The sequence below is a fragment of the Phaseolus vulgaris genome, chromosome 7 (assembly GCF_051622355.1).
Source record: "Phaseolus vulgaris cultivar YP4 chromosome 7, ASM5162235v1, whole genome shotgun sequence".
In the NCBI taxonomy this organism is placed as follows: domain Eukaryota; kingdom Viridiplantae; phylum Streptophyta; class Magnoliopsida; order Fabales; family Fabaceae; genus Phaseolus; species Phaseolus vulgaris.
The window spans coordinates 7,394,702-7,538,880 of NC_143504.1; the positions used below are offsets into that span (position 1 = coordinate 7,394,702).

At 32.1% G+C, this 144,179-nt stretch overlaps 12 protein-coding genes, 1 long non-coding RNA gene and 1 other non-coding gene across 18 annotated transcripts in view; 8 read left to right on the forward strand and 6 right to left on the reverse strand.

Moving 5' to 3' along the window:
- The first annotated feature begins 2,164 nt into the window (after positions 1–2,164).
- On the forward strand, positions 2,165–3,250 carry LOC137828035 (uncharacterized). Its single transcript, XM_068634434.2, has one exon. The coding sequence runs from the start codon at positions 2,307–2,309 to the stop codon at positions 3,015–3,017; it is 711 nt and encodes a 236-aa protein (XP_068490535.1). The 5' UTR covers positions 2,165–2,306; the 3' UTR covers positions 3,018–3,250.
- Positions 3,251–6,140: 2,890 nt separating this feature from the next.
- Positions 6,141–7,576, forward strand: LOC137828214 (NAD(P)-binding Rossmann-fold superfamily protein). The gene has a single exon (XM_068634694.2). The coding sequence runs from the start codon at positions 6,246–6,248 to the stop codon at positions 7,260–7,262; it is 1,017 nt and encodes a 338-aa protein (XP_068490795.1). The 5' UTR covers positions 6,141–6,245; the 3' UTR covers positions 7,263–7,576.
- A 17,547-nt stretch (positions 7,577–25,123) lies between these two features.
- WRKY27 (WRKY DNA-binding protein 27) lies at positions 25,124–28,538 on the forward strand. Of its 2 annotated transcripts, XR_011083946.2 has the most exons (4): positions 25,218–25,891; positions 26,018–26,131; positions 26,245–26,834; positions 28,408–28,538. XR_011083946.2 is itself a non-coding variant. In XM_068635354.2 (3 exons), exons 1-3 carry the CDS (start codon positions 25,404–25,406, stop codon positions 26,588–26,590), a joined length of 948 nt encoding a protein of 315 aa, XP_068491455.1. In that variant the 5' UTR covers positions 25,124–25,403; the 3' UTR covers positions 26,591–27,023. The 2 variants fall into 2 exon arrangements, 1 of the variants encoding a protein (XP_068491455.1); XM_068635354.2 differs by lacking the exon at positions 28,408–28,538 and having other exon boundaries at positions 25,124–25,891; positions 26,245–27,023.
- LOC137828680 (Pentatricopeptide repeat (PPR) superfamily protein) lies at positions 27,910–30,736 on the reverse strand. The gene has a single exon (XM_068635353.2). The coding sequence runs from the start codon at positions 30,734–30,736 to the stop codon at positions 28,088–28,090; it is 2,649 nt and encodes an 882-aa protein (XP_068491454.1). The 3' UTR covers positions 27,910–28,087.
- A 6,251-nt stretch (positions 30,737–36,987) lies between these two features.
- On the forward strand, positions 36,988–44,673 carry LOC137829645 (SPX domain-containing membrane protein At4g22990). Of its 3 annotated transcripts, XM_068636494.2 has the most exons (13): positions 36,988–37,121; positions 37,212–37,305; positions 38,688–38,836; positions 39,045–39,103; positions 39,178–39,298; positions 39,480–39,791; positions 39,919–40,032; positions 40,179–40,633; positions 41,006–41,307; positions 42,008–42,180; positions 42,884–43,074; positions 43,326–43,459; positions 44,183–44,622. In XM_068636494.2, exons 4-13 carry the CDS (start codon positions 39,051–39,053, stop codon positions 44,419–44,421), a joined length of 2,094 nt encoding a protein of 697 aa, XP_068492595.1. In that variant the 5' UTR covers positions 36,988–37,121; positions 37,212–37,305; positions 38,688–38,836; positions 39,045–39,050; the 3' UTR covers positions 44,422–44,622. The 3 variants fall into 3 exon arrangements, with proteins under 3 accessions (XP_068492595.1, XP_090161604.1, XP_068492596.1); XM_090305478.1 differs by lacking the exon at positions 36,988–37,121 and having other exon boundaries at positions 37,169–37,305; positions 38,688–38,842; positions 44,183–44,599; XM_068636495.2 differs by lacking the exons at positions 36,988–37,121; positions 38,688–38,836 and having other exon boundaries at positions 37,175–37,305; positions 44,183–44,673.
- Positions 44,674–48,530: 3,857 nt separating this feature from the next.
- Positions 48,531–48,604, forward strand: TRNAN-GUU (transfer RNA asparagine (anticodon GUU)). The gene has a single exon. It is a non-coding gene; the product is annotated as a tRNA-Asn (tRNA).
- A 1,224-nt stretch (positions 48,605–49,828) lies between these two features.
- ABCG8 (ABC-2 type transporter family protein) lies at positions 49,829–51,876 on the reverse strand. Its single transcript, XM_068635432.2, has one exon. The coding sequence runs from the start codon at positions 51,768–51,770 to the stop codon at positions 49,908–49,910; it is 1,863 nt and encodes a 620-aa protein (XP_068491533.1). The 5' UTR covers positions 51,771–51,876; the 3' UTR covers positions 49,829–49,907.
- Positions 51,877–72,215: 20,339 nt separating this feature from the next.
- LOC137828065 (uncharacterized) lies at positions 72,216–73,385 on the forward strand. The gene has a single exon (XM_068634484.2). It carries the CDS (start codon positions 72,216–72,218, stop codon positions 73,383–73,385), a length of 1,170 nt encoding a protein of 389 aa, XP_068490585.2.
- Positions 73,386–84,230: 10,845 nt separating this feature from the next.
- On the reverse strand, positions 84,231–86,063 carry MAKR5 (membrane-associated kinase regulator). The gene is made up of 2 exons (XM_068634972.2): positions 84,859–86,063; positions 84,231–84,766 (listed from the first exon to the last, which is right to left on the reverse strand). Exons 1-2 carry the CDS (start codon positions 85,778–85,780, stop codon positions 84,759–84,761), a joined length of 930 nt encoding a protein of 309 aa, XP_068491073.1. The 5' UTR covers positions 85,781–86,063; the 3' UTR covers positions 84,231–84,758.
- Positions 86,064–99,988: 13,925 nt separating this feature from the next.
- On the forward strand, positions 99,989–102,428 carry LOC137830606 (reticulon-like protein B5). The gene is made up of 5 exons (XM_068638053.2): positions 99,989–100,312; positions 101,238–101,418; positions 101,625–101,766; positions 101,891–101,960; positions 102,085–102,428. Exons 1-5 carry the CDS (start codon positions 100,132–100,134, stop codon positions 102,243–102,245), a joined length of 735 nt encoding a protein of 244 aa, XP_068494154.1. The 5' UTR covers positions 99,989–100,131; the 3' UTR covers positions 102,246–102,428.
- Positions 102,429–107,330: 4,902 nt separating this feature from the next.
- LOC137830605 (F-box family protein) lies at positions 107,331–110,994 on the reverse strand. Its single transcript, XM_068638052.2, has 6 exons — positions 110,659–110,994; positions 109,436–109,590; positions 109,268–109,355; positions 108,867–109,051; positions 108,275–108,417; positions 107,331–107,608 (listed from the first exon to the last, which is right to left on the reverse strand). The coding sequence occupies exons 1-6, from the start codon at positions 110,841–110,843 to the stop codon at positions 107,492–107,494; spliced, it is 873 nt and encodes a 290-aa protein (XP_068494153.1). The 5' UTR covers positions 110,844–110,994; the 3' UTR covers positions 107,331–107,491.
- A 17,176-nt stretch (positions 110,995–128,170) lies between these two features.
- On the forward strand, positions 128,171–130,229 carry LOC137828267 (uncharacterized). Its single transcript, XR_011083846.1, has 6 exons — positions 128,171–128,366; positions 128,454–128,551; positions 128,732–128,830; positions 129,207–129,258; positions 129,833–129,892; positions 129,980–130,229. It is a non-coding gene; the product is annotated as an uncharacterized LOC137828267 (long non-coding RNA).
- Positions 130,230–130,979: 750 nt separating this feature from the next.
- LOC137827715 (large ribosomal subunit protein uL6) lies at positions 130,980–131,915 on the reverse strand. Its single transcript, XM_068633993.2, has 3 exons — positions 131,525–131,915; positions 131,296–131,418; positions 130,980–131,203 (listed from the first exon to the last, which is right to left on the reverse strand). Exons 1-3 carry the CDS (start codon positions 131,894–131,896, stop codon positions 131,120–131,122), a joined length of 579 nt encoding a protein of 192 aa, XP_068490094.1. The 5' UTR covers positions 131,897–131,915; the 3' UTR covers positions 130,980–131,119.
- Positions 131,916–137,018: 5,103 nt separating this feature from the next.
- The window catches only part of LOC137830604 (P-loop containing nucleoside triphosphate hydrolases superfamily protein), a 7,900-nt gene continuing 739 nt past the window's right edge, over positions 137,019–144,179 (reverse strand). The window contains exons 2-14 of one of the 2 annotated variants that reach the window (XM_068638050.2): positions 142,779–142,897; positions 142,613–142,701; positions 142,501–142,536; positions 142,111–142,204; positions 141,642–141,761; positions 141,166–141,230; positions 140,399–140,871; positions 140,251–140,317; positions 139,192–139,760; positions 138,290–138,425; positions 138,146–138,214; positions 137,900–138,019; positions 137,019–137,555 (exon numbers count right to left, since the gene is read on the reverse strand). In XM_068638050.2, the coding sequence (XP_068494151.2) occupies positions 137,436–137,555; positions 137,900–138,019; positions 138,146–138,214; positions 138,290–138,425; positions 139,192–139,760; positions 140,251–140,317; positions 140,399–140,871; positions 141,166–141,230; positions 141,642–141,761; positions 142,111–142,204; positions 142,501–142,536; positions 142,613–142,701; positions 142,779–142,897 (2,077 nt within the window). In that variant the 3' untranslated portion in view covers positions 137,019–137,435. Of the gene's footprint in view, positions 137,556–137,899; positions 138,023–138,145; positions 138,215–138,289; positions 138,426–139,191; positions 139,761–140,250; positions 140,318–140,398; positions 140,872–141,165; positions 141,231–141,641; positions 141,762–142,110; positions 142,205–142,500; positions 142,537–142,612; positions 142,702–142,778; positions 142,898–144,179 lie in introns of both variants that reach the window. The other variant, XM_068638049.2, reaches the window with a different exon arrangement.

Here is a 144,179-nt window from a genome sequence, read left to right on the forward strand (position 1 = left end):
TTGTTTGTATTGTAGTTGGACGCTAAATCATTATGCTAGTGATGTCATTGGACATTGCATTCGGTCTCAATTTAGAGGTCCATATCATCATTATGATGCCATGACTGGGGAGGACAAACTAAAATGGTGGATTGACTTTAAGATAATTTTAATTTTTAATTACAATTCCATACAAATAAAACAAAATGGGGAAACTAAAACGAAATATTTTCTTCTTTTTAACAGAGTAGAGTTACTTGGGCAGCTCAGGATAAGTGGCAAATTAAAAAGATAAAAGATAAATCAACTCAGAATAAAGTGAATATGGCTTCAATTCGTGGTGGAGCATTGCACTCCACAGGTTAAAAATCACATTCAGATATTGCAGTGACCTTGGTAAGTACTCGTCACTGTCTTACATGGAATTAATTTTACATTTGCAACATATATTGCATCTAATTGTACAACATTATTAGGAATGTCAATATGGTCATTCCCCTGATAAGTGCTAGATTTCAGTAATATTCCATATTAAAATATAGGTACTTGGGAGTATGAATTGATAAAATAGACATAAAATAACCCCTAATTTATGAATTTATACATTTTTACATATTTTGTGATTTTTATCTGAATAAGAAAAATTTATTACCAAATTTGTGTTCATTTCAGGATTCTAGGGAAGAATGAAGATAATTGGGCAAAAGGAGAATATACAAAGCTAAAAAAGGGAAAGTTGGAACGCACCAAGAACTCAACAAAACTCGTTGAAACTCGTCTAAGCTAGACACCACCAGAGAATCTCGCTCAAGCGCCAAGCGAGATTGCTCCAATAATGTTGGATTTTTTTCGTGCTTCTCGCCCAAGCGAGCTCAATAATGCCCAACTGAGAAGACATTTAGTCCATGCAAATTTGGTTAAATAGGAGGCTTGAGGCACAACCCTAGACGTTCAAGATTGAGGGGAAAACACCATTGAGTGAATTGTAATCCAATTGGTAGAATAAAAGGTGTTAGAAACCCTATAGGAGGTAGTCGTCAAGGAGAAACATTCAGAATCTTCTTCTTTTGCTCTAACTGTGTGTAACAACCATCATGTGTGACTAATTCTATCATTTGGGATTGAGAGTACTCTGTTCAAACTCTTATGTATTGAGGTGATATCTAAACATAATATTTTGTTCTTAATTGATGATTGATATTATCATTTTTTTAGTAATGCTTGTTCACCTTGATCTCGAAATTTAGATTTGACTAGAAAGTACTTTTAAGTTTCTAACCCAAATGATAATTCTTAACATATTTGAATGCTAAGAATATATTTGAAATGTTAATTGCTATCAACATATGATCTTACTGATAAGTTGTTTTTATAAATATGCGAAGAATCAATATTTAGGAAGCATATTAATAATTTTTATATGCAAGGAATCGATATAAATGATTTTTATATGAGCATTAATATCAATCAAAAGACATACTCTTTCCTACACAAACATTTGAAGTGGAGAGATCTAAGTCTTTTTAATACACTAGAAATTAAATCTACAGTGATATGTTTTAGAGTTCAGTTCTCCATTTTATATTTTTGTATAAGCCATGATTGTAAAATGTGAGTACTTCTGATTTTCAACTTGGGAGTCCATTCCGCGCAAATTTTCCCATGTAAAATAAGAAATTGACATCAAAATCAAACATTTGCCCACAATTTTAAATTTAACTACTGCAATGGATGTCATTCATGTGGGAGCATGACCAAAGTACACCAAATTTGTTCGTGACATTTTGTTGGAGTTAGTAATTTCATTCCATAATCTTCGGAACTTAAAGGGATTTATCTGTCATGAGACCAATATCACACGACAAATCTCCAAAAAGAAAAAGAAAAAGGGCAGTGAAGTGGGCCAAGTGGCAGGAACCAGCGCTTTTGCTTTCTTACTCATATAGTGGGACCAAAATTGATTTCCAACATCATTTTTCCTCCTATGTTTTGTTAATAAAAGACTTTGTGAAAAGTAAGATAAGGTGGTTCCTATGTAGTTTATTTACTTACACTAACTTCACTGAGTAAACCCTGTAGAAATGGTATAAACCAATGTTCCTTTTATTCAAACTCCACTTTAATAATTTGTATACTGTGTATTGAAGAGCATTAATATTGTTCTTTATTAGCTTTTTGTCAAAGCTCACAAGAAGAATCTAACCGACCACAGGAGAAGCTGCACTTTTCTCCTCAACAAGTTTCCCGCTCTAGAATTCCCACCATACATAACAAAAGAACATCACCAATATCTACTACTCTATTATCATATAGGTTTCAAGTCCAACATGGGAAACTGCTTCTTTGGGGCCATGTCAGATCCTGGTGCAGCAATCAAAGTGATAACATCAAACGGTGGCATCATGGAATTCACTGCTCCAGTAACCGTGAGTTTCATCACCAACGAGTTCCCAGGGCATGCCATATTCAGAAGCCACGACCTCTTTTGGAAACCACTCAGCCAATTCGAAGAGTTGGAGGCAGGCCAGTCTTACTATTTGCTACCACTCACCAACAACACCAATAGCAGCAACAACAGCAACATAGACACCCCATCTGGTGTTGGTGACAATGTAAACGTTGTGAGACAAGGGCATGTTAGATCTAACAGTTTACCTACAACCTCCTACCCTGCCTTGTATAGAATGTCCTTGGACTACCAGCACCACCACCAGGGAATGGGGTTGCTCAAGAGATCCTCCAATGAACCATTCTCTAGCAGAAGCAGTAGTAATAATAGTAGCTGCAACATTGGTGGCCTTGGTGGTAGCAGTAGGTTTTGGAAAGTGAAGCTTGTGATCACCCCAGAACAGTTGCTTGACATTTTGGCACAAGAGGCTCGCACCAAGGAGTTGATAGAGAGTGTAAGGATGGTAGCAAAATGTGGGGTTGGTGGTGGTATTTCATCTTCAGCTGCAGGTATGATTTCTGATCAGTGGAGCCTTTCCAGCACCAGTTGGAGCATTTCCTCTAAGATTGATGCCTTAGTAGGCATTTAATTGGTACATATCAAATCATTGTAGCAACATTACTTTTTCTTTTTGTCTCTTCTCTTTGGTTGCTTTGTTCCGCTGCTAATTTTATGTATGCATGCTTTGTATTTCGTTTCCTTTTTTAAATTCCATGTAGATTCACCCTTGACACATCAAACTGCAGAATTTCCGAGCATTTGTTGTATGTAATGGCAGTGGCACGTTCAAGGCACTTGCTTAAATCTTTAGGTTTTACCAAATCATTTTGCCACATCAAAAAAATTATTTGATCTTGCCCTAAATTAAATAGAAGATCCTAGTAATGTAATGCAATGGCAGGGCTTTCCAATTTTCTGCATAACAGTGAAAATTAGAAATAAAAACTACGCCTATCATAGTAAGAAGCAATTTATATATGATTATAAAGGAGGGAATCATGTGAATTGGATTCCAGTATTAACAGTTGTTGTAGGTGTAATGTCTTCAGAAGAATGAGATAACGATGAAGAACATATTTTTTACTATAATATTCTGAGTTGAATGTTCAAATGTTTTAATCTCTTTTCTTCTTTTTTTTTGGCCGAAAGTTGGCTACATCATTTACTTAAAAGTGAGATTATAAATCATTTACCAACCTTGAACGCATAATCATTTCTTATTTCATACTCAAAAGTGACCAGGAAACCTGAACTAAGATCGTAATGATTAGTATAATCTGTAAAATCACGTCATTCACATACACCAATTATCATTTGCCCACCAGAGAACTTCAATGAAGAAAATTGTTGGAATTTGCAGATATCGAAAGAGAATAAAATGAGTTTAAGCAGAGTACAAAAGGATGTCAAAGAATTGGAAAATAAAGTGCTTTAATTTCGTTCTCCACTTCACTTTTTCTGCGTAAAACACTTTACTTCTTTTGTGTTTCTACCAGAGCCTTTCGTTCATGGGAAACTCGTTAAAAGGGAAATGCGCACTAGTATTCAGAACTCAAATTATTTGTTGCTGTCTCAACTCAGACATATAAAGGAGAGATGAGTACTTGCATAAAAAAAAATTAAAAAAATGATGATGATATATTTTAAAACGAAGGCTACTTTTTAAATCCCAATCCAACATTATGTCCGAAGTAATATCTCGTGTATTTTTTTTTTTTCTGTCAAAAGTATCTAAATTATAAGATGGCAGTGAGATTATCTAAGTTTTATTTTTTTATTACTACGATAATTTTGTAGGTTAATTAATAAATAAAATTTTAAAGAAGATTGGAAATAAATAAATAGTAACATTAATTTAATCTAAATTAATTAGATACCAATTTAAAAATTATTTATCAATAATAGAAACTAATTTAAAAATCAATAATTTTTTTAGTCTTTAAAATAGTCTTTAATTTAGTCTATAGTAACTAATTATTTTTTGTCTCTAAAATTGGTTTTTATTTAATGATTTTCTTGTAATGAACATATTTTTTAAATTTCAAATAGTAAACCCAAAATTCACAAAATATATTATGGAGGCATTTTAAAAAAAATAATTCAAAAAAATTATTTTTAAAAGAATAAAGTAATCTTTTTCAAAAATAATGAGATGCATGCAAAGGTTTCTTGGAACACCCATTCGAATTCGACAATTTCTTCCTGCATCATATCAATTCTAATTTGCACTATATATTTTTTAAAATTTTCAAAAATTATCCTTATTTTGGATTTAAAAATTTGGAATAGTAAATATAATTCAAAAATAAAAAAAATACAATCCGGATAAGAAAATCTGGAATACAAAATTGAAAATAAATTATAGATAAAAATTTCTGGAATTAAAAAATGTGTTCTGATATGTAAATCCAGAATATTTCCGGATAAAAGGTTTAGAAAGTAATTTTTATTTACACTCTATTTTGCTTAAGGATATTTTCGTCATTTTGGAAGGACATTTTTATTTTTTTAATAACATGTTGGGTGCATGTTAGAATTTATATGGTGCAGGAAGCATTTGTCAATACCTTATAAAAGCGAGACTTATCAGGCAATTGCTTCCTGCACCATATCAATGCATCCATCACAGGAGTAAAATCGAAAATGCCCTTAAAAAAATGGGGTGCATATAAAATTACATTTCGGACCTCTTTTTCTGGAACACAATAATCTTTTCCGATATTATTTTCAGTTCTGGATTTTTTTATCCGGAATGGTATTTTTTTATTTTTTTTTGGATTTTTATATCCGAAATATAAAAATATCTTCCGGATTTATTTTTCCAGAATGCATTATTTTCAATTCCGGATTTTTATTTTCAGAATAAAGGGTATTTTTAGAATTTTTGAAATTATGTTGGGTGCAGGTTCAAAAGTGTTGGGTGCAGGAGCATTTGCCTACTTATCATGAGGTTAGGCCTACCTACAGGCCCAAACAAAAACATACTATAAAGATCTATTAGATCCTCTTCGCGTTTTCTTTGGTTTAAAAAAGAAATAATTTAAAGTATAAAAAAAATCTATATTTATAAGTTTAATAGTTTTTTTTAACCATTATGAATATTTATTTTTAATTTACTCACACTTCTTTAACATGAATTAATATAGTTTGGTAACAAAACCTTATAACAATTACATAAGTGACATAAATAACTAATGAAATATCTTCAATTAAAATTGCCTTAACAGAAATAGCATGTCGTGTAACATGAGTAATTAATGTTCTATCATCAACTTGACAAACAAAAGAAATTACATTATCTTGTTTTCAAAAAATTAAATTGAGAATATTTAAAGTAGTAACATAAAATTTAAAGAAAATCACCATAATAAAATTAAAAAATATATATTAAACCTATTTTATAAAAGAAATTAATGTTATATAAGCTTTAATATTTTTCTTTCCATTTCCATAAAGAAACCAAAAGAAAAATGATCTTATGATAATTTTTTATTATTATTATTGTTATTTTTAACATAATGATTGCCTATTCATTTGTGAAAATGGTTAGATTAACGTATACCCCTTCACTAATTTGTTTATATAGAGAAAAACCATGATATATTTTAATAAATGAATAAAAGGATAATTTATTTTTAGAGAATAAAAAATTATTTGTAATTTGGAGGAATTAAAACTATATTTGACTTATTATTATTTTTTTAATTTTTCATTGTTTAAGTTGACATAGGTAGACTCCTGGGAAAGTGTCTAACTTCCAAACTCGTTCACACAAAGCCTTCGTCTTCTTCACAGTCCTCTCCTAAGAACAACTTCAATGGCTGTCACCAACAAAGACGAAACCAGCAGCACCAATGCATCTTCTTCTCCGATCCTCATATCCGCAGATAGCTTATGCACTATCCTCACCCATCACACTCTCATAAACCACTTCCGATCCACACTCCCTCAAGCCTCAACCATTCTCCAAACCCCAATTCGCCAACACTACTCTCTCTCTTCTTCTTCTTCCTCCCTTCTCCTCATGCCCTGTTGGCCCTCTTCCCCGTCTTTCCCTTACGTTGGTGTCAAACTCGTCACCCATTTTCCGCAAAACTCCGCCCTCAATTTACCCGGCGTGCAGGGAAGCTATGTCCTTTTCAGTTCCACCACTGGCCAAACCCTAGCTTCCATGGATTCCACCGAACTCACCCTTTACCGAACCTCATGCGTATCTGGCTTGGCTTCCAAATACCTAGCCAGACATGACAGCCAGGTTCTGGTTATGGTTGGTGCTGGTGCCCTGGCACCGCACCTGATTAAAGCCCATCTTTCAGCCGTACCCAGTTTAAGGAAAGTCCTCGTCTGGAACAGAACTGTGGAAAAGGCAGCCACTTTGGCCAACAAACTTAAGGAAAGTGGGGAATTTGCTGGGGTGTGTTTTGAGGGTTGTGGGTGTTTGGATGAGGTTGTCGGATTGGGGGACATTGTGAGTTGTGCCACGAATTCCGAGACACCCCTTGTGAAGGGGGGGAGGTTGAAGGCTGGGGCTCATTTGGATTTGGTGGGTTCCTTCAAGCCTTCGATGATGGAGTGTGATGACGAAGCCATAAGGAGGGGAAGGGTGTTTGTGGACAATGAAGCTGCGATAGATGAAGCAGGGGAGCTGGTGGGGGCTTTTGAGAGAGGGGTCATCAAGAAAGATGAGATTGGAGGGTGTTTGGTGGAGCTTGTCAGAGGTGATAAGGTTGGGAGAAGCAGTTCTGAGCAGATAACTGTGTTCAAGTCTGTTGGTTCTGCTGTTGTAGATATGATCGCAGCACAGTTGGTGTATGAGACTTACACAAGGAGCTAGGTAAATTATATTGGGTGTGTGTGTGCTGAATGGTTCAATAAGATTTATGAAGTTCGCCATCGTGCAGTGCTTTAAAGAACTTTATGCAGTTAGTTATTAATGTTTCTAGATGCTTTTTACAATAATATACTAGTAAGTGTAACATAAAAGTTGTTCCTTTACCAAGGGAGAAGTTGGGAACATGTCCATGAATCATGTCACCTATGGCATTGCTACTCTTTTCTCATTTACAAATGCCTAAAGACTTACTTCGGCAGTTATTAGCCATCTTGTTGGCAGTATAAATCAACTTTATGCCTTACTTCACTATACAATGTGAAATTGCCTTATGATTATTTTGTTCTCAATGCATCGGACATGCCACAACTCACTCTAGAAGGGAAACTTTAAACAGGTTTTGTAACTTTCTTCTGATGTAATAGAGAAGGCAGTTTCTCCTTTGATCATCTTAGCAATCCTTCATACATATTGTGAGAATGGATCCTCTCAGAATTTTATAATCATAACATTAAAGTTTTGTATCTATCTCTTCACATGATATGGCCGTATGAAAAATTAACATGAGAGGATTAATTCCTTGCATCCATATACCAATAGAAGATTAAAAGCACCAATTTGCAAATCTACGAGCTGCAATTTATCTTCTAACGCCAGGCATCTCAAGGTGTTGTCAAACTACTAAAATCAGATGACCCAATACATAAACACAATGGAGCCATTTCAGAAGGAAAGGAAAGGATGATAGCCGAATAAAATCTATTTTGAATTAGCCTGTATTAGACCATTAATCTGACGTGCATCCTGTAAAAAATTATCTTGGTAAACATTGTTGGTGTTTAGAGGTGCAGTGCATGCCATGAGAAAACATGTCACAGAGAAGTGAAATATAAAGAAATTAAACTTTGTATTATGAAAAAAGGTCAGCATTTAGACTTGAGTTCCTGAATAAATCCTTGGGTCTAACCAAAGGTTCTCAACGCAGAAAAATTGTGATTCCTGCAATAAATTCAAATCAAGTGTGATGATCAACTACAACAGCATACATAATAGTATAAGCATATATATGCTTGCTCACAGAAATGCCGTGTTATGGTTTATCATCAGTTTGATTCATTCCATATTTATGATATTCAACTAGTTGTTATTTAGAAAACTTCTCTTGACATATTAACCGGATCGCTAATTAATGCTACCACTGTCCACTTTTTGAATTTGGTATTAGATGTATATATGTTTTTTGGTTGAATGGAACGAGGCAACTTTAAATATAAGTTACTCTATGGCAAAAGAACCTCCTGGGGAAAATGTTACCCATGACTATGATTAATCCACCTGCAGCAGTAAGAAAATAGAAGGAGTAGGGGGAAAAACTGAATAGAGAGAGAGAAGAGGATTAGAAGAAAGAGGTAAAATCTTTCATTCCTCCTCGTGCAAAAGGAGGTCTGTTATAGATATAGTTTGTTGTGCCTAACCAATAATAAGGAAAAAAAAGAGACAAATTTGCATAGAACATGTGCTTCATATTTGCTACCCCTTTTATCCTTATGCTTATCCTCACAAGTAACATAATCTCTCATCTAGCTGGGTTTTTTCTTCTTTCTATTGGGCTTCTTATAACCTTGTTTGTTATGGTATTGTTCCTCTTCTTCATGGTTTAAATCCATGCTTTCTTTCGTCTCCTCATTATCAAAATAACTTCACAATTTGTGCAGTACCTTCACTTGTATATCCTTCTCCGTGGAGAGATTGAGGGATTGTGTAATATTTTCTTCCCCAGCTTTCAGACGAGAGATGATTTTGTAAGCTCTGTTTAATAGCGTTGGGTTGAGCTTTTCATGCTATCTGCTATTTCTACGAGTGCCAAAATTAGTAGCTGTCTTCTATTCCAGCCAAAGAATAATGATCACTTAATGTAACCAGATTAGGATTTTTAACACCAGCTAAGCATTTTATTTCTAAAACTTAACTAGACCAACAAATATTATCTTTCATTTCTTTATCACTTGTTGAAAATCAAGTTACCATAATGTTTAAGCATTGAACAAAGGTGGAATCTCAATGCAGTTCACACAAGGCTGTCCCACTTGATAAGGGCATGTTTGTATTTGTAGTCAAACACATAAAAGCATCATCGAGGCAAACCTGATTTTAAATATCCAAGATACTTATTGTAAAATATTTTTTTTGTGCTAAGGTGATGATGTTTGGCAATAAACACAGAAGAGCTCTCAATCTGAGGAGTGGCTAATGGGTTTGAATGATATCAGTTACATAACTTACTGCCTAATAAGTTTACACCGTAGAACATGGGGGAACTAATTCTATGATAGATACATCAAACAGGGACCTAGATTCCTTTGTTGGTGCTCCACCCATTACAGTTGTTCTACTTTCCAGCGACTAGAAATGTAGAATACAAAGCATGAAGTTATCATCTCTTAAAGTACTTACAGTACTGAAGCTTTTATGAGGGTAGATGCGTGTAGTGCATGAAGCTTCCACGTAATGATGTCAGAGGGAGTTAAATAAGTAAAATGACCCTTCCCAGAAGTTCAACATGTGACCTCAGTACCTTACTATTGAGCCAAAACCCGCCTTTGATACTAAATTTTGCAGAGAAAGAAAATAATTTATACACAGATTTTGGGTTGACTTTTAAAAGGTAAAAGTTCATTACTTTTCAATTATTGGTTTATTATTGTCAACTGTGATATATTATAAAATTGTAAGCAGATTGATGGAATGAAATGTTGGATGTGATGACATAGATAGGTGGGAGGGGAAGCAGATTCGATGTGTCATTTGTCAGTTATTGCATAACTAGCCTAAGCAAATTTCTAAGTAAAAAAACACTATCAATGAATATGAACGAAGTGTAATCCATTGTACATCCATGTTCGCAGCATTAAACTCACCAGATTTCCATGTGCTGATAACACCTGAACTTTATTCATTCCCCAGTAGTATATTGTTTTCTCATTCAAGACAAAATCACAATTTTCAATATTCTCTTCCTCTGCTGCATTATTTGTAAGTGATCCAGAAATTGAGCACATCACCATTAATCATGCCAACAGTTTCTCCTACTTCGAACGGGTTTGCTTGCCTGAACTGATTGGCTGAAGAGTGTTCTGTATTATATCCAAGTCTTTAGATCTAAATATGAATCATCGATAATTTATTTATTTCACTGGCACGAACAAATGAACAAAGCAGAAGCCAGAACACCCTTTTTTTAACTTTATCATCATAAAGGTGTCAGCATACTCCTTATAATGAATTCCAACCACCTATACTTACCATACCCGATGTTTTGGCAAAATGCATGAAGTTTCCTTTCCAGCTATACAGTCAAGTCAATGAGAAATGAATATAATCCTCAAAAGTTCATTGCCAACAAAATATGAATTTCTGATCAAATGATAGTCGTCACTGTGACTTTTATCCAAGTTATCTTCATCTCTATCCTCTACATCATGTCATTCTTATCATAGTCACTCCAACTCCGAGAGCATATCCATATTTGTCTTCCACAGCAACGGTGAAGTGTTACGTTGTACAAAGCTGACTAGCCATTTCAAAGCTGGAATTACATAGGAATAGATGCAAGCTTAGCAAATCACAAGTAGAAACGTGACATTAGAAAGAAAAAGATGATAGAAGACAAATAATGAATCCAGTGTTTGAAACCAAAGATAAGCAAATATTTGAAGATTTGCTGAGATGTAATGATGTGTGGTGGTGACAAATATGGTGAGCATGTTGATTCTGCAAAATCTAATCTCTGTAGAAGGCCTCTAGGAATGCATGCATTATCTTAACGTGGCTATACCACAAAGTTAGATTGTGATTGTGATTGAGAAGTCATAGGGCTATTATTGTTTTTCAACTCCAATGTAAAAGAGAAAGTGCAGACAGATAGGAAAGTAGCGCATATCGGTTATGATCTTGCCTTCGGTTACTTTCACATTTATCTGGCCAAATAACATTTTCATGATTTTCATCATTGGTCATCTCCCCTTACCAATCTCACTGCACACAAACTGGATATATACCAAACTCAACAGTCCCACTCATCAAATTTCTTTGTATCTATGCAACAAGCTTTCACTAAGGTCCCTGGTGTGACTTTCGGTAATAGTTAAGAAATTAAAAATTAAAACTTCTCATAGAAGGCTACTGGGTAGTCTCGAGGGTGCTTTTTCATTGGCTACCATGAAAAGAAGTGTGTGAAACATTGGGTGATAGTTGAAAAAGAGGTTAAAAATTAGAAGAGGAATCAAATAAGAAAGCATCATTTGGAGGATCTCCAATTCAGAAAGGGATTCCTAATTCTTCCCAAGCAAAAAGTCCCCTTTTTGTTTTGCTGCTCTTTAGATTGCATCATTTGACTTTGGATGATAAAATATTTATTTGTGTATTAAAGGATACGGATACCAGAGTTACATAAGGATCCTAATATTAATTGAAAGTCTTTTTATACAAAAAGAATAATTGTGTGTCTTTTCTAATTATCAATTATTTCTCTTTATAGAAGGGAATAACCTTTATTTTATTTTTGTATGTTATGATTCTAGTATTTAATATTGATTATTTCCTTTTTTAGTTAAACCCTAGAATGAGTGTATTACTTATATATATTCATACCACTATTTGTTTTGATTTGAATAACAAGAAAGAAGAGATATTCATTCTCATATCCTTTGTCTTCAGTCTACTCTTTTGTTTATCTTTGTTCCCTTTTGTTCATCTCTGTTCTATTTTGTAATAGTGTGAAATAAATTACTTAAAATTACTTAAATAGCTATTTCTTTCACCCTTTTTTCTTCTTCTTCTTCTGCAGACACGTGTGAGTGGAAAATACTCTGCCTATAGTCTGTGTGTAGTGAGTGGTGGAATGGCCAAAGGAAAGGATTGTGTTCCTAATTTTCTCTTCCTTTCCAACCACCTTCCACTTCTCTTCAATTGTGATCAAAGAAAGTGCAAAATTTTACTAAGTTTTCATGGAACATTTTTTTCCCACAGTATACTCATTAAAAAAAATTGCATATAAACATATCCCAACATTATTTACCAAAATACACATGTTCACTGTTCCTCATAATGTTATGGTCACCAGTAGTGAAAATTTGGCTAGAATTTGGTTTTTGGAAAGCAGTAATTCAGTTGTTTTTTTACTCAAAATTCTTATTCTTTCATTAAGTTTTGAAAAAAAAATGGATAATTTTGTCATAATTTCACTATCCAAACAAAGACCAAATTCTAAGTGGGTTTACACGTTAATTGACACTGTTTACACTTGAAAATTCGGCCTTTGAAAGACTGAAATTCGAGTGCATTTCCGACACCTAAAACATTATTCACAATTGAGAATTCGATCTTTCGATGACCGAATAACAACATATTTTCCAGCATTGATAATATTATTTTACATTGCAAATTTGATTTTCCGATAATGGAACGTGAATAGTAAACAATTCTATTCCAGTAAATAATGTTGGCACAAGTTCATTTTGCAGATTTTTATTTTAAAATGAGTTTTTTTGGAAAAAAGAACTTATATATACGTTAGTAAAATCTTTTTTTAATGCATAGAGATTATTAGGGGGGGAAAAGATAAAACAAGGCGAAATCTTGATTATGAAAGTAAATAAATACTAATTCGATCAACATTTTAAAAATATTTCTGAGAAAAAAGTGCTTTTAAGTTATTTTAAATAAATAATTATACATAAAAGGTATGTGATAGCATATATGTAGATATTTTGATGTCCGATGCCGTTCATTAGCACGTGTTTAATATGACTATTATCTTTAGAGAGAAGATAGTGAACTTAGCCATCTAGAAGTGAAAAAAAGTTGGGTTGAATAAGAAATTTTTAAGTGTATTATAAAATTAAATATTTTTAATTAATTTTTTTAAAAAAAATATTTTATTGAATATCTAAAATTTTATATTTTTTAATTAATTTTTTTTATTTGATTTTGTTATCAATTAAGATAGTGTACACTATTATTCTGCATCAAGATTTTTTTACGTATATCCACATAAAAATATAAAAAAATAATAATTAAATTTAAAATCTTTAATAAATTTAAATATTTTTAATTAATTTTTTATTAAAAAAATTTATTTTATTAATTATCTAAAAAAAAATATTTTTCAATTGAATCACTATAATCCATTAGGATGATTAGGATGTGACAATTTGATTTTTCAATATAAAGTAAAATATCACAAATTTATACAATATAAAATTGAAGTTCTAAAATCTTAATTATCTTTATCAAATAACATTAGTTTATGTATCGACATGGTTTATTTGATTTTAATTTTAACTATAAAATGAAATAATATTGATTTTGATAAAATAATTAGAATTCTAAAGTTTTATTTTTATTTATATTAGTCAGTACTAGATGAGCCAGTACAACTGACCGATCAAGTCAAATAGCACAAACGTAGATAATAAATAAACAAGTAACAACAATTATGATGACGTTGAATGAGTCAACTTACACTTCGAAGTATACGGAAAAATATCTCCAACATAACAGATAAAACTGAAAGATATACATTCCTAGCATTAAGGAACCACTATGCATGTTAGTTGACAACCGATATTCAACCCATAAGGGTCAAGGCCCATAAATCAAACACTATAAATAGAGCCCTCTGTGAAGAAGTGAGGTACGTTATACTAAGACTCTGAAGGCCGAGAGATCCAATTGACCTAGTTCAACAAGTAGGAGTCCACAAATCATATTCAAACCCAAACTGAGATAGAAGACCGAGAAGTAAAAAGTTCAAAAGAAAAAAGTTTATTTCTAAGTTCTTGCAAGAATAATATTTAAATATAGTAAGCAAGTCTTTCTCTATGTTAATTATATTTTCACTCCAAATTTTGAACTAAGTTACTCAATTAAAAAAACATAATAAAATGTCAATTTTCAATTATTTCCTTTAATTGATTCAATTTTGAACCGTCTATAGTAAAATCTTGGCCTCTGCACGCATACATACATTAATTCATGAAAATCTTCCCCATGTGACATACAGATAACGATAATGATTGAAAACTCATTAGTCAATACTGTCAACTTATTGTTTAAATCACAAGAGTGTTCAAGTACATGCATGTATATGTAAAGGTTCCATATTTGCTCATATTAAAGAGTCATACTCCATATCAATTTTATTAACTGAAAAATCTAGACACTAGTTTATTAGGTTAAGCCATATTAGGGATTAACAAGCTAATGAACTCCAAAGTTTAAAAGTTAAGTGAGTATTTAAGAAATATTAAATATTTTGTTAATGTTTTTTATGAGCAAGGAATATCTCATTATGATAGTTTTGTTTGTTTATATTTTTTTCGTCTTTGTTGAGAATAACTCTGGGTAATCGACTTGTATGTGAGGATACTTGTAAAACATTTTTTGATATTCAAGTTATTATTTAGTATTTTATGGTTATAGGTAATCAATGCAATTAAATACATACATAAAACTGAGTATGATGAATATGTATAGAATAAAATAAAATTAAGTTTATAAGATATTGATCCGATTAACATGAATATGAACGTTAAGTTCTCATATTAATCTGACATATTATTAATTAAATATGTTAAATTTAACAGTTAAGTAAATATCTTTTCAATAAATCAAGAAATATTATATGATTGGAACATGGTATGTCTAGGTGCGACCGGAGATATCTGAGACCATATAATGTTTTGTTGGAGTGGACTTTGGTGAAAGAGAGGTAAGGATGACAGTCTAAGAGAAGTTTTGTAGGGTATTCCATTGACCGAACCTGCCAACCAAACACGTACTAATTAAAGGAATGAACAATGAAGGGCAATCGTTGAAAGATTTCATTCTTTTACCTGAAAAATTTGGACCCCTCCCACAACCAAGGGCACAAATTAATGGGTTTGCATCAGATTTCATAGTGGTGGTCCCTTACAAAACTTGTTTTATATTTTCACTCAACCTTAGCTTCCTCAAGCTCCTTGCTCTGTCTTTTTTTTTTTTCAATTTTTAATACTTACTGTTATCACTGAATAATTTTCTGCACATCAACTGCATGCATACATACACTTTCACCGTCATCAAAGATGCCTAAGAAATAATTCTCAATTCATATTCTCATCCAGTTTTCTATTACCTGCTAAAAATATTTTTTTTATATCAGCAATAAAAAATAAATAAATAGAAACCACTTTAAGGATGGTCCAACCCTTATACATAAAGAGCTAGCACCTTACCAACCTTCAACCAAAAAACACCTTCCAACTTAACTAAGAAACAACTAAACCAAACTCAAGAAAACACCTACTAAAAACATTGATTTATCATAATAAAAAATGATTTTTTTAATTGTAATTTGATGTATGTTGTCAATATAGCAATACTCTATTATATTTTCTATAAACAATTCATTTTCATGGATTTTGTAAAGGAACCTAAAAAGTATAAACTCATATATTTTGAAAAAGTGATTTACTAATAATAAATAACAATAGAAATGCATTTGGAACTTTTGATTTATTTTTTTTTAAATTAGTTTGATTAATAAATATTATTTTATTGATAATTTAAAAACCTTTCGTATGATAATTAAAAATATTGATTTGATGTAAAAAATCATAAATTTATTAACAAAAACTAGTTAGTCATTATAATTTATTTTGAGTTAATGATAAAAAAAAATACTAATAATAGTATTATATTTTTAAATTAATACATTGAGTGTAATTGTTTAATGATACATCCATTGGTTACAAAATGAGTCTAGCCAAAAAAAAAAGAGATTGAGATAATAATTAAAATCTAAAAAAATCATGTAACAGTTCATGTGGTGAAAAATATTAAGATTATATCATGACAGAAAAAAAAAGTTTGTCATCTTTATTATTGTTCTTCCTTATTTGAATAATAACATTTTGCTGACTTTTATTACTATACTTTATTTACTTCTTTGTTAATTTGTATCATTAATGTCTAACACTTCCATCTCTTTTACACTAGCATATACAACTAAATATAATGTTGGAAATCTCACATCGACTAGAGATTAAGAACATTTTATTATATATAAGTGGGTGCAAACCTCACCTCATGAGTCAGTTTTATGGGGTTAAAGTTCACTTCGTAATATGGTATGAGAGTCATTTCGAGCCTATCGTAGCGAGTGTTTGTTGGGTTTATCAGGTCACCCGCTATCAAGCCGTTATCGGACCACCCATAATATGTTATCCCACGTACAAGTTGTCACTCTCGACGTGAGGGGTGCATTGGAGATCTCACATCGACTAGAAATGAGGACATTTCATTGTATATAAGTAGGTGCAAACCTCAACCTTATGAGCCGGTTTTATGGGATTGAGTTAGACTTAAAGTCCACTTCATAATATATAATCTTATATTCTGAAATTTCAAGTAATTAGAATAATTGGGCTCAACCTTTTAACATTTTTGTATACAAGAATTCCTGAAATGCTATATTTCATTAATTATATTTTTTGCTATAAAAAACATTTTAACATTATATATATGGTAATATAAAATATATTATGGCCCCAAATTTATCTATCAGCCGAGACATTTAAATTTAATTTTGGGACCTTAAAATAGAAAAAGATAAAAGCATATATAATAAAAAACTTATAAGAAGAAAAGATTTAAAAGGAGGAGTTGAAAGATGTGATGATATAGTGAAATCATTTGATTCCGTTGTAACACGAATGTGTCCATCTATTATGTTGGCCCCAAATTAAGTGGAGATTCAACCATTTCCCAAATTTAATGGCTATGGTTTTTGTCATTTTCCAAAACCCATATATTCTGGAAAGCTCCAATTTTTGTGTGTCAGCCTCCAAAGGGACACACTCACCAATTTAGCGCGTGCATTTCTTATTGTTTTCTTTTTTAACTTCTTTACATGTCACCACAGTAGATATTTTCTAATAACTCCTTTTTTTAATAAATAATAAAGATGTTTTCATATTTAATAAAATAATATTTGTTTATTTATTTAAGATATGGTATTAAATAAAATTATAAAGATTAAAGATTGAAGTTTTAAAGTATAAAAAACTAATTCAATATAAAAATAAATTGAATTTTTATTATTGTAATTACTTTTTGTTCAACTAATTTGTAGTGGTCAGAAAATTAAAGGATGATTAAAGGTTAAGCAGTACAGAAAATTAGGTAAAACGTTTTTAATCTCGATCCTTATATCAGTCAAAGAGTAATAAGATTGATCATAAACGTATAAATATGCACAACAACCAAGACAAAAATATGTCATTATTATGTATTTATTGCACCGAATACCAAACACTTAGTTGAACGTCGGAACACTTTTTGCAAGTGTCTTTATTACCGAGAGTCGAAGGTAGAGAGCAAGGAGCGAAGGAATGAAGGGAAGCCTGATTAGCCTGATCAAAATGAAGGAATTATTAAAGTAAGGAGCGAAGAAAGAAAACAAAACTCGATCGAAGCGAAGGAGTTAATAGAACAAGGAGCGAAGGAAGGAAGCATAAACAGGCAGAAGCAAAAGAATTAATTGTTCAAATGGTAAGAGATTCTCTCAGTCTACAATTATTATTGTTATTTTATTAAAAATATAATAAAAATGTGTCACTTAATATTAATTAATAAAAGAATTAGTCTAAAGATTCCAATTAGCAGCTAAACCTTTTCGTTATGCATGATTATTTATTTGTGAATTCAGTTCTACCTCATTATTTGTTCAACATTTACTGTCCGACCACACAGGTTATTACTAGTAAATAAAAATAATAATAATAATTTAAACTATAGTATTACCGGACAAAATCATTATTAGACTTAATTAGACTTAATTATAGGAATATAATCACTATTAATGGGTCTATAATTAGTCTTAATTACAGATGTTATGTGAGAAAAAGAATATGTACGGTTCTGTACGGTTCTAATGCTATGGTTATATATATGTATCATTGCTATAGATGAAAGACAGATTGAATAAAACAGAGAATATTCTTTCATGGTATCAGAGCACAAAACTCTGATACCCGACAAACACAAAGCAAAGGCAACGGTGCACAACCATGGCAGATGCACCAGAAAAGAATAATGCCAACAAAGCAGAGCACGAAGGAGGAGGTGCTAAGAAGACCTACTCGTCATATGATCTCAACGCGAGTGACAATCCCGGAAACATAATCACGCAAGTCCAATTGCGCGGAGAAAATTACGACGAATGGGCAAGAGCAGTAAAGATCTCGCTTCGTGCCCGGAGAAAATGGGGCTTCATTGATGGAACACATATCCAACCAGAGGATGAGGCACCCGACCTTGAAGATTGGTGGACCGTGCAGTCCATGATTGTATCTTGGATTCTAAACACCATTGAACCAAGCTTACGATCCACAGTAGCATATGCTGAGACTGCACATAACTTGTGGGAAGACATTAAAGAAAGATTCTCGGTCGTGAATGGACCTAGAATTCAACAACTAAGGTCGGACTTGTCAAGATGCAAGCAGGAGGGAATGGTGGTGGCAACTTACTTTGGAAAATTGAAGGTCCTTTGGGATGAGCTTGCTAACAGTGACAAAATTCCATCTTGTACGTGTGGGTGGTGGATGCAAGTGTGGGATTGGTGCTCAGTTGGAAAAACGAAGGGAGGAGGAGAAGGTTCATCAACTCCTTATGGGGTTGGATGACGCAAGCTACGGGACAGTAAGATCAAACATTCTGGCCTCAGATCCATTGCCGTCTCTGAACCGCGTATATGCTATGTTGGTACAAGAAGAAAGAGTGAGAATGATGGCCAAATCAACGGAAGAAAGGGGGTTGGTCGTGGGTCTCGCGATGCAGGCCAACTACAAAGAAAAAGGGCGTGGAGATATGGTAGAAAAATTAATGACGTGCAGTCATTGCGGTAAAAATGGTCATGACATGAAAGGATGCTTCCAATTGATCGGATATCCCGAATGGTGGGGTGACAGACCAAAAAGTGAAGGCAAATGGAACGGCAGGGGACGCCAAGGGATGCGAAACAAAGGTAACCCGACACGTGCAAATGTGGCACATGCTAGTGGAAGCAACAGTCAAGCCAACAATGACGACAAGAAACTTGAGATGGCAGGTCTGACCAATGAACAATGGAAGGTACTGGTTGATATGATCAGCAAACAAAAATCAAATGAATCAGAGAAAATGACTGGTAAGAGTATTTGGGATTTATGGATTATTGACAGTGGGGCATCAAACCATATGACCGGGTCACTGGAAAATTTGAGTGAAAAGGAAACTATACAAAGGTGCCCCGTAGGGTTACCCGATGGTGAACGTGTTCTAGCTTGTGAACAGGGAACAGTGACTCTTGAAGAAGGACTTGAATTGAAAAATGTCCTTTATGTTCCCAAATTAAAATGCAATTTACTTTCAGTACCTCAATTGACGGATGAAGAAAATTGTGTTGTAACATTCACTGATAAATTGTGTATTATACAGGACCGCACTTCGAGGACGCTGATTAGAGCAGGTGAACGGAAAGATGGGCTTTATTGGTATCGTGGGGTACGGAAGACTCAAGCATGTCATGTCAAGATGGAAAATCAACTAGCACTTTGGCACCAAAGATTAGGACATCCGTCATTTCAGATTGTGCAAATGCTTCCTGATATAAGTGGGAAATGTACTCGTGATGAGTTGAATACAGTTTGTGAAGTTTGTGAAAAATCGAAACAAACGAGAGATAAGTTTTTCTTAAGTGCGCATCAAGCTTTGAATATTTTTGATTTAATTCATTGTGACTTATGGGGTCCTTATAAAACTCCTTCATCCTGTGGTGCTTCATATTTTTTGACAATTGTGGATGATTGTTCACGGGCAGTTTGGATCTATTTATTAAAAGAAAAAACAGAGGTATTAGTGACTTTGAAAAAAAATTTCACACTCGTTGAGAGGCAATACAACAAATGTGTTAAAATGGTTCGCTCTGACAATGGAACCAAATTCATGTGTCTAAAACACTATTTCATTCAACAAGGTATCCTTCACCAAACTTCCTGTGTCGGGACCCCGCAACAAAATGGACGCGTCAAACGCAAGCATCGGCATATTCTGAATGTTGCTCGGTCATTACGGTTTCAAGGCAATCTTCCCATTAAATTTTGGGGGAATGCGTTTTGACTGCAGGCTACTTAATCAATCTCACACCATCCTCCATTCTAAAAGGAAAAACCCCTTATGAAGTGATCCATGGATGTGTACCCAGCTACGCGCACTTACGAGTATTTGGTTCATTATGTTATGCTCATAATCAAAATAGAAAGCGGGATAAATTTGATAGTCGTAGCCGAAAATGTGTGTTTGTCGGGTATCCATATGGCCAAAAAGGATGGAAATTATTTGATTTGGAAACAGAAACTTTCTTTGTCTCTCGTGATGTACATTTTTTCGAAAATAAATTTCCATATTTTGAAGCCAAAAAGATGGACACTGCACCACCATTGCAAAACCCAATTATTGCCAACTCTTTAGAAACTGGATCGGACCCACATTTTCTTCATGAAGTTGCCTCCTCAAACCTAGATGAATGCATCGTCAACCAACCCATTGCATCTCCCATCCTAGCCAAGGAGGATGCTACCCTCACAGATGACTTCGACCACACTATCAACGACTTCGATCCGTGTATAGAAGCCTCGACGCTACCCGCGGATCCACCGCCGCGTCCGACGGAGACGGCGCCGTCGGTTTCTTCACCACCGCTGACGGCCGCGGTTCCCCTTGGGCGAGGGCATCGCGCGAAGCTGCCTTCCGTACGGTTACGCGATTTTGTCGCAGCCACCACGATACCGTCAAGCCCCTCTGTTCCGTCACCTCCTTCAACAGAATCCTCAGGTGTTTCGTATCCTATACATGATTTTGTGAATTGTGATTCCTTTTCTAACCATCATCAAAGTTTTCTTGCCTCTTTACACACCGATCAGGAACCCCTGTTCTTTTCTCAAGCGGTCCGAGAACCCCGGTGGCGTGATGCTATGGCACAGGAGATTCATGCTCTCGAACTCAATGACACCTGGAAACTCACCGCTCTCCCTCCTGGAAAGAAGGCACTTGGGTGTAAATGGATCTACAAAATCAAATACAATTCGGATGGAACAATTGAAAGATTCAAGGCTCGATTGGTAATTCTTGGCAATCATCAAGTGGAGGGTTTGGATTACAACGAGACGTTTTCTCCTGTCGTAAAGACGGTAACCATTCGCACAACTCTAGCAGTAGCAGCCGCAAAAGATTGGGAGCTTCATCAGATGGACATTCACAATGCGTTTCTCCATGGTGATCTTGATGATGAGGTTTATATGAAACTCCCTCCTGGCTTCCAAGAATCTCAACCAGGGGCAGTGTGCAAGCTTCAAAAGTCTCTATATGGCCTCCGACAGGCCCCCAGGTGTTGGTTTGCTAAACTATCTTCTTCTCTCACTCGTTACGGCTTCCAACAATCCCCGAAGGATCATTTCTCAATAATAATGACATACAGTTGGTTGTGCTAGTCTACGTTGATGATCTTGTGATTGCAGGGAATAATGGTACTGCCATCCAATGTTTTAAAGGCTACTTAAATCAATGCTTTCATATGAAAGATTTAGGTCGCCTCAAGTACTTCCTGGGGGGTTGAAGTTGCTCGCTCCCCCAACGGAATCTTCCTTTGTCAGAGGAAATATGCCTTAGATATCATTACTGAAGTCGGATTGTTGGGTGCGAAGCCCGCCACTACACCATGTGAAGAAAATCACAAATTGAGCTCCGCTACTGGTTCTTTTCTTTCTGACCCGGCTACTTATCGTAGACTTGTTGGAAGGTTAATTTATCTGTGTTTCACTCGACCTAACCTTGCCTACAGTGTCCAAGCTTTATCTCAATTTATGCAAAATCCACGCTCCGAGCATTGGCAAGCTGCTCTTCGTGTTGTTCGATATTTAAAGGGTCATCCTGGACAAGGAATACTCCTACCTTGAGAGAACAACTTACAACTCTTTGGGTGGTGTGATTCTGGACAAGGAATACTCCTACCTTGAGAGAACAACTTACAACTCTTTGGGTGGTGTGATTCTGATTGGGCAAGTTGTCCACTAACACGGAAATCTCTCACCGGATGGTTTATTCAACTCGGCACTTCCCCAATCTCTTGGAAAACCCAGAAACAACAAACGGTTTCTGCCTCCTCTGCTGAGGCTGAATATCGATCAATGGCTAAGACCACCGGAGAATTAAAGTGGATTAAAGACATTCTCGCTTCTCTACATGTTCCTCATCCTGACCCAATTCGTCTTTATTGTGATAGTCAAGCAGCACTTCACATTGCTAAAAACCCGGTCTTCCACGAACGCACCAAACACATTGAAGTTGACTGTCACTTTGTTCGAGATGAAATCATTCACAAGCACCTTCTTCCATCCTATGTGCCCACACATACACAACTAGCTGACCTTTTCACCAAAGCTCTCGGTGCTAAAAAGTTTGGAGTCATCTTGGTCAAGTTGGGCATTCAAGACTTACATGCTCCAACTTGAGGGGATATTACCGGACAAAATCATTATTAGACTTAATTAGACTTAATTATAGGAATATAATCACTATTAATGGGTCTATAATTAGTCTTAATTACAGATGTTATGTGAGAAAAAGAATTTGTACGGTTCTAACGCTATGGTTATATATATGTATCATTGCTATAGATGCAAAACAGATTGAATAAAACAAAAAAATATTCTTTCATATAGTTATGCAAATATAATAATATAAACATGTTCATTAATATGAAGTGTCAATAAAGCAACTTTTTATTAGATATTTTATGTAAATTTATAATCACATTAATAGATTAATTTTATAACTGATTATATTTTAGTTTATTTTCATAAAAAATCTATCATCATGCACGTTTCAGTGTAAAATGAATGGTTGAAGTTAATTATTTTGCCCTAATTTAAAATAAAAGAACACCTAATATATATATATATATATATATATATATATATATATATATATATATTGCCACCTTAGTTTTGAACACTTTCGTATTTGGATAAAGAATAAAACATTTCACGTCCTGTACTTTAGTTTGAAATCTTCTCCCAATGAAACATTAAAAATTTAGGTAATTCGAAATTCAAACTTTAATCCAAGTTTTTAATTTCTATTGAATAATAGTACAGTTGAATACTATGCGCCACAAGAAAATAATACAGGTTTTCTATCTAAATAAGCATTAATGAGAGACAATATTTAGTGTCTTAATGAAAATCAAACAATAGCAGCAATAACTTATACAAGTTTTCCAAACAAAATAATTTTTTTAGAAGGGAAAAGGTTATTTTTATGTGACGTTTAATATAAGACATTTTTTTTTTAATTTTTTGAAATAAAAATGACAAAGGAGTGCAAAAATATAAAAAAAAAAGTTCTAAGTGTGATTTTAATTATTTTTTCTACAAAAACTTATTGTAATTAAAAATAATTTCTCAAGAACTTGTTGTTGAATGAAAGACAAATATTTTAGGTCTTAAATAAGTTTTATGTTTTTTTTAACATCAATATAACTTAATAAATTAAAATATTTTAAAGGGATTGACTCCCTTAAAATTAATGATGAAAACGTTATTCTTTAAGTTACTTATCAATGTAGTTTTATGCAATAATTTTTTTATTATATATTAAAAATGATATATTAACAACTTATATTAGTTTAAATCTAATTTTTTTACCCAAAATTTTAATTTTGTATGAAATGATGAAAATAATTTCTTTATATCAGTTTATATATTGAAATAGATTATCAAAGTATCATTATTATTATTATTATTATTATTATTATTATTATTATTATTATTATTATTATTATTATACATTCTTGTTTTTGAAAATTAAACTTTGCCCTTTTTTCAATACCACCCTTTTACATCTCAAATGAGAAATAATAATGTACCTACAAATTTAACTAAAGGAAAATATTTCTTCGATTCCAAAAAGTAAAATACTTATAGTTGAGAACCTATTGTAATATAATAATATTTTAAATTAAATATAATTAAAATATTATTTTTTCAATTGTCAAGTATATGTTGATTAAGATATCAGCACCCTTTAACTAAAGTTCTTTCATTTTAAAGTAAAAATTTATATTTATTGTATTTGCACAGTATAAAATTTGTATTTTATTTCTGTGTGTATCAACGTAAAAGGTATAAATGTATTATATGTATCTGTTAAAATACTTATTAAATAATCTCTTAAAAAATAAAATAAAAATAAAGAAATACATAATAGTACTAAGAATTTAATGTAAAAAATGACACATGTATTATTCTTTTTTATAGTAAAAAAATCAAAGAACTTATAATTGTATTTATAAAAGTTTTCTATAATCTGATATTTTTACTAAAATCATTAACCTAATGCAGTATTAGATTTGTTTTCCCTTTCTTCGTCTAATTTCAGAGAAAAATAGAGTGGATGGATATGACAAGCAGTCATGTGATGGTGAAGAAGATGAGAGAGTGACCCCAACGCGACAGAAGGGCGCGTGAGAAACCTGTACGTACCCTCCAGACTTGAGTTCATGCACTGCCCAATCAGATCCCAATGCTGTTTGTTAACAACCCAACTGTTAATGTGAGTGTGAGAACAGGACACAAACTTTCCCACTCAACTCATGCTATCAGAATCATCATCACCCTTAACTTAGGGTCCCCCTTTGACATTTTCACAATGTCAATGAAAAAGCCAATCAATTTCTCTATTTTATTTTTAGAGATAAAAAAAAAAAAAACAACTAAGCAACCAAAGCATATCTATCTATCTCTCTAACTCCCCCAACCCCTACAAAATTCCACTTTCACATGCTCTCTTTTCAATTTTCAAGTATAAATAATTAATTGCCCAACTCAGTAAGTGCTCCACCAACCCCTCTTCTTTCTTCCTCTCCTCTTTCTCTTCCCATTCACCCCAAAAGTCAGCGCCATCTTTTCTCCCAAACTTTCTTGCTTCGGAAAACAAAAGCTAAACCCATTTTTATCCTCTTTATAGCCATAACATACCCAAAACTCTCTTTGCCCTGCATAAATGGATGAGGACTGGGATCTCTTTGCCATCGTTCGAAGCTGTCAATCACCTACCAATACTTCCACCACACCAATTCCACAAACCACCACCAATACTACTTCCATTGTAAAGGAACACAAATACGATGCATTTTCTTTTCCCAATACAGTGGAACCCATCACCAATGACTTTCATCACCTACACCAATTCTTTTCACCCTTTAACCCCACCACCACCACCACCACCACTACCCTTAATGCTCCTCGCATCAATCCTAATTCCCCTTATTTTGCACAACAGGACACCCAGCAAATTAGTGACCACCTTCGCATTTCGCCTCATTTTCCGCCAGAACCCTCCACTCCCAGTTTCAATAGATTCCCTCACCATCAACAACACCAACAGAATCAACTACAGCTACTTCACAAACACGAATTTCCTTCACCCCAGAACAATTCTCCCACAGTTTCACCAAACACACAACCTCAAACACCCAAATCCAGAAAAAGGTATCAACTTTTTTCGTCAATAATTTGTTTAATTTGCAACCCAACCAAATAATTGAGCTTTCAAATTCACGGATATAAAGACAATATATTTTTTTGCATTTACTATTCCCTTTTCTTGTTTTGTAGAAAAAGCCAACAGAAGAAAATGGTGTGCCAGGTAACTGCAGATAACCTCTCAGCAGATTTGTGGGCATGGCGAAAATACGGGCAGAAACCAATTAAGGGTTCTCCGTATCCAAGGTATGAATCACACGCATATACTCATAAATTTAAATTCTCACCGATTTTCCCATTCAGTTTCTGTTAGTTTCTCGGGAAAATGCTAATACCTAGTTACACACACATATTCCTAGGAATTACTATAGGTGTAGCAGCTCCAAAGGTTGTATGGCTCGAAAACAAGTTGAACGGAGTAACACTGAAACCGACATGTTCATCGTTACGTACACCGGAGACCACTCGCATCCCCGGCCAACCCACCGGAACTCGCTCGCCGGAAGCACCCGGAATAAGAATCCGACAACGAATCCGCCGCCGTTACCCGGGTCACTCTCCTTCCAAGCGGCCCCCTTTTCTTCTTCTTCTTCTTCTCCACCACACTCTCCAACGTCGCCGTCGGAAGATCCACCGGAAAACGGCGATCTTGAACCCGACCCGGACATGGAAACCGACGTGGACGATGACGGTGACATTCGCTGACCCCATCACCGCCTTCTTGTGCAGCAAGTTTTGCATCGAAGTGACGTCGTCTCGGACTCGGGCTCGAAGAACCAAACCGGTTTGGTTCTGACTTCTTGCGAACCGGTTCGGTTCACGTGGTTGCGCCTTTGAATTTTACCTCCATCGGTGACCGTAGGATCATAATAGAGTGTGCGCATCGTCGGATTCTCATTCTCCAAATCGAAGCCGTCACACTTGGATCTCTGCACCTAAGATCTGCCACGTGGGTAATCTCGGACCAAATATCTGCCACGTAATTTTATAGTTTTTATACATTAAATTTGATTTCCTTAGTATAAATAATGAAAATGTTTGTTGGTAATAAAAAGTAAAAGTAATTAATAATGATAATAAATTTAATACATTATTTAATTCAACAAAGTAAAATGAATAACTTATTTTTCTAAAACGCGTGATTATGTTGAAAGCATCTTATCTTATGTGTATATAATTAAGGATGAGAACAAGGAAATAACAAATACGATATTAAGAAAAGAAAACAGAGATTATTTTTTTGTTTATGAACAATTCAAACCTAGAAGTTTGTAAATCATTGTGAACACGGCAAGCATGACGCCAGAGCACATCCAATGGAAAATTGATACGAAGTTTAATCTGAATTTCTGTTATATTTTTTTAATGATTGTGATTGTGTGTGCGTAAATAAGATAAATACAAATGTTTCATACCCACCCAAATGAAAGATATGGGTTTCAACTTGATTGTGATATATTCTGTTTTGGACCAATTTCTCTAAACTTTTCTTATAAGAACCAAAAAAGAAGGATGTGTTTTACGAAATGGTCTATTTTACAATGAGTATTGAAGAGGGTGAAAGTGATACATCAAATGCTTTTGTTAAATGTTTGTTATGTTATATGACGCAATGCAGCATGCACGTTAAGTCTAAATATGTGAGTTCTTATATGATCAAATGGCCAGCTAAGGTATAATTAATTAAAATTGGTAATTTTTACTCTAACAATAACAACAAATACGATTCAGAATCCTAAATAATCTATTTGCATATTACTCACAGCTAACAATTTAGTTAGTCGTCAAAGTTGAAGATTACAAATTTTTTTTAAGATAGAATAAAAAAAGGTTAATCAATTTCAAATTATTTTAGTTTTAAATTTTATGTGAAAAAATAAATACTAATAATATACTCTTTACAGTGCCTAACTGACTGGGATCTTTTTGAAGAAGGTTATAACTCAACGTATCAAAACAACACTTTTTATTTAAAAGATAAAAGAATGAATCTTTCTAGAACAATGAAGAAAAAAGATATTTTAGACTTAGCCCTCGATTTTGTTTCATTCAACAATGCGTACAAAGTAAAAACGCAGCGAATTACAAGAATAAAAGGTTAACCCAAGTTATTTGAGGAAAACATAAAAAAGAAGACAACATGTAAGGATCATCCAGGTAAGATGCTTAAAAAATACAAAATAAAGGAAATGTTTCAACACTTTATGAGTGACCTCTACATGAACACTGGCCTTCCTTAAAGAAATGGAATCGTTTCCTATCCCTCACAATTATCTCCCTATCAACAAATTGTGTCACAAGCATTATAAAAGAATGACAGTGATTGCAGATAGCAGAGTTCTTGTTTATGCGTATTGGAGCCACAATTGGTACAGTTAGAACACCAAATGCTAAGGCTAATTGCTCTGGGTGGTATAACTTATCTTCACTCTCTTGGTGTGGATACCCTCTGCTCTTCATTTCAGTTATAAAATACTCTACCTTTTCATTAATCTCATCTTTATCTATCTTCTCACTTGCAGAGAAGACATGAACTGTACCTCTTACCTCCATCCAACACTGCCTGGGGCTTCTTCTTAAGCCTCTTTCTCTCATCAGCTTCCGAGTCTTGTCACCGAAATCAGATAGTCTGGCATTGTCATACAAGCTTGCAAGCAGCAAATATACTGCAGGATCACATGGATCAAGCTCAAGACATCTCCTTGCCATATCTTCTCCCAGAGGCACATTTCCATGTAATTTGCAAGCATTTAATAAGGTTTTATAAGTTACAGAATCTGGCATGAAAGGCATTGTTTCAATAACTCCCAGAGCTTCCTCTAGGCGACCACCTCTACCAAGGAGATCCATTAAACACACATAGTGATCCAACTTTGGTGTTATATCATATGTTTTTTCCATGGAATAGAAATAATCAAGACCCTGATTCAATAAACTACCTTGGCTGCAAGCAGAAATCAGTGATAAGAATGTGAAAGAATCAGGTTTAACTCCCGCTAACCTCATGTCATCAAAGGCAGAGAGAGCATCGGATATATGACCATTTGATGCCAATCCAGATATCAAACCATTCCATGACACTGTATCTGGCTCCTTTATATCTTTGAAAGCTCTGTATGCATCATGCATACTACCACACTTACCGTACAAGTGAACAAGGCTATTTGAAACTGAGTTACATATTTCAAAACCTGATTTGACTGAGTAACAATGTAGCTGTTTTCCAGTTTCCATAGTGCCTAAGCCAGCTGCTGCTGATACAAAACTTGTCAAGCTAAATTCATCCATCTTAACCTCATCGTTGCACATATGAGCGATGACTTCTAATGCCATTTCGTGATCTCCCCTTTGGTTTAATTTTGCTGCTAAACTTGTGTATGTGATGAGATCTCTGTGGTTCATCTTGTGAATAACAGACCATGCTTCATCTGCCATTCCTCCCCCGGCATAAGCATCTACAAGAGCATTCCCTACAGCTATGTCTATATCTGCTTTTGTTTTTATGATATGTCCATGGATTTTCATTGTTTGAATAAGAGATTTCATTTTACTGCAAGCTCCAAGAATAGCAGATAGTGTAAAGGAATTTGGTTGCACTCCAGCTGCTTGCATCTCACCAAACAACTGAAAAGATTCTTCTTCCAAACCATGTTCTGCAAAACCAGCAATTAAAGAAGTCCAAGAGATGACATTTGGTGAGTTTATCCCTCTAAAAGCATTCACACCATTTGCAATAGTGTGGGAGCATTTCATGTACATATCTACCAGTGCATTTCCAACAAAAATATCATCCTCCAATCCAACCATGATGACCTGTGAATGAAACTGTTCCCCTAGCTCCAATGATAAAATTGAGGAGCTAGCATTCAATAAACTAGCATATGTAAAATTATTTGGTTGAGTTCTAGACAATCCCATATCAAGAAACGCATTAACAGCCTCTCTGATCTGAAAATTTTGGATAAATCCAGCGATTATGGTAGTCCATAAGTACACATCGCATTCGGGTGTCTGATTTGAGACCTTAATTGCATCTTCCATCCGCCTGCATTTTGCATACATATCAACAATGGCTGTCTTCAACACCAGATTCATTTCCACACCAAATCTGATTAACTGTGCGTGCAGTATTTTCCCACAACCCATTCCCCGACCAATAAAAGAAGACACGCCTAAGAGTTTAACAAATGTGAACTCATTCGGGTAAACTCCCGCTTCAATCATTTTGACATAGAGTTGTAGAGCTTCACTCCATTTTCTAGTCTCCACCAATGAAGAGATCATGGTTGTCCAAGACACAACATCACCATCCTTCACAAAGGTAAGCAATTTGTGTCGTTCCACAGTGCTATCACACTTTGTGTACAAATCAACCAAAGTGGTACCCAGAACCGGATTCAGCTCCAACCCAAGCTTAACCACAGAGGCATGAATTTGAACCCCAAACTCAAACGCTCCCAAGGCAGAACACGATCTTAAGGCAGTGGACAAGGTGAATTCATTGGGGCTTTGACCAGAACTTAGCATCATGTCAAACAACTCAAGGGCCTCAAAATGATACCTGTTCTTGGTGTGAGCAGATAGAAGCGTAGTCCATGACACAACATCCTTGTGAGGCATTTCGTCAAAGAAATGGCGTGCTGTTCCAACTCCAAAGCATTTGGCATACAAAGACAACAAATTGTTGCTCAAATACGAGTCATGTTGAAGACCCATTTTGATCATTGGGCTATGGACACAGGCTCCCTCCTCCAGGGTCTTTGAGTTGCATAGAGAGAGAACCTGCAAGGATGTTTCTCGTAAGCGGCATGGAAAAAAAGTGTTAGCAACTGTTTTACTACATAACATCATGACCGAACGTTAGCAACAACTTGTTGCTAGTATATGCTTGGAAGTAGCATAGTTAAAAGACAACCTTAAACGGAGCTGGAAATAACCAGGTGGGTCAAATAAAACGAAGAACCTTTCAGGATCAGAGTTATGGAATCTAAACTTTTTGTGAGCATGTAGTTAATTAATTCAAAACAAATACTGTTTTTTTTTCTAAAATAAAAAATCTGTATTTGTATTTATCATTATTAAATTTTGTTCAATTATTTATACATATATCTTATATTTTCAATAATTGTAAAATTTATCTTTAAAATATTTTAAATTTTATTTAGAATTAAAAAATACTTTTGCGATATGCTTATATACTTGCTAGTTTTCTGATAAATCTTTCTCACATGATGAAAAAAAAATAAAATTTTTAATATTTAAATTAGAAAATATGTGTATAAATATTTGTAAGAGACAAAAATAATGACAATAAATATAATTTCCCATTAATAATTACATTATTACTAATCATCCAAAGGTATATAATATATAATATTTACGTTATATTTTAAATTGTTTTTATAATGATAGAGAATATAAATATATACATTTTTAATAAAAGAAAAAAAAAATATTTGTTCCCTCTTCAACCTATTTTTCACTACAAGAAAATCATGAAATAGAAACTAATTTGTAGAAACCAAAATAATTAGTTGCAATAGTAACTAAATTAGAAATCATTTTAAAAACTAAAAAAAAATTGATTTCTAAATTAGTTTCTATTATTTTCTATTAAATAGTTTCTAAATTGGTATCTAATTAGCAACCAAGGTTTTTGCTATCAAATTTAGAAACTAAATAATTGGTAGTTAAAACCTTAATTGCTAATTAGATACCAATTTAAAAACTATTTAACAATAATAGAAAATAATAAAAACCAATTTTTTTTAGTTTTTAAAATGATTTTTATTTTAGTTCCTATTGTAACTAATTATTTTAATCTCTAAAAATTGGTTTCTATTTCATGATTTTCTTATAGTGTTTTAGTGAGACATCTTTCCTCAAATATTATTTGCTTTCATGTAAAATAACATTAACACATCAAAACACAATAAATTAAAGTTTTAAGATTCTACCTACATACATATATCAAGATAAAATATATATATATATATATATATATATATTCATAATTCATCTCATCCATACGATCTTATAAATACACATTTTATTCATTATATAACAAAATCAAGTATTTAACTTTTTTTTTATGGGCGAAGATAAAGTATTTAACTTTAAATTCACTAATTACTTCTTCATGTAATCTATGATTGACATGTCGTAAATTAAACCCATCAACTTTTGACATTACTTTTACTAAATTATCTTACAATAAAATTACATAATAAGAATAAATTTCACTTATATAAATATTTTAGCATAGTTGTTCCTCTTCTTAAAATAATTATGTCTAATACACCGTATTTATATCACATCAAAATCAATTTATTTGTATACATTCAATTCATATTTCATCCCCCAGTATGAAATTTACATTTCTCAATAAATCATTCAATTATAATACAACACATGAATAGAAATTTTTTTAAATAAAACTAAACAAAGTCAATATTTTCTATGCAAATACATAATTAACAAGTATATATGCCTTCACATAAATAAACACCTATTTTAAAATTTATGAAATAAGTCTTTTTTTTAACTTGAATGAGTTCTTTTTCTTAGACGTAAATAATCCTATTTAAACAAAAATTAAGTCGAAAGAAAATTTATTTTTCATCATCTAATTTTTACTTGAGTAAAAATAGGTCAATTGATTAAATATCAGGTAAAGTATCTCAAAAACACTTATTTTTTTTTTTCTTGAGCAAATGACTTGCTTCAGCAAAAATTAATCTCAGAACAACTCTAACTTATTTTCCATATTTTGTTGAGAAAAAAAAAGGCTTATTTGAAAGAATAAAAATCAGTGCAACTTGATTATTCAACACTAAGAAAACTCATTTTTCAAAGAAAACAACGTAGATTTTCAACATGCAAAACAAGTTCCAAAAGAATATTTTTTTTATCAAACAAAGTTTATCTACACTAAATCTCATTATCTATTCAAATCAAAATATATCTCAATGAAATAAATCTAAACCAAGATAGTTTAAAACTCAGTAAAAAAAAACATACAATTCTTCCATTGACAAAAAATTCAACAACTTAAATCCGCACTTCCCAACAACCTTCATAATACTCTAATCATAAATAATATATAAAAAAAAACTACCACACTTGTATATTTTTACATTTTTAAGACACAAAAGTTCTACAATATACATCCAAATATCATCCTATACATAAAATATGAACAAGTCATATTTAGGCAATATAAATCTTCTAAAGCTTATATAATTTCAGTTACCTTAATAACTTGCTCAACTAATCTCAGCTCCAAACTTTATTATTCTCAGATTAAACATATACTTAAAATATTCTAACAACTAACAAACATACTTTCTAAACTAACATAAAATCATCTTTATCCTTAAAAAAGCTCACGCACAACTTAATTCTAAGCATGCGAATCCTTTTAATAAAAATAACCAAAAAAAAGAGACAATTTTTTTTTTCAAAAATAAATTTTGATCAAATAGAAGTGTTCTACTCTTCACCAAAACATCTAAAATAAACTCAAAGTGCAAGAAACAAGAACTAACTCATAAATATAGAGACAAAACTGAAAAAGGTGTTTTTAGATATAGTGATTTTTATAAAATAAAGTGTGAATAGATAATTTTTTTCTATTTACAAATATTTTAACAAAATAACAAGAATCAAATCTTTGTATATTTGTGGATTTTGGTTCACATTTTAATTTAAATATAATATTTCTAAATATATTTGTTTAAAAGCCTTATATCTATCTACAATGATTTTTTTTTTTTTAATCATGTACTGGTCAGTACGGACGAACCAATTTCGATCTTGGTAACTGACCGTTCGAGTCCAAGAACATCTCAAAGTATGCAATAAGTAACAACAGTTACAAGTAGAGTCCAGGTGCATCTTGAAATATACAAGAATATCTCCAACATAACAACTAAGACTGATTAATGGAAAGATACATGTTCCTAGTATTAAGGAACCACTATGCATGTCAGTTAATAACTGATGTTCGGTCCATCAAGATTAGGGCCCATAAACCAATACTATAAATATAGCCATTTGTGGAGGAGTAAGATACGTTTTTACCATTTACTAGAATACACTTTTAAATCAGAGCACTTACTTGAGCGTTGGAGTACCTTTTGCAGGTAACCCCCGACCGATCGAGCATCATCATTTGAGGAAGAAAACTTGAAGTAACCAAGAGATCACTAACACATCAACAATTGTGCGTTCAGTCACATGTACTATCTGGGTCTTGCAGCCTATACAGGTACAATTGGCACTCACCGTGGGGCCGAGGTAGTATTCAAATTTTCAACAACAAATCAAGACTAACAATGATGGTGTCCACGAGGAATAACTAACCACGATTGCATGGTGGATGAAAAAATCGCGATGATCTAGGCCTTCCATGCACAAATGGAGGAATTACAACAAAAAGGCATGACAGATCAGTTACGGAATGAGGATCGACATCGGCATGAGGAAGAGATATCCCTTCTACAAGAGCAAAATAAAAATATGTAGCAGCAACTTGATGGGCGTGAACAAGAAGAGCAATCTCGAGCACAAAATCATCAAACCCATCAAACTCATCAAAGTTCTAGAAATACTCCTCCTCCTGACAACGAGGAAGACCCGAGAGGACATCCATTTACGGATGAGATAATTGACACACAACTCCCTCCTAAGTGGAAAGGACTAACCATTAAACTCTATGATGGTTCTATCGATCCGGACGAACACCTAAACGTCTTTAAGAACAAATGACCTTTTACACCACCAACAAGGCGTATGGTGCAAGGTCTTCCCTACCTCCCTCCAAGAGGGACCACTCGGTTGGTTCATTGGACTCCCTCTTAACTCTGTGAGAAGTTTTAAAGTTCTGACAACAATGTTCACCACGCAATATGCAACAAGCCGACCGCACCACACCTCATCCATGTCTCTCCTTAACGTGAAACAAGAAAAAGGAGAGTCATTGCGAACAAAGTTTGCATGGGTATTAGAAACTTGATGTTGGAGATAGTCATGCCTCACCCTGTCTCAACAATCTAACCAGGCTAAAAATATGGATGAATTGAGGAATCGCGCAACCAAGTTTATACAAATAGAAGAACTCATAAACTATCATAGGAGTAATCAATCTGAAGGTACCGATAAGGGGAAGACAAAGGAAATCGACCTGTATCAGGTCGATCCGACCGTTTCAGAGAAAATCGAGGACCCCGATTTCTTTGTTACACACCACTGACTCTTCCAAGGGGAAGAGTTTTGGACGAGGCGTTACAAGCCGAGTTAATCCCGGCCTTGAAGCAGTCGTAGAGTCCAAGGAACACATATACATCTAAACACTGCCAATATCATCGTAATTATGGTCATACGACCGAAGGCTACCAAGCATTGAAAGGCAAGATAGAAGAACTTATTCCAGCTGGCCATTTCCACAAATTCATTAAAATCGACACCAACTCGTATCGATCTCCGCATAGGGATTGATACCCACCTAGAGGTCATAAAGAACACTAGGATCGATAAGGACAAGGGGATTCACATTGACGTGATGAGAACCAACATCCTATGAGACAAAGACAAAGTGAAAGTCCAATAAGAAGGACTCAACCACAAAGTGAAAATCTTAAGAGAAACAATTGGACCAAACGTAGGGTCCAAGAGGTTATCAATACCATAGACGGGTCGATATCACTCGACAATCCCGAACGAGAAGTCAAATAGCTGGAGGTTTTGCGGGAGGTGGGTGTTTTAATTCGGTCAGAAAGAAGAATCTTCAGGCAATCCAGTCTGTCCATTCCGTGCCTACCCGAAATCGACCGAGGATGCCTCAATCACTGACGATGACGCATAACAAGAAGTAATAAATGAGGCGTGCGTTCCTATAAAGTAGTTAAAATTGGATGTCGAGATAGCAAGAGAGATTTGAAGCCTAACTTCTTAGCCTCGATGGCCTAGGCCCTGAGGTTAGGGGGTTGTAGAGTCAGGGGGTGAGCCCGATGTTGTGTAAAAGTGACTTTTCTTCAAAGCTTACACTAGAAGGTGTTCGGGGTCAGAAACCAATCTTAATGATAAGAAGAATGCGTTGAAGGTTGACTTCTTAGCCTCATTGGCTTGGGCCTGAGGATAGGAGGTTGTAGATTCATGGGTCGAGTCTGATGCTGTGTACAAGTGGGTCGGTTGCCGAAGAGAATATCTAAAGACATTTATACCACGTTAATGCGAATCCACGTTAATGCGAATCAAGGGTTTCCAGACAATCAAGCTATACACAAAACGTTTATTAATGAATGAGACTCATAACAAGGTCAAGTATCAAGAAGTAAAAGAGACATAGGAAGGAAAGAGATCATCACACATTAGACTAAGATTTTTTCTTGATTACATTAAATGCTGTGAATTTAAAGTCGCATGTATCCTTATCTAGAAAAAGATTATTTGTAAAAAAAAATGTTAATAACTACTTTATTTTATATTGTCAACAGGGAAAGTAACAAGTCCCACCAAACAAAAATAGCCCACATAACCTTTATATCTGAAGAAATTATTGAATGTTTCATTGAGATATAATTAAATGAAAATAAATGTGGAACTCTTGGAAAGGTGAACATTATAGGCCAATCATTAAAATGTGTTAATGGTTGCTTAGTGTTCCATGCATGCACGTATCTTATGGGTGTGGCATTCACTAATTTATTTTATTTAATTATATGTTTGCTAGGGAGAATAGAGAGAATAAAAAATAAATAAATGTTTGTTCGATTAAAAATAGATGAGTGGAAAAAGTAATTTTGTTTATTATCATTTTGTAATTATATATTATTATCATAAAAAAAAAACCTTCGTTATCAAAACACATATTTAAAGTAACTTTTTGGGCAATATAATCAAATATGTATTAGAAAGTAAAATTTGATTTCAATTATTGAACTTGTGAAGGATCTGTAGAAGCAGTTTTTGGAATTAGAAAATATTAAATTAATTTTGTAGAATTTTGGGTTTAGTTTAGTCTGATTATTAGATGATTTTAGTTAATGAGGTGTATTGTGTGGAAGGTGTTTCTATAAATAGTATGAAAGAGATGAAAATATATGGCAGCAAATTGCATTGGCAAGAGTAGGATCCGCTTCCTCTGTGTTTGTTTGTTAGCATTTTACACTCTCACTCCCCTTTTACCTTTTCTTCCTCTCATCTTGTCGCTTAATTTTCCTTCTTCCTTCTTTTTGTGAGTATTCAATTCCATTTTCTCATTCTTCTTTCTTTTCTTTTTCATTCATCCAATAATACAGTTCTTTTGCCCTAACCAAACCCTCAGCAATTTATCTGTCAATGGGGACATTTACTGAAAACAGTTTTTCTTAAAGATTTTTTCATGAGAAGAGGATCGCTGCGAGGATCTTCTGTTTAAGGTAAAGCTATTCCGTAAGGGATGTTCGCTTTATTTTATCTTTTCATCCCTAATTTTCAATCGCTGTTATTTATTGATGTTTGAATCTTTTTTATTGCTGCATTAGCAATGGCGAATGCCTTAACTGTGTTGTGTGGTATCGGTTATTAGGTTTGAATCAAAGTACTGAATTATTAATCTTCACAACCACTTCTTTAATTTCACTGAATTTTTCTTACTCATCACAATCAATCACAGGCTCCACTCTTATTTTTTTTTTGTTTTATAAAAAGAATGTCACCAGTCTATATTCACAAGAATGTGATTTTCAAGATTAAAAAAAAATAATGATTATTAAATAAAAAAAATAACTTGTACATCGATAGTATAGAAAAAGCTATGCTGTTTCTTACGTTTGTTAATTTTTATATCTTAAGAGTTATTATATCTATTATAATTATGATTTTTAATTGTTTGATTGCAATTCTTTTTACACTCAGTGTATTAAAAAATAATTTCATTTAAGAAAATTAATGATTGAATTAATTATTTTAAAATTTTGATTCGTAATTTATGTTCACGGTAGTCTTAATACGTAATCTAATATGAATGTTTTTCCCCGTCATATTAGTATAATATTAGCTAAAAGGATGATGTAGAAATCTAATATTTTTTTAGAATAATAAGAGTATGTTTTGACCAGCCTCATCATAAGTATTTATAAAAAATAAGATTTTTTTTGAAATTAACCATTATATTATAATTGAATTAATATATAAAATAATTAATTTTAACTTATAAAATATTTTTTTTTATTTCTCTTAGAATTACTTATTATGGACCAATCCAATCAGACATGTACGTTATTAACTTCTACCATCATTCCAATAGCCGCCGTTAGAACAACAGTATGCCTTAGTTTCCCAAGGTGTTGTTCAGTAGTCATAATATCTTTACTAAAACTAGCAAACATGACTAATGTAAATTTGAAATTATGTCACCAAGATCATGCTAATCCATTACTTTCTTTAAAAGAAAAGTATTGAACAATTATTATATTTTTCTTATAATATATGTTTCTTTCTCTAGTAATCTTTTCTACTTTTGTTTTTGTTAACAAGTGTAGTATATTGGTTAACATTTGTCTATTTAAGGTTTATTCAGAAGTCTAGAGGAGAAAAATAAAGAAAAGTAAATTTAATTTTTCTATAAATCAAAATTTATACATAAATTAAAAATAAAAATCAGAAAATATGAAGGATTTTTTTATAAATTAGTCTATGCATAAATTGATTTAGTTTATTTCCTAGAAAGAATTCATGGAATTCCTTCAAGTATACCGTTACGGTAAAGTATGTAGTCGTACTATATGAATTGAACCTGTGTGTTCTCACTTTGATGCAGATGTTTAATACCTGGTATATTCGTATGGCTTCTTATTCATCAACAAGAAGGGACAACGTTGTTTGTATTATTATGGATGCTTCGACATTTTTGTACTGGCAGCGAGCATGCTAGGCTAGGATTATAGCAACGAGTTATAGCTCCATTGAGTAAGGGTACATTGATTGGGGATGTAGAATTCTTTGTTGGTGTGAGTAGGGTTATAATGTCCTGAATTAAATATCATTTGTCAACTGCTGCTCATGATGTGAAATACGTTGCTACTGATAAAAGAAAGTCTCACCGTTAAATGTTTGACTTATTATTGTTATAAGTTGTTCTAATTTACTTTGGATGCACACAACCTTGCACTTGCAGAGAGAGATGGTTGCCTTTGGGAAAAAGTTGAAAGAAAGACAAATTCAAGAATGGCAAGGGTATGCTTTTTGCCTATGTTGTCTGTCTGTGGTTTGATTTTTACGCATGGTCATGATGTTGACTTTTAATTTAGATATTACATAAACTACAAATTAATGAAGAAACGAGTGAAGCAGTATGCTCAACAAATTCAACTTGAAACACTAGATCGCCGTCATGTACTTAAGGATTTCTCAAGAATGCTGGATAATCAGGTCCGTTCCCATCGTTGCCTATATGTTAATTATTTTAGTCACTGACTTAACATTGAGAAATTTGAGTCTTTTCCACTACTTCTAACTATTCAATCTAGATTCTGGTTTTGGGTATATAAATGGACGGTATTCAGTTTGTTGTGTTGTACTGTGTTTCACTCACTTCCTTGTTACAATTCAGATTGAAAAGACTGTCCTTTTCCTGTTGGAACAACAAGGACTTTTAGCAAGTAGGATTGCAAAGCTCGGAGAGGAACATGAAGTTATTCAACAGGAGCCTCGTATAAGCAGAATAGCGGAACTACGAGAAGCTTATAGAGCAGTGGGACTAGAGCTATTGAAGCTTCTCTTCTTTGTGGAAGTCAATGCTGTTGGTTTGCGTAAGATATTGAAGAAGTTTGAAAAACGCTTAGGCTATAAATTTACGGATTACTATGTTAAAACTCGGGCAAATCATCCTTACTCCCAGCTACAACAAGTGTTCAAGCATGTGGTAATATGTTAAGTTCAAACACAAATTTGCATTTGGACCATTGCAGAATAAAATGCATCGTTAACAAACTATAACTTTTTTTTTCGTCCTACAAAGGAACATTGACTGACAGACACGAAACTTGCAGGGAGTTGGAGCTGTTGTTGGAGCTTTATCTCGCAACCTTCATGAACTTCAGGAGAATCAGCAAAGTCAAGGGAGCTTCTTATCAATTTATGATCAGCCTACTCTTCCTCTTCAGGTTTCTTCTACATTGACTTTGTTTCATCCCCTGATGTTAATTATCATGTTTTCTCTCAATGTTTTCAGGCAAGGTTTAGTAGCTGCCTTAGAAGTAACACCAGTTTGGTGATTTTCCATCATAATTTTGGTCTTACTTATTTTCAGGATCCTGTTATTGATTCAATAAGAGCAGCGGTTGATAGGTTAACTAACTCAACCAACTTCCTAAACTTTTTGGGGAAGCATGCACTTATTGTGGATGAGGAGCTACCGACACCTGTTGATGAGCATGTTGGTGGTGAAAGATATCATTTTATGTCTCTTTCCCTAAACTTGGCAAACACATTTTTATATATGGTCAATACATATATTATAGTCCCTACTGCAGATGATTACTCTACGAGCCTTGGAGCTGCACCAACTGTTTGTGGTATTGTGATCGGGGCAATGGCAGTTGCACAGGTGTTTTCTTCAGTGTACTTTAGTGCGTGGTCAAATAAATCATACTTCAGACCTCTAGTATTCAGTAGCATAGTTCTTTTTCTCGGCAATGCCATGTATGCCATGGCATATGATCTTAATTCGATATGGATCCTCTTAATTGGTCGTCTTTTATGTGGGTAGGTATTTTTGTATCTTTTACTTGCTTTCATTACTTGATGACTATGAGTTTTGATTTTGCAGCGTCATTTTACTTTCGGAAAGTATTATTACACTGTATGTTTTTGGGTCAAGTGTTATTGTCCGTATCCAGAATAAGGCTCGAGAGAAAGATGAATTTTGATTCTCTGTTCTTTGCTCATTAGGCAACTTTGTCTACTGTGATTTTCGTGTTGCTTGCAAAATTTGTTCTAGTTGACTTGTATAAATATTGCCAACCATCATGAATTATTGGGGCCATTTTACGTTTCCCTTAATACTGAAGTTAGAGATATTTTAAGGTACTAAATTAAGACCTAGATCCATTCATAAACGTCTGATTTTAATTGCAGATTTGGTTCTGCCAGAGCTGTTAATCGACGTTATATTAGTGATTGTGTGCCTTTAAAAATCCGCATGCAAGCATCGGCAGGTTTTGTTAGTGCCAGTGCTCTTGGAATGGCCTGTGGTCCTGCATTAGCTGGCTTACTACAGACCAACTTTAAGATTTTCAATATTACATTCAATCAAGACACCTTACCAGGGTGGGTTATGACAATTGCTTGGCTACTATATCTAGCGTGGTTGTCGATTACTTTTAAGGAACCTTCTCGTGAGATTGAAGAGAATCATTTACCACAACAATCCAATACTGGTACCGAACTCATTGCATCACCTCTTTGCTGATAATTTCTATTTTTCTGCTGTGTCCTTATAAGATTGTTTGTCTGCATTAATCCTCTGATTTCATTTTTGGGTCCTACTATTTTTTATATTCACTCGATATTTTGCCCTTTATGACAATCATTACTGAAAATATTTCATTAGTGACACTTGTCATCGTTTATACTTTTGGCCACTGTCAAAATAAATCTATAACAATAAAATATCATATTCATCCTCATCAAAGGAATTGGACATTGATCATATGTTGAATTATTTAGCAAAAAATTCAGTTTTATAATAGCTTTGTCTTTTGCTTCATACTTTGAGAAGTACATGTATTGTCAGACCATACCCTGTCTTCCTCAGAAGCTTTATAAAACTTTGCTGTTCAATTGCACTCCCGCTACTTGCAATGCTACCCCGTCAAGTGTTTTTTTTAACCTTCAAAACACCACAATCACGTACTGAATAGGTCAAATAAGGATATGTAAAGAAATTAGCAATAAAAACTGAAAATCGTTAGGAAATATTTACCTGGAATGCTATCTCTAGTGAAGTGGTAAATCTGCTGCCGAAAACATTTTCCTTAAGTTATAATATCATAATTTAAGGGTTATCTATATGTTTGTTCTTTCTTTTAAATTACAACACAATTGAAAATGACAGGTTTTTTTTGCTTGTACTAATAGTAAACAGTGCACTGGAAAAAGGCTTAAGAAAACCATTGCTAATTGGTTCAGAAGATAAGGCAGATGAAGATGCTGATCAGGATAATGATGATAGTGAAGAAGCTCCAGAAGAATCTCGTCAGCCAGCCAATTCAATTGGAGCAGCATATAGACTCCTTACACCTTCTGTCAAGGTTTGAGAACATTTCTAAACATTACAATCTCAATTCATAAAATGATGGATTTCCATTAACCCATAGATTATTAGAAGTACACGTGTTAATCTCCGTTAAATTTAATTTTTCATGTGACACACCATATTCCTGTCCTAAATTTTTCAACTAGGCACGTAAATGAATTTCCTTTCATTTATTGCGAAAATGCAACTTAGAGAGATGACCTGATTTATATGAATTATTAATTAATAATGAAGTAGCAGTAAAGTAAATAAAAATATCAATTGGATATTTAGGCAACCACGAGAGCATAAATAAGGTCAGATGGAAGATGGTGTTTAATAATTTACTGACTCCTGAGCTAGAGATTCGAAGATTGTTTGAGGTTAATGACTAGTGACTTTGGTTTCTATAGTAGTGATATTTGAATAGGACTCGCCCAGCAGGTCCTATAAGTAGAATTTTATTTCCCAATAAGTACAAACATGACGATAAAAGAAGATTTATAGTGCTAAATTTGCAGGATGGCACATTCTCCATTGCTTTGACGTCGTATGTTTCTAGATATAATGAGTTTCTTGATTCAGCTTATTGTTATTTTAGATTATTTAGAATGGTGAAATCTTTGGTGTACAGTTTGTTTGACATCACAATTCACAAAATTCCAATTGAAGACCAGATAAACGGTTTTTCATCTGACCGACGTTCTGTAACATCTCAGGTTCAGTTATTGATATATTTCATGCTAAAATATGCAATGGAGGTTTTACTATCAGAATCTAGTGTCGTCACGACATACTACTTCAATTGGACAACAAGCACGGTTTCCGTTTTTCTTGCTTGCCTTGGCTTGACAGTTCTTCCCGTCAACATTATAGTTGGAAGTTATATAAGCAATATGTTTGAGGACAGGTAACGTGTAAAAAACCTATTCTTCATTTTGTTATCAATCATAACGCTAATTTATGATCTGGAGTTTGCAGAAAGATGCATGACAAATTGATAATACATTTGGGATTTTAATGCTAGAGAAAATGATAAAAGCAATTACAGAGATCCAATCCAAGGGATTGATATCTTCACTTATCCACTCGTAATCTAAACAGTGTTGATACTACCCACCTCACACTAAGAGATCCTCTTTCTATTTTATGGTTTTGTAGGCAAATTCTGTTGGCATCAGAACTTATGGTTTTCGTAGGCATACTCTTCAGCTTCAATGTAATTATTCCATACTCTGAGCCACAGTATATCTGTTCAGGGCTCCTTATGTTTGTTTCTGCTGAAGTACTTGAAGGTAAGATCTTAAACTCTTATTAGTGACCTCACTGATCTGCTTTCCAATTTATGATGGTAGAGATGCACAATAATCATGGTGTTATGTCTCACTAAGCGTAATTACTGAATATGATAATAATACTTACCATCAGGAACACAGCGTAGTTTAGCCAACAACGAGCATGTTGTTATTAATCAAATGTGATATATTTATTCTCTCAAATTCAGAAGGGTCTTTAGATATACCACAAAAACGATCTTGTCCTGTATTTGTTTATGTTTTTTTTTATGGACTGATTATACAGCTGTTGATGAAATCCATCATCATTGATGTTTTAAGAAGAATAATATGATTACGTCCAATTTTTTAAGGAAAAAAATTTGGCTTTAGTCCTATACTTTAGGAACATGATTTTGATCCTTTTATTTTTTAAAAATGATGTAATTCACTTGCCCTAACTCTATTAAAATCATTTGTTAATATAGCTATTAGCTTACACGTGACAGTCACGTAGTAACACCATCAAGAACTAACTCTGCTATTTTCAGAAAGTTTACAATCAAAATCACTGTTTTCTAAAATGCATGCATTAAGATTTAATTTAACTAAATATTGAGAGACTAAAATACATTTACATTTGAAAAAAGTTAAAGAGCAAGAAGCATTTCATTATGGAACATCATGCAAACATATTGGTCTGGTTGATTGTTATGATGTTTGACAATGATTCATGCTTTACAGGCGTCAACTTGTCACTTCTTTCACGAGTTATGTCATCAAGGCTTTCTCGTGGAACCTACAATGGAGGGCTTTTGTCCACAGAGGCTGGGACACTTGCACGAGTGATTGCAGATGCAACCATTACTCTTGCTGGCTATGTGGGTGTGAGTAGGCTCCTCAATATCACCCTCATTCCTTCCTTCTTCATTTGCGTAGTTTCCATAATTTTAACTTGCTATACCTACAATTCTTTATATTGATTAGGCATGTTGTATGTTTTAAGAAAACTTGCTCACCAAGTTCTTTTCTTCGTTCCAATTTTGATCTATCAACTTCTTCAAACTCCATGAGGTAGTGAAAGAGTAGCTAGGCTAATGTAAATTCTTAAGTTTGATGGATTCCTCATTAGAATGGTGATTTTTCTAATCTAGTTAATATTAAACCAAATATCCCACTCTTACATAATAAAATTGTCTCCCCTCTTGAGAATACATACAAAATAAGTTTCGTGGTATTTTTATTACTATTTTTATACTATACACTTTACATTATTTTTCTCCCTCGGATATTAGTTTTTTTAATTTTTTTATTTCATTTATTATATTCTCAAATTAAGTTCTTTAATGTTCATTTTAAAAAAAAATTCCTAAATCTAAATTATTTATTTTTGGAAAAATATTTTTTTTGTACTTTTTCTTAAACTTCGTTTTGGTCACTAAATTTTTAAATTAATGAATTATTCTACAATTTGTTTTAAAATATGTAAATTTGGTCATTCTTTAAACTTTGTAGACGATAAAAAGATTATCACTAAATATTAAGTTTGAATATGACTAAAAATTAAATTCATGTATTTTTAAAATTTGGAGGATTAATTTATGAATTTAAAATATATAGACTAAAGTCAATTTAAAATATATGAACAGGGATAATAACATTTTTTCTTTTATATTTTTATACTTATCTGAATCAATTGTATATATAGTTTTAAATAAATTTTCTCTAAATGATTGTGTTCTAATTAATATTATAAACAAACAAAACATGAAATATTTATTAGTGATTGTATAAGGATTTTATTTGTAGTTTGTCATGTAATTATAGGTTTATCTCTACGTTTAGGAACGTATTAAGTGTAGTTTTTATTCTATTATCTCGTGATTTCTACAGAATAAAAATAATTAATTTTAAATAAAGAAATGTTTTTAATCTTAAAAGGAGTATAAAGGTGGAATTGATTTAGAAGAGCATTTGGCCAAAATTACATGTAATATTTTTTCTTCGTTTTTTCATAAATGAGTAATTTTTTTATATAAAAATAGGTAAGTCGTGTGAGAGGGAATAGTTTAAATTTAAAGAAATGTGATCCAAAAAACGTTTATTTTTTTAATTTTTTTTCAAATTTTGTTATTTTTTATTAATCAATTCAGGTTTAATTATTTTAAAAAAAAAAATTTAGAAGACTCTCAAAGCCTAAGCCTAATGCGTCAAATAAAATTCAGTGCTTTACATTCTGCTAATTCTTTTTTCTATTGGCCAAATAAGTTCTTTTAGCACATTGCACACAATATTCAATATAAGTTTCGGTCTTGATATTTATATATAAAAATTTCCTTCTCTATACAAGTTGTTAACTAGTTTACTTTAACATCTCATAAATACATCTCATCATTACAATACACATTTTATTTTTTTCTATATAAATTTGGATTTCTCAAAATATTCCTATTAAAAGATTATAACTTATAAAAATACAAATATCTATAATATAAGGTTCAAAACAACATTTTAAAGCTCTCCAGATCCTCCGATACGTGTAAGATCATTTGCTCGTGTATGTAGTCAGTCATTGCACTTTCACAACACAACAAGAAAAACAAAGGTAAACTAATGAAAAAAAAATTTATAACATATTTAATTCATGCAAAAAGAACCAATTTCATCATTCATATAAATCACACATGGATTTATTTTCAATCACAATCATTAGATTTCATTTCAATTCCCAATACTTTGATTTCATTTCAATCACACTGACTACACATGAATCCATCTTCTTCTAGAAGACTCATTAAGTATGTCCCTACTAGAGACTAACATCTAATTCCTACATCAAGGATCAGAGTAAGTTCAAACATCAATACCAAGTGTCTACAGCGCGACCCAGTTTATATAATCTCCTCATCAGCTTCTCACCACCAAATATCTTAGTTTACATGACTTAGATTATCCGTGAAACTGGAGAATCTCTGCTAAACATAGGTTTTTCATACATAAGGTACCATTAAACTATAACTCATACATTATCTTAAATGTATGACATCAATTTAATACAATTTTCATCATTCATATATAATAGATATCATTTAATCACATAACATTCAATAACCTTTCCAACATCGAAAACAATATTTAACTTTCAAACTATCAAAATCTAATATTTATACATGTTCACACAACATAAAATCAAACAATTTTATCAAATAACATCCCTGTAAGAGAAATTGAAACTTGGGACTACATCCCCTCCACATTCAATCTTCTAATCTAGGGTACTATTGAAAGTTAAAGGTAGTTTCATTTACCTTAATTGCTTGCTTTCCAAGCAACCTCTATAATTTTATCCTCTCGGATATGCTTTAAGATATAAAGGCCTAATGCAAGTTATCCAAACATAACAAAAATTCAGTATATAGTAGAATAGATTTAGATGATTACTTTTCTCAAGTGATCCCACCAAGATTGATAAATAAATCTTAAGAAAGAACAACGAATGAAGGATTTTTAGAGAAAAAAAGAACTTATTCTGTTTGAAAATCTGATTAGGTATAAATGTTCTTTAACTCTTCAGTTAGGATGTGGTGCGATCAGATTTTAAAATAGATGATGTATGGAGAAAGAAATGAAGAAAAAAAGAAAAGAGTTTGGAGAAATGGAAATAAAGAGGAGAGAATGGAGTGGGGGGTTATGTGTTTTTATTTTTTATTTTTTATGTTATTACATTTGTTGATTTCAAAAATTATGTAGATTAAAAAATGTAATAAAACATTATATGTATGATGTAGGATTTTCTTTTGCAGAATCAATTATAAACAGTCTCAAACAATAAACAACTATAAATAAATTTATTTTAATAAACCAAACATAATAATCAAATTACTAAATTATTCAAATCTTAATATTTAAATAAATAAACCTAAATTGAGTAATAAAAACATAACAACATTTGAAAAAAAATGAAAAACAAAGAAAACTGGTGCTTGAAAAGCACGACCTCAACTTCGTTAAAAAGTAATCGTCTCTAAAATTCTAAAAAACTAAACATTTTTTGGAAGAAGAAAAATAAAGGTTTAAAACCTGCTTTGAAGAACGATTCTAAAAAATAAATTGAAAGTTTTCTCTTCACATACTGTTGGAGATCCCACATCGACTAGAGATTAGGACTTTCATTGTATATAAGTATAAGTGGGTGCAAACCTCACCCCATGAGCCGGTTTTATGGGGTTGAGTTAGGCTTAAAGTCCACTCTTTCATAACATGGTATCAGAGCTCAACCCCATAAAACCGGCTCAATAAGGTGAGGTTTGCACCCACTTATATACAATGAAATGCTCTAATCTCTAGTCGATGTGGGATCTCCAACACACCCCCCTCACGCCGAGAGTGATAGATAGAAGCTCGTGCGTGGGACTATATATTATGGGTGGTCCGATAACGGCCCGATAGCGGGTGGCACGATAGGCCCAACACAAACACTCGCTAGGATAGACTCAAAATGCCTCTGATACCATATTACAAAGTGGACTTTAAGCCTAACTTAACCCCATAAAACCGGCTCGATGGGGTGAGGTTTGCACCCACTTATATACAAGTATGAAAGGCTCTAATCTCTAGTCGATGTGGGATCTCCAACACATACGGCTTTTGAATTGTAAAAAAAAATTAACCGGAATGAAAAATCACGACTTCTTTAAATTAAAATCATCCCCTCTCATACAAGTTATCCATTTTTATAAATTGTTTTTAAAATTTACTCATTTCTAAAATATTCTACTAGATTTATAAATTTACTGAGCATAAAGATGCTAATAATAAATTAAGTCGACTCATTATTTATCAGATGCATAAACTGAATTCATTAGTTAAAGAAGTTTATAAAAAACCACACCTGAATAAACAAGCTTGTTTAAAAGGTATTAATTTACTAGGGCACCAATCAAACACCAAAAATGTTATATTGATATCCAATCCAAAAAAAGGACGTAAGTAAGTTTGTTTGAGTTACAAAATTATAAAATGAAACAAAGTGAAATTGTAGGCCATTTTCATTACAGCGAATAAATAAGTAATATCTGTAAGTTTATCAAAAGCTGGAATAGCTCAGTTGGTTAGAGCGTGTGGCTGTTAACCACAAGGTCGGAGGTTCAACCCCTCCTTCTAGCGTTTTTCCAAAATTATTTTTTTTTATATAAACCCATTCAGTTGTGACGAAACTTGAATCTCTGTCACTGAACATGTCTGGTTTTTTCTTCGACAAGCTTTTTCACTGAAAACCTCAAACTTAGATCACCCCATGACTTTGTTGGATCTCCGAGAGCAAATATGGCAAAAAGTAGAGAGAACTAAATAATTAAGTTAAATGATATTTATATTTATATCCTTATAATAAAATAGTATCAATAAAGATAAAGCTGGTGAACTCCATTGTAAAGTCAATTATGGGATGAAATCTGATTATGTGGGATCCACGTACGTACTGTTTTCTACTTGCATTGATGATTATAGTATTTTCTTCTTATCCCTCTGTGTTTGCTAATTTATATTATTAACACTGCACCAATATAATTTTTGAACTAATATAGCCCCAATCTTCATTCTTATCAGTGTAATGAATAGCAGTTTCTATAATATTTTCCAAAAATATATTTTTGTTCATAATTTGTTTTGATTCTGCGTGGTTGTCCAGTAGTGTATGATAGGCGAAAAGTGACGTATGATATCGAAAATATTATATGCAACCCCCAACCCAACACTGAACAAGGTTCACGGGACCATGAATGAAGAACCCGTGATCAAAACACTGAAGCTCACAGTCACAGCAGACAAAAGAATAGCAGCAACAAAGCTACTTAGCCACATGACAAAACCTCTTCCATGATGATAATGACCCTTTTGGATTCTTCCTCTCTCTTTCCAACCAAACGCAACCCGTGACTTCAACAAACTCAAACAAATCCAACAATTTAACCCATTAAACCCTCAACTCACCTCTCCAAGAACCTCAGATTGATAAGATTTTATTATTAAAATTAGAAATTACGAATATATCATTACAAGTTTTATAAATTTGAATAAATGAATAAAGAGGGCTACAAAAGTTTTATAGAACGTGTCAGTTTTTGTGCGTAGCCATCATGTGCCTATACTATGAAAGATACAGCTTGTTGTTGTGGTGTGTCTTAAGAAAATGAAATATCACACACTTGTATTAAATCATCCAATTATCCAAAATTACGGGGTTCTGCTGAGAAAGGGAACAACTATATCTAATCAAGAAATGAGAATATTTAGAATAACACCAATTTAAAAGAGAACGAAAAGTCCACTTCATATCTATAAATCAAACTTTTTCTATGTATTTCAGATTATATACTTATAGAAACCAAATAAAACAAAAACCAATTCATACAATGAAGGAAAATACTACAACGTTTGATTTTGATCATCATGTCTCGGTGTCTGTCTACTATGTTTTGGATCTCGAGACCCTCCGAATCAAAACCAAGAAACAAAGCAAACGATACAGCAGAAAGAACCCTATCAAGAAGTACAAGTTGGTCCACCTTTCACTCTCCTTGAGCCCTCTCTTCTGAAGCACGTCAGCACCAGTGATCATGCACTGTTCATTCTCTTGGTACCATATCAAACACTTTGTCACCAAGCAGGAGTACTCGTTGATGAGAAGAGCGTCAAGAGCGTATTTGTACATGGACAAGAAGTGCATGAAGAGCCAGTACTTGGGCAAGCTATCCTTGGAGATAAAGTAACCAGAGAAGAGAAAAAACGCTGCGAGAAGCACTGTCAAGAGCGAAGTTCCAGCAATGTAGTTGGGTGCAAGAGAGCTCAAGAAGAGGACGAAGGAGTTTGCCATGAGAACTATGACCCAAATAACCAAAACAAAGTAAGCAAAAGAAAGCCATGAAGCACAAAGGCCAACTAAGAAGTAAACCGGAATAGAATATATAACAGCAACAACGAACAAGTAGGGCAAGAAAACAAGCGTATTTGCAATGAGATGAGAGGAAAGCCTATAAACCCCACTTGAAGTTTCTCTTAATATGATAGGCCTCTCGTTGATGAAGATGGGAAGGGTTTCGGTGGTGGAAGATAAGAGAAACGTGAGAGTGAAAGCAAATAGACCAAACCTTTTCTCAATCCCTTCTTTACCAAACCCTATGTTGATATAAATAGTTCCCAACACAAGCCCCACGAGAAGCGCTTCAGCAGTGTTGGTCAAAAGAAGTTGCCTGGTTCGGTAAATAATCTTCCAAAACCTGATATAAAGAGTGAAAATCTCGTGCACCCTAGAGCTTTTATACATGATGCTCTCTCTACTGCTCCTACTTCGTCCACCACCATCAGAAACCAAATTTACTGAACTTGAACTTGAACTTTCGGGCGACTCAGGAAGACTGGGTGGAGGGAGAGGCTTCACCTCATTCAAAATCTCCATGGCATATTCCAAGGCATTGAGCTGGGGAGGGACGGTGAAGCCATTGGAGTGCAAGAAGGCTTGTAAGGTGGCAACGGTTCCATGATGAACGACGGTTCCTTTGGAAAGAAGCAAGATCCTGTCAATGCAGGAGAGGATCTTGAAGCTGGGTTGGTGGATGGAGAGGATGATGGTTCTGTTGCGAGAGAGGCAAGTTTGTTTGAGAATCTGTATGACTTTGAAGGCGGAAGTGCTGTCAAGCCCCGAAGTGGGTTCGTCCAGGAGTAACACGGCAGGATCGTGGAGGAGGCTGAGACCGATGGAGACCCTTCTGCGTTCGCCGCCGGAGAGGCCGTGGGCGAGGCGCGTGTGGGCAATATGGGAGAGGCGGAGTTGGGAAAGGAGTTGGGAGACGAGGGCGGGGAGGTTGGGGGAGGAGGGTTTGAGGAGGGTGGCGGCGAAGAGGAAGGTTTCGGAGACAGTGAGGAGAGGGAGGGAGTGGTCGTGTTGGGGGACGTAGGAGGAGAGCTTGCGGAAGGAGGAGGGGAGGAGAGGGGAGGAGTTGAGGGAGAGGGTGCCGTGGGAGGGGAGGGTGCGGGTGGCCAGGATGTCGAGGAGGGTGGACTTCCCGGCGCCGCTGGGGCCCACGATGGCTAGGATTTGGGAGGGGTGGGCGGTGAGGGAGACGTCCTTGAGGATGTAGGCTGGAGGGGTGGTGGTGCAATGGTTGAAGAGGGGAGGCAGTTTGTTGGAGGAGGATTTGGTGTAGCATATTGAGGTGGCGGTTAGTGTGTAGGTTTTGGGTGGTTGTGGTGGTGGTGACGGAGGCGGCGGGGGCGGTGGTGGTGATTGGTGTTCCATGGAGGGGAGTGAGAGTGAGGATGTATGAATTTGCATTCCATGTGTTGTGAGTTGAAGTGTATAAGGGTGATATAGAATGAGACAAAAGAGAGAAATAATTTAAAAAAGGTGGTGTAGTTAAGTTTTATGGCCTTTGCTGTTTGGATTATATTTTATTCTTTTGTACAAGGTGGCTTCTAGTAATGGTGCCTTTTCAACGAAATTGGTGTAATTTAGAATTTTACTACCGAGTAAAAAAAAATTTATTATCGATTTGATCAGGAACGATCTTGAAGTGTAAATTAAAGATGAAGTAGTGATTATGGTTCACGATTTTTTTATGGGTTATCTTGTGGGAGTTGCACGACATTGATTAATATGTGAATTAAAGTCTAATACAAGTTGTGTTATTGAAGGTTTTAATTTTTTTTATTGTGTGGTATATTTGTAAATTTAAAAAATTATTTTTTATATTTATATTATTTTAAAGAGAATGGGAAAATTTAGATTTGTAATAATGCGTTAATTGTAATTATTTATAAATTATTATATTATGTAAATTTGTATAAGTTATTTGAATAACAGTGTGAAAAATAAATATTATAAGAAGGCAGAATGTATTTTTTTATAATATAAAAGTTTATTTATAAATGATGACACACGGATAATTGCTCTTTATTATGTCTTTAATTTTTATCGTAAGAGTATTTTTTTTTCTAATTTATGTCATCTATTTCGATATGAATATGTAGTAACTTATGTCATCTATTTCGATATGAATGTATTTAGTCTTTAGTGTTTCTAATTCTTTACGTCTTATGTTGATTTTGGCTTAATTCCAAGTTCCACATCGGTGGGTTCATTGTTTGGGAAGGAGGTTTGAGGATTATAAATTAAACTCTCCTCCTTCACTGTTATATATCCCAATTTGTAATATCTTCTCCCATAATAATAAAAGAGAGTTGTTTTTGCTGTGCTCGGAGATTAGGCTAAATGGTCGAACTCCATTAACAATTTTCGGGTGTGTTTTTTCTTCTTTATCTCTTTTATTATTCTGCTTTATTTATTCAATATTATTTGTCGGGTAGCTCTGTTAGGGTTTTGTTTTAGTGGAAAAATTACCCGTTTTTCCCAACAAGTGGTATCAAGAGCCGAAGGTTCGCCTTGGGTTGTTTGAAATTGTTTGTAATATTGAATACAATATTTTGAGTTTGTGATGGCAAGAGGTCGTCAGCAAAGTCAGACAAAGGGAAGAAGAGGGAGGTCTAAGTCTAAAGATCGAGTCGTTGCCAAAGATGAGTGTGCTTTCTGTCATGAGAAAGGACACTGGAAGAAAGACTGTCCAAAACTGCAGAAGAAAGGGAATGCTCCACAAGATGCAAATGTTGCAGAATGCAAAAGTGATGTGGAATCAGATATCTCTTTAATTGTCTCGCTTTCAGCATCATCGTATCCAGATGAGTGGATATTGGATTCAGGTTGTACCTATCATATGTGTCCCATTCGGGAATGGTTCTTTGAATTTCAAGAACTCGATGGCGGGGTTGTTTACATGGGTAATGATAATCCATGTAAGACAGCTGGGATAGGTTCAATCAAGCTGCGGAATCATGATGGATCCACCAGAATTTTGTGGGATGTATGGTACGTGTCAAAGTTGAAGAAGAATCTCATCTCATTGGGGGCTTTAGAATCTAAAGGCCTAGTTGTGACGATGCGAGATGGAGTTCTTAAAGCAACTTCTGGAGCACTGGTGATGTTGAAAGGCGTGAGGAAGAACAATTTGTATTACTATCAAGGTAGTACAATGGTGGGGACAATAGCGACAACAACTTCTAGCTCTAAGAAGGATGTTGAGGCAACGAAGTTATGGCATATGAGGTTGGAACATGCTGGAGAGAAATCCTTGCAAATTCCTACCAAGCAGGGATTGTTGAAAGGTACGAAGGCTTGCAAACTTGAATTTTGTGAGCATTGTGTTCTGGGAAAACAACGAAGAGTGAAGTTTGGCACTGCAATTCACAATACTAAGGGTATTCTGGATTATGTGCATTCAGATGTGTGGGGACCTGCCAAGACTCCGTCAATTGGAGGTAGGCATTATTTTGTCACTTTTGTTGATGATTTTTCTAGGAGAGTTTGGGTGTTTACTATGAAAAACAAAAATGATGTGCTTGAATTTCCTTAAGTGGAAAGCTCAAGTTGAAAACCATACAAGAAGGAAGATTAAGGTTCTCCGAACAGACAATGGAGGAGAATACAAGAGTGATCCGTTCCTCAAGGTATGTCAAGATTGTGGCATAGTTCGGCACTTCACTGTTAGAAAAACACCACAGCAGAATGGGGTGTCGGAGCGTATGAACAAGACACTTGTGGAGAAAGTTCGTTGTATGTTGTCTAATGCTGAGTTAGGCAGAGAGTTTTGGGCTGAGGCTGTGACATACGCTCAACATCTCGTCAATCGTTTGCCATCATCTGCTATAGATGGCAAAACCCGGTTAGAGGTATGGTCTGGAAAACCTGCAACTGATTATGATTCTTTGCATGTTTTTGGTTCTATTGCATATTATCATGTGATTGAATCAAAGTTGGATCCACGGGCAAAGAATACTCTTTTCATGGGCTTTAGTCCTGGAGTGAAGGGATACCGTTTGTGGTGTCTAGAGGCAAAGAAGACGATTATCAGCAGGGATGTTACCTTTGATGAATCTTCCATGTTAAAGAAGGTAAATCCAGAAGGAGCTTATAGTACTCCACAACAGGTGGAGTGTGCCCGGAAGCAGGTGGAGTTTGAGCCGACAGTGGTGATCCCAACACGAAATACCACAAGTGACTCTCCTATGGCAGAAGAAGAGTCAGATGAGGAAGAGGTTCCTACCCAAGAATCTCAACAGCAATCAGCGCCAATTGCAGTTAGAAGACAGAGACGAGATATTCAGAAGCCAGCTCGTTTCATGGATATGGTTGCCTATGCACTTCCAGTTGTTGATGACATTCCATCCACTTACCCAGAAGCCATTCTGAGTTCAGAGAGTGGTAATTGGGCAGGTGCGATGGAAGAGGATATGCAGTCTTTGAAGAAGAACAAGACGTGGAAGCTGGCACAATTACCAAAAGGTAAGAAGGCAATTGGGTGCAAATGGGTATTTGCAAAGAAAGAAGGATTTCCTAATAAAGAAGATGTTCGCTACAAGGCAAGGTTGGTTGCTAAAGGCTTTGCTCAGAGGGAGAGAATAGATTATAATGAGGTATTTTCTCCAGTTGTTAAACATTCCTCCATTCGAATTTTGTTGGCCTTGGTAGCACAGTTGAATTTGGAACTTGCTCAACTTGATGTAAAGACCGCGTTCCTACACGGTGATTTGGAGGAGGAAATCTATATGACTCAACCAGAAGGATACAAGGTTGATGGTAAAGAAGATTGGGTTTGTAAACTTAGCAAATCGTTGTACGGACTGAAACAATCTCCGAGACAGTGGTACAAACGATTTGATAAGTTCATGAAGGATCAGAAGTACAAGAGAAGCAAATATGATCACTGTGTGTATTTGCGCAGACTTGAAGATGGTTCCTACATTTACTTACTCTTATATGTTGATGATATGCTGATTGCAGCAAAGAGCCAAGTTGAGATTGATAGGCTAAAGGCTCAATTGAGTAAAGAGTTCGAGATGAAGGATTTGGGGGAAGCTAAGAAGATTCTCGGCATGGAGATAAACAGGGACAGAGAGAGGGGAAAACTTTGGCTGTCACAGAAGCAGTATTTGCAGAAAGTACTACAACGTTTTGGTATACACGAAGATACAAAACCTGTAAGTACCCCACTTGCTCCTCATTTGAAATTGAGTAGTCGTTTACTCCGACGACTGATGAAGAACGAGAATACATGGCGAAAGTCCCATATGCAAATGAAGTTGGAAGCTTGATGTATGCAATGGTGTGTACAAGACCAGATATTTCACAGGCTGTGAGTGTTGTTAGCAGGTCCATGCATAATCCGGGCAAGGCACATTGGCAAGCTGTGAGATGGATTCTACGGTACCTCCAAAGTACCTTAGATGTTGGATTGACATTTGAGCAAGATGAATCACTTGGTCAATGCATAGTTGGATATTGTGATTCTGATTATGCAAGTGATTTGGATAAGCGACGGTCTACTACTGGCTATTTGTTCACTTTAGCAAAAGCGTCAGTTAGTTCGAAGTCTACCTTGCAGTCTACGGTGGCTTTGTCTACAACAGAGGCAGAGTATATGGCAATTACAGAGGCTGTGAAGGAAGCAATTTGGCTTCATGGGTTGCTTAAAGACTTGGGAGTTGGTCAGAAACAACTTGAGTTATATTCTGACAGTCAGAGTGCTATTCATTTAGCAAAGAATCATGTCTTTCATGCACGGACGAAGCACATTGATGTTTGTTATCACTTTGTGCGTGAGATTCTCGAAGAAGAGGAGATTGTTCTCCAGAAGATTCACACTACGGAGAATCCTGCTGATATGCTCACCAAGGTGGTTACAAGGACCAAGTTTGAACATTGTTTAGACTTGGTTAATATCTTGCACATTTGAAGTTGGCGCCCGGAGGCGCAAATTTGAAGCACTGCAAAGTTTGTTTTTGTTATGTTTTGAGAATATTTGTTTTAGGTGGGACTTGAAATATCTTGCACATTTGAAGTTGGCGCCCGGAGGCGCAAATTTGAAGCACTGCAAAGTTTGTTTTTGTTATGTTTTGAGAATATTTGTTTTAGGTGGGACTTGAAATTAAGTCAAGGTGGAGATTTGTTGATTTTGGCTTAATCCGAAGTCCCACATCGGTGGGTTCATTGTTTGGGAAGGAGGTTTGAGGGTTATAAATTAAACTCTCCTCCTTCACTGTTATATATCCCAATTTGTAATATCTTCTCCCATAATAATAAAAGAGAGTTGTTTTTGCTGTGCTCGGAGATTAGGCTAAATTGGTCGAACTCCGTTAACAATTTTCGGGTGTGTTTTTTCTTCTTTATCTCTTTTATTATTCTGCTTTATTTATTCAATATTATTTGTCGGGTAGCTCTGTTAGGGTTTTGTTTTAGTGGAAAAATTACCCGTTTTTCCCAACACTTATGTCATCTATTTCGATATGAATGTATGTAGTCTTTAGTGTTTCAAATTCTTTACGTCTCATGTGAGGGGTTATCATATTACGGGTTACATTTTATATGAAGTGGGTTAGTAAAATGAGTTCACACTCTTTGCACGAAATAGATTAATCAGACCTCTATTTTATGAACCAAATACAAGACAAACTAATAAAGGATGAGTCAGCTCGCATTATCGCCACTTGTACGCAAAGAAAGGTTTTCCTGACGATTTTTCATTACAACAAATTATATTTGAATGAAATTTTGCAAGGAAAAAATCCTTAAGTATTTAGAGCTCTCAGATTATTTTGATAAAAATATGTCATAATTTTTTAAAAGTGCATCATATGTAGATACTTTATTTTTAAAACAAACTTATGAACTTATACATTATGTGGCTGTGCTTGAACACTTTCATTTATATGTTCTTATCGAAAGTCTTTACAAGAGGAACAATGCATGAAGTTTGATTGATATCACAAATGGCAGACAAAAGTTAACGCAAATTTGTGAAACGAATTTTAGGACTTACATTTTGCTTAATGTAGTTTTTTTTCCTCTTATCTTTCTCCTTTACAACTGTCATGTAGGTTTAAGGAAAACCCGTGTCAACGCAATATCCCAACTATATATATAGGAATTAAGAAGACATGTTTGGCCTTACAAATATCCGTTCATAGTTTAAGTTTCGAACAAAGATAGTTTTAATGAAAATAATAAACACAACAAAAAAGGGTAAATTCTCTATCTATCACCATTTAGACTTTTATTTCCCTAACTAGCACCTTTTTGTTTTTATTTCCCTATCTAGCACCCTTTTGTTTTTATTTCCCTATCTAGCACCCTTTTATTTTTTATTTTCCTATCTAGCACCATTTCAAAAATAAATAAATAAATAAATAATAATTTATTTATTTTTTGATAATTTTAATTTTGAATGCATTAAAAAATAAATATTTTTAATGTTTAAAATAGTTAGAAATATAATTAATGAATAAAGAAATGAGTTTTTATAAAATAAAATAAAAAAAATTAAAATGTTTAGTTTAAAATTATTTTTTTTAAGAATGAAGAAAATAAAAAATTAAACCCTACAACAACATAAAAGTTGAATCTATAAACATAAATTACTAATTATTTTTATTATTATTGATGATGTAATCATGTTAATTTCAAGTAAAAAATACATGACATAATTACAAAAAAACCAAAGTCAATTAGTATTAATTAATAGTGGATACACAAGTAATATTGAAGTGTGTATCCTAAATGAAAAATCTTAAAAAAAAACTAATGCAAATGTTACACTTAATGCTTAAAAATGAGAAGCAAAAAATAAAAAAAAAAGAGTCTAGAAAATAAAAACAGCAACAATAAAAAAAAAAGAATGGTAGAAAAAAATAATGACTAAAAACATAAAAGATATAAAACAAAGACAAAACAAATTAAGATATAGATAAAAGATATAAAAATAAATCCAAATAAGATAAATATAAGATATATAAGGCGATACTAAATAAGTATATGTTGATCATAAAAATGAAAATAAGTGAAAGATGATAATTCATTTAATATTTTCTTCAATGGTACATTAAATAGTTTGTGCGAAATGAAACATAATTAATGACGAGAAGTGCAAAATCCAGTCATGTTGGGACATATTCTTTCTGTGTGTTTTGGTGTTTGACAATATGAACATTCTTTTTTGGATCATGTTGTTCTTTTATGTTCATATCAGTCCTTATTTAACTTTGTTTTTTTTATAATTATGTCCTGTATTTTTTACTTAAAATTAACATAATTACATCATCAATAATAATAAAAATAAATACTAATTTATGTTTATATATTCAACTTTTATGTTGTTGTAGAGTTTAATTTTTTATTTTATTCATTCTTAGAAAAATAATTTTTAAACTAAACATTTTAATTTTTTTTTTTTTTGTAAAAACACATTTCTTTATTCATTAATTATATTTCTAACTATTTTAAACATTAAAATATTTATTTTTTAATGCATTCAAAATTAAAATTATCAAAAAAAAATTAATTTATTATTTTTTAATTTATTTTTGAAATGGTGCTAGATAGGGAAATAAAAAATAAAAGGGTGCTAGATAGGGAAATAAAAACAAAAGAGTGCTAGATAGGAAAATAAAAACAAAAGAGTGCTAGTTAGGGAAATAAAAATATAAATGGTGCTAGATAGGGAATTTACCCAACAAATTTTTTTATTAAATAATAATTAAATTTAGATATAAAAATAATTAAGTATTGTATCAATTAAATTAAATATTATTTTAAAGAATAAAAAATTATTTGTATTTAAAGTAGTTTTTATTATTAATAAAAATTTATAAAATATTTCTAAATTGATATCTAAATTAGTCACCAAGATTTTAACTACTAATATTTTATATTTTAAATTAGACTCTGAAAGAGTAATTGAGACTAATTTATAATATAATGTAATAAGTAGTTAAAATCTTAATTAGATTAATTTAAAAACTATTATAAATTTTTTATTAATAATATAAATTATTTTAGATACCATTAATTTTTTTAGTATATAAAATTATTTCTAATTTAGTAAAATGATAACTAATTATTTCGATTTTTTATATTTAATGATTTTTAGTAAAAATTAATTACTTTTTAAAATAAAATATTATATTATAATAAAATAACAATTTATTTAAGTGTCATGGTGAATTTAACCGGTGTTAAAGTATTATTGCAATAAGTCAAGAATTATATTTATGTCGGGTTTAAATTAAAAGTTATGATAGAAAATTAAAAAAAGAAGAAAATAATTCCTTGAAATTAATAAAAACTAAAGATATACCTAGGAAGCATGAACCTCACGTTATATATCATATATAGATGAAATATTAATCTTATAATAAAGTGTTATACTTTTTATGCATGTAATATGAACTATTTGATCCTCCAACAAATAAAGAATTCTTGAAATGTCATCTGAATGATGACATTTGAACTAAAATTGGGCTGCTTCTTCGTGCACCTCCATACCTTCTTGTGCCACCCCCATATATTTTTATATTCCAAAAATACCCTTTATTAATATTCCGGATTACATAATCTGGAAGTCTTTTTCTAGATCCAGAATTAGCTTCTGGATTATGTAATCCGAAAGTCTTTTGTGATTAGCTTCCGGATTACATAATCCAGAAGTCTTTTCTATACATAAAATTAGCTTACGGATTATGTCATCCGGAAGCCTTTTTTTTTTAGGAGTGATTAGCTTCCGGATTACATAATCTGGAAGTCTTTTCTAAATATAAGATTGACTTCCGGATTATGTAATCCGGAATATATCCAGATTACATAATCCATAAGCTTATTTCAAATGCAAAAAAGAGTTCCGGAATTTATAAATCTCAAGAACACTTCCGGATTCAAAAACAGGTTCCGGATTATGTATGGAGGTGGCACAACAAAGGAGAAAACGGTACTTTTACATTTAGTATGGGGGTGGCAGAAGAAGGTATGGAGGTGTAGGAAGAAAGAGTCCTAAAATTTTCTTCTAGTTAGTTCAATATGTGGGAGTTGAATGAGTAGGGTTTATGCCAACATTCTTGTTTGTCCAAATCATACTGACCTTTGATGAAAGGTTATGAAACTTTATTTATTTTGTATGTTTATTTGATTATTTGTAGTGAGTTTTTTACAATAGAAAATTGTTCTCCAATAGGATTCAGAGTGAGAGAATGATTGAACCACTTCTTGATAGGTCGGTCTACACCTCATTCATTTTTCTCGGATTAACTCCTACTACTCTCGTTCTTCTACTTCTTCCCCCTTTTAACTCCAGACTCAGATGGTACCTGCAAAAGACACTCCAACGATCAAGTTAGACTTTAGCACTTGACACTCAGTATTTGGTATTAAATGATTGCGTACCTGATCTTTTAAGATTTGTGCTTGTTTATATTATTATTGTGAACCCTTTGTCATTAATGGACTTAGTAGAAGCAGATTAACAAATGTTGGGTAATTAATCAGTTTCATTGTTGATCATGTCGGTCGATCTAGACCGAATGTCAAGTCAGAGTCTCGATCGTGCGAACCCTATCGATACAAAAATTAATATTTTATTTATTTTTGGGAAGTTTAACATATTTTTACCGTTCTTGTCCGTGACAATTCATGCATGTGGAAAAAGTTTTTTTTTATGAATGATAGAGTTGTCAAATTAATTAAGGTGGTTGATTTTTATATAAATATTTTTTAAGTAATCAATTTAACTATTCCAAAAGACCTAGACTCAAATTAGAATCACAAAATAATAAGAAAAATCTCAGTATGAGTGTTAAAATGTGAACACAAAAGAAATCGATTTATTTATTTGTAATAACTACACAAATAATATAAAAAGTAAAGAGTGTAAATTTAGAATTTCTTACATAAATCACCTTTACATGTTTTTAAGAAATCTAATAAAAAAATGCAGTAAATAAAGAGCGAAAGTGGAGAAAAAGTAGTTAAAGTGTGAAGAGATTAAAGAGGTTATTTATGTTTGATAGTACACTAAAAGGGGACCTAAAATTGTGTTTTATATATATAACATAATTCATGCTTAACAAATTTTTGTTAGTAGTGAATATATTGGGCTTTTCTAATGGGCTCAAACCATCCAAGGGAATTTTATAAGATATTTTTTCTTAAGAGAAAACTAATCACCAAAAAAATACGAAAATTTTTGAAAAAAATTCTATATATGATTACTAAAACCTATGTTGGATAAGATATTCTTATACAAACCTAGCAAATTAAAACTTGCAACGATCAGGTATAACGAATGTAAATTTCATATAGACAAATATAAAGGAATGCAAAACATATATGAACTGTTATAAAGGTGTTTTCTATTGAAATTATAAAATAATATATTTTGTAAAACAATTAACATAAGCAATGATTATTTTACTCGTAAATAATATAAATCAATAATAAGTTTATTAATAATTAAAACTATACAGTGCAAGTGATGGGCATTGCAAACAATTTATGAATATGAAAATCACAAAGGGTGCATGCAATCTCACAAGCCAACAATGGACTTACTGAAATCACTTTTTTTGGAGAAATAATAAAAACATTTAATGTCAGCTACAAAATTAAAGTGTAAAGTACTTTGATTAAGGATTTATGAACACTTTTTTTTTCCATAAAAACTTCTAAAAATAAATAAAAAAAATCTAAAAAATTAAAATTTTAAGGAATTATATGAATTAATTTATATAAAAAAATATAATATATGAAAAAAATTAGTGTCACTCTTTTATTTTTATTTTTATTTTTATTTTTATTTTTATTTTTATTTTTATTTTTATTTTTTAAATCTTTTTAAGAAAAAATTTCCAAACAAATATTAAGTTATATTAACACTTGACAAAGTCCATCTCCAAAATTTGGACCCATTTCGATTTGGGCTACAGCCCACACTTACCCGCCACCGTGAATATTTATTCGTACAATCACATGTAAACTGTTTCTTCCAGCATCTCCATGGTCACCCTATAACAATGTGAAAACACGATTTTGTTCTTCAATAAAAATTAAAAAAAACTCTAAAATCCCAAAGAACTTTTTATCTTCTTCCTCCTTTCTATCTTTCTCAGCGACGCAGCCTCATGTATCCCAACATTCCAAGGCATTCCGACACCCATTTGAGTTTATTGAAGGTTTTTTAGATGCTTCTTTATAAATTTTGAGAAGATTTCATAGTTCTTTTGTGATTTTATTGTGGAAAAAAATCATTTTTTTGAGTTGTATTTTATTGTTCTCATCCACCGGTTTGTCATGGTGTCTTTCATCCTTTTGTTTTTTTATTCTATAACCATTTCAAATTATGTATATCAATAGTCATTTTGTAATCTAAGTTATTGACTGGATTTTTGGATAATCTAATTTTTCAAAAAAAATATTTCAAATTATATAAATCGAAAATTACTTTGGATTTGATATTAATTTATAATTTATGTAATATAAAATATATTTTTCTGAAAAAATACTTTTAAATTCAGTATTAATGGAGTGTTAACTTTGATTTTTTTAATTAATTTTAGATTATGTAATTGAGATCTTCAAATTACACAATTCAAAAATACATACAAATCCACATCTCTTTTAAATATTTACCTTATTTAAAGAATTGTGTTTCTATAATTATAAAAGTTTTTGGAGTGCCTCAAAAACATATCAATGTGCAGGAAAAAGTAGCCTCACATGTATGTATGCAAACCTCAAAGTCAAAATACTTGGGTAACATAAAAAATAAACAAATAAATCAAATATTGACATAGACACTTTGGGAGAAAAAAAAGTTAAATAATTTCACGTTTAAACCTTGTTAAACTTTTAAATTATAAGGACTTATTTAATATATAAATATGAGAACTTCTTTGTTAAAAAAAAGTATGAGAACTTATTCAATAATGCCCTCTATTGAATAGAATTGTTTGACTCATTTGTCCTTTTAAATACGTTTCTAATCATTAAAAAAAGTTATTGTAATTTTAACTACTGATTGTCAACTTGTTCCAGTTTTTTTTTAATAAAGAAAGGGTGGCAAAATGTGCAAGGCTAGATTTTAACGATCCATCACTACTAATTCGTTAAAAGTAAAAGTTAGATAGAATGGGTTGATCCTTCAAAATTATAAGAGTTAAAATTGATAATCAGTGAGTTGGCGAACTATCAAATTGACTCATTATTTTAAAAAAAAATTATAACTTTTTTATTTTAAATTTATTTATTTGATTGTAGTCATTTATATCACTTCGTAGACAATGAAAATATAAGAAAGAACAATAAAATTGAGTAAAACTTTAATATTTTAATTAAAAAATATTTAATGTCTAATAAAATAAAATAAATATCAATAATACTTTAACTAATCAAATGATGTATAAAAAAATTAATGTAAATAAAATTTTATACTTTTATACAAAACATGTCCATCATATCGTCCCACATGTTGTCCCACTCATTGGGGTTCATGAATCTACTTTATCATCCTGAAATCTAATCCAAAACATGAAAATACTTTTTTTATTTAAAATATATATTTTAATGGAAAAATATTTAATTTGTAGTAATCTTCTCGTATATTCAATTCATTATTAATTGGACCATAGTGTAAAACTTTTTAAGTAGGCTTTAAGTTTTTTTTGGTGTTAAAAGCGTAACGTTCAAAGTTTAAATAAAATGCATTTAAAAGTAATGTAAAAAATAAATAAATATTTATTACTATCTTTGTCGAATAATATTTTTTTATTTTTTATGATTATAAAGTATCAGCAGATAATTAATGTCTAATGAAAAACTTGATGGACTATTTTTAATGGGATTTCCTTGATTAAATTATTTTATAACCATGTTTTTAAAAGTTGGTTTTATATATTTTAAAACATTCCTTTCAGATTATTTTTATTGAAATAATATTGATTACTTTTAAATAGAAATTACTTTTAACAAAATTAGTAAATATTATGCAACAATAACATGATATAGAAAATAATTAACTATAAATTACTAAAATAAATTACATAATTACATAGATGGAAAGAGTTTAAACAAATGACTAGTGCAAAAATCAAGAATAACTTTTAAAGCTAACAAAAACTGTTAATAAATTTAACATCACCATTGACTAAATTAATCGAATTTTTAAGTCAAGTGAATTAATTAAAATAATTTTAGATAAAGGATGTTCTTAAGACACATTATTAAAAAAATATTAAAATAATTATCTATAATAATATCTATCGAGATCGTTTTTTAACACAACTTTTTTCCAATTTTATTCTTATTAATATATTTTATTTTATTATTTTATTTTTAAAATTTTAAAATTACGTAAATTGTTATTCCGTCATTTTATTATTGAGTAGTTTTGAGCTGTTAACATTCATTGTATTTCTTCCTTCTTTATAACTGCTTTTATCCATTCTTCCATTTTTTAGCAACAGTATCACAGGTTTCACCACATATATATTTTTTATTAGAGGTGGAAGAAGATTGAAGTGGTGAGAGATTTTTATTTTATTTTATTTTATAAATTTTCGACCATTTTCTTTTGTACTTTTATAGAAAAACCCTAGATAACATAGTAAAAATGAGACTTTCGAATATATCTCTTATCGTTTAAAACCTTATTTGTAGCAGTTAAAAAAGAGTGTTGGACATTTGAATTAATGATAAAAAATTATTTACGTTTCCTAATTAATTGAAGGGTTACGTGCACATGGATTGTTTAATCTCGAGATGCAGAGAAAGATGAACAAGTCTAATAAAACGATTATGTCTCACCAACCGCTATTAAGAACGACAATGTACTAAATCCATTATGTTTTCTTAGCCTCGAATTTAACGAGAGACATGCATTTGGTGACATGTGGAATACTCTTTATTGTTTACCTTTACAAGCTTTGAAAACCTTCTCTAAATAACCACAAGATGCAATGAACTAAAAGCATGCAATTCAATTCCCAATCATAGTGTCTCCCAACAATGTGATTATCCAAAACAGGAAACATATTGCAGGAAATTGGACTCAATCATTCTCCCATCCAAAATCATGTGATGTAAATCACAATTTATGTATATCATTTTACTTAATAAAGGAACACAAATCTGGTGAGGAAACATAGCAAATCTACCATCCTCGGAGGACACAAACAGTGTTCTGTCGCTGTTTATGTAGTGTTTCTGGGTGCATTGCACATTCTTTCATCAAGTTTTAAGGGAATCAATACCCTATGGTATAACTTTCTTAACTAACATTAGGGTTCTTAAAATGGTTCATAGAACCTAGCTTAGGTATTTGTGCTGTATTCTTTCTATGGGAGTTTCAAGCAAACAATGAAGCATCGCATTATCCCCTGCATAACATATCGGCCATTTTCTTTCCCTTTCTTCTTCAACCATTGCCACGGAATAGCCAAAATCATATTTTTCTGTTTAATTTTTTTTTTCAAATTTTATAAAATTGAATTAAACTTAAGGTTTACTTCATCTTATAACATTATGCTTGGAAAGAGATAATTTTAATTGATGATAATTTTCAAAATCAAATTGATATTTGTTTTATCACTCTATAATCTAATCTAGTTTGTTTCGATAGATTTACACAGTACACAAATAAATTAATAAATTACACTAGATCAATTATCTTTAGAAAGATTGATTTTAAAAAGTTTAATTTATTTTAATGTAACTGAACATCCTGAATAGACTTTTTCTCTTTTTTAATCTTGCCATCATTCATGGTAAATGGTTTTCACTCTGTACTACGGACTTTGACACTCCGAAGATGAAAATAAAGATTCTAAAGCCATTTAATTTCAAAGTTAACGCCATTTCTTACCATGAAAAATTTATGACTAATTTTTATTATTAAAATTAACTGATTATCATTGATGAAAATTATTATAAGATTGGATGCTCTAATGCAATATAAAGAAATTAAATCATCTTTAAGTTTAAATGATAATAAATATAACTAAAATTAAATTTATATTGTTTGTTATCTTTTATCAATGATAACGTTGATTAGACAAACTATGTTTACGGGCACTTTCGATTTACTATTTGACATAATAAATACTAGAAGGTTCATGAGCTAATCCACTAAAAGGAAAATAAATTATTTGAAATTGCTCAAATTATTTTTAGATATAAAATTAACATAAATGACAAGATACACTATTTAAATTAATTCAATTCCAAATATAGTGTCCAACACACTGAATTTCTACATGTCTTATGGATACAATAACGTCTACAAACTCATAACAAAGAAACAATTAATAAGAATAAAAAATGCTTACATATATGTGTTTATATAACTCCAACTCAAAAGAAATGCAACTTGTTACAAAAAGATGCGAAGCTAAAAGCAAGAAAAATTTAATGATTATGCATAACGAACCTCAAATATTATATTTTTCAACCAATTACGAAGATAATTTTGGATGAAAAGATTGTTCACACAACTATATTATCAGAACATTTATATAAACAAGTGAAACATAACAAAAAAAAAAAAGCACGAAAGTTATAGAAATTCGTTGAATCCATTTTACGCATACTTAAAGTGCAAAATGGTAGTTCATTAAGGGTGTCTTCGTTATTTGTTTTGGAATGCAAAAAACTATTATATTCTTTACTATATAAAGTAATCACCCGTGTAAGGAACTTATGTTTATTATCTTCTCCAAGAGCGTTGTACCTTAGAAACACCCTTTATACTTTTGTAGTCATAAGTGACATTAAAATACCCAAGTTCTTAAAAAAAATAACCAGAAATGGTTTGTATATTTCTTATATTCTAAATTTTGTATTGGTAGAAATTTTTAAGAATTTAGAGAAAAAACTAAACATAAAAAATTAATATAAAATGTATTGTGTTATTCCTTATCATTAAATACTTTTTGCTAAGCGATTATATTACACGAACTAATATTCTATAAAAGAAATAATTTTATATGCTCTATTCAACTTCATTGCAAAATCTATCTATATCTTCAATTTCTCTTTTCATGAATAAAATTTAAATTTGAGATCTCATTAAAAATTTAATTAATTTAATTCAAACTAACAAATAATAATAATATATATTTAAAACCAGTTGTCAGTGTACTTAGAAATTGAAAAGAAAGGAGTTCAGGCATAATTCCCATCATTACTGGAAGACTTGTTTAAAACAAGATAATTAAAGTTTAGAATAAATATGGTACACCTTGAAGAGTCTAACTTTTAAAATAAAAGGTGGAGTAAAGTCTTGATGGAAAGTGAATAATACATGAGTTAAATATTTTCTTTTTATTGTACTTTTTAGTTTTTTTTTTACAAATTTTAGATTTTTTTGAATATTTATAATAAAAAATTATTAAAATATGTTTTTTAAGTTTTTTTTTTACATAATAAATATATTTTCATTATGATTAATATGTTAAAAAAATTTGTTACCAAAAAAACACTAGACCTATTTCAATAATTTGCTTATTACAAGTATACAATAGACCTAAATTTTGGATTACAACAAAAATCAATTTCATATTATTAGACATAGACTAAAAACATATTTAAAGCGTAATATACTTTATTATAGTTATAATTATTGTTTTCGAACGGGTTTGAGATCTAGAGAACGATTGCTCCTGCTTCCATCATCGGTCAACCTACGATGCTCCAATCTCTCTACTACGCATTCCTCCTTTTGGTCGTCTGGCTCCATAGGGGATGGTACCTGCAGAAGACACTCCAACGCTCAAGTCATCGGAGTGTTAGCACTCGGGTGTCAGAGTACTATAGATAATGATGTACATTTTTCCTTGAAATACGTGCTAGTTATATTACCTTAATGGACCTTCATTGATGGACCGGATTAAGGAATTGGTTTGTGTTTAGGGTTGCGCTAAACAACCATTAACTATGGATTAACCTTGTGACTTGGTCAACCCTAGGCTCAACGTCAAGGATCGGTCGGCCACGTGTCGTCACCTGGCCTTCTCACCATGGTTTAGACGGTAACTTGGTCCGAGTGTTGGACGACTAACTGGGTCGTTCGGTCGTACTAGTACAATTATAAAAAAAAAATGTTACTTTTACAATTAAATATAAAAAAATTGTTTTATTTTAGAGAAAAATTATTTGTTTCCTATATTGTTGTAATGATAGAGGATTCTCAACATATAACACTCTTCTTAATAACATATAACAGTCTTCTTAATATCTATGAGATGATTATATTTGAGTTAAAAAATATGTGACTCTTATTGATGTTTATTGGTTGGCAGTAGATAGTGAAGAAGCAAGCACATCCCCAGAAAGAAGGGACCACAGAGTTGGGTTGTGCCCTCTGTTTAAGTGTGTGAAGTGGTTGTGCACTTGGGTAAGCCAAATCTACTATTGTGGCGCACCTTGAAGTGTACAATAGCATGAGGGGGCCACGTTTGGTTATTTTTGGCATGCTTCTATTCTCATTAATGATGCCTTGGAAATTTTCGCTACTTGTACACGGCAAAAGCCCTACTCCTCAATACACATTTTGACCTCTGTGCAACTACAAAACACTCTTTTTCTCACCCACAACCACAATTCCAACATCACCATCTCATATCATCCAACCTCCACAATGTCTCATATTTAAGTTTCAATTTTCACTCTAGCTAATCATTTCATACCATTACCACCAAAAACCCCAGTTCATTGCTTAATTCAAACACACAATCATGCAAAACACACTCCTTCACTATGTATACCTACATATCCATTCCTTTATACCACTTATTTCGAAATACCTATTTTTCTTACTTTAACAAATTTCTTTTGAAAAATATTACTTTACAACTACAATGTGCCACAATGTAATTCTAAATTCTAAAATAAATATTGATAATAACCTTGTATCAAATTATAACTAGAGAAAAAATATTGTTCTATTAAAATAAAGTAATTTTAGAATTATATTATAATACATCACAGTTATAAACTGATATATTCTTACTGTGTAATTGTTAAATTAATAATTTTTTTAAGTAAATTTATTTTAATAAAAAATATTTATCTTTCTAATTATTGTTTGGTATATGATTCTCAACATCTTAATATTATTTGTAAATATCTCTTTGTCGAATAACATGTTAAATGTATTTTAAGAAAAGTATAATACATATGTACACGTGTCTGCATGTGTGTGCTTTATTAAAGTTCTTTTAAAGAAACAAAAAAGTATGCATTGCTTTTTATAATAAGTGAAGTTTTTAAAGCTTATAACTAAATATATATATATATAAATAATTTAATTGCAGGTTTTATGATAAATTATCCGATAAAATATTTAAAAGTTAACATTTAGATAAAATTTGATCTAAACTAATCTTTTCTAGAGACTGTTAATTTAGAAATACATAAATTTAATTAGAATAAATTCATTATTTAAATGATTTATTTTTAATTAACTAAATAAAAAATATTAAGCTTTGGATTTTGGATTAGTATAAATAAATAAAAAAGAGAAAAATTAACATATTATTTTGTTTGCAGATTAAGTTAGATAAAAAGAAAAAAAAATCACAAAACTAAAAAAGGTATAATTCCTTTTCAAGTGAAGTAAAATTGGAAAGAGGGAGTTGCTCTATTTTTTTCTATTTAAAACTAAAACTTGTTGAGATAACTATATTTTTGAAGAATTATTTGTTTTAAAATTTGGCGTTTTTTACGATTTTATTTAAAAAATATATAATTTTACTTATTAATAAAAAATGTTAATAGAATATTTCTAATTTGTACATGTCTAAGTGATATAAATTCTTTTATCAAATTGAAATGCGTAGCTAATTAAGACAAAGAAATTAAAATGCCTAAACTTTCCTTTTTTTTAAAGATATTTTTTTCAATCTTAAATTCGTTGATATTGATATAATAGTTGTTTATTATTTACTTTTTGTATTTGATGTATCGTCATGAATTAAGAATGTTATTTATTTTTGTCTTAATCGGAAGTGAAGGTTTCCGGAAAACGTAATGTTTAAATTAGTGTTTGATATACGATATTAATTATTATTCGATTTATAATTTTTTTTTCTTGAACGTTAATAAAGATAGATACAACTTATTTAATTAATTTTTTAGTAAGGAAAAGTTTTGTACACACTTACTATGTTTAGTTAATTATTTTAAAATGAATTTATCTTTGAATAAAATATTCGAATTTAATTTATAAGAGTTGAGTCAATGTACAAGTTCAATTTGATTGCATGTGCCGATACCTCTTCCATTACATACCTAACACCAAGAGATAAAAGAAAACTAAATAATTGAACTTAGATTTGGACAAACATAATGAATAAAAGGACTAGAAGAGAAAAGTAAACTTTAAGAAGAATTTCAATGTTAATGCATCTAGATAATACCTTCCTTTCCTCCAGAGGACCATAGCATAGAGAGGGAGTACACTTGTTTGCCACTGAAGTAGAGTTATAGCAACCAACCATCATGTTACAAATCTTTGTAAGAATATTCTCTTTTGTTTTTTAATAACTTTTATTTATAAAATAATTCTTAACCAAAATCATACATAATTTATATTAAAAATAACTGTACAATTTTTTAAGTTTAAGTTTTATAAATTTGTATAATGTACTTTTAGTTCTTTTTATCGTGTTTTTTTTGGTAGTATGTTATGGATGTGAAATATTAACTGCTTTTAAACTTTGTTGACAAAACGAACCAGTAGTTTTTAGTTGGTGGTGTTAGAAGTTAATTTTTTACATCGAAAAAGATTATTGTTGGAAATCGTGAAACTTGAACATTAACGTGAATGTGAAATATTAACTGCTTTTAAACTTTGTTGACAAAACGAACCAGTAGTTTTTAGTTGGTGGTGTTAGAAGTTAATTTTTTACATCGAAAAAGATTATTGTTGGAAATCGTGAAACTTGAACATTAACGTGAATGGTGAAAGTTTCTTTAATTGGTGAAGGGTATTTCATAGAATATTTATCTACGTTTGTTGTTAATTTATAGTAGTAGTTTTTTTTTTCCAAAAATAGTTGTCTTTTATTTATTCGTAAAATTTTGAGATAACATAAATTATTTTTTATTACACTTTTATTTCTAGTTTTATCATACACTAATTGTTTGGAGAGTGAATATTGAAAAAATAAAAGAATAGATAACCTTTTTAAAATTAAATCGAAAATAAAATAATATATTTTTCTTCATCTGAAAGAACATTAAACAATTATTTTTGTACTGGTAGGCTAAAACCGAGAGGTTTAGGCCGAGAACAACATTGAGTAAACAAGGGAAAAAGGTTGAAACCGAGAGGTTTAAACTGAAACCTGAAAGGATAATAAAAATCATAATAAAGCCCAATTTAAATAAGGAACTTGCACAAGGGGGTGTAAAAGTAATAAAGAGGTGTGAGAAGAAAGTCCAAAAGTACTGTTGAAGGCCCATCAACGAAACCCTATAAATAGGAGGTCAGCACAAGAAAAAGGTAAGAGTGATTTTATCTGATGAACATTAAACCTTTTCTGACTTTGGCATCGGAGCGACTTGCAGGTGCCCCCCACCTGTTGTGAGGAGAAGCCGAGAGCACCAACCGAGAGGAGAAGCCGAGAGTACCAGCCGAGAGGAGAAGCCGAGAGCACCAGCCGAGAGTACCAGCCGAGAGGAGAAGCCGATAGCACCATCAAGGAGAGAAGTACCCGGCCCAAGATAGTATTCAGCCCAAGATTGAAGGATTGGTCTTGATTAACCCATTTCAAGTGTTCTTGGTCCTTGTTGTAAGAACATTTTGGCGCCCACCGTGGGGCCGAGGGTCAGTTGAGAAAGGTTAAAGACAAGATGAGTCAAGGAGGAGAACAAGGTGGAGATCGGGAAGACAATGTTAACATGCCAATGGCAATGTTGGTCCAATTACAAAAAGAATTCGAGATGTTAAAAAAGAATAATGAAGAAGAATTGAGTATGTTAAGAGCCGAAAACGCACACATGAGGAGAAAGTTACAAGAGGAAACGGTTTTGAATTCATCTTTCGAAACTGTCCAACCGGGGATACAAGTGAACGAGAGGATGTATAATGAAAATTCTCAAACCAGAAGAAGATGGCTTGAAAACTCTGGGGTTTGTGCAGGAACATCTTCCAGAAAACATCCGTTTTATGATGTTATAGTCGATACTCCATTGCCTGACAATTGGAAGAACTTAACCATTGACAAATATGATGGAAGTACGGATCCTGATGAGCATATTGCAATATATACTACTCAAATCAGCTTGTATACATGGAATGATGCTGTTATGTGCAGAGTATTTCCTACAACTCTGAAAGGGGCAGCATTGAGCTGGTTTACACGCCTCCCACCTTGGAGTATAGATTGTTTTGATACGTTGATAGAAAAGTTCGGTGCTCAATTTGCAACTAGTCGTCCCCATCATTTAACGTCAATCGCCTTAGTGAACATAAGACAAGAGAAAGGAGAGTCTTTAAGAATGTTCATGGAACGTTTTGGAAAGGTTGCTTTGGGAATCCGAAATCTTAGTCCAGAGGTCACCATGCATCATATGATAACGGCATTAAAACCGGGACCATTTGCCGATAGTCTTTGCAAGAAACCTGCGATCAATCTGGATGAACTAAGGCAACGGGCATCAAAATTTATGCAAATGGAAGAATTAAGGGAGTTTCGAAACCAAGTAAGGGTTGATGGAGGCGAGAAGAGGGTGACAGAAAGAGAACATCCGCCTGTTGCAAGAAGAGCCCGAGAAGAATTCAGAGCTCGAAAGTTCCAGCAATACATACCTCTAAATACGAACAGAGCAAGAATTTTACAGGAAGCCATGGCAGCCGAAATAATACCATCACCAAGAAAAGCAAGAACACCAGAAAGGGCAGACCACACCAAACATTGTGAATATCATAAAAATCATGGTCATCATACAGAAGAATGTATTGGGTTGAAAGATAAAATAGAAGAGTTGATTCATGCCGGACAGTTAAAACGTTTTGTCTAAAGGGGAAATCCAAGAGTATGGTTAAGTCCAAAGAGAGATACGAGGGGGCGAGAGCTGGATGAAAGAAGGGTTGAAAGGTTGGAGAGGAGAGAAAAACAAGTGGAAAAAAGAGACAAAAGAAGGGTTGGAAGGCCAGACGAAAGAAGAGATAGAATCTATCAAAACACTCAATCAGTAAGACGAAGCAGAGAGCGAAGTTTGGGAAGACCGGTTAGGGGGTTTATAAATACGATCTCAGGAGGTTTTTCTGGGAAGGAATCCTCATCTGCACGAAAGCAACATTGGAGAAATATCAGGTCTGTTAATCATGTTTTCAAAAGAAGAACTTTACCACCAATGCTTTTCACAGACGAAGACTTCCAAGAAATTGATCCAGATCATGATGATCCTATGGTAATCACGGTTGAAATAGCCGAATATGCTGTCATGAAGACCCTGGTTGATCAAGGGAGTTCGGTCGATATCTTGTTATGGGATACGTTCAAAAGGTTACATTTGAGAGAAGAAGACATAGTGCCTTTTCGAGAACAAATCATTGGCTTTTCAGGCGAAAGAGTTAACACAAAGGGATATGTTGATTTGGTGACAACATTTGGAAGAGGTAGCAAAGTTAGAAAAATTAAAATCCGATATCTGGTGGTGGACGCATCCACATCATACAATGTGTTGCTAGGACGATCTTCCTTAAATAAGTTAGGAGCAATCGTGTCAACACCACATTTGGCCATGAAATTCCCAACAGAAAAAGGAGAGATAGCTACAGTTTATGTCAATCAAAGAGATGCTCGAGAATGTTATGCAGCAGGTTTAAAAATGAATTTGAAGGTGGATAAAGAGGCTGAAAAAATAGTAGCCATGGTGGACTTGGATCCCAGATTGAATGAGGAAAGACTGGAACCAAAAGAAGAAACGACAGCAGTACTGTTAGGCCAAGATGACAGACAATGCACTTATGTCAGTGGAAGTATGCCTGATGAATTGCTTAGCAAACTTATCACACTGTTGCGTAGTAATAAGGATTTATTTGCCTGGCGGCCGTCTGATATCCCTGGAATTGATCCAGAGGTAATGTGTCACAAATTATCTGTTTGCCGGGAAGCAAAGCCAGTATCTCAAAAACGAAGAAAGTTAGGAGAAGAACGACGACAGGCAGCAATTGAAGAAATTCAAAAGTTAATACAAGCTGGTTTTATCCGAGAAGCTAAGTATACCACGTGGTTGTCTAATGTGGTACTCGTCAAAAAACCAAGTGGACAATGGAGAATGTGTACAGATTACACCGATTTGAACAAAGCTTGTCCGAAAGACACATATCCATTGCCTAACATAGACCGACTAGTTGATGGGGCATCTGGCCAAGAGATGATGAGTTTCCTTGATGCTTATTCGGGGTATAATCAAATACAGATGTATGCACCTGATATCCCGAAAACAGCTTTCACCACTGATGTTGCAAATTATTGTTATAAAGTCATGCCTTTCGGCTTGAAGAATGCTGGGGCAACATACCAAAGATTGATGGACAAAGTGTTTAAAGAACAGATTGGAAAGAACCTAGAAGTGTATGTTGATGACATGGTTGTTAAATCAAATGAGATACAGAAACACCTGGAAGACCTTGAAGAAGTGTTTGCTCAAATAAGGAAATACAATATTCGACTTAATCCAGAAAAATGCGTTTTCGGCGTCAGAGGAGGAAAATTTTTGGGATTTATGTTGACAAACAGAGGAATTGAAGCTAATCCTGACAAATGTGAGGCAATCATGCAGATGGGAAGACCAAAAAACCTAAAAGAAGTGCAAAGGCTAGTAGGGAAGTTGAATTCACTATCAAGATTTCTGCCAATATTGGCTGAGAAAACTAAACCAATTATAAACTTGTTGAAAAAATCTGAAAATTTTGTGTGGAGTGAACAATGTGAGCAAGCTTTATCTCAAATAAAGAGCATGGTGGCTGAACCTACATTTTTAGTAAAACCTATACCCAATCAACCCATCATAGTCTACTTAGCTACTTCAAATGAAGCAATAGGAGCCGCTTTAATCCAAGAAAACCCAGAGCAGAAACCGATATATTTTGTGAGTAGAACCCTACAAAATGCCGAAACCAGATATCCCAAAGTTGAGAGAGTTGCCCTAACATTAGTGTATGCTGCAAGACGCCTTCGACCATACTTTCAGAATCATCAGGTAATAGTGAGAACAGATTTTCCAATATCTAAAATTTTAAAAAAACCAGAGCTTGCACGTCGAATGGTGACATGGTCAATGGAGCTTTCGGAATATGGAATCAAATACGAACCAAGAGGACCAATCAAAGCCCAATCTCTTGCAGATTTTATCATTCAGATGCCAACATCAGCACAACAGGACCAGTGGACTTTGTATGTAGATGGCGCGTCAAGCAAAAGAGGAAGCAGAGCAGGAATAGTACTTGAAGGACCCGATAACTTCCAAGTCGAAATGGCGCTCAAATTCGAGTTCAAAACATCCAACAATCAGGCCGAATATGAAGCTCTTGTTGCAGGATTGTTATTAGCCAGAGACATGGGAGTGGAAAATGTCCTTTGCAAAACGGATTCACAACTGTCGGTGGGACAAGTGCACGGGGAGTATCAGGTAAAAGACCCTTTGTTAATGAAATATTATCATAAAGTCTTAAATATTATGCAATGTTTTAACAAGGCCAAGATGAAATACATTCCAAGAGAATTAAATATGAAAGCAGATTCATTGTCTAAGTTAGCAAGCCAACAAAGACAAGTGCAACACAATTCCATCATACAACAAACCCTCAGTCATCCGACAGTTAGTCTCGACGAATGCTTCAATATTGTAACAGCCAAAGATGACTGGATAAACACATACATTGAAATCATAAAGACCCAGGAGCAAGGTGTTCAGCCGGATGTCAAAATAGCAAAGAAAGTCGCTAATTTCATTCTAATCGGTGATGAGCTATATAAAAGGGGATACTCTATGCCCTTGTTAAAATGTTTGACCAAAGAACAAGCAGAATATGTGGTCAAAGAACTTCATGAAGGAATTTGTGGACTGCATTGTGGAGCTCGAACAATGGCAACAAAGGTTTGTAGAGCTGGTTATTATTGGCCAACAATCCGAGAAGACTGTGAAGTTTATGTCAAAACATGTAGAAAATGCCAAGAGTTTGGGAGCTTAAATCATATCCCAGCGCAGGAGTTGCAAGAAATCATATCTCCATGGCCATTTGCAAAATGGGGAATTGATATACTTGGCCCATTCCCACTTGGACGAGGCCAAACAAAATTCATGATAGTAGCTGTAGACTACTTTACAAAATGGATAGAAGCAGAAGCATTGACAAAGATAACGGCACAGCAAGTCCAAACGTTTATATGGAAAAATATAATATGTCGATTCGGCATCCCACATACTATTGTAAGTGACAATGGCCGACAATTCATTGACAAAAAACTTATGGAATTTTATGCAGATTTGGGAATCAAGCCCACAACCACTTCGGTCGAACATCCACAAACGAATGGACAAGCTGAAGCCGCAAACAAGGTTATTCTTGGACAATTAAAAAAGAGGTTGGGGACTGCTAAAGGATTATGGGCAGAGAAATTACCGGAGATTTTATGGGCGTATCGTTGCACACCGCAAACATCAACTGGAGAAACGCCGTTCAATCTCACTTACGGAACAGACGCAATGTTACCAGTAGAAGTTAATGAACCCACATTAAGAAGTCAAATGGAAGACTGGAATATCAACAATGAGTGTTTGAGAACCGATCTTGATCTTATTGAAGAACTTAGAGAAAAAGCAAAAATAAAAGAGACTGCAGTCAAACGAAGAGCAATGAAGAGATTTAATGCAAAAGTCAGATTTAGGGCTTTTAAAGAAGGGGATCTGGTGTGGAGAATGCGAACTGATGCTCGAAAGGATCCACGACATGGAAAATTGGCATCCAATTGAGAAGGACCTTTTAGAGTGCTAGAAAACTTACAAAATGGAGCTTATAGGTTAGAAACTTTGGAAGAGAAAATGATACCGAGAACCTGGAATGCAAGTCATCTAAAATTTTATTTTAGTTAGAATAGATGTAAATTACTTATCATATAATGAAGAGGAATTCTCAAGAAACAATCCGTTTTGTTATCTTCCATTATGTACATATACATTCTTTGTCTCTCGGCCTTGGATGCTTTCACTTCAGGTGAAATCCCACCCGAGAATAAAACTACATAAACTCTCGGCTTTGGATGCTTTCACTTCAGGTGAAATCCCACCCGAGAATAGATTTACATAGTTTTCTTGGGTTTGGATGCTTTCATTCCAGGTGAAATCCCACCCGAGAATCGATATACATAACTTTTTCGGGCTTGGATGCTTTCATTTCAGGTGAAATCCCTCCCGAACAAACATAAATATACTCATTCTTGAAAATCTTCAAATCACATGAAAACCGAAAGATCAGAGCTAAAACACAATTCCAAAAATCGAAAGTCACTCGTACAACTTACATTACTAAACCGACAGTTGCATATTCCAGTCAATAATATATCAATTATGAATCAACCTTAATAAATTAAAGGTTTTTGATTAATAATTTTATACTTCACAATTTTGACTAATAAAAAAAAAAAAAAAAAAAAGAACACCGAAAGGTCCAAGTCATAACAGTCAATATCTTCATGCTCCAACAAAATATCGTCTTTAAAATAATAATCATTAAAACCGAGAGGTAAACTCAAATAATGCTAACGCTTTCAACAAAAGAACCCAAAACTAGCAAAGCCTCAACGATTATAACAGAATTATCAGAACATAACAAAGGATAAAATTACGATGATAACCACAAAAGCTTAAACATTTATATTAACAAAAGTTCCCAAAAAAAGGAATTACATCACGAATGCAAATATCCAACAAGCTTAGCATTCCAAAACAATTATACTTCTCCACAAGTAACCGAGAAGTATCCGACAAACTAAACCTTAAAACCCTATACCTAATTTTCAATATTAATATCTTCAGCATCATTATCTGGAATCTCATTAGCAGGAACTAGCTCACCATTATAAAAGTCCTTCTTGACATCAAAATTACCTTCATCAATAGGAATTTTATAAAAGTATTTTGCTTGTTGAAGAGCCTTCTCAAAGCCAAGTTTGTGTTGTTCAAATATAAAACTTTCGGCTTCAAAAACATTGGTCTTTAGCTGATTAATCTCCCCATCCATAAGTTTGATGGTGTTCTTGTCAGATTCATTAGCAGAAGATAGCGCCGATACCTTCTCGGTCAAAAGTTGATTCTCCTTGCACAATTGAGCATTCTCCGTTATACATTTCAGGTTTTCATTCTTCAAATCAGAAATTTCTTTTCCAAGACCTTCATTTTCGATTTCTTGTTCTTCTTTCTGTTTTGCCACCTTCTCTAACTCTAATGATAAAGAGTTCATCCTATCCTTATACTCAGCAAGATCATTCTTCAGCTTCTCAAATTCGGACAACGACACGCAGTTTCCATTCTTCTCTTTCATCATTTTTCCAATCAAAAGATTTCTACTTGATAATTCAATAACAGAATCCGCTAATGAAGGATCATCCATATTCTTCAGCATATTGTAAGTTGATTCACTAAAAGATGTTTGAACGAATTTTGCATATTTATTCGTAGCACTAAAAATCGTCTCGGGAAGAGGTTCACATGAAACATTTCCACTATGGCGATGGCGCCGAGAAGATGAATGTGACTTCTTGCTGCTCCTATCTCGTTTCTTTGATTTCTTCGAAGGACCAGCAACATCAACATTACTTGTCGGTTCCACCACGTCAACATTAGCAACTGGCTCCACGTTTTCTACTTCCACAACAGGATTTACCACATTTTCGCATCGGGGAGTAACATCACCCACTTTGTTAAGCAGTTTCGAAAAGTAAGATCGAGCTTTCGGATTAGTACTTGCCATCAGAGCTGAAAATCAATAAAAAATTTAGCAAAGTTAAAAAACTTATCCTAAAAAGCAAGAAAATGCGGAATAACCACATACCAGTAAGATCTTCTCGAGGATGTGATGAAGTATACAACTGAAGCAAAGCACGAGTGGGAACTTGATACGAGAAACGACTAAAAACTTCAATAACATGACGATCGGCCACACCCATCGAATGAAAGGATATTGAGTTAAACTTCACAGGATCTTTCGTCCAATACAGAGGAAATTTTGGAGAATTTCCATTAAAGAAATATTCTCTTCCTAGTGGCTCTATTAGAATTTTGAAAAAACTTCCTTTAAAATCCTTGTACGACGACGTAAAAGGCTTAAGAAAACACACATTGGACTTGCTAATAAGGGATAGCCACCCTGGCCGTTTACCAGGCCGAGAACTATAATAGTATAGAAATGCAGAAGGACTAGGAGAAAGTGACAATAATTTACACAAAATATTGAATGCTTGCATCGCAGCCCAACCATTAGGATGAAGCTGAGTAGGAGCAACATTAAGAAAATTAAGAACGCCCATTTGAAAATTGTTCAAAGGCAATCGAATATGAAGATCTCTGAAAAAGCAAGCATAAAAATAAAAAAATTCATAGCTATCACCTTCTCGGCCATGACACACATTATCAACATCACCAACACGCCGAAATGAAATGATATCATTTTCAATATCAGAATAATAAATTTGAGAACGGGAAAGAAAACTCCAAAGTTCGTTAGCAGAACGATACTTCGAAAAATACTCTCGGACTTTAGGATTGACCCATTGATAACCAGGACGAAGGTTTTTCTGGGGTACGACAAATCCAAATTCTTGTGGAACATCAACAGCAGGAGCTCCACTTGAATCATTCATACAAGATGGAGTAGCAGAAGAAGATTTTGACTCAGGAGGAACTTCTTCTCGAACCACTCGGCCAGTTGATTCACCACCCGCGCTTGAAAATTCATCAGTAGCAGAAGAACTTGAAAGAGACATTACCTTCGCAAGAATTGAACGAAGATTGACAATATGCTTCCTTCTAAACAGCAGCAAAGCTCACACAATCATAAAAAACCCAATGGCAAACCTATTTATAGCCCAGGCAAAACCCTAGAATTTCAAACGATATAAACAATGTGGCACCATTCAAACATATGTCATCTAACGGTCAAAATAGCAAGTTCCTGTCAAGTCATGAAAACTGAGCAAAATAAAGCGCAGAAATCAAAGCGTTCCATATCAAATCAAATCAAACGTCAAAAATTATTATATTATATTAAGACACAAATATTTCTTTAAAACTTGAAATAAAAATATTTTTGTCTCGGGGGCTAGTGTACTGGTAGGCTAAAACCGAGAGGTTTAGGCCGAGAACAACATTGAGTAAACAAGGGAAAAAGGTTGAAACCGAGAGGTTTAAACCGAAACCTGAAAGGATAATAAAAATCATAATAAAGCCCAATTTAAATAAGGAACTTGCACAAGGGGGTGTAAAAGTAATAAAGAGGTGTGAGAAGAAAGTCCAAAAGTACTGTTGAAGGCCCATCAACGAAACCCTATAAATAGGAGGTCAGCACAAGAAAAAGGTAAGAGTGATTTTATCTGATGAACATTAAACCTTTTCTGACTTTGGCATCGGAGCGACTTGCAGGTACCCCCCACCTGTTGTGAGGAGAAGCCGAGAGCACCAGCCGAGAGTACCAGCCGAGAGGAGAAGCCGATAGCACCATCAAGGAGAGAAGTACCCGGCCCAAGATAGTATTCAGTCCAAGATTGAAGGATTGGTCTTGATTAACCCATTTCAAGTGTTCTTGGTCCTTGTTGTAAGAACAATTTTTATTATACACTAATTGTTTAGAGAGAGAAATTGAAAAAATAAAATAATAGATAAGTTTTTAAAATTAGATCGTAAATAAAAGAATCATATTTTTCTTCATCTGGATGAAAGAACATTAAACAACTACTATAAAACAAATGCAGTAATTTTCTCAAAAAAGCTAGTTCCTCACCTCCTTTTGGGAAATTTGGCTAAAATTTCAACTTAGTTTTACGGAAATGTCATTTTTAAGGATAAATTATATTCAATAAGATGAATAGTATTAGAAATGACAAAAGAATCATATATATATATATATATATTGGTAAATAAACTATGCAACTATTTCTCTTTTGCAATAAATATGTATATTTTAATTATTTATTTGATAACATAACTAGTATATATACCGTTTATATTAAAATATATGTATTAAAATTTATAAAATATTTTTACAACTTTTTTAATTTGTTTATTAATAAAATTGTTTATTATATTTTATTTTAATTTATTTTTAACAATATTTTTTTTTTTAATTTTATACTTTTATTTATTTAAAAAATTATTTTATTATATTTATCATATTATTCACAAACTTTCTTTTTATTTCAAAAATCTCACTTTCCATTATAAAAATCTATTCCCTCATATCCATCTTCAAATTCATACCAAACCTAAATGAAATGAAGATATTGCATCCATTATTTATATAATTGATATAACATATGTCGGTGATGCTTATATTAGACGTTGGAGAGAGAAAAAACGTTGTAATGTTTTTTAATGAGATTTTACATGGTCGATAGAAACAACTGATCTAATATGCTGAATCCTTTTACCCCATATACCTCCACTCCGCACCACCGTGAGTGTCAGAGCGCGTCTTTGCAACCACCCTCCTCTACAGTGTCGCCGCCAAGAGTGACCGTTAGTAGGAGTTGCCGCTGCGAATGCCGCCACTGCTAAGCTCATTTGTCCAGGTCGCCGTAACAAGCTTCTGTTCTCCATACTGCCGCTGTAAAACTATTATATCGATTCAGCAACCGACTTAAATATTATTTTAACTTATTAAAATGCTGACATCTGAATCAATTTCAAAATTAACGTAAATACTCATAAATAATTGATATAAAATATATTTTTTAAGTAATCAAAGTAAAACTATTAGTAAGAAAATATTATTAAAAATTTTATTGAAGTTCAATTTATAAATTTATGTTCTTTATTTAAATTTATGAAATTAAAAATTATTTTTTAAAATGTATACTTTTGTCATACAACTTATTTAAATGTATTTTTATTAATATTTTATAATACAAATTTATTTGAATTATACTTTAAGATAATTTTTTTAAGTTTGTATTTTAAAAAATAAATTTTAAATAATCTAATTTCAAATTTATAAAAAAGTAAAACATGTTATTACCTTTTTCATTCTTATATTTTTATCATTCAGTTTCGTTGTACTATTTTAAATATTTTTAATTCATTTTTTTTTTAAATTCATGTAATAGATATGATATTTATAACTCATAGAATATATTTTCGTTAATAAGTTTAACTTATTTATGATTTATATCATGTCACTTTCAATAACAAGTTAATTTAACTAATGGTGTGTAATTATTATTATTGATTTTACCTAAAAAAGATAATATTAATTTATTTTAAAGGGTAAGAACAAACTGTGAATGTTAAAAATATAAATCAAACTTTTAAATTTTAATTTTCCAATGAAAACTTTCTCAAAGAGGAAGTTATCTAAAAGCCATGACTTTGCTTTAGGTATTGGAACTCAATTTCACTGTAACAATGTTGTTTTTCTTTTAAATGATTTTATTCCTTTAAACAAATATCTTAATTTTTTTGTTTTTATTATCCAAATAAATGTCTTTATTTTCTTACCAGGATAGATAGTTTTTTGTTACTTGATTTTTCTTTCATTTGTTTAATAACATTAATTAATATTTTTATTATCTACTTTTATTTGAATTATATTTTCAAATGAGTTTTTATCTGATTTTTTTAAAAATAAAATAAAATAAAAAATAAAAACATCCATAGATACAGCAAAATTTCAAAATATTTTTTCGTGGATAATCTCTGAGTAACGGAATAAGTAAAATGGGATAAATTTTTTAAAAGAAGATGAATAAATTCTACCAAACTTCACCATTCTGCTTACAATTTTACAATAAGAAATGTTGTTTATTTTAATAATTAAATTATTGTTTTCTCATTCTCTCAAGTCAAATAATAAATCTACACCCAAGAGCACCACCTTGGACTTTGACTAATTCTCAACGTTATCCCTATCTTATCACATTAATTGTTCTACTTCTTTTTGGAGAAGGTTAGTGTGTACCAAACTCATTTTATCATCCAGAGAAGAAAATAAGGACGAAATGTTTATTATATTTTACATAATGCGATATAAAAAAGATAAATATCAATATTCATGAACTGCATTATACATCATCACTCATTTGTTTTATATAAGAATATAATAAAAATAAATACTTATTTTTCATTTTAAATGCAAATTTATTTATTGTTTTAATTAATATTTTGTAGGATATTAATCAGATTTATAGATTGTTAATATATATATATATATATAATTCATATAAAAATGAATAAGGTTTCTTGTATAATAAAATGATTAAAACTTAAAATCAGTGAAATCAAAATCCGTGCATATTATGACAACAGCATCAGGATAAGTTAACCTTTTCTATGAATAAAAAAAATTACAAGTGATTATTATTTAGATACGCATGTAATCTAAATAACATTTTGTAATTTAAAATGGATTTTATTAAATTTTAGGACAGAGTACATCCTCTGAACTTCTGGGAAAGAAAGAAGTGATGGGGGCAGGGCACTAGTTTTTATGGCATTAGACTCAGCCATTCATTGCTCCTGCTTTCAATGTCTATTCACCCTCTCACATTTCTCAACATTGCTTTCACTCCATACACACATTCCACTATTTCACACCAATTGGAAAAAAATATGCTGTGCGCATTACAGAACAATGATGACGATAATGCATGAGTAAGAATTGGTCGCCATTTGTATTTAGTTTAGAAGTTTAGATGCAGTGATGGTTACAGAAAGTTATTGACAAGTGGCAAGCTACAACTCCCTTCACTCCTCATATATTCTCCACCATCCTTCGAGAAAAGGAGGAAAGAAGGGAACTGGAACTGAGATGGAAGTCATGTCAATAATCAGAAAATGAAGTTGGGTTGAATCATTTGATGGCATCAAATCAAAATGAAATAAACCTCAAGCAGAGTGCAAAGTGGTGAATCCACACACACACACTCTCTCTCACAGCACAGACACAGATATTGTAGAAGATCCCTTTGATTCTTTCAATAATATTGCCCCATAAATTTACACTCACCACCAGGGGAGCCTCCAACACTACCTAATCATCACACCCTTCTCTATTTCCTTTTTCTTTCTTTACAAGGACACTACAAATACAAAATTACACATTTTCTCTTCCCTTTCACCACAAACATACACATTTGCTCCACCTTCCCCATCCAATGACTTTCTCACTGAATACATTCATCCTTCTGCAAAAATTCATACTAAGTTAAAACTCATGAATCATAACAATAAACACCTTTAGTTTAAACTTTAAAACAGTCAAAGTAAAAGTAAGTACCTCTCGAGTTAAAGGACCTTTTGCAATGAAGAATGGCGCTTTGGATCCCATCATGATGCAGCAGCAGCGTATCATCGCTCCTACTCGCCGGGGAACAAACTCCGGCCACCGCGGACGATGCAGACCGACTCTTCCCCAAATGTTTCGAAACCACCTTCATCCCCTTTCCCTGTTTCTCCGTCCTCGAAGAAACAGAGGCCACCGACGGCGAAGACGACGGCGAGGCTGCGAAGCCCTCGCCGGAGAATCTCATTTTATCACTATACCTCTTGGAGACTTTCACATACAGAGGCTTAATTAGTTTTAGATACTTCCGCAACACCTCCTTCGAAAACCTCTCGGGTTTCGGCTCCTCGTAGCTGTAACCCCGAACCTTGCTCCCGAAGCTTCTCGTGCTATTATCCCTACTGAGCGCGGGAGAGGACTGGAAATCTTCGACGCTGAGCTTCACCGCGAAGACCTTAGCCTCGTTTGCAGAGTGCTCTGTTTTCTGCGGAGGAGTTCGGTTTCGCTTCCGGAACATGAAGATTCTGAAGCTTGGCGCGGACCTGAGAAGCGCAATGGGGGATTGAGGTTTGGAAATGGGCTCGATAGGGAGGACCTTACGTTTGGAGATAGGTTCGGGTGGAGACAGAGGAAGTGTGGTTTTGAACGGAACGTCGTTTTCTGTTTTGCCTGGTTCGTGTTTGGAGGGGAGAGTTTGGAGTTCGGTTGTTGTCGTCATCGTTTGTTTTGGGTCTTCGTCGTTTTTGATGGTGGTGGCCTTGTTTTCTTTGTTGTCGAAATCGTGTAACGTGAGCTCCAAGTCGAAGAAGGAGTCGTCTTCGTCAGATTCAGTGTCGGTTTCAACAACCAGGTGGGGCTCGGAGGTGGTGGACATTGTAGCGTGTCTCCAGAACTTGAGGAAGTTCAGAGCGTCCATGAAATAAGAAGAATCAAGAGAGGTGGAAGTAGGAAGAGTGTTCTGTTTTGAGGTGGGGTTGAGTTTTGGGTTTTATAGGGACAGTAAGGTGAATGAACTAAATAAAAAATAAGAGTGTGTTTGAGAGAGAGAGAGAGGAGAGGAAGAGAAGGGTTTAACTTTTCACTTCGTTTAATGGCGCTTGAGTAAGCATTGAATACGGTGCTTTCTTGGGGAATCAGAGGGGTTTAGCTTTTGCTTTTTGGAGAGAAACGTTTTGCTTTTTGTTTTCATTTTCCTCCTCTCTTTTATTTTATGTTTCTTAAAATTGATTGTTTTGTTTGTGAGCATGTGGGGGGAGAGAGAGTAGATAAAAAAATGAAAAAAGGCACTGAGTAATGTACAGTGTCTCTGACCTCAGTCCTTGGACTCATACAGAGTCATGAACGAAGCGTTTCAGTCTTTGATCAGAGTTACACAGGTAAATTTGAAAACTGAGATTTGTTTGGCCCACTTCTGATTCCGTCAAAATGAATCATCAAATACAATCTCTGCTATGGTATTATTCTACTTCTAGGTATACTATATATCTGCCTCGCTGTGATGCAATGTCATTTTGGATTAAGATTTTAAATATGGGGTGATTTTATTTACATGAAAGGTACATGGCCACAATCATTATCATCAAACTAAACCAAGCACATTAGAGCATTTAACATTTGTGGATAAACTATATTTGTTTAATTTGTGGTAATGGTAATTCCAATTGAAGAATGTATAAAGGCAAGTTGTTATAGTGCATGGAGCAGATTGGCGTTTGAGATGAAGAGGGTGGAGGGATGGTGATAGGAAACTTCCAAAAAGGTGTAGTGGAAGAAAAGGAAAAGAAGGGAAGAAAATGAAAGAGAAAAGGGTTAAAAAAGAAAGGGTGATAAAAAAGAGAGAAGTGCAGAGCAAAGGAAACGTAAGGGCTATCAACTGCTTTACCTTTCTTTCTTTACAGAGAGACCAATTAAAAAGAGCTGGTGGAAGTCAGAAAATTGGGTTCTTTTACAAGGCAAAGTCATTAGGTGCAAAGCTAGAACACGCATGTTCTGCTGCTTTTAGGACCCCATCCTATGTCGCTACACCTATGTTTGAAGAGGTCCAAGTCTTTGTGCTATTGAATGACCACAAGGGTCCAACTCTTTTGCTTCAAAAGGTTTGACTTCTAAACTCCGTTTCGCCATTCTTCCACTCTTTTTTTTATTGGCTTGCGCTACAATTTGGATTTTGACAGAAAAAAATTATTAATATTTGGACTTTAATGGATTTCGTGGGCATGAACTATGCCCATAGAAATGTGAATTCAAAGGAATTGTCTCTAACTATAGGTAAAACATCATTCCTTATTTAATTAGCAACGACATAATTAGTGGGCCTTAAGTTGGAATACTAAAGCTAGATCCCAAAGTCCTGATGTTATGCATGACTATTTTGAGCACATTTCCAAATCAATTTGTACACCACAGCTAATGAAAACAATGTTCAAGCATCAACGCCTACTACCTGCCTGAAATTATTACATCTTGAAATTTTTAATATTTGTTTTCTAATGTTTGGCAAATTCTAAGGGATTTCATAGGGTTGGTCCCGTATCTAGTAGGGGTTATTAGCTGTTCAGTCTCTGTTTAATTCAATTAGAGACAAAACTCAATGAATATAAAAAAATTGAAAGTGTATCTACAAAATCTCTTATTATAATCATAACAACATACTCCTCAACATCAATCATTAATTCAGAAAAGCTACAAAACAATTCCCAGAAAGTTAAAGATGAAAATGATGATATCATGTATAACCTATAACTACTGTTTTTGGCATAGCAGAAGAAACAATTAAGTAAAACAATTTTAATGCCTTGTATCATTGTATGGACCTCAACTGCATCACTACTGTCCTACATATCATAACCCTAAAAGTTTTATCATGTGTGTGTATACCTAGGGAAAATATGCTGATCTTGGGTGCTATGGAATATTTTGTGGTCCTGCTCTTAAAATTGTTTAGTTTTCACCCTCAAGATTCTCTCTGATGAGTGACAACGGAAAATCACTACCTTAACTGTTTATCAATCTTTTATACAGTCTTACCACCTTCACTACAAACAAGCCAAAAGCCCATCCAAACTCAAATTTACATTTGAAAGGTACCTTTCAAGTTTCAAAGCCTCTGAGCCAGAATATATACTTATAGTGACACCTAACCCTGGAAACATACATATACACATATATGTATCCAAAAACTATGTTTTTTGGTTACAAAGGTTCATACTGTGTATAAAGAGAAAAAGAATGTAATCATTCGTAAGATTCTAAAACTTCAGGGAGATATTCTGATATTCATTTGACTTGTAGTAGTTTAAAAAGTATATCTGCATGATGGTATTAGAATTGGATAAGAACAAGGAAATGTATCAACAGGGTAAGGTTGCGTGATGTTACATAAAAAGTTTTATTTTTCATTTATCCCCTCATCTCTTGCCAATTTCAAAAGGAAACTTTGAAACCTGTCTGGTTTATGGCTTGCACGACATGAGATTGATTCCTCTTAACTCGGCAGAATTTACTGCTAAGTCTACGAAGATTGAATGTATTTTTTAAACATACTATATTATAATATGATATCACAAGGACCATTTGTTTGTTCTTCTGTTTTCTTCAGTGATTTATTTATTTTATTCTTTCAGAACGCAGAAAATGAAATGCTCTATGTCTATCTCATTTTTTAAATCTTACTCAACATACTTTTGACATAATTTGGACACTGTTGTTGGTTGTGAGAGTAGCTTCATTCAACGTAAATGGTATAGGATCTTAATTATGAGAAGACTCTTTCAAATGTCATTGTGATTTGTAGTTTAACTTGGTAAGAATAATTGATTTCTTAACATATTTGTCTTCCTATGATGAATTTTGCAAGTTGCAATTTGCACCTTATCTAGGACACATGTGTACAAAATTGTAGCTGGCATTTTTCTAAACAGATGATCGAAGAAGTTAAGTTAAATCGGTTAAATTTGAATGCGAAGATTCAATTTTGAATTTTGTGAAGTTCAGCATTGTGCCAAATTCTTAATTTCTTGTTCACATTGATGGTGGCCAGTGTGACACTTTGTGTTGGTTCTGTTCTAGTGGTTGGGGGTGGCACTTTCTGTCGCTATTAGGACAATAACCATTGAATCAATTGGTCAAATGATTCTTCCTTGCAGAAATTTCTAAGTGGGGTCTTCATGCTCCATGCTAGAGGGGGCAAGAACAGGATTTTCTACCATAAAGTTTTGTGTGGTTTTCAGCACCAAACTAAAATAAGAAATCAGAAGCTTGCCAAGTATTGTAGAGAAATTTGTGTCTTTGCATGTTCATATATAGAAAGATGAATATAGGTATAATATTCTGTGTATGTTCCACTATAAGCTCCTTTGACCAGATACTGTGACAACTGAATACTTTGTACTTTTTTGTTTAGATTAACGCGAATTGCATTAGTGATTTCAGATGAACATGGATAAGTCATGCACGATAACTGTCACAAACTGGCTCCCAAAGAAAATTTAATCATATGAATACAGGAGTTGTTGAAGATAATGTCCTTATAAAATAAGTAGAAACAACTTCAAATTGTGACAAAAAGCTACAACTATTTAACTCTGTCGGCAACAAAGGAAAATTGTCTAGCTGAAATATAGATTCTAAGAAAGATAGGAATACTAAAGAAATAGATTTTAACTCACAATTTTATTGCAAAAATTGTCTTTTTTTTTTTATGGATGACCAATATTCTAGATTAGCCACATTACACCAGAGGTTGTTGGAGATTTCTTAATTTTTTTCTTCTCACAAACTATATAATAATATTGCCTATAAAAAAACTATATAATAACAGTAGTTAATATAAGCTCTCTTGTTTATCCAATCAATAATTTCTCACCTCCTTGATTGACATAATACAAGCTAAAGAAAACTCTTTGTTTTCACTGTTTCACCACAGGTGCACTTAATTCTACCACAGGTGCACTTAATTCTAGTAAAATATTATTGTAATTTTTTTTTCAAATATATTTAGTATAATTTCCCCATTTAAGTAAAAGAAAAACTAGAAAAGTAATTTAGTAAAATAATAACTTAATATTTAGAATATTCTAAAGCAAGATCTATTTACATCAAGAAAATACTAGGATTTTTTCTATACACATAAGTTTGTGAAACCTCTAATACATATACAAAATATACAAAATTTTTATTTTTTAAACTAAAATAATTAGTCACTAAATAACTAAATTATATATTATTTTATAAATAAAAAATTAATTTTTTTTGAAAAAAAATAATTAGTCACTAAATTAATTAAATTATATATCATTTTATAAATAAAAAAGTTATGTAAAAATTAATTTTTAAAATCAAAATAATTAGTTACTAAATCAATTAAATTAAATATTATTTTATAAATAAAAAATTATTAGTATCTAAAATAATTTTTATTATTAATAAAAAATTATAAAATAGTTTCTAAATTATTATTTAATTATTACTTAGGTGATTGTACAATAATTATAAGAGATATTTAATTATTGCTTAGAATATTGTACAATAATTATAAGAGTTTGGGATTATTAAATGTATTATTTATTACCCTTTATTTTAATTTTATAAAGTTTTTTTATCTTCTTTTATCATTATTTATTACAAATATAATTTTCTTACATTTTTGTTTCATATTTATCTTCTCTTACCATTGTAATCTACATCAAAATGAGAAAGTTGAGTATTAATGTAGCTCCATAGAAATGCTTTATATTATTTGAATTATTCCACACAAAAAAATAGTATAAAAAAAGAAAGAATGGGAAAGAAAGGGGTGAGAGAGAGTGGAGTGCAGGCATGAAGGAGGCAGCGAAAAAGCAAGATGAAAACAATGAAAGAGAAACGAGGTAAATCCTTCTCTAAGTTACTACTTTTCCATTAATGCCTCTTACATGCACAACCATGCACCATTACTATGACTGCATTTTTTGGGTATTCCATTCCTGCTTTTACACTTTTTACTATACCATTTTATTTTACCTTTCACAGTCTTTACATGAAAAATAAAAATTACAAATACAAATTATAGTATAAATTTGTGACCTTGTTTTAATAAGTATAAAATATTGTAAATGAAATATAATTAAATTATTTAACAGTATATTTAAATATAACTACTACTCTTTTTTTTAATTTGAAATTTATACCAAACTATTTTTTCTGGGAATAAAAGTCATCTAAAAATAAATACGAATTTATTGCATTCAATTTTCAATTTTTTGTATCTTCTAATTTAAGGATGTAGTCACAACAATAAAAATAATTTAATGGGAGATAAACAAGTAGAACCAATTATAAAAGTAAAAATAAATATAAAAGATAGATTAACATGCCTATTTATATCACTTATATAATATACTATAGAGACAATTATCTACTTAAATATATATATATATATATATATATATATATATTATCTATAAAGTATTGCAAATATATTTCTCTTCCTAAGGAATTTAATATATATATATATATTAAAAAAAATAACAAGAGATATAGTGTTCAATATAAAGTTTTACTACTTGCAACATCATTTGTTTCTGTATAAACACACGATCATGACAAATTTTAAAACAAAACCGAAAGTAGGTAAGCTAGTGTTTCAACATAAATGTAACTTTCAATCACAAGTATAATTCATTATTTTTCATATTAAATTATCACATATGACAAAGTTAATTCACATGACATGTCAAATTAATTATCTTTCAAGCCACATACATACCCAATCATTTGAACATTCTTCGACTTTCACCATCCCATAATCTTTATTTATATGATTCCAATATAGTAGTAAAGTTAAGATATCTCATTCTAAATGAATCCCTAATCAATGCACATCTTATCAATCTCAACATGGTATTTTCTTTCCTCGAAATACTATTTCTCAATCACATTTTCACATATTTCATATCACACATATCATTCAATCAGACAAAAGTTTAAATTTTTAAACAATCCAAAATATCAAAGAAAATTACATAAACACATAAACTAATTGTTTTTAACTACATATATAAATAAAAATTTATAGTTTTTACTTAAAAAAAACAAATATAAAAAAATATTTCAAAAGAAAATTGTAAAGTTTATTTTTTTTAACTTGAGCGAAAATAGATCCGAGAGCAATCCAAATGTTCACTCCATTTTTGCTTGAGCAAAAATGGATTTGAGAGCAATATAATTTTACTGTCATATTCTAGCTTGAGCGATAATCTTTTGCTTGAGCAAAAATCTCTAGCTTGAGCTAAAATATCAAAAGAAAATTTCATAAAATTGATACTTTTTAAGATTTCACCCAAAATAAATACTCAAACTTGTATTTTATAAAATATATAAGACAAAAATGATATCACCTTACTCAGAGTTAGACTTATATTCTCATTGAACTCATATGTCAACCTATATATCTATACATTCATGATTTCTAAACAAAATTCATTTAAATTCAAACAACCAACATTCATCAATGTTTACAGTTGAAATGATTCATGCTACAATTCAAACACATTCAAGAATTTACGCACATCACAATCAACATGTAATTTACCAAATCAACAAAATATATCATCTATATACTTTCACATTCAATCTCAATCAAAACACTTTAATCAATAACAAACACTCCAAGAAAATTTGAAGTTTGTGACCACGTCACCTTCACATCCAAATCTAAAAAACCTAAAGTGTTATTGAAAAGTAAATCTAGATTCTCTCACGTGATTAAAAGTAGGCTTACTCACAAACTCCTAAATAAAACAAGGATAATCTAACTTGCATCACAAAGTCCAAATCAATTATCCAAACATATCACTAACTCTGAACTAAGAAAGACTCATCTTGAAGTCTCAAGTATTACATGCAAACACATTTACCCAGACAAACAATACAACTCCTAACTGTCTCAAAGGAAAAAAAATGAATTTACTTTAATTAATCAAAATTATGATAAGACAATTTTACTCTACTCACGTAAAATTCAAAGGTGATCTCTGATTGTCAATTTGATTAAGGATGGAACTAGAAATTTAGAGAAAAGACATATGAGTAAAAGAAAATTTTTTCTAGAAAAATGATAGTTATATTAAAATAAAACTTAAATAACTAATTTTTCTATTTATATACACTTTTTATTTTAATAAAAAATATTCAAATATTATTTTAATTATATCACTTATACTTTAAAACTTCCTAAATATTTGCACTAATCGCTTGTATTCTCTTTATATTATTTTGACAAAAAGTGTTTTAAAAGTTATTTTTAGGTGTTTCTTTGACGAAAATATATTTAAGATTTGTTCTTAATCTCTGTCTTTTCAATCAATAATTTTTCTTTATTTTAAAATTAAATTTCAGTATCTTAAAAGAACACTTGTTAAAAGTTATATTTAATTTTATCAAAATATAAATTATTTATCATAGTTTTAATATATAATTTATATGTTTAAAGTAATTTATTGATTAATTTTATAAGTTTTAATTATCATATAATTTATATATTTAAAATTATTTATTTAATATAAAAAAATTATTTATCACGCTCATTGCAAAATTAAAATACTATCACAGAAAGAGATCCACTTACTCAAGAGTAAGTGGAAAGAGTTACTCTTAATATGAACCTTAAATCTTAATTTTATTTTAGAGAAACAAATGAGATTAACCAGATGATAAGTGTAATATAATTCTCTCTCATTGAAATAATTGTAAAGTTACTTTGAAATGTGCTCTAATATATTCCACGATTAATGACATTTATACCAATTCTCTCTCTTATCTTCCCCCATTAATATATAAATATATATATATATATATATATATATATATAAAGTTGACCAATAATAACTATGGAAGATGTCAGTAAATAAGAAACATAATCTAACTGCTATTTCGTTTAATTTAGCGTCAGATTTCTTATTGATGAAAATTCTGAAATAAACACTTTAATAGATTTTTTTTGTGCAGATCTAAAATTTGTACGATATTTCTACTTATTTTTTAAAAAATACAAGAAAATTGTTTATGAATTTTTTAAACCTAAATATCCTACTTGTTGTAAGTAAATACTTATTGTATAAATTTCTTAAGATAAAGTATAGACAAGTAATAAATTATTGAATGTTATAGTTGACAAAAATATTTAGTTACAAAACTTCTACGTATTAAGAATTTGTAGTAAAATAACCAAGGATTTCAAAGTTGGCATAAAAAATACAATATGTTAAAAATTATAAAAAAAACAACTTAAATTTTGTTAACATAATGTTCATGTGAATTTTAAATTTACAGAAAAATTATATCCCAAATATCTTGCAAATTTCAAAACTAGGTAGAGAATATCCTACATATTTTAAATCCATAAAAAATACACATTAACATATTATATATTGGTGAATTGTTGTCCAGAAGAAAATTGACACTAAATTAAAAAATATAATAATTAGGAAAAATATTTTTTCTAATTTTAGAGCATTTTCATTGCATAAGTCAAAATATGGAGTTTTAATTTACTTTTTTTGAGTTACTGTGCTATACCACATCATTTTAAAGATTTCATATTGTTTTGTCCTCCAGTGCAAGGGTCTTAGACCTTATTTAATGATATTTTATTTACCCTTATCCCACACTAAAGCTGCATTTAATGCAAATAAATAATTGTTTTCTATGCTTTCAATTTGGATATGTATCAAAATAACATTTTTGAAATATTATTATTCATGACTCATAAATGTTTACTATTTTTAAATTTATTTTAATATATAAATAAATATTTAAATTATATGCAATAAAATGAAAATAAGAAGTTAGTTCAATAAATAATTTAAACTTCTACGATAATATAGGACTCCCGTCTTTCTACATGAAAATAGAAAACAAACAAAAAATGTGTAATATAAATTCTTATAAATAAATCAATTTTTTGTTTTGTTTACATTTGGTATTAAAAATGAAAATGGTATTATCTCGAGCTTACATTACACGATTGAAAATAATTGTTAAATACTTTTAGAAAAACATATTCCAAAACGAGAACATGTGTTTATTTTAATTCTTGATAACCAGTTGTCTAAGCTTGTTAGCAAGATTTGGAGATTGAAAGGTACACCCATTAACTATTTTTTTAGTGAATGAGTATTCAATTCATAAAAAAGAATATTGTTTTCAGAAGTTAAAAAAATTATAATATTTTTTCTAATTAATTCTTTTAATTAAATATGTAAATGTAAGAAATATTTAACATAAAAAATTGATTAAAATAATAGATGACTTATTCATTCATCAAATTAAATAAATTTGATAATTTTATTTATATTTCTGTAATAGATAAATGAACTAAATTTAGTTATTAATGGATGATCGGTAAGGATATAGAAAAATTACTTTAGAGTAGAAGTGGTATATTTTAAATGACTCCTGAATAATTTTAAATGAAAAGGGCATATAAATAGAAATTCAGTTATTCAGGTTTCATTTTAAAAAGAACCACCATCTCTCTAGAAAGTTCTTTTCCTTTTCTCTCCCTTCTCTCTACAATTCTGACTTCCTCGTTCATCTGTTCGACGATCAGAGTCCACCATCAGACTCCTGACAGTGAGTACTACAAGACTGCCCGATAAGAATATCTAATAGAGTAAGTTCATTTTTGCTCTCCTCTTTGAGTCAAATTTGGAACTTGTTAGGTTGTTTTCTTCCTTGCTTACATGTGACCCTTTTAGCTTCAGGGTTAATCTCTGTTAGCTTAGGTTCTTAGTGATATAGTTAGATTTTTTATTAGGACTCTGTGATACAGGTTAAGTTACCTTTGGGTTCTTGGTGGTTTTGGATATCTTCTAATTTTCAGGTAAGGGAAGCTAGCCTTAATTTTCAATAGAATACTAGGCTAGAAGATTTGAAGGTGAAATTGGATATATGGTTACTGTTATACAATTATAATGTTGATTAGAGTAATTTTAGCTATAGCAGGAACTTTGTTAATTTGGGTGCTCTCTGGTGTGATTTCGATCAACCTAAAATATTTTCGTTCAAACCAAAATTTATGGGTGCTCTCTAGTATGATTTCGATCAACCTAAAATATTTTCGTTCAAACCAAAATTTCTGGGTGCTCTCTGGTATGATTTCGATCAACCTAAAATATTTTCGTTCAAACCAAAATTTCTGGGTGCTCTCTAGTGTGATTTCGATCAACCTAAATTATTTTCGTTCAAACCAAAATTTCTGGGTGCTCTCTGGTGTGATTTCGATCAACCTAAAATATTTTCGTTCAATCCAAAATTTTGTACACATATATGAATATTGCTATTTTTATTATTTTAGCATAGTTTATTTTAGATTACTATTGTTAAATAACTTTTTGGATATATTTGGATTATTAGAAAGTTAAGTTATATGTTATGATTGTATGGTGTATTGATGTGTTAAAAGAAGTGTGCAATGATGTGAAAGTAAGATCAAGACATAGTATTTTCAGGAAAGAAAATACCGTGTTAAGATTGTTTAGGATGTGCATTGACTAGGGATTCGTCTAGAAGGAGATATCCTGACTCTACTGAGATAATGAAATCATATAGATGAAGTTATTCAGGTGGTGAGAGTCGAAGGAGGTTCATATGAATGGGTAAGTTGTTTGAAAGATAACTAACTTGACCTGTTATATGAGTTAACCCTGTCATACTAGGAGAGAGATGATATTGAGATTATATATGCGCATAGCTGTGTGGATTTCACAGTGATATAGTATGACAGGTGCCGATCTTTGAGTCTAAGTCAACGCACGAGTCTTCCGGAAGTAGAGTCAAGTGTCTATATTATATGAGTCAGTGGAATTCTGACATGTGAAAGATGAATATAGAATTTGTATGGCACTTGATGATTTGAGAATTTGTATGAGACTTATGATTTATGTTTTTTTTAATTTCAAAGTGAAATTTTATAGAATTTTGTTTTATATGGCTAGCTTACCCTGTTATTTGGTTGTGTTGTTTATCTAACTGTGATGATCGTGTATTTACACGGGAGCAGATGAGATTGCAGGTAATAGAGCTCCTCAGTGAGCAAAGGATTAGATAGATTTAAATTGAATGCTTTGCTTTGTTTTGTTTTTAAACTTTTTGGATGTATATATTAAATCCTATGAAGAGGGATATATTTTGAGATACAAATATGAGAAAACAAGTTTATATGTTAATTAGATATTGCATGAAAAAAAAGAAAAAAAAATAAAATTAGGGATGTTACATGACAAAAAAGTAAATGAATTTGTTTTACTTACCTAATCTTATTCCCCTAGAATAAAATGAATTGGTTGAAAATGTTTTTGTTTATTATTAACCAATGACGGGTGTTTTTTATTTCAAAGTTTCACCTCCATGATATAGATATTATGCATATCCATATGTATTAGTATTGAAGATGTTACATCATTATTAATCATCACACAATGTATTAAAGTAAATAAATGATTAACTTAAAAGATAAAATGTAGAAAGATTAAGTAATATGTTCTTAATAATGATATGTACATTAATCTTGATTTAATAATAAAATAATTCATCAAGATATATAAATAGGTACAATAACAACTACAACAAAGATACATCATTTATTACACTCAAATTTCAAATATTTATTTAAACATCAAATTTTGTTGAGATATATACTTGAAACTTGCATACTAGGACAGAAAGGAGAAAACGTTAGAAGAGAAGAAATCAATTGTTCATTCGGATGGAATTATAAGTTTCTTTTACAATAACATGCATAAAACTAACTTCTAGATTATTTTTTATAAAAATCTAGGCATAAGTTTTCCAAAATTTCCGGTATGATTTTTGGAACGAGATCTCTTAATAGGATTTTTTAAACAAAATTTCTATAATAGAATTTTTTTAAACAAGTTTTCTTACACATGTTTTCTAGACACAAACATGATACATTATGCAAAGAGCTATTCAGAACAAAATTTTCTAAAATAGTTTTTTTAAATAAAATTTCCAAAACAAGATTTACAAAATATATATGATAATTTTTGAAATTCAGTCCGAACACTGTGTTCTTCTTCTTCTTCCTCAAAGAATCTAGTGGAGAGCGCAGGTGCAATAGTGATAAGCCCATCATTTATGGCAATCGAATCAAGGGAATTTCTTCCTGCACCATATCAATTCTAATCTACACCCTATCAATTTTTAAAATTTCCAAAATTATTCTTATTCCGAATTTAAAAATCCGAAATAGTAAAATTAATTTAAAAATAAAAAAATACATTCCAAATAAAAAAAATCTGGAATACAAAATTAAAAAATGTGTTCCAGATATCAAAATCTGAAATATTTCTAGATAAAAAGTTCTTAAAATAATTTTTATTTACACCCTTCTTTTTTTAAGGTTATTTTCGTTATTTTAAAAGAAAATTTTTGTCATTTTCAATATCAGGTTGGGTGCATATGAAATTGATATGATGTAGGGAGCATTTGGCTTATTTCAAACATATTTCATGTTTCCTATGATTTTTATCGATATTTAGTTTTTCTTAATCATTTATCGATAAAGGTAAGTTTTTCCATTCATTTTTTTTATTACAATGATATCACACAAAAAAATTATATTTGTTATGATGTTTCTGGTTTTTAGTTTCTCCTTTTCATTTTATTATTGGATATACTTAAAAGTTAGTTTCTTAGAGTTAATGCATGAAAAAAATATCAAAATTATATGAAAAAATAAACACAAAATAATTCAACATCAGGGTATCATTTTTCTATGTAGAATTTTTCAAAAATTATGTTTTGAACTTTTGTATAAGTTAATTTTAGGTTATGATAAAACTTATCTGAATAGACCTGTTCTTTAACACTAATACGTAAATATTAATTATTTTATAAATTTATCCGAACTAATTAGCTTTAAGAGTGAATAATTTTTATAAAGTCTATTTATTATTTCATTGTAAAAATTCAAAAACTATAAAAGGATTATAAAATTCGTTCTTGTATTGCCATTTTAATTTTCAATATCTGCAATGAATTTCTGAATATTTATCAATCAATTTAATAATAAAATATGTTAAATATTAATGTAATAATAATATAATATTTAATATTTTTTTATTCTATCCATTTCACCTCATTTCCTTACTATGTCTCTATTTTAAATCACAAATTAAAAAAAATCATAATATTGTTTATATTGATGAAGAATGACAAAATTATACTCTCAATGGCATGTAGTATTTATTTTGATATCTTTTGAGAAAAAAAAATAATTCAATCCGGCACATGAGAAACAAGAATTTTTACTAGTGTAATTTGATTTTTTAATTATTAAAATGAGTATATTTTTTTAAGATTATCAAAATACCCTTAACACGACTTTAGTTAAAATTTGATTATATTAAAATCATGTCATATTTATACAACTTTAAATACAAGACTTATCAATTTTAATAATCTTTTAAAATTTTACTATTTTGATATCTAAGAAGTAAAATTTTACTATATTGTTAAAAAATCCTAAAGAAACAAGTATACTTTTTTATTTTTATACTCATTTGGATACCAATCCTACTTGTCATAGAATTTGCATTTTGAAATCAATTATAAAATATTTATAGAATTTATTACAATTAAATTGATAATGGATGTAGAAGTAGCATTAAAATTAATGATTTAGTATAGTATTTTTAAATATAAAATTTTATTTCTTAAAATTGTTTACGAAACAAAAAGATAAGAGATATTTAAGTAAATATGTGTGTGTGAAATTAAAAGAAAAAGGATATATAGATTTATAATTTATGAACAGCATAACCATTTCATTACCGGTGCATGTGCATATATTTAAACCCGAACAAATATGAGAAAAAGTTAAATAGAAAACAATTAATTGAAACTATAAAACCTTTTCATAGACACCTGATCTCTAACCTTAATTTAATTTGTATTGTGTAACATTAGATTATCATAAACTTGGAAAAAACATACTTTAATTAACTGTGCAATGCATAAAATTAATATAAGAAGCGGAGATATATAAACAAATTGAAGTAAGGAAAAAGGAAGAAAAATTAATTGTGAAGAGGTTCAACTGAAGTGGAAGATTTCCGTTATTTATTCCTAACCACCATTCCGAGCTTGAGACTCGGACTCAACAACCCGCGAAATATAAATAGAGAGGGTTCAGTGAAACTCGGTTCTCTCTTTCTCTCTCACGCACTCCTTCTTTCGTTCCTCACTTCCATCATTCGCATATCCATGGCGTCAGAGGATACGGATTCCTTCCTCCAAAAGATGGAAGATAAATTCCACGATCACAACTCCGAATCTGAATCATTTTCCTCTTCCGACGATGACCACGCCAAGGCCTCCAAATCTAACGTTTACCGCCTTTTTGGCCGCGAGCAGCCCGTCCACAAGGTCCTCGGCGGTGGAAAACGTAATCTGCATTCATTCTTTTTCTTTGTATTTCTCGTTATTATCTTCCTCGTTACTCATTTCACTCATGGCACGGGTTTCGTGTTTGATCGCATGCGATGGAAAACTCTGATTACGAGTGTCGTTTATGATCTGAAGCTGGCATTAGAAGGATGCATAACGATGTCGTTTTCTTATTGATCATGGCGGTGTTCTGTTTATAGCGGTTGATATTGATTTCATCATTTTCCCCTAGGCATAAATGCTTAGATTAGATGTTTACGGATGTTTGATTTATATTCAATTTATTTGTACTTGCGCCATCTAGGTTATAGTAAAACAAATTTATTGAACTATTTTTTAATTTAATTAATTAAAAGATATTTGCTCTAAACTATAGTCTAATTATGAACTGTTATGTATAAATTAGCATCATTAAGTTTTTGTAATAATTAGATGAATTTTAATTGATTGGTGATATAACGTTGAGAAATATTCGAGTTTAACTTTATCTTATTTTTATAAAACTCGCATCTTACATTAAGTTATAATAATTTTTATGTTGTTGTGTATTTAATTGGAACACAGAGTAAGAAATAACAATGATGAAAAACAGGAATATTGTTTGATGACTTTTTTGGTATATTATAACAATAAAGAGAGAAGATATTGCTTGACAGAGTGAATTTCTTATGTTCCATTGCAATCTCTTGTTGAAGGTTGTTTGTGAAACCTTTTGACATTTTGCTTCATCATTTGATATTGCTGTAATGTGTGACCTTGGCTTTTGATATGGACACAGCTGAAATTGGCAAGGGGTTGAATTGGGATTTATCTTTCAACTCTGCGTAGACAAATTTCTTCCTAATGAATAAAATCTATTTTTTGTTGTTGATAAATTCAATTCTTCTAATCATTGTGGTGCATTACATCTGTTCCTTTTGCAGCTGCCGATATTTTGCTATGGAGGAATCGGAGAAGCACAGGAATTGCACTTGGTGCTGGCACTGCCTTTTGGTTTTTCTTTGAGATGATGGGATACCACCTGATAACTTTTATTTGCCATTTATTGATTATGTCTCTAGCTGCACTTTTCTTGTGGTCCAATGCATCTGTCTTTATCCACAAGTAAGCCTTTGGGAAATGATTATATTTATGCTGTTTTCGTCCATCTTTAGAATATGGGTGAAAAAAATCAGAAATGTACTCTTAACGGTGTTACATTTTTACTCCACATTTTATAGGAATATCAAATACAAAACTGATTCCTATTAGTAAAACATTATATCTTCTATCTTGATAATTCCATTTGGTCTTGAAATTTTCCCAACTAGGTCGCCACTGCACATCCCGCAAGTAGTAATTCCTGAGGAATGCGTTCTTGAGGCTGCTTCTGCTATAAGAGCTGAAGTTAACCGAGCCTTCGTTGTTTTGCGGGAAATTGGAACTGGGAGGGATTTAAAGAAGTTTCTTAGCGTAAGTTGATTTCTCCCTTGGTTCTCATGTGTGAATCCAGTGTTTACGTTTTTTCTTCGTACAGACTTTGTGCTGATATTAGCAGTTTGTAGCAACACTAAGATGTGTTTTGTCGTGTCACCAGGTTATTGCTGTATTATGGGTTATCTCGGTTATTGGGAGTTGGTTCAACTTCTTGACCTTATTTTATCTATGTAAGACTTCATGCATTACTTCCATTAGTTCTTCCCCTTGTTACATACATGTCTTTATGTTCTATGCTTAAAAGACCATTGTAATGGTATTCTCCTAACACTGAGCCCGTTTGGTGAGATACAGTCTATTTGTCACTGTTCACGTTGCCACTGCTGTATGAGAAAAACGAAGACCAGGTTGATGCAATGGGTGAGAAGGCAATGATTGAGATAAAAAAACAATATGCAGTGTTTGATGCTAAGGTTTTGAGCCAGATACCAATAGCGGGATTCAAAAAAGATTAGAATACATCATCTGTCCGGTTATTGTTTACTGTGGATGTCTGTTTTGTTCAGATAGATAGTGAAATATAGTTTGTTTGAGGAATAAAAGTCCACCTAGTCCTGGCTTTAACTATTTTTTAGGATTATCTTTCATCATTTCTCAGTAGCCTTAAATTAAATGTCATCTAAGGAACTGCTTCCCAACTTCTATTTGCCTTTTTCTATTTCTCGCTTTTCTCTATTTATTTCTTTCATTGCTCAATTACACAAATTCCTTACTTTAAATACCTCATAATAACATTTAAATGTAACATGGATTTTACTGAATTAAAATGCCCGGTGGTTATGGATTGATTTTTTTTCTTAAAAAAAGTCTAGGACTACCACCAATATGACTCATTTTGAGTTTATAAATTAAATGAAAACATACTTTTCTACCATATCTAATAATTAACATTAACATTAAAACCATAAGATACTTATAATCACCATAAAAAGTTAATGAGGAAATTTTGTTCAAACTCGTCTCACAAATTTATGCTAAAAGAATTTTATAAATAAATGTCCTTACATGATTTTATGTCAGATTTTTAGATAAGACAAATTAATGTCCAACACTATGCTATTTTTTGTAAAAACATTATTATATGAAACAAAACATATGAAGTTATTTCATTCTCGTATATTTTGAAACATTTTGATATTGAAATAAATCATATATCATATAACGCTTAGAAAACTAAAATACATAGTTTATACATATATGTGTTATATATATATATATATATATATATATATATATATATTTTATCTTGAACATGGTTATATCAAAACCTTCTAAAAAAGAATCATAAAAAATATTAAAGTACATATATAGGAAATAATCCTATGTATCAATTTATCCTTTTTAATTAAAAGTAGAGTTTCTAAAGAACACCAAAAGAGAATATTCTCTTTCCAATTATCATACTCTCAAAGAGCCTATAAAAGAGAATAATGAACACTAAAGACACGAATACGATCAAATCATATCCACTTTTATACATTGGAGTTTACGATCATTCAACTTGTAGAGTTAGACGTAGTAATGAGTGTGTTATTATTTATTCTTGTAGTCTTTGTTGTATTCTGTTGCAGCTAAAAAAATAAAAACAAAAATACTAGGTTGTAATATGTTTGAGTATAATAGAATTCTTTAAGAGTATTGTAATTTGTTTTTGGATATAGCTCAAAATTAAGGTGAACCAATATTTTTTTTTTTCATATTCATTCTCTCACTCTTGTATATGTCTACATTATTAGTCTTCAAATTATTTTATTTCAGTGAAAAAAATAACATTATTCAACTCTCCTTTTAGATACTATGTGCTATTTCAAAAAAAAAATGCTCACTTTTCAAGTTGACTCAATCAATTACTCCCTCTTCAATAAAGATTCTGTAATAATAAAAACATTCATTTTTCTTAGATACTACAATTAAAGTATTTTTTCAAAACTTTACAATCAATCAATTATTAAATCTATATATCAATAAGTAACAACCTGTACCCAAAAAAAAATCATGTTCCAACATTATAACGATGTTAAGTATATAAACTCGAGATATTAGGATTAAAATAATCTTTCAAAATTTTATAATTAAATAATTATTAAATCCTACATTCCAATAAATTACATTTTGTACTAATATTTTAATTATGTTAAATATATAATATTTGGTTAAATACTAAAAGTTGATGGACTTTGATTGTGTTAATAATAATGACATATTTAGTTTTTAAGAGCCTAAAAAATAATATAAAATGAAAAATAAAATATTTACAAAGCTTATTAATAAACTTCAACTCCGTCAATAAAAATAGTATATTTATAATTTTGAAAGACTCTAAAAATACTATAATATAGAACATTTATAATTCTATTAGAACAAAAAATATGTTAATTTTGTTCATTATCTTTTACTTTACACACCTAACTTATTAATGCAAAAGCATAAAATACTTAAAAGTAACATTTTTTTCTAATTAAAAAATATTTTTTTTACACAAGACTTATTTTTATATTTAAAACATATAATTTATTTAAAGAACATAAAATAAACAACTATTTTCTTAAATGAAAAACAATAACACTATCTCTTCATTGTTAATTTTATATTATTCTTATTACTTCATATATTTTCATATTATTTTCCCTCAATTTAATCCTTCAATAACACCTTGAACTCAGGTTCAAGACAAGACACCTTCACTTTAATTCATCCGAACAAAACATTATTTCAATTGAGATACTCTTAAGTACTCACTTTTTCAAATTAAAAATCTTATTTTGTTTTTCAATTAAATAACTTTTCATGCTATTTTTAATAGAAAAAAATTGTACTTCTCTCTTTCAAATGACGTTTTCATTTTTTTTTATAATTTTAAAAAATTGATATATTTTTTTGTGGTATTGTTTTCTTACCTATTTCAGTGGGCATTCTATTTTTGTAAAGGATCTTGATTTAAAATTTTTAAAGACAAATTAAACGATTTAAAAGTTTAAGTAATTCAATGTTAAAAAAAATAAAATTTCATGTATTAATCTGATACAACACTGATGCACTTATTCGGCAAATAAAAGTATTAATTACTTCTTTATGTGCATATTGCAATTCGTTTCAAACATATTTATTTTATAACTTGTGATAATATTTATCTATTTTAAAATAAACATTACCATTATTTTTTTTATATCAAATTCATTGTCATTTTGAAAATTCACAATTTTTTTTTAAAATTTCATCACTCTCGTAATATTCTTGTTCATCTAAAATATAAGAAAGAATACCTATTAATACTCTTACATTTTACACAGCAATTATTTCGGAAAGAACGGAGAATAGGTTGAATTGTCAATTTTCCTCCATAACTAAAGTGTGTGTATATATATATATATATAATTAAATGTTTTGGAAGTGTTGTCTGTCTGATACCTGATCTGATGGTTTGCTGCAAACAGTTTGATCTCAGGTTCGAGACGAGGCACTTCCTTCATTCTCCTCACTCAATAAACAACTCAACCATGTATTTCCTAAAATGAGGTACTTTTAAAGTATCTATCTTTTTCAATACATTTTTTTTTAAATCACTATAATAAAAAATACTTTTAATAGAGGTTATTTTATAGTTGATATAATTCTAAGAATTGATTGAATTAACTGAGATTTTTTTAACCTTTGTTAAGTTCGAAAGGTTGGTTATTCAAAAATCTCAGCAAAATAATTGAGGTTTTTTTTTCAATGATTTTTTTAAAACCTCAGCAAAATAATGAATATTTTTTTAACCTTTGTTAAATTCTAAATATTTATTTTAAAACCTTAACAAAATAACGGAGTTTTTTTTAATCTTCGTTGAATTCCAAATGTTTATTATAAAACCTCAGCAAAATAAGGGAGACTTTTTTAACCTTAGTTAAATTCCAAAAGGTTTATTCTAAAAGTTAGCAAAATAACGGTTTTTTTTTGTAACGTTTGTTAAATTTCAATTTTTTTTTCTAAAATCTCAGCAAAATAACGGAGGTTTGTTTAACTTTCGTTAAATTCCAAAGATTTATCGTACAACCTCAATAAAAACACTTCAGATTTTTTAAACTTCAATAAATAAATATAATTAAATCTATTTATAAATAAATAATTAAAAACTACATAGTTTTAATATATTTTATAACTAAATTTCTAAAATTTTGAAAATGCAACTTTACATTACAAATAAGTTTTCTAAAGTTTTAAAAATCTATTTTAAAAAATCAGCAAAATAATCTTAGATAATAAGTATATCAACAACTAATCTTTGATAATAAGTATTTCAAGAGTATTTGCATTATTTTGATGATTGATGGTAGTTGGTTTATATAATTCTTAGTTTTTTTTGTTACGAGCTCATACTTAAAAAAAACTTGACTTATTTTGTTTTAACTTTTGATGCACAGATATTTTATGTTAAATTTTAGTTTTAGTTATAATTATTAATATTTAATTCTCATAATTTTGAAATATTTTAAATTAAGGTCTTTATTTTAAAATGCATATAATAATTAATTCACTGTGAAAGTGAGAAGCGATAAAGTTAATTTCTCATCGCAATATGTTCTTGCAATCTTTAGCTAAGAACACACATGTTTATAAAGGCCACATCTGATAGATAATGCAATTATTTAGGATATATAAAATAATGATAAATACTAATTGTTGCCGAGCAAGGTAACAGTGGCTTGTGACCCAAGTTCAGTAAGGTGATGGAAGAAGCAATATTGGAGTAAGAACAATATAGTGTCTTATGTAATGTTTCTTCTTAGATATAATAGGCATACGTGTGACTGAATTGTGATTCCGTCGACGACCATTGAGCCTGTGTCGAAGAGTAGTGTGTCTACAATGGAAAAGAGAAGTCACGAGGATCGTTAGAGATTGTGGAAAATGAAATCGAAGGTTATTTCAAACGACATGTCATTTTACAAAATTTTTGAAACTCATTATATTTTATGAAAGTTCTTAAACCCATGGTATTTTAACAAGGAGTTCTGAAAGACTTTTCCTAAAGTTTAATAAAATTCCGAAGAACACTCCAGAGATGGTTTAGTGGGAAAAACTACAATCCTAAGTAAATCACTTGATAGAGATTTTAACCATGAATAATGTAAAAATAAACCTCCTGTTAAATTTTTTTTCTTGTTTTTCTTGTAGTGAAATATGTTATTAATTTTACTTTTCTATAATTTCAATCTTTGTATTTTAAGTATAATAAATATATGATCCATGATGCAAATGAATAAAAATATGTTATATTATGGCTATCGCAATCAGACTTTGTTTTTTTTTTTTTAAATTTAGTTGTTTACACGGATATGAATCCCCAAAACATTGGAAGCTGTTTCAGTCATTTGTAGATGGCTTCAAGTAAGAATTTTTAATTATTATTTACGGGTTTAACAATTATTTTTATCTCATTATTATGGCAATTTTTTTAATTTCATCCTATTATTTTAGACATTCTTAATTTAATTATATTTTTAAACGCACAAACACGTGATATAGACAACAAACCATATAAGAATATAAGCAAAAGAGATGGAACACCTACGCAGAGGTATGTGCAGTGTATGACATCTTACTGTATGTGCAGTGTATGACATATTACTGTATAGCCACGAAACAGAGGCCAAAAAATCTAATGTTACTTTTCCTATAAATGATTACAGAGAAACAATTTAGTGAAATGAAAATACTATTACTTCCTGAACTTTCGATATGCCCATAACTTCGAAACTGGTTCTCCTTCCGAATCACTGTCACTGTCCGAGGAAGATGTTATTGATACAGAATCATCTAAAAGATATTCCACAACCTGAAATTAGGAAGACTACACAGTTAGTCTTAGCTACGTATAGTCCAGTTCCTCTAGTACACCATTTTGATCGATAGCTTAAGATAAATATTGAAAACGACATTTTAAATCTGACTCAATTTTATAAAATCAGCTTATAAGTTGAGATTTGTATTCACTTATATATTACGAATTGTTCTTATTTCTAGTTGATGTGAATCTTTAACACATCATCTTCACACCGAGACTCCCAACTCGTACGATTGACTATATAATTATGGATGGTTTAATAGCGGTCCGATAGCGGGTGACACTATAGACTCAACAAACTCTCACTGGGATAGACTCTAAATGACTCTAATACTATATTAAGAAATGAACTTTAAGCATAACTCACCAGTTTATCGATTTATAAGGTGAAGTTTACACTGACTTATATAGTTCGAATTGTCTTATCTCTAATCGATGTGGAATCTCCACCAACAAACAAAAACACAATCTACTGTGAACAAAAGTAAGCCATCCCTTAAGAGAACTATCATTCTTTTCTGTAAAAATTGTTTCTTTCCTTATCCATCTCTCTTTCCCCTTTTCTCACCCATCGTTAGCCCTTCAAGCTACTTACTCTCAAAGGATCCAGACACAAGGTAAAGAGAAAAACACTAGGAAGGATGAATGAGAACATACCTGGAATGCTGTTACAGGCTTGATATCTTGAATTTTTGATATTCCAGAATGTACATTGGGGCATTTTACGTTATTTAGCCAAACTACTGATTTGCAGTGTCCACAATATCCCCGGTTGGTTGTTAATATACTAGATAATGCACCTATACATATCAAAATCAACAACTTAAGACAGAAGAGAAAATTGAACCTCATGCGTGTTTCTCTATCTGCGAGAGAGAGAATAACTCCTTTCTGTTCTTATACCACACATGTATTTAACTGATAAATAATACAAAACTCAATGTTTTTCCTAACAGTTTCCAAAACAATTGAAACGAAGAATAATTTTTAAGTTCCATTCACCATTCTAACTTTAGCATCATTATACAGATCAGATAACCAACTAAATGTTATGGCTAGCAATTATCAACTCAATATATACTGACTCACACACAGCTAGGAACCTAATATCAAAGTAAAAGATTATAAATGTGCAATGATAGTTTCCTAGTCTCACTAGAGTATACTTTTATTCCATTATTTGACTGAGAACATATTGGATGTGAAAAAAACTAACTGTTTAAGTACATTTCCTCAACATTCAGCTTACCAGTGTATGCTCCTTTAACACTCTCTTTCCAGTTAGTAATGAGTCTATTATCCACGGTTTCCTGCAAAAGCCTATAGTTCTTGCCTTCAACCGGTTTCACATGCTTCAGTTTAGCACCATTATCGAACAGTACAACATACTGCATCTGCCACAGATGGTTATCATTTGCAGCTATGTTCCATGACCTAAATATGCAATGTCTATGAGTCACCAGGGAGTTTATTTTCATAATGATATTTAACCATTTTCATGACAAATTCAAAGAACAGTCCAATGTAGAAAAATATATGATAGGTTCTTGTATTTCACATCCTAAAAAACCAAGATGTGGCTAAAATGATGAGTTGATGACTTGATGATGCAATGTAAATATGATGAACATAAAATAAGGAAAGCATTACCGGGAGACTAGCCCCGCGGAAACCAAAGATTTCATATCAAGAAAACTGAAAACGTGCACAAGAATATCTTGTGGAAGTTGCAGTGAACCTGCAATACAGGGAAAAGCAACTTCTTAAGCATGATTACTTTGCCTTCATTAATTTTCTTATTCTTATAAATAATCTGACCTTTCTCTACCAGGTGAGCTTTGCTGCGTCTCTTGTGAGAAACCATAGCATGCTTAAACTCTGTTACAGCCACATTCTTTTTTCGATTTGGTAGTGTTGCTTCCACATTCTGAAGGAGGAACTGGGCTGCTGAAACAGCATTCTTAGTCTCTATTCTAAAATCAGAATAGAAAAATAATGAGGAAAGTGGTCCTTGAAGGCAACATCTAGATGCTCAATTAATAATTTAATATAAAGTTAAAATTAGTAACAATAGCTTGCTCCCCATTGAAAAGACAAAAACAACACTTCTCAGTTTTATGTATGGCCTCTTTTATTTTATTTTTCTCTATAAATACTTTTTAAAAAAGTAAAATTAACCGAGTTTCTCCCATAAACTGCAATCAACAATACACTTAACTTTTATTAAAAGTTCTTTCATTTAACTCATCCAAAACTTGAAGTGCAAAAGTTAAATTTAGTTATGGAAGATACTCAATTCATTTAAATTTCATATTTTTTCTCTCCTATAAATGTTTATGGACAAGTTTATATGAACAAGGTCAATTCTTCCATTGGTAAATGGAAATTCTCCAATACAGCTTTTAATACTGATTCTAATTCCAGTGAAAAGCAAGATATGGTTGCAATAAACAGTTTGATACTTTTATAGTTTATCTAATTGCATTGCTTGGTCAATATCAGGGAAAACTACCCTATCATATCCACATAAAGAAGCGTCCACCCTAACCACCACTTTCACCTTTCTGCACATTGCGTTTTCATGTTTCTTCTCTTTCAGACAAGAATATGTTTAAAACATTGTAGATTTGAAGTACAAAGTGTACTACGTAGACAGATGCTTCAGTAGGATTAAAAAGCTTTCAGCTCATACAAAATATTTCTCACAAGAACCAGCACTGTGATTGACACTTTCAGAAGAAAAACAAAAGACAATTAATTGTAAGACAATCAAAATTATTCACAAATCTTGGTTGTAAAATTGCTACATTTTCCAGAAATCTCCTGAAAATTTCTATCAGAAGAAAAAGACACTACAATATTTGGTAACAATGGTCTTCAAATAATAATAATTGCTGACACATGACAATTGGCAGCAGTTACCACAATCCAAATGATTAGATTGAGATTTAAAATCATGTGTGGCGAGTTTGATTAACGAAACAAATCGATAATTATAACGAGAAAAACGATTAAAGAATGAAAAGCAGTAGCACGCATACTCTGGGAGGAGACGAAAGGCCAAGAGGGTGTCTTGGAAGATTATGGATTGCAAACTTTTGGGAATTTGATGAAATGCTTCTCTGAGGATAAAGCTTAACTCTTTGCAGGCAATTGGGTATCTGTAATACTTTGGTAGAGAATCTCTCAAGCCAAGTTTTTGGTATCTCTCTAAAGCGCTTGACATCTTCTCAACACTCTCTGTTCTGTTCTCCTCTCTTAATCCATCCAATTCACATCTTAACAACACATCACTGGGAAATGGGAATTAGGAATTGGGGATTGGGAAATACAGCAAATAGAACCCTAATCTTGTTTTATATGGTTAAATCTGTTACTCCATTTCATCAAAATTAATTTTTTTAATTATCTTAGTGCTTAGATATGTCTTTTAGCTCGTGTTAAACGAATGACTTTTAAATTATATTCTTTAAAAAAAAATCTGTTTTTTATTTATTGTATCTTGATTATTTAAATTATAACAATAATTAAATTGTATAAAACATATTTTTTTTTTCATTTTTAAAAAATTATAAATTTTATTTATTATTTTTTATTTACATATTCTATTCAAGATTAAAAAAGTAAAATAGTTATCATGATTACTATGTATTATAATTTATTTGATTTTCATAAGAAAAATAAAAATAGAATTATAACATAAATAAATAGAAAAGTAACAAAGACATAATGAAAGTAGAAGAAAAAATAAAAAGTATTTAATGAGTCACAGATTTTTCAATAGGAGAACTGAAAAGTTAAATAATTTATATAAATTTATATTTCAACTATAAATATATGAATAATAATATTTTTATTTTATTTTAAATATTAGTTTACATATAATTTATCTTTTATTCATATTATTGAGAGATCCTAAGTATTATATATGATCTAAATTCTCTCAATTTTTATAAAAAATTATGTGTTTTAACCATTAATATTAATAAAATCAAATTTTAAATTTATTAATTTTATAAAAAAAACAAATTATTGATGTTATATTTAAAGTTTTACTTTAATTCTTATTATATTTTAAAAAATTTAAAATTATTGTTCATCAAAACATTTTTAAATTCAAAATTCAATTTGACTCATTCTTTTTAAAATATTCATTCTTTTCAAATAATAATAATAATAAATATAGTGTACGTTGTCTCTCAAATAAGTTACTTTTAAATTTAATATTATTTTAAATTTAAATAATTATGAAATATTAAAATAAAATAATAAAATAAAATATTGATAGAATAATAAAATAACAACAATATAAAAAAACAATTATAATGAGATTCTTCTTTATATAGATATAGATTAAGTTTAATATTAAATATTAAATAAATAATTTATTTATGTGATTATTTATATTAATAATATAAATTATATATATATATATATATATATAATACATATTATTAATATGTTTTTAATCCAAAAAGTTAAATCTCTCTCACTATATTCAAATCCTGCACGTGGAATCAGCTTTGTTTAAATCTAGTATTAAGAGAAGTGGTTTTGAAGCATAGCGATGATGGGTTCTGGTTTCTGGCGATTTGCATTGTCATGATCTTCTTCAATGTCCAGGTAAGTTATGCAACAGAGCTAACATAAGTCTAAAATAATATCAGTGACATTGTGTTTTCCTCTGTAACAAACAATAGTATATTGGGCTAACTCAGTGGGCTAGAAATAGTTAAACTTGATGCATAAGTCAAGAACACAGTTGCAAAAGAAGATATATGAATAATGGATAAGAAAATAATTTCATTTTCATACTTCTTTCAGAACAACTCAAACATACCTCCCATATCAATTGAAAAAGAAAATCAATTATGAAATTTTGCAGATTCAGAAAATATGGAATTCATAAATAACTAGTAATGAAGCTGGCTACTGAGGGCATTTTTCCATCCTTCTTCAGTAGTTTAGCAAGTGTTTGTGCTGGGAAGGTCAACTTTTGGTTGAATGTAAAGAGGGTTTTCCACTTGTAGCTTAGTTGAGAAGGTGCTAAATTTGTTTTTTTGAAACTGTTTACAATGCAACCTCACATGAGACATTAAAATATTAAGGATGGATTGAAATGTTGAAATGTGTGTGTTTTTGTTGTTTGAGTAATCAATTGTTCTTGTAATAGATTCTTTTTTAAAAAGTTTTATAAATTAATGAATTCTTTTAGAATGAATTTTTGAAACTCGATAACATTCAATATATATATATATATATATATATATATATATATGATATAGACTCTGGAAATAGTTGAAATTTTAATCTAAATACATAAAAAAAATAAAGAAAAAATTGAAATTATTATACAACTTATTTAACTCATGCTACCACACATTACCTAAAACTTAATACAAACTGTCACACATTTAGAAATAACTAACTCAACCTTTTTTTTCTTTTTCTTTTAAACTTAAGGGAATAAAACTTAGTTCCATATAAATTGTTTATTTTAGATTGATTCAACTATATTAAATATCCTTTACATAGTCTTCTAAAAACTATTCTCTCTTATTAACTACTTATACTAATTGGTGTTTTCTTATCTCACTCTTGTATTTAGTATTTATTATTATGACTATTCTCCCAAACTCACTATCATGTTATTTCGATTACAATACTTTTGAAATTTAGTTTATCTAAATAATTAAAATAGTTTCAAATTTGATATGACGGGTTAAGATTTAATATTTAGATTAAATTAAATTTAAAATTAAGAATTAGAAGAATAATAAAATCAAATGTTAAATGTCGTAAAATATCTAACTTATAATTTGAGTGAAAACAACTCTTCAAAAAAACTTTCAATAGTATAGTTTCTAAAATAATTTTGATCAATATTTATATTTATAAAGAAAGAGAAACTTTAAGAACTATTTCAGTCTAACACCAACCAACCAACCGTAACCATTGGTTTCAGGCAGCAAATCTATAAATAAATTTGTGGTTCAAAAGTGCAACATTATTTGGCAGCACACAACCATAAGCAATGTCTGTCTTATGTCACAGATTCCAACATATAATAAAATGCTGATTTCATGGCTCAATAATGAGACTATATTTAAGCCATAACCCATTTGGTGGAAGCACTTATTTTCCCTTTCAACTACAATTAAGCATGCAAGTTTCTTCAATCTGTATTTAGCAGCTAAGGTTCCTGTTCGCGTGAAGTCACTGCACAAAAACCCAACAACCATAAACGACCCTACTTTCATGTCCATGGTAGCTGCTTTTGACACATGACTAAAAATTAGACTCTTTCATTATATATAAGTGGATGCAAATCTCAACTTCATGAACCGATTTTATGAGATTGAGTTAGGACTAAAATTCACTTCGTAATAGTCTCAAAAGACAATAACATTATATCATTTTAAGGTGGGTCTATTAAGGAAATAATAATTATAAAATTATATGCAATTATTGTATGCAATATTTGACGATATTGTACCCAATTATATGCAATTAATTTAAGAATTATAGAATCTCATGATTAGTATCATACCTAATTAGATTGTAATTTGGGAGAGAGAAACTCCCTATATATTTCCTATACATGACTGATGTATTATACACATAAGAGAATAAGAAACATATTTTCTTCTTACTATTTTTTATCATTTTCTTATATGGTATCAGAGCCATTTCAAGCCTATCCTAGCGAGTATTTGTTGGGCCTATCGTGCCACCCGCTATCGGGCTGCTATCGGACACCCAAAATATATAGTTCCACGTACGAGCTTCTATCTATCACTCTCGGCGTGAGGGGGTGTGTTGGAGATCCCACATCGACGAGAGATAAGGACATTTCATAATATATAAATGGGTGCAGACCTCAACCCTATGAGCCGGTTTTATGGGGTTGAGTTAGGCTTAAAGTCCACTTCGTAATATGGTATCAGATATCACTGTGCCTCCCTCATGAATAAAATCATATAAATTGTAATAAACAGAATCAGGGTTTCATATTGTGGTCGTAGTTTAAATCCATTTATGAATATATCACTAAAATTTGTAGGATCTCACCTAAGTAGTCGATTTATTCCTATAATAAACTTTACCTAACTTTATTTTCCCAATATTAACATTATTGATATTCGTCCACATATCTATACTCAATTTTTCGTCTTTCATATACTGTGATAAATTAAATAATAGAGCTATAAGAATTAAATAAATTTCCTATAATAATTATTATATCTATTTATTTTCTTTTATCTTATTTTTTTATTGATCTAAAAAAGGGTTATGTCTAATAAAATATTATGGTTACTTAGATTAGGTATTTTGCGTTGCACGATAAAATTTCTAATTTAGTTTTACCGAATTCCAATATAAATTATGCAAAGTTGCTTTTTTTTAGTTTTTAAGAATATTTATGTAGTATTAAATTACTAAATTAGAGCAAGTTGAAAATTTTATTAAAATAGTATAAAAATTCAAGCTTTATTCTACGATATTGTATGCAATTATTTTACGTTATTGTATGATATTGTACGCAATTATACGTAATTAATTTAATAATGATAGAATCACTTGATTAGTGGATGTGGACGAAAACAACAATGTTAATATTGTTGAAGGAAAGATAAGGAAAGTTTGCTATTGATGGTCAAACTCCTTAGATGGATAAGAAGAGTTATAAAGAGATATTTTTAAAATACTTGTTTCTAATTAATGTTTTTTGTTTTATTGTCTTCACCCTGCACAATATAATATTTTTTAGTTTGTAATTGATAATATGAGATAATTATAAAAATTAAAATATATCATGAAATATAATCTAAACATTGATTCTGGTGAAACATGATCGAATAAAGTCATGATGTATTTCCTGGAAAGCAAACTTCTTGATGAGAAAATGGAGCATAATTATATCCAAGACTCAATGTAGCAGAAGATCCACCTAATGCAAATATCTCGTAACAATAATATGTAAGCTCAGACGTTTCTCCGATAATTTTCCATGAACTGCAAAGGTGCTCACAAATACATAGCTTTTCGGCCTTTCGGAACTAAGAGGCATGGTCGTGATTGAAATCCATTTATGAATATATCACTAAAATTTATAGTGTCCCACCTAAATAGTCGAGCATGACTATCTTTATTCCTATAATAAAATTTACTTAACTTTTTTTTCTTCTCCAATAAGATAGTATAAAAATTCAAGCTTTATTCTACGATATTGTATACAATTATTGTATGCAATTATTGTACACAATTATTATACGTTATTGTACGATATTGTATGCTATTATACGTAATTAATTTAATAATGATAGTATCCATGATTATTGGATCCTAATATATATTTCCTATAAATGGAGTGATGTAAAAAAATCCAATTGAATCAAACTGCTCCAATTTTGCACTGATCCAATCCATTAAAAATCCACTTATTTAAATTTGTTTTTTTAATCCATATTTTATCAATTTTCCAAATCAGATATCCATTTTGATTAAATAGATTTTAAAAATTGGAAAATCCAAATTTCATTTCACCCTATGCTACCCTTATGCTTCAAAGCCATCTTTTCCTTCAACTTTAAATTTTGGTTTTCAACTCACAGTCGGTGCCTCTTCAATTTGTTTGTTTACTGCCGACTCCTCTTCAGTTCATCCCGTCACCGTCGGCGTGTCTTCTTTTCGTCCATCCACCGTCGTCATGTCATCCAATCACCTCCTCCGATAACATTGGTGTTCTCCTCATCTGACATTGGAGCTTGGACGCTTCTAACCTTGTCTCAGTGAAGCTTGCGTTCATCATCTGCGACATCTTTGGCATCCTCCTCACCCGGTTCGTCCTCCTCTATCACTTATTTAGTCTCACTGCATTAATCCGTTTTTGTGTTTTTAACCCTGGATTTACAAATATTTCTTTTTCAGAATTGTTTTTGATTTTTTTTAGTTCTTCTAACTTGTTCAGTGTTTATTAGCTGAATATTGTAAATAAATAAATAAATAAATAAATAAATAATAATAATAATAATAATAATAATAATAATAATAATAATAATTACACTCTTACATTATAGTTTACTCCATATGATAATAATAACAACAAAAAGGGCATGAACTGCCTTAATGGAGAAGTAGGTACTGAGAGGAATGGAGGTGAGGTGGGTCTGGTTGTAGGTGATGCTGGTGAAGGAATAAGGGTTTTGGTTGGGGAGCCAATTGGGGAGCAGAGATGGGTTGGGGAGAGAGGCTTTGAGGCCAGGTTATCAGTGGGTTAATCCTAATGTCCGAGAGTTTTTCTCGAAGTATCGTTCTGCTAACGAACTTCGTAGCTTTCTTTCCCATTCTCAAATTTATTACTCTGATATTGACAATGATATCATTTCGTTTAGGCGTGTTGAGGATGTTGATAATGTTTGCCATGGCCGAGAAGGTGATAGCTATGAATTTTTTTTTATTTTTATGCTTGCTTTTTTAGAGATCTTCATATTCGATTGCCTTTAAACAACTTTCAAATAGGCGTTCTTAATTTCCTTAATGTTGCTCCTACTCAGCTTCATCCTAACGGTTGGGCTGCGATGCAAGCGTTTAGTATTTTGTGTAAACTATTATCACTGTCTCCTAGTCCCTCTTCTTTTCTGTACTATTATAGTTCTCGGCCGGGTAAACGGCCAGGATGGCTATCCCTTATTAGCAAATCCAACGTGTGTTTTCTTAAGCCCTTTACGTCGTCATATAAGGATTTTAAGGGAAGTTTTTTCAAAATTCTGATAGAGCCAATAGGAAGAGAGTACTTTTTTAATGGAGATTCTCCAAAGTTTCCTCTGTACTGGACGAGAGATCCCGTGAAGTTTAACTCCATATCCTTTCATTCGATGGGTGTGGTCGATCGTCATGTTATCGAAGTTTTTAGTCGCCTCTCGTACCAAATTCCCACTCGCGCCTTTTTACAGTTGTATACTTCATCAAGTCCTCGAGAAGATCTTATTGGTACGTGGTTGTTCTACATATTCTTGCTTTATAGGATGAGTTTTTTTAACTTTGCTAAATTTTTTATTGATTTTCAGCTTTGATGGCAAGCACTAATCCGAAAGCTCGATCTTACTTTTCGAAATTGCTGAACAATGTGGGTGATGTAACTCCCCGTCGTGAGAATGTGGTGAATCCTGTGGTGGAAGAAGTCGTGGAACCTGTTGTGAATGTTGAAGTGGTTGAACCGATAAGTAATGTTGATGCTGCCGGTCCTTCGAAGAAATCGAAAAAACGTGATAGAAGTAGCAAGAGGTCGCATTCGTCTTCTCGGCGCCATCGCCATGGTGAAAATGTTTCTTCCGAACCTCTTTTGGAAACGATATTTAGTGCTACAACTAAATATGCAAAGTTTGTTCAAACGTCTTTTGGTGAATCGTCTTGCAACATGCTGAAGACTATGGATGTTGCTTCATTGGCAGATTCTGTTATTGAATTGTCAAGTAGAAATCTTTTGATTGGAAAGATGATGAAGGAGAAGAATGGAAACTGTGTGGCTTTATCTGAGTTTGACAAATTGAAGAATGATCTTGCTGAGTACAAAGAAAAAATGAGCTCTTTATCTTTGCAGTTAGAAGAGATGAAAAAGCAGAAAAAGGAACAAGAAGTTGAAATGGAAGGTCTTGGAAAGGAAATTTCTGATTTGAAGAATGAGAACTTGAAATCTAGTGAAGAGAATGCTCAACTGTGTAAAGAAAATCAAGTCTTGAACGAAAAGGTATCGGCGTTATCTTCTGCGAATGATTCTGACAAAAACACCATCAAACTTATGGATGAGGAGATAAATCAGCTGAGGACTAATGTTTTTGAAGCCGAAAGCTTTATCTTTGAACAACATAAGCTTGGTTTTGAGAAGGCTCTTCAACAAGCAAAATATTTTTACAAGATTCCTATTGATGAAGGGAATTTTGATGTTAAGAAGGATTTTTATAATGGTGAATTAGTTCCTGCTAATGAGATTCCGGATAATGATGCTGAAGATATCAATATCGAAAGTTAGGGGGATATAGATGTTAATGTTTTGTTTATAGTTTCTCGGTTTACATGACGAGAATGATTTGGTTTTGAAATGTTGATCTTATATATGGAAGTTTGCGTCCTTTTTGTAATCTCCTTTTGGAATCTTATCAGAAATTAAAGATTATTGCTCCCCTTTTTTAGTTTGAGTTATTTTGTTTGTTATTTACTAGATATTACGTTATGGCTCTTACTTTCGGCATTTCACTGAATGTTATCAAAACCTCTCGGTTTTATTCTCTCGGTTGTATAATAAACCTTTCTGTCGTACGCTATTGGGACTGTGCTTTCGGTTATTCTAGTTAAATGCTTTAAATGCTAAATTACAAATGCAATAAGATTATTAGTCGGTTTTTATTACCTTCAAGCAATAAGTCTATCTTTCGGTTTTTATTGCCTTGAAATAATTACTACCTTTCGGTTTGTATCATCTTAAAGTAACAAGACTACCTTTCGGTTTTTATTACTTGAAAACCATAAAACTACTTTTCGGTTTTTATTACGTGAAAACCAAAAAACTACTTTTCGGCTTTTATTTTACGGTGCAAAATGGAGAATTTCCCACTTAGTGCAATTGTTAGGAGATTAACCAAAAATGTGGACATATAATATTAAGTTGTGTATTTTACCCGTAATTTCATTAGTTGATAATTTTAGATGACCAACTATAGTTAACATGTCGAATTTTACCTCTCGGTTTTGGTTTTGGTTCTCGATTAATCAAAATATAATGACTAGCTTGGGGCTTGACTTTTAATTTACTTTGGATAGATCTAACTCTTTCCTTTAGTTGCCGAGGTTTGAATTAGATGCTGTGATCCTATCGGCTTTGTATCCATTGCTTGAAGATGTCTTGTGAGCGAGTTGAGATATTGAGGTAAGAATCGAAAAGAATTATGTAAACAGTTTTTTCGGGAGGGATTTCACCTGAAGTGAAAGCATCCAGGACCGAAAAGAATTGTCAATTTTTTCGGGAGGGATTTCACCTGAAGTGAAAACATCCAAGACCGAAAAGAATGATGTAAATTTTTTTGGGAGGGATTTCACCTGAAGTGAAAAGCATCCAAGACCGAAAAGAAGTAAATATTGTTTCGGGTGGGATTTCACCTGTAGTGAAAACATCCAAGGCCGAAAAGGAAAGAATGAAAGTCTAATAAGATGATGTTACTTGATAATTCTTCTTGATTAGATGATAAGTATGCATACAAAAGTTTTTTGCTTACATCTTCTGTCTCAACTAAAATAGAACTTTAAATGACTCGCATTCCATGTATTTGGTATCACTTTTTCTTCTAGAGTTTCTAATCTATAGGCTCCATTGTGTAAGTTTTCCATTATCCTGAATGGTCCTTCCCAATTGGATGCCAACTTTCCATGTCGTGGATCTTTCCGAGCATCAGTGCGCATTCTCCAGACCAAATCCCCTTCCTTAAAATCTCTTAACTTTACTTTTGCATTAAACCTCTTCATTGCTCTTCTTTTTACTGCTGCTTCCTTTATTTTTGCTCGTTCTCTGAGTTCTTCAATAAGATCAAGGTTAGTTCTTAAGCATTCATTGTTGATATTCCAATCTTCCATTTGCCTTCGTAATGTTGGTTCAGTAACTTCTATTGGTAACATTGCTTCTGTTCCATACGTGAGATTGAATGGTGTTTCTCCAGTTGATGTTTGTGGTGTGCACCTGTATGCCCATAATATTTCTGGCAACTTCTCAGCCCATAGACCTTTAACACTTCCTAACCTCTTCTTTAACTGTCCGAGAATAACCTTGTTTGCGGCTTCAGCTTGTCCATTTGTTTGCGGATGTTCAACCGACGTGTTTGTTGACTTGATTCCCAAATCTGCATAAAATTCCATAAGTTTTTTGTCAATGAATTGTCGGCAATTGTCAATTATAATGGTGTGTGGGATTCCGAATCGACATATTATATTTTTCCATACAAACGATTGGACCTGCTGAGCTGTTATCTTAGTTAATGCTTCTGCCTCTATCCACTTTGTAAAGTAGTCGACAACCACTATCATGAACTTGGTTTGTCCTCGTCCAAGTGGGAATGGTCCAAGTATATCAATTCCCCATTTTGCAAATGGCCAGGGGGAAACAATTTCTTGCAACTCCTGTGCTGGTATATGATTTAAACTTCCAAATTCTTGACATTTTTTGCATGCTTTAACATAAAATTCACAATCTTCTCGGATTGTTGGCCAATAGTAACCAACTCTACAAACCTTTGTTGCCATTGTTCGAGCTCCGCAATGTAGCCCACAAATTCCTTCATGGAGTTCTTTAATTACATATTCGGCTTGTTCGTTTGAAAGACATTTTAACAAAGGCATAGAATACCCCCTTTTGTATAGTTCATCACCAATCAACACAAAACTAACTACTTTCTTTGCCATTTTTGCATCCGGTTCAACTCCTTGTTCTTGGCCCTTTATTACTTCTATGTACGTCTTTATCCATTCATTTTTTGAGGTTGCAATATTGAAGCATTCTTCCAAACTCACTGTTGGCTGACTGAGAGTTTGTTGTATGATGGAATTATGTTGCCCCTGTCGTTGTTGGCTTGCTAACTTGGATAATGAGTCTGCTTTCATGTTTAGTTCTCTTGGAATATATTTCATTTCGGCCTTATTAAAACATTGGATAATATTTAATACTTTATGACAATATTTCATCAATAATGGATCTTTTACCTGATACTGTCCTTGCACCTGTCCCACCGAGAGTTGAGAGTCACTTTTGCAAATGACATTTTCGACTCCCATGTCTATGGCTAATAGTAACCCTGCAACAAGAGCTTCATATTCAGCTTGGTTGTTGGACGTTCTGAACTCAAACCTTAGCGCCATCTCCACCTGGAAGTTTTCTGGTCCTTCAAGTACTATTCCTGCTCCGCTTCCTCTTTTGCTTGATGCACCATCTACATACAATGTCCCTTGCACCTGTTGTGTTGTTGTCGGCATTTGAATAATGAAATCCGCAAGGGATTGGGCTTTGATCGGTCCTCTTGGTTCATACTTGATTCCATATTCTGATAGCTCCATCGACCACGTCACCATTCTACCTGCAAGTTCTGGTTTTCTCAAAATTTTAGATATTGGATAATCTGTTCTCACAATTATCTGATGATTCTGAAAATATGGTCGAAGACGTCTCGCAGCATACACCAGTGTTAAGGCAACTTTTTCAATCTTGGGATATCTGGTTTCGGCATTCTGTAGGGATCTACTCACAAAATATATCGGTTTTTGTTCTGGGGTTTCCTGTATCAAGGCCGCTCCTATGACTTCAGTTGAGGTTTCTAGGTAGACTATAATAGGTTGGGTTAACACTGGTTTAACCAAGATTGGTGGTTCGGCCACTATAGTTTTGATTTGAGAAAAGGCTTGCTCACATCGCTCATTCCACTCAAAGGTTTCGGATTTTTTTAGCAAGTTTACTATTGGTTTGGTTTTTTCGGCCAGAATTGGTAGAAATCTTGATAATGAGTTCAGTTTACCCACTAGTCTTTGTACCTCCTTCAAATCCTTTGGACTTCCCATTTTCATTATTGCTTCACATTTATCAGGATTTGCTTCAATACCTCTGTTTGTCAACATGAAGCCCAAAAATTTTCCACCTCTCACCCCAAAAACGCATTTTTCTGGATTAAGCCGAATTTTGTATTTTCTTATTTGCGCAAACACCTCCTCAAGGTCTTCCAAGTGTTTCTCTATCTCCCCTGATTTCACAACCATATCATCAACATATACTTCCATGTTCTTTCCGATCTGATCTTTGAACACCTTGTCCATCAACCTTTGATATGTTGCTCCAGCATTCTTCAAACTGAAAGGCATGACTTTATAACAATAATTCGCGGTATCTGTGGTGAAAGCTGTTTTTGGAACATCCGGTTCATACATTTGTATTTGATTATACCCCGAATAGGCATCAAGAAAACTCATCATCTCTTGTCCAGACGCCCCATCCACTAATCGGTCTATGTTGGGTAATGGATATGTATCTTTAGGGCAAGCTTTGTTTAAGTCTGTATAGTCTGTACACATTCTCCATTTTCCATTCGGTTTTTTGACAAGTACTACATTGGATAACCATGTTGTGTATTGAGCCTCTTTTATGAAACCAGCTTGCATTAACTTCTCAGTTTCTTCAATTGCTGCTTTTCGTCTTTCTTCTCCCAACTTTCTTCTTTTTTGAGATACCGGTCTTGCTTCTCGACATACAGACAATTTATGACAGACTACTTTCAGATCAATCCCAGGTATATCGGATGGTTTCCAAGCAAATAAATCTTTGTTGTTACGTAACACTGTGATTAATTTACTCAACAATTCTTTGGGCAAACTTCCACTTACATAAGTGCATTGCTTCTCGTCTTGACCCAATACCACAGTTGTGGTCTCTTCTTTTGGTTCTATCCTTTCATCATTTATTCTCGGGTCCAAATCGGCCATCGCCACCATTCTTTCAGTATCATGGTTTGTTTTCAAATTCATCTTTAAACCTGCTGCATAGCACTCCCGAGCATCTTTCTGATTGACATAGACCGTTGCTATCTCCCCCTTTTCTGTTGGGAACTTCATAGCCAAATGCGGTGTTGAAACTATTGCCCCCAACTTATTCAAAGAGGATCGTCCTAATAACACATTATATGATGTAGAAGCATCCACCACCAAATATCTGATTTTGATCTTTTTAGTTTTATTACCTCTTCCAAATGTGGTCATCAAATCAATGTACCCCTTAGTACTAACTCTTTCCCCCGAGAAACCAATGATCTGTTCCCGGAAAGGTACAATATCTTCTTCTCTTAGATGCAATCTTTTGAAAGTATCCCAAAATAGAATATCAACTGAACTCCCCTGATCAACTAAGGTTTTCATGACGGCATATTCGGCTATTTCTACCGTTATTACCATAGGGTCGTCGTGATCGGGATCAATCTCTTGAAAATCTTCATCTGTAAAAAGCATTGGTGGCAAGGTTCTTCTTTTGAAAATATGATTAATGGTTCTGATACTTCTCCAATGTTGTTTTCTTGCTGATGAGGATTCCTTTCCTGAAAAACCTCCTGAAATTGTGTTTATAAATCCTCTGACCGGCCTACCCAGACTTCGTTCCCTACTCCGCCTTACTGATTGGGTGTTTTGATAAACCCTATCACTTCTTCTTTCTGGCCTTCCATCTCTTCTATCATCTCTTTTTTCAACTCTCTTTTCATCTCTTCTTTCAAATCTTTCCACTCTTCTCTGTCCCATCTCTTCCCCTCTCGATCCTCTCTCAGGACTTAACCTTATTCTTGCATTTCCTCCTCGGACGAAGCGTTTCAACTGTCCTGCTTAAATCAATTATTCTATTCTATCTTTCAACCCAATGCATTCTTCTGTATGATGACCATGATTTTTATGATACTCGCAATGTTTGGTATGATCCGCTCTTTCTGGTGTTCTAGCTTTTCTTGGTGGTGGTATTATTTCTGCTGCCATAGCTTCTTGTAAAACTCTTGCTCTGTTTGCATTCAAAGGTGTGTATTGTTGGAATTTTTGACTTCTGAATTCTTCTCGGGCTCTTCTGACCATAGGTCCGCTTTCTCTTTCTATCACCTTCTTCTCACTTCCATCAATCCTTACCTGGTTTCGGAACTCTCTAAGTTCTTCCATTTGCATAAATTTTGACGCGCGCTGCCTTAATTCATCAAGATTAGTTGCAGTTTTTTGCAAAGGCTGTCGGAAAATGGTCCCGGCTTTAAGGCTGTTATCATATGATGCATGGTAACCTCTGGGCTGAGATTTCGAATACCCAAAGCGACCTTTCCAAAGCGTTCCATGAACATTCTTAATGATTCCCCCTTCTCCTGTCTTATGTTCACTAAAGCAATTGATGTTAAATGATGAGGTCGACTAGTCGCAAATTGAGCACCGAACTTTTCCACCAATGTATCGAAACAATCAACACTCAAAGGTGGTAGGCGCGTGAACCAACTTAATGTTGCACCTTTCAGCGTCGTAGGGAACACCCTGCACATAACAGCATCATTCCATGTATACAAGCTGATCTGAGTGGTATATATTGCAATGTGTTCATCAGGGTCTGTACTTCCATCGTATTTGTCAATCGTCAAATTCTTCCAATTGTCGGGTAATGGGGTGTCAACTATAACATCATAAAACAGATGCTTTCTAGAGGATGCTCCTGTAAAAACCCCAGAGTTTTCAAGCAATCTCCTCTTGGTTTGGGAACTTTCGTTATGATGAAGTCTTTCATTCATTTGTGCTCTAGGTTGAACGGTTTCAAAAGATGAGTTCAAAATTGTTTCCTCTTGTAACTTTCTTCTCATATGTGCATTTTCGGCTTTCAACATACTTATTTCTTCTTCATTATTCTTTTTCAACATCTCGAATTCTTTTTGTAGTTGGACCAACATTGCCATTGGCATGTTAACATTGTCTTCCCGATCTCCACCTTGCTCTCCTCCTTGACTCATCTTGTCTTTAACCCTTTTCAACTAACCCTTGGCCCCACGGTGGGCGCCAAAATGTTCTTACAACAGGGACCGAGAACACTCGAAGCAGGTTGACAAGATTAATTGCAAGTCTTTTAATCTTGGGCTGGACTTTGTTTCTTCGTGGGCCGGATACTCTGGACCTCTCCTCACGTTAGGTTCTCTAGGCTTCTCTTTCGACTAAGTGCTTCTCGGCTTCTCACTCGGTTGGATGCTTCTCGGCTTCTCACTTGGCTAGGTGCTTCTCGGCTTCTCACTCTGCTAGGTTCTTCTGGGCTTCTCACTCTGCTAGGTTCTTCTCGGCTTCTCCTTTCCATAGGTGGGGGGGTGTACCTGCAAGTCGCTCCGATGCCAAAGTCAGAAACGATATAATGTTTATCAGATAAAATTCACTCTTACCTTTTTCTTTACTCTGAACTCCTATTTATAGGGTTTCTCTAATGGGCTTTCTTCTTTACCTTTGGACTTTCTTTCTACACCTTTTTATTATTTACACACCCCTCATGCAGGTTTGTATCTTATTTGGGTTTCATTTTTATAATAATATTTATATTTTGTTTTATTCTTTTATGTATATCTTTTATGCTCTCGGCCTAAACCTCTCGGTTTTAGTCTTATCACCTCTTGGTTATTTAGCATGTTATTCTCGGCTTAAACCTCTCGGTTTTAGCCTACCAATACAATAATAATAATAATAATAATAATAATAATAATTACACTCTTACATTATAGTTTACTCCATATTATAATAATAACAACAAAAAGGGCATGAACTGCCTTAATGGAGAAGTAAGTACTGAGAGGAATGGAGGTGAGGTATATGGATGTGAGGTGGGTCTGGTTGTAGGTGATGCTGGTGAAGGAATAAGGGTTTTGGTTGGGGAGCCAATTGGGGAGCAGAGATGGGTTGGGGAGAGAGGCTTTGAGGCTAAGTAGTTGTTGAGAAGGGTCTCAGGTGGGAAATAGAGAAGAAGAACCTCTCCTAATAAAGAGTAAGGTGATGAAGAATATAAGAAAGAGAGCCCTCTATACAGGGCATTCATTATGTGAAATGATAAATAGTATAGAATGAGAGTGAGTCAAAATTCATAATAAAGAAGGTGAGAAGGGTATTTATCAAGTGGAAGAGTGGATGCAATTGTTGTGTTGGAAGAGTGGAAGAGTGTAAGACCACTGTTCTAGAATATGGTAAGGGTTGGACTAAGGGCAAGGGGCAGAAAAGTTAAGAGACAAAAAATTGGTAGACGAAAATTTGAATGAAAGTATCACTTAAGAGACTAAATTAATACAACTAAAAAATCAAAATCTGAATCCTGATACAAGAAATATAATTGTCTCACTAAATTTTGAAAGCTTTTATCATTTGTAATTTATATATTGTTATTTATTATGGTTGTATCTTTGCATCTCAGTGGTGTTACCATAACGATAATTCTTAGGTAGATAGAATGTATTGTGACTGTTAAATAAAAAGAACAGAGAAAGAGACATTGTTACCAACTAGAAGTTTATAATTGTAGATAAACTTATTCTAACTGATGGACACCTCTCTAAACAATATCCAGTAAACCAGATAGAAGAAAAAAAAAGCAATTATATGTAATAAAAATGTTTAGAATGAAAGAAAGTGTCCACCATTTTACAGATAACCTTTATGGGAATTAGAGTAGTCTAGAAAAACACATCACTAGATGGAGAACCCCAAAGATCACTAAAACCCAATTCAAAAAGAGAACCATAGACAGTTTCAGATAAAGAAAAGGGTAATCTATGAGATTTTCCAGCACAACAAGATGAAAAAAAATCAACAATTTTATTAGAAGAATGTATGTTACACTGAGTCAAGACAAGTCTCAACACATAACATTTGGGTGGCCTAATCTAGCATGCCACAGATTACTAGATTCAGAGGAATCAACAACAGAGACTTTGAATTGTAAGCTGAACCAGTTGCAATGTAAAGCTGACCTTGAATCTTGAGGTTAAGGAATGAATATAAACCACCAGCTCTAACCATGCTTGAAGAAGGATTTCATTGGTGGCCTGAGATTTAACCGTACAAGAAGGAGGACAAAACTAAAAATAAACATTATTATCTAAAACAAATTTAATGACACTAGAAGGTTTTTAGTAGTTGAAGGAACATGCAATAAATTGTGTTAAGTAAAGAGAGATTAGGATTAATAGACTTCTCGAGACAAAAAGAACTAGAACCAAGAACTTTCAAACCTTCAACATCACCAATATAAATCTGATTTGGGCCTTCAAAATAATTAAATTGTTGAATGTTTTGATAATCTCCAATTACTTGAAAAGACATCTCAGAATCAGGTATCCAACTAGAGTTGCCAGGTTCTTGGGCAGAAGAATTTGCTATCATGGTAAGTGCTATGTTTTTGTATGTCACTGATACCTTCTCAATATAAGGCAACTATAGATTATGGCATACTGAGGTAATAAATGAATCTTATTTGAAAAAATCTGGTACTTCTAGTCTATTGTAAAGGTTTTTATTGAGGTAATAATTGAATTTGCATCATGTTTTTGGGCAGGTTTGTTGTGGATAGAGTTTCTGTGAGGGTGTTCAAGAACAATGCAGAAGAAAAAAAAAATTGAGTTTTCTTTTCTGTCTCATAATTTTTAGTTACAACTAAAATAATCTGCAAGCTTTTAAAGTTTGACAATTTTATATTCAAATATTTATTCATGCTTTGAGTAGAAGAAAATACAAGAATGATAGTTATGACTTTTGGTATTATTAAATTGTAATTTTATTATATTATTTTAATATTTATATAATATTAAATTTTTTGTTACATATTTTTATATTAATATTATGTTAGTTTTTTTAAAAAATATAAATTTAGATTTAAAATTCAAATTTAGATTTATATATTAGATTTATTTAGAAAGGTTGGCATAATAAGCATGATTTCTAAGCCAGCTTGGTGCCAAGGAATTAGTATTTAACAATGACAGAAAGTGATAATAAACAGGATCTAACAGCTATGCACTAGCCCTTCCGTAGGAGTTAGTCTTGTGTTTTCTTTCTGACGTACCCTAAAGAATGTACTGACATAGTTAGTCTTGTATTGACCATATAATGGTTAATTGTGTGACAAAATTATTGCAGGAGGCCATTAATGTGGCTGCAAAAAGTTGGGGTCTGGAGTGCCTTCGATATGAAATAAGTTTGTTTTGGCAGTGTATAAATAATTTTACTGTATTTTTTACTTTATAGTTTCTGTGTAATTGTTTTTGTGGTTGTCCTTCTGTAGGGGATATCTCTCCTCCACGTGGAGTGAGAGCAGCTATGGAGATGCAAGCAGAAGCAGAAAGAAAAAAGAGAGCTCAAATTCTTGAGTCGGAACTGAAGGTAATCAATTTGATATTCAAACCTTCGTATGCTCAGTTTATCCTTTTTTGCATTATTTTTCATCATGAAATTAGATTTAGTATCCATATCATTCAACTGAAAAGGGATCCTGTTCCTGAGCCAACTACTTCCTGTAGCTTCTAAGTTTACTGGTATTGATATCCTGTAATTGTTAAACAGGAGAAAGACAGGCACACATAAACATTGCTGATGGTAAGAAGAGTTCAGTGATCTTAGCATCAGAAGCTGCGAGGATGGATCAAGTTAACAGAGCTCAAGGTTATTTACATCTTGATAAATTAGTTCCAACTTCCTTTTATGTTTCAATATTAATTCTTTAAGATAAGCTTTGATGCCTGGTGAACATGATGTGATATGACATCCCTTCATATTAATTAAACTGGTCGTTTATATTAAGGTTATTTCCTAGGTACATTCTCTTGTTGAGAGGAATGATCTTATGCACGTCAAGATGATAATAAATTGTGGATTTGACCATAGTCTAATGAGTAGCTGATTTGTGTTTTTTTAATAATATATCATGATTAATGTGCTGATCTATTTGATATGATATCTTCTGTTTCCTTCATTTATCAATTTCAGTTGGTTGATTTGATATCTTCAAAACCTAATGATTAACATTATTCTTGTTCAGGTGAGGCTGAAGCTATCCTAGCTAAAGCAAAAGCAACAGCTGAGGACCTGAGGTGAGGATCTTCACGTTCATATTTTTGTCTATCACGTCTAGTACTAGCTTTTTATATTGATTAGTTTAACTCATTTTTTGTTGTTATAAGTTGCATATATAAAGTTCTTTTATTCATATCGCTTTTGTAATTTTCTGGCTCTTAGTTTAGGTTGTTGGTCGAAAAAGTGTATTATGAAAACTCCTTAGATTAATTTATTTCTGTTGTTGGTATCTCTTTGATGCTATACATTTTTTATTTTTGGATTGCCATTCCAGCCATATTGACATGATGTGTCAGTAACCAGGAGACTTTTTTTTGGGTACGAAAACCATGTTAATGATTTTCCTTTCCTAGTCATAGTTTTCAATACAGGATCTGGTTGACTTTTTATAATGTTTGATTTCTTGAACACAATCAAGTATGTGACTGTCCATATAAATAGGGTAGAAGGGTTTATTATGTTGATGTTGGTGTGATCACTGAAGATGAGGAACATATCAACTGATGAATCTGGTGGATAACATTTGTTTGAACCTTATTGAGTCCCATGGACTGACAGGAAAGGGAATAATACTGTCATTTGGTTTTGCAGGCAGCAAGTTTAAGGATAGCAGAGCAATATATTCAAGCTTTCAGTAACATAGCCAAGGAGGTAAACTCATTGATATTCAATTTCTTGCAGAGCATAATTTGTTTAGTTCGAAAATTGTTTTTCATTTCATCTTTACTTTTTCATCAGGGCACAACAATGTTGCTTCCTAGCTCCGCATCCAATCCTGCTAACAATTTTGCTATAACTTGGTCATTAGATTAAAAAGTCACGGTATCATCTAGAACGTGGTCTTTGTCAATTTTCATTCTAAGTGTATCTTCAGTTTGTGAATGGTCCTACAAAATAGTACTTCAATCATTTAATAGCAATTCATCACCTGCTGTATATTTCGATATCACTGAATACCCAATTATTCAAGCTAGAAGATTTTGGTGAAGTTCCAAGTTCTTTCTACGATTCCGGTAACTGTTTGTAGTTTATTTCTAGAAAGGATAATTAATGATCACATTATAAGACTTTCAAACATAAATAAGCTTTAGTTTCTAAAAATATCACTTCTTAGTTTAGTTTTAAAAAACTTTTTCTATTGCATAAGAATGGTTGTGTCAAAAAACTTATAAACAGTTCTCATTAGCTCTTCGTAAGGATATTGAACATTACTTTATTAAAAATTAACAAAAATTATTTTATAAAAACTAAACGGGTACAGCACGGCCTCCAGCAATTGGAAGTCTACACAACAAAAACAAGTGCCTTTAATTGTTTGCCTTTGGCTCTCTCTCTCGACATCTACTCCTTCAGGAATGAACCTGCTTCTCTTACATGAATCTACTCAACCATATTCATGCTTGTTTTAGCTGAATTGAGTGAATAAATCGTAGAGACCAGAGAGAGTAAAACTAAAACACCAGGGACAACGCACATAAGAAACAAATGAGATTTCTGTCGGCGATTCAACCACCAGTTCAAATCATCAACCGAGGAAAAAAAGGAAAATGAAAGATTCAGTTTATCTCATATATCATGGTTGTACTACGCAATACTTGAATATTAAATTGTGATTGCATATTAACCACATTGAAATGCAGAATTGTGAATTCAGTCAATCACCAGCTTAAATAAGCATTCATCACAATACACATCAACAAAAGCAAAATATCTATGGACTGAGAAACTGAGAAGTAGATTGGGGTAAATATTCCATAGCGTAAATTTCGATTAAGATATTTCCGCAAAAATAAGTTTGACAACACAAAATTGTAAAATTCAAACTCAAAGATAACAAAAGATTTCCAAACTAAATAGCAGCATGTCTGTTTTCATGGTCTACTCTTCTACTATGGCTCCCTTCTCGCTTACGTAGATACCATCAAGGAACTTCCGAATATCCTTGTTCTTAACATGGCATTTCTGTAGCAAAAGAACAGAAAACAATTAAAGTCTAGAAAAGATTAAAACATAGAAGGGTTTGGGCAGGGCATGTTAATAGAGAAAGAAAATACCTGGTTAATCAGAGCACAAGACCTGGAAACAAGCTCAATATCGTTTCCATCCAAAACCAACTCATCCTTCACCTTCTCAGATCGAACAACAGACACACCCTCGAGCATGTCAACTTTTCTCACCTAATCATGCACACATAACCAGATAAATCACTAAGACATTTTTCCTGGTGACAAATAAAAGAGAGAAATAATTAATTAAAAACAGACATGAAGAGTGTTTGAGTACCTTCTTCTCGCCGAGGAAATTTCGGATTTCGATTGATTTATTGTTGTTGGCAATGCTGGCGTTGATGGGGAAGTGAGCATACACGAACCTCATCTTGTAGCGGTAGCCCTTGGTGACGCCGGTGATGAGATTGTCGACGTGGCTGAGGGCGGTGCGAATGGCAGCGGAAGTTTTCCGAGAGCCAAACCAGGCGTCGATCTTGAGCTTCTTCTGGCCGTTCTCGTCGGTGATGAGCTGAAAATCAAGGTTGAGATGTTTGAAGTCTCGCACTAGTTTTCCACGAGGGCCTTCAACCTCGATCACCTTGGCGTGAACCTTGATGCTCACGCCATCGGGAATGTTCATCGTCTCTGATGAGAGAATCGTCTTCATTGTTGCCGCTTACGCCTCTGTTACGGTTTTGCCTTCTCCTACCTGCCACTAACGCAAAACCCTAGTTATTTCTTCACTGGCTCATTTCTTATTTTGATATTATAACTTCCTACACAACAAAAAACAATAATTGGGCTAGGCCCAAAACTAACAACTTACAAGAGGCTATTTCTCCCTGCACCAGACCATTTTTGTTATGCACTCAACAGCACTAATGTAAAAAGTCTTTTGTACCCTTAATAAAGAACGTTTGTCTTCCAGATATTAATATCCATAAGTTTAATCAAATCATTTCAGATATGAAAATATGAAACTCATTCCAAATATAAAATTTCATAACTCAAATTCTGAATATGGATATCCAAAACTCATAATTCACTTGCACTTCTAGATATATAAATCCAGAATCCATAACTCACTTTTAGATGTCGATTAAGAGCTTAAAGAGAAATAAAAATCACTTTCTAAATTTCTACATATGGAAGACATGATAATGACTTTCAGATTCCTGCATCCATAACCATACATGCAGGCTTCCGGATATCAGAATCCGGTGAGATCTCAGCTAAAAAAAATGAAGAAAGAATATGTTTCTTACCTCAGAACAATATACACCACAATTAAGAGTGAAACCACCACCACACTAAACCACCACGAGCTCCATTCAAACATACACCAAGCACTCTCTCTGTAACTTTTTTCAAAACAAAGAAGACAAGAGCAACGTTAAGTTTAAAAAATTATGTTGGGTGCATATCAAAAATGATATGGTGCAGGGAGAAACTGCCCTTACAAAAACATATATGATTAGCCTAGTTTTTGGAGTTAATTTTTGCACCTACCTTTTTTTATTAATATTCTTTATAATCATTTTATTCCCACAAATACCCCTTTCGCAAAAAAATACCATCATGAAAAACTAGATAATGTGCATGGAAGTCAAGATCATGAACTCCGTGAGTTTAAATATAGATTTTTTAAGAAATAATACATTTCCTTTTAGATAATTAAATTATTTTATAATAAAATATGTTATTTGATTGGAGAATTTAAAAAGAAATTAAAATTTTATAAATTTACTAGAGTAATTCTATAACTTAAAATAATAGAATTTGAAATTCATCTGAAACAATAGATTTAAAAAATTTATACTCTTTTATTTTTCACATTTATAATCCTAGTTATATTTTTCTTAAATGGTTTTAATGAATAAATTAAAAAATATTTTACAAATATAAATTATAATGTATATCATTAATTATTAATTCTGTAAAATATTACGAATTATCTTAAATTTAATTACATGTTTAAAATTATAAATTTAATTGTTTTCCTTTTTTAATTCAGGTTTTGGTGTATTGTAAATGATTGGTATTGATTGAAATGTCTTGGGACTTCTTTTTATAATGATGTTTAAAAGCAAAACTAGTTTATAAAAAAAAAGAATAGCAGAAGCTTCTAATATTTTAATTTACAATTTTCTTAGATAGTACTTATGGTAGTCAAGAAAAAGTTTTATTTGTCCTATAAAATGAAGTTAAAAATATATAACTTTTAAAATTGAAAAAGTATTATCTTAAGAAGTTATGTGAATTAACAATTAAAATGGTTTAATATATAAAAACTTTAATTTTTTAACTAAAATTTTCTATGAAAAAAAGACATCCAAATCCATAAATTTCAAACACTTTCTACCCTAGGTGAATTTTGAATGGTGAAAAAAATGTAATTGCTGAAAATCATTAATTAAAACCTTCCATTGTTGAATGAAAAATATTGAACAGCAATAAAAAAATCATGCAAGTGGACGTCAACGTATACATGACCCCAAAGACAAGTAGTAATTTTAAGACATTTCACTACTATTTAACTTCAACTTTATAACCTTATTTAAACTTATTAATTGACGTGATAGAAATTTATATGATGTGAATATACTTTTAGATTTTTTTGTTTGTAATTTTTATTCTTCTTCTTTTAATTAAGTAAACTAAGATATCAGAATAATTAAAGATGTGATAATAATATGATTGAAAATCATAAAATAATATAGCTTATTTATGTTATTAAGATTAATTAAGAATGTAATGGGTCTTTGTTATGTTATGGTCGTCTAAACTAACACATAAATTTATTTGTAAAAATATGTACTTATGAGAGCTTTTTATAGATATTTAAATTATAAAAATTCAAATTACAACTTTATTAAATTAATTTGTAATGAATCTCATAATTTATTACTTATTTGTTAGTGTGATATCAATATTTTTATCTAAACTAAATATTAGTTGTTTCTAAATTATTGGATAGGAGGCTTATACCAAGAACATAGAGTATGACTAATCTACGTTTTTTATTACAGTTAATTAAATATTTGTAAAAATTTTGTTGATTTGTCTAATTTGTATTTGGTACAATTTGATTTATTTGAAATTTATGTTGATTGAAAATAATATTGTTTATTCAATATTCTACATGGTATACAAGTTTGCAATTTGTAGGGGAGCGACTTTGGTCTATTTCATTTGAAGAAAAAATCAGGGTAGGATGTTCACCCACCATGATGCCGAGCGGAGTCTCGGTCCACAAAACCATGGACTGGTGTTCACCCTCCATGGTGTCAAGCAGAAAGCTCAGTTGAATAACAAAACCATGGTAGGGTGTTCACCCACCATGGTGCCGAGCAAAAAGCTCAGTTCAATACCAACCGAAAAAACCAAGGAAGGGTCCTAACCCCAAACCACAAAAGAAAGGTACGACAGTTCATAATTATATGTTTCTAACAAAGTAGGATAGATTTATCATAGGATATGAATAAGTTCGTTGACAAAAGAATATGATGCTTTTATGAAAAAAAAACCATCCAAGGGTCTTAATCCTCATGGAGTTGAACACGACTTTGGTTTACAAATAAAGGTACAAATATTTCGTAGTCATTTCAAAATTTTGTAGAAATTTATATGTATGTTCAAAGGGCGAAAGTCCCTTAAAGGCAATATTTTCATCATAAGTATTAGTGATGTATATATTCAAAATATGAGCAGTATAAAAATAGTTTTTAGCCTCATTGGTATACGCCTGAGGCTGGGGGGCATGTATGGTCATGGGCTTGACCCGATAAAATATAACAAATGGCTCATCTTTCGACCTTCAAACTTAACATAGCCTCATTGGCCTAGCCTAAGGCTGGGGGGACATGTTAGGTCATGGGCCTAGTCCGATGGTTGGTCATTTATGGGTCGTTTCCCGACCTATGTATCTAATGTTATGGGAGAGCACAAGAAAAGGGATCTTAATCAGTTAGCCTTAATCACTCAATTAAGACATAATCATGACTAAAGGAGGATGGGCCTGGACCCGACCATGTAGACTTTGACCCGATTTAATGGATGGTTGATCATTACCCGAACTTTGACTGGACATGATGATGGCAGCCTTAGTAGCCTAGGCTAGAGGCTGGGGGGCATGTAGAGTGATGGGCCTGGACCCGACGTATGGTATATGAATTGTGATATGATTTTTAATGGCAGAGGACGTCACACATTAAGTATCCTGTGTTAATTAGACTTAATCATCCTTAATGGCTCAATAAAGGCATAATTGGACTACCTTACGTAGGATATGACCAATATATATATATCAGAGGAAACATCAACAAGGAGACCCACCTTTTACACACTGTTATAGGATACATTTATCCTAGACCACTTGGAGAGGTTCTAGGACTAGGTTACAACTCGGTCTACACAAAGGATAATCTAATACATAACACGGGGAGTACTCTCAACTCATATTTGATCTTATATACATTATATTTTATGTTTTTACTGACTTGAACGTCAGAATATCTTTTGCAGATAAAATCCCTATAACTTAACCGATATCAACTACACATTCTGGTGGAGAGACATCTCTCTTGACCATAACAGTTCTCCAAATATTTGTGTAGAGGATATGGAAAATTTATGTAACTTGTGTAATTTGAGATTTTTATTACTGATTTGATTAAAAAAATTATTACGTATATCTACTTTAAGATCGGACGATTTTAATTAATTGAAAAAGGAATAGTTAGAAATTAACGCGATTTTAGTATTAATTTGAAAGTTGTGATAAATTTTCACGACTTTATTTAGTTATTAAAAATTAAATTTTAAAGTTAATTGAAGTTGTTTCATTTTCAATGATTTCAACTCAAGAGTTGTGCATAACCTAGATGACTTTTTGAAAAATTACAAATAATTTATAAACCGCAAAACAACTTTGACTTTAAATAATTTGAAAGAAAGTCATGCAATATCCTATTCGTAAACGACTTATGTTCTTAATGGTTGATCTCATTTTTCGTATTATATTATCTGAAATATTGATGACAGATATTGTTCATGTTTAAATGTTTGTTTAATAAAATAAACATATTTTTTTTTATTTTTTATAATATAATTATTTTAAATATTAATAGTATTTAAAAAAAATATTAATTTCTAAATAATTAATCATTCTAAAACTACTTATTTTAAAACTTATATAACATTTTACTTTTTGACTTTTAGTCTATCACTCAATGGCCATGGTAGTAGAATTGGATTATATTATACCATATAATTCTTTTTCCTTTAAAAAATAAATGAAGTGTAAATTATTTTATTATTTAGGTCCAATTTTATTTTTTATCTCATAGTTTTGTAAATGTGTAATTTAGTTTCTATAAAAAAAGATTAATGACACATTTGATTTTCTAAATTTGTAAAACTAAGTAATTTTAGTTTAACATAATATAATATTTAATTCCTAACAAAATAAATTGATGATGTATATTTAGTGATAACATTAAAGTTTGTGAAAAAATTGAAAGAGATAAGTAAATTTAATTCATGTTGAAAACTTCATTGGATTAATATATGTATATGAGATTTTGTGTTAGAATTGAGTGGAGCTGGATAACAGAGTTTAAGTTCTTTCAGATTTAATATGTTATACACGAATAATTGAAGAATTTGATTTATAAACTGTACACAATAATAGACACAAATACCAAGTTATTTTTCCCATCAACAGAGGTATTAAACGACAGAAACCAAGTCTTATGGTAAACTAGATAGAATTTAAAATTTAAAGGCGATTTGGCAGTGATGAAGACCCTTCAAGTAAATAATTAACTCTACAACAAGCATTGCATATACACAATCCATTCACAAAGTTCTACTCTCAGATATAATCTATCATATACCTAAAAGGTTTGTGGCAGATTATTCCAATTTCCCAACAATGTACTAAAATACATGTTGCCACTGGTTTTCAGACAATGCAGAACCATAATTGAGCACCCTTTCCCAAACATAATGCATGATGATGATCTACACATTCTTTGGACCAGAAAGCATTTCAGGGATGCTTAAAGCTCTTTAACTTCTGATTTCTGCATACTTCGTACTTTTATTTCAAAATCCTTGCTCTGCTAAGGATTCCTTCCCTGGTTAAAGGGTATTCTTTGGTGATAGATACTGACATGTCTAAAACAAAACCAGCTTTCCACAATCTAAAGGAAATAGGTAAGCTGCTCCTGCTTCTTCTTCCTTGAACCTCCTTCTCCAAATAAATCATTCCACTCCTCAAGCTCACTCATTATTGATCCTTCTGCTGCAAAACTAGCAGTCACCTGCATTACACATACATCTATCAATTTCTATGCCATGGAAGTTAATAGATTAACTTTGTATCGGTATATAATCTTGATACAAGGTAAGAAATAGACAACGGTGCAATGTTCATTGAAGAATGGAATGGAGGGTCAATCTTTCTATTTCTCAGATCTGATATAACTTTTAACCTCAACTATATAATATCCTCAGCTCAATGTCATTTACCCAAATGCCAGATATCTGTTCTTGAATTTTCTTGGATAATCTTTTAGAATTATTTGTTTTTAAGGAAGTTAGCTATCTTTGAGACAAATCAAGTACCCTCAAATCATTGAAGTGAAATTTTTTCCATTCTACATACCTGACTCTTTGCCTGTCTCAAGTCATCCATGTTTAAAGGCCTCAAAGCAATGACTCGGTGTTCTTTATCTTCTTTAGCATCAGAAGCATTTTCTGAGCTTTGAACTTCTGCCTCCGTTTTCTTCTTTTTAAATAAGACAAAATGGTTATTGCTTATAATACAGAAACTAATAATCTTGCATTAGATAGAGATCCATTTATGGTTCGCATTATTTTAACACATTATTTTAAGTGATTAGGTAATTACCTTTTCCTTATTCCTCTCCTGTCGTAGTAGTTCTCTAACAGGTCTATAAGCAGCAGCCGTGCACAAATTCTGTTTGCAGAAATAAATGTCAATATCATCACCACAAACTAGAATTAAGGAATTAGAATAACCAACAAAATGAACCTTAAGATCACTTCCACTATATCCTTTTGTCATGATTGAAAGCTCTTTAAAGTCAACATTTTCATATTTTTCCTTAGCTAGGAGAGTTTTCAAGATCATTTCCCTGTTCTCAGCAGATGGAATGCCAACCATGATCCTGCTCAACATCGTGACCAATAGAGATATCATTCACAAATATTAAAATCAATAGCTTTGAACTAAACCGTGCACAATGATATATGGCTATGATTTATTTATCAAAAGGAAGACATCAGGTAAACTCAATCCAGGGAGCAATTATGTACCAAAATAAATGTAATTAACAATTTAAACACATAAGCAGCTCTTTCAAAAAGAAAGTTTACATTTTGGATCAGTTTGTCAAAAAGCAATTTAATGAAAACTTGGTTCCCCATTTTCTTGTTTTATTAGGACATCTTCAATAGAGATTCTTTACAAGATTTTTTTTTTTTGTCGTTTCAACAGTATTTTTTACAGTACACGTTATTTTTAAGAAACACATTCTCAATTTTGTTCTAGTGGTAAAAAAATTCAAGAAATCTCAAGAAACTCACTTTTTATTTTTCTTAAATTATATTTCAAAGAAATTCTGCTTAAAAATTTGTTTGATTTGACTTGAAAATTCGTGTTTTTACTCTAAAGGAATTGTTTCTTATACAAGGAACTTTTTTAAGTTGAAGAAACTGAATGGAACATATAAGATATCTTTAAAGTTTGGTTTCATCAAGTCAAGGAATCATTGAGAAACCACCACTTGAAATACTCTTATGAGCACCCAACTACTCACCACAGCTGATGAAAATAATGTGTTTGTTCTCCTAAAGAAATTGTAGCAGCCGAACAGAAGCAAGAAATCAATAGAAGATCATGGCATTCCAACCAGAAGATAAGTGTGGTCTTACCTGCGCTCAAACCGTCTTATAATTGCCTCATCAAGGTCATATGGCCTGTTAGTTGCAGCAAGAACCAGAATTCGGTTACTAGGCTTTGACAATAGCCCATCCCAGTGGACCATGAATTCATTTTTAATCTTCCTTATTGCCTCATGCTCTCCACATTTAGTCCGTTGCCCAAGCATGCTATCAACCTCATCAATAAAAATAATAGTTGGAGCAACCTTAGCTGCTAGTGAAAACAGAGCTCGGACATTCTTTTCATCTTCTCCAAACCATTTTGAAGTGATGGTCGAGATTGAGACATTGATGAAACTTGCTTCAGCTTCATTTGCAATTGCCTTTGCAAGCATTGTTTTTCCTGTACCAGGAGGCCCAAAAAGCAATATACCTTTATAAGGCTTCAAAAGCCCACCATTGAATAAATCTGGTCTTCTGAGGGGAAGTAGGACCTCATCTTGAAGTATTTCTTTAATATCATCCAATGCACCAATATCTTCAAATCTAACTCCTATCTCTTTTGCAGGCACAACATCTGCTCTCATGCGCTTCTCATACTCGTTGTCAGGAGGAACATCCTGAAGCATGCAAAAATTCATTGAACAACATGAACAAAAATATGTAAACATAAAAAGTAAGTGTATATCAGAAGGTTTCTATTGAACACATCCATCATGTCATACTCAATAGAGTATAAGCCTACATAAGCATGTAACATTCAGTCTATGATAATAAAATTGGTGAAAAATACAGAAACAAGTGAAGTGCTGATGATATGCATATCAATCATCCATATGGGAACCGATATTGATTTCTAATTGATGAAAAAATGTTTTAGAATAATTAATATTTTCTCTCTTTTAAATTATTTGGGGTTCAAAGATGTCTAATAAGTTGGTCTAAAACCAAAAGGAAAGAAAAATAATCTATTTGTTTTCATTATACATATCATTCACCTCTGCAGAAGCATTACTGTCGCCATCTTTCTTTGTTACAGGAGCATAGTCATAACAATGAAGTAAATGTGATGATTCCCCAATGCTCTAACTGATAAAATAGATCACATACCTTGTTTGAATCGTTACTCTCCGAATTACTTTCACTTTCCTGGAACGAACTCAATACATGGGACAAACTGCCCAAATCCAATATCAGTAACTAGAAAACTCTTTTTCTTAATAAATAGCCTAAAAGGAAACTTGTCAAAGATATTTACCTCTTGGCTGATATAACTAGTTTTCCATTTCGATATTCTGGATCTTTAGTTTCCGTAAGGTGGTGAGAAACTGCAGATGCCACAATCTCTTCAATAGAATTACTGAGTAGCATAGTGTCAGCATGGCAGACTGAATTCAAGTCATCACAATCAATGTCACTTGCTGCAAGTACTTCAGCAATGTGGTTTCTGCTATCTTGAAACAGAATTGTTTTCATGTCCTCTTTCAGTTTGGTTTTCCAGCTTGCAAGATGGCTGTCATTTTCAGGTGGTTTGATCTCAATGTTGTAAGGGAATAACATAGTGAGCTTGTCAGAATCAGATATCTGCGAACCGAGTATTAATACTGGTCCTGAAAGTTTCTTTATTAACTTTTGGAACAAATTCTGTAGCCTTGGTGATCGAACAAAGAGCTTCTCAACATCCTTGATGTATAAAATAATGGAACTGGTTTCTGAGATAGAAACCAAGACCTGAAAAGTTTCACAAGTCTGCTTGTTAGAACTGTATTTGTAACAGATATATCCTGACAATGTAAGATTAATTAATATTGATTTTCAATACAAAAAATTTGAAGAGATATTGTGAGTAATTGACCACGCGTAGAGAAAAGGAGGAGTTGAGAGCCATGGGCTGGGGTGAAGACAGCTATGTATAAATTCATCATTCATAATATCATCTCACTGAAATTTTGTCAACTGAACTACTTATTCATTGACGCAATAGAAATTTGAACTTCAAACACAAGTTTTTAGTGATGAACTCACCTTATAAAGTGATTCTACGAAGACCTTTTCATCGAAACAGAAGCCGCTTGAGCACTTCAAAGGAGCTGAAAACATGAACTAAAATAATAAGCATAATATTGCTGAAGAACAATGTAATGTCGTTCATAAGCAGCCATAAAATAAAGCATAATGTACTTATCTTACTGAACTTTAATGGATTTAACATAAGAATTTTAACTTTTGAAATAAGTTCATGTCACATGTATACCACTGCTAAGAGAATCTTACTGAATCGCTGCAGAGGATGAAGTAACGAAGTAATTTACAAATCAAAGCATTATTTTGTCAAAAGGCACACAGAGCACCACTACAGTAGAGAATTGAAACCAAAAAAATGAGAAGGATAACAGGCCCAATAACTTCCGTAACAATGTAATTTAAAGCTATAAATGTGAATATAATTATGGAAACAAGTGTGGAAGATAATAACTAAGAATTTTCCTTTCAAGTATAACCTGGATCTGATTGATCACATTCAGAAGAGCTAATCGTATCACATCCAGCAGAGGCATTCCTACAAAGTTTCAGAGGATTTCTGGAATTTTCAATTTCACTACTCTGTCGGAGTAGTGTACCTGAGAAGAAATTACCATTCAAGATATCATGAAATGATAGTTAAATAGGAGATTTAGCACCATCTAGGTAAAGGACAAGAACTGGAAGATATAATCAATCAATGCAAATTCAGAAACATGAGAGAGATGACATTGATGATATAAGAACTAATGACCATTTTCATAATGCCTTGACTATGAGCATCACTTACTGAGATATTGACAGAAAAAGTAAAAAGAATAATCAATTGGTACATTTCAAATAATTCATCATTTTTAACTCATGATGACTAAACTAAACTTCATGATAAGTAATCACAGAAATAAGAATAACATTTCCAAAAAGTTGAAGTTCAACTTCCTCAAGTACCTCTGGTTCTGCAAGTTGAAGGAAGGATTGGAAAGGACCCAAACAAACCCGACACTCGCTCCAAAGTAACATCAGAAATTGACCTTTTAAAATACTGTCATAAGTAAACGAGTTAGAAAAATCACACTACAAACCAACAATTAAATGTTTGCACTGTTCTTTCCAAAAGCAAACATTAATAAAAAAGCACTTAAGTTCAGGGAAGTTAAAAACAACTCAGAAAAAAGCAGTTCACGGAAGAAATTATCACAATCATTTCAAATTCAATAAATAAATTAAGAGTATACATTCATTCTGGGAACAACAGAGTGCAAAAATACATTACTGCTGGGTAAATAAATAGTGAAGTATCTTCAAGCAGAAGAAAAATAAGGAGCAGACAAAACTTACTGGTTCTTTTCTGAGAAATCCATATTTCCTCTGCATCTGTACAAAGGTAAACATGACAGGTATGACTATATTTGTGAAATTTTAATCATAGGGAAAAGATGTAAACAAGTACCTCCAATGAGAAGTCAACAATGTCTAGCAACAGTAACTTCGATCCAAAGTAATGAGCTAAAGCTTGGGCAAGCTTTTGCTGATAAAGTTCTTCAAAATGTAACATGCAATAATGTCAATTATATGGATTTGAAAACCAAAATCTATTTTAATGTCAAGTAATATACCTGCAGGTCCCGAAAGCAAAATAGCTCTGCTTGCTGGACAAAGGTTCCTCATGTGCTTGGAAAAGTCTTGTTTTAAATAAACATATCCAGCACTTGTTAACGAAAATCGGACTCTTTCACTGTCATTTTAATCATCAGACAGAAACATAAGACGTGGTACAATAGGGAAGTTTTTCATGACAAATGTACGAATCAGGAAAATGATAATTCACATCAAATTCCTCAATGGCTAGATCAAATCCACATGTAAAAGGATTCCAGGTTCAAATATATAGATCTATGCTGCAGATTGGCCCTAGCTCAGTCAATTAGAGTGTTGATAAGCTTACCTTTTCTCACTAAAAGTTCATTTAGTGCCTAGAACAAGGTGACTGATATAGTGTATGGTACAGTTGTTGGAAACTAACAAGACAAAAATCAAGAAGCTGGAGTTTGGGTTCAATGGAATCCAAGATGCACCATCAAACATAAAAGGATTTGTTTTTTAATTTTTCAGTAGTTAATAGTTATTTATCATAATTTTAAACCAAGGAAATCCTTAAATGCTCGTACATAGCAACTTAGTTACCTATGGACTAGACCAACATAAAAGCAGTAAAACATATGGAGGAAATTACATATGATAAAAGCTGCGTGACATGCTAAAAGCAAAAACTGCAAAAGGCATAACAGGAACTTCTGAGGACTATGAGATAACATTTTTTGGGTACATCAAGTTGGTTTTGCCAGATTTGAACCTGTAGCTTCTACCTAAATCCAGACCCATTTAACATTCTCCATTAATAGTTTCTTCATTTAATAGTGTGTGATCATACTTTTGTTCTGAGAGAGAAGATACTATTGTTAGCTGGTATGACTCTCAATGTACACAGGGTTATTCAAATAACAGTTTATATGTTCAACGAAACGAAGTACTAACTGAAAAAAGACACATAGTAAAGCACAACTGGAAAAGTTTGCATCTTTTATTAAGAGATGAAGCTGGTATTTGGGATGGAAATGCTTAACCTAAGCCATAACCAAACTAGAAAAAAGTGTCATAGCACACAGTAAGACCTGCTATTCAATCAAAGTGTCCTTTAATTAGGACATACAAATTTTAATCCCAGCATATGAATTTCTAACTCATTCATTTTTTGTGTGGGCATATTTAGAGTCCTAAAATACTTGTGGGGATAACAGAGTCACCTTGCATCTTCTCATCGATTTCTTACTGAATAAACACTCAAAATAACTTTACATTGAAAAGCCAGACAAAACTGTCAACAGAATGTCAAAGAAAGATTTAGGTTGTCAAAGTAGTAGTGGTGAGGTGAAGTCAACAACAAACAATCTGAGAAAAGAGATGAGAGGTGAACCATAGACTACATTTACTGTGAGATTCACAGAATATTGCCATGA

Bases quoted from the DNA above. Each gene is read 5' to 3' on its own strand.
- LOC137828035 (XM_068634434.2), top strand. From the start codon at position 2,307: ATGGGAAACTGCTTCTTTGGGGCCATGTCAGATCCTGGTGCAGCAATC.
- LOC137828214 (XM_068634694.2), top strand. From the start codon at position 6,246: ATGGCTGTCACCAACAAAGACGAAACCAGCAGCACCAATGCATCTTCT.
- WRKY27 (XM_068635354.2), top strand. From the start codon at position 25,404: ATGGATGAGGACTGGGATCTCTTTGCCATCGTTCGAAGCTGTCAATCA. The intron at 25,892-26,017 runs GTATCAACTTTT...CTTGTTTTGTAG, and splicing joins ACACCCAAATCCAGAAAAAG to AAAAAGCCAACAGAAGAAAA. The intron at 26,132-26,244 runs GTATGAATCACA...ACATATTCCTAG, and splicing joins AAGGGTTCTCCGTATCCAAG to GAATTACTATAGGTGTAGCA.
- LOC137828680 (XM_068635353.2), bottom strand. From the start codon at position 30,736: ATGATGTTATGTAGTAAAACAGTTGCTAACACTTTTTTTCCATGCCGC.
- LOC137829645 (XM_068636494.2), top strand. From the start codon at position 39,051: ATGGTTGCCTTTGGGAAAAAGTTGAAAGAAAGACAAATTCAAGAATGG. The intron at 39,792-39,918 runs GTAATATGTTAA...CGAAACTTGCAG, and splicing joins AACAAGTGTTCAAGCATGTG to GGAGTTGGAGCTGTTGTTGG. The intron at 43,075-43,325 runs GTAACGTGTAAA...ATGGTTTTGTAG, and splicing joins AGCAATATGTTTGAGGACAG to GCAAATTCTGTTGGCATCAG.
- ABCG8 (XM_068635432.2), bottom strand. From the start codon at position 51,770: ATGCAAATTCATACATCCTCACTCTCACTCCCCTCCATGGAACACCAA.
- LOC137828065 (XM_068634484.2), top strand. From the start codon at position 72,216: ATGAGTCAAGGAGGAGAACAAGGTGGAGATCGGGAAGACAATGTTAAC.
- MAKR5 (XM_068634972.2), bottom strand. From the start codon at position 85,780: ATGGACGCTCTGAACTTCCTCAAGTTCTGGAGACACGCTACAATGTCC.
- LOC137830606 (XM_068638053.2), top strand. From the start codon at position 100,132: ATGGCGTCAGAGGATACGGATTCCTTCCTCCAAAAGATGGAAGATAAA. The intron at 101,419-101,624 runs GTAAGCCTTTGG...TTTCCCAACTAG, and splicing joins GCATCTGTCTTTATCCACAA to GTCGCCACTGCACATCCCGC. The intron at 101,767-101,890 runs GTAAGTTGATTT...TCGTGTCACCAG, and splicing joins ATTTAAAGAAGTTTCTTAGC to GTTATTGCTGTATTATGGGT.
- LOC137830605 (XM_068638052.2), bottom strand. From the start codon at position 110,843: ATGTCAAGCGCTTTAGAGAGATACCAAAAACTTGGCTTGAGAGATTCT. The intron at 109,591-110,658 runs GTATGCGTGCTA...TTCTGATTTTAG, and splicing joins GCCTTTCGTCTCCTCCCAGA to AATAGAGACTAAGAATGCTG. The intron at 108,418-108,866 runs GTAAGCTGAATG...TGATATGTATAG, and splicing joins TGTTAAAGGAGCATACACTG to GTGCATTATCTAGTATATTA.
- LOC137827715 (XM_068633993.2), bottom strand. From the start codon at position 131,896: ATGAAGACGATTCTCTCATCAGAGACGATGAACATTCCCGATGGCGTG. The intron at 131,419-131,524 runs GTACTCAAACAC...GTGCATGATTAG, and splicing joins ATTTCCTCGGCGAGAAGAAG to GTGAGAAAAGTTGACATGCT. The intron at 131,204-131,295 runs GTATTTTCTTTC...CTTTTGCTACAG, and splicing joins CTTGTGCTCTGATTAACCAG to AAATGCCATGTTAAGAACAA.